Raw genomic sequence first — 142,577 nt, 5'->3', positions numbered from 1 at the left:
CTCCCCAGCCGCTGGGATGACAAGCAAGTGCCACCAAGCCCTGCATTATTTGATTTTTGAAACATTTAAAAGGGCTGTTTTTTTCTGTCAGTTGAAGAAATGGTCCTTAAAAATATTAGTTTAAAAAACATATTTTTTGAATAGGCAATGCATTTACATCCTTCAGAGTCACACTCTCACAAAGGCAGGTCCAGGAGACAGATGGGGAACAGGAAGCCACAGGAGCAGCTGCTTCAGAGCTGCTTGTGCACATGCTCCAGTCAAAGGTCCTACACTCCATTTTATATTCATAATTTTGTGTTTTTTTCTGTAAAAGCAATCCCTCGATTGAATGAACTTCATTGCCCCCAAACTTGATTCTGCTCTGGTCCCATCCCAGGCCCTCATCGTCCTATTCCTTTCCCAATAGTAACCAATATCATCCATTTCTTGCATTGCCTCAGTCTGGCTAAGCACAGAATCACGAGCCACTCAAGCAGGAACAAAATTTTATTTTTGAAAAAGCCGCCAATATTCCGTACGCGCTGGCAAGCCAAAAACCGGTCCACCCACGTGCGCGTCTACCGGAACCGGGGGCCCGGACCTCCCCCGGAATTCCCTCCTACTATCCTTCCCCAACCAATGGGAACTCTCCAGGAGTCCCGTAACATGAGTCCAGTAGCAGGCCAAGGTGAACAGCAGGAGTCCAATTTCCATATGAATGTAAATCTTAACATAATCATATCATCTCAATGGCTAGCTGGCGTCACCTTACAACCGAAAGTGCCATGCATCATATTATTTGCTTGTGGCTCCTAGCATTGCATATTTTTCTATATGTATCTTATGCACTTTTTTAAAAAACATGCATTTATGTCCTTTCCTTTTTATACCAATGGAAGCATGCTGTATGCACAGCTCTGCACTTTTTTCTTTGCATTTGATCTCTTCACATTTTTGTTTCTCCATATAGAAATAATTAGACCTATCCCATAGACTTCCTGTTAGGTTAAATGAGATAATATGAAACACTTAACTCACTTTCTGTAACACAGTAAGTAATCAATAAATGCAAGCCATTATTGTTAACATTTAAATACACTGCTGAGCTATAATAATAGAAACAGTATGGATAACACTAAGGTAGATGAATGAAAGAGAAGGAAGCCTCTGCTACTCAGTCTTTATGATTTGTGTGCAAGATACTATTGCCCATAGGTCAAATATAAGCATCAAAAAGATAAAGGCTGCCTTCATAATTTAAAAGGCATGTGTCAATAATAGCTAAGCTATGGAACCAACCTAGGTGCCCTTCAACAGAGGAATGGATAAAAGAAATGTAGTATATATTCACAATGGAATATTACTCAGTCATAAGAAAAAGAACGAAAACACAGTATTTTCCAGTAAATGGATGGAACTGGAGACAATCATGCTAAGTGAAATAAGCCAATTCCAAGAAACCAAAGACGGAATGTTTTCTCTGATATGTGAATGTTAACCCACAACAAGAGGGGTGGGGAGAATAGAAGTTCATTGTATTAGACAAAGGGGAATCAAGGGAAGGGCAAAGGGATGGGAATAGGAAAGAATAAATTGGACCTAGCTTTCCTATGTTCATATATGAATACACGACCAGTGAAACTTCACATCATGTTCAACCACAAGAACTGGATCCTAATTAGAATAAATCATACTCCATGTATGAATAACATATCAAAATACATTCTACTATCATGTATATCTAAAAAGAATAAATTAAAAAATTTTACAAAGGAGACATGTCAAAAGTATAATACAAAAGGAATTATGGAGCTGGGTGTATGGCACACACCTGCAATCCAGTGGGTCAGGAGGATCTTGAGTTCAAAGCCAGCCTCAGCAATTTATCAAGGCTGTAAGTAACTCAGTGAGACCTTTTCTCCAAATAAAATACAAAAAAAGGGCTGGGGAAGTAGCTCAGTGGTTAAGTGCCCCTGGATTCATCCCCAGTATCCCAAACAAACAACAACAACAACAACAAAACCCCACAAAATTTAAAGGACTGGTGATTTACTGTCGTGACATAGTTCCCCTGGGTTCAGTCCTTAGTACCACCCCCGCAAATTATGGCCGAATTGCTGTAGGGATTTAGTGAGGGGCTCTGATGGAGGGTGAATTGGGAGTACAGAGCGAGGGGATCTGTCTAAGTGGATGAAGTGATACCTGGCCAGGCCTTTAGGGATGAATAGGAATTTGACATCAAGAAATCAAAGGGGAAATGGCGGTTATTATAAATAGGCATGATTCCATCGCAAATGCTGAGGAAAATTCCATCCATTGAATGAAATAATGCTCAAAAGAGAAAGTTTATTATTTATCAGAGGATTATAGATCGACAGGGAGTTTTCCTATATGACATGGTCTTTGGGGTCTTTTCAACAAATTTGAATCATTGAAGGAGAGCTGGGAGTCCCTTGGTGAGGTCCTCTATAGGTTTTGGTGGAATTTGGCAGCTGGGTCTAACTCTCAGTTACAATTAAAGGGGCCGGGGGAGGGGAAGCATCAATGTTAACAAAATCCCTGCCTCGTGAGCAAACTCAAAGTCTAAATCTTTAGCTAGTGTTTTATCAATCACACGTTCTAATTACATTTGAGACTTTGAAAATATGTCTCTGTATGATAATTTCAGTAAAGTAGATTTTAGTCACAGGAACTTACGAATTGCAGTTGTTCAGAAGCAATAGGGTGTTTGTCACTAGTGTCATTTGGTGGCAATTGCAGATATCCACAGTACAATGCTTGAACAATGGGCGTGCCTTTCTCTCTCTCTCTCTCTCTCTCTCTCTCTCTCTCTCTCTCTCCCTTCCTCCCTCCTTCCCCTGTATATATGCAAAACACTCCAAAGGCCATCTGATCCCTCCCCAAGGACAGATGGGGCTTTGGGGAAACTGAGTGCAGAGCCACATAATAAATAAAATGAAGCTCAGGTCTTGACCTCAGCAATTAAAGAGCTCTATGGCGAAGTCAGCTTCCACACAAGTGCAAGCCCTAGAGAAGAATCAGTTCCGCAAGGCTCAGTCCTTGGATCAAACTCTTTTCAGACCTGCAAAAGAGGGAGCCCCTGGAGCTGGGCCCAGCCCAAAGTACCCCTGGTGGGCATCTTTTCTCCACCTGGCACCTCTTTAATCCAGCTCCTCCTCTGTCTAGATTTCCCTGCCCACCCCTCGCCCCCTGCCCCCACCCCCGCCCCATCTCACCCAACCAGGGTGTGCTGTTTGTGTGATCAGCAAGTCATTTAGGGAAAAGCCTTTTAATTAAGGGGAGAGCAACAAATTATTAAATCAGAGTCATTTATTACCCTGCCATCTGGCCAGAACTCTTTCTGCACCCCCCACCCGGCCCTCCTTCTCCAAGCCTGCATAAAAAATGATAGAACAGAAAAAAGAGGAGGAGTTTGTCAGCCTGGGCTTGGAAAGGATTCCCCAGCCCTTGCTGGAAGCAGGATGAGGGTACTGAAGACTCCTCGGTGTCTTTTCCACCCCAGAGAGGTGAGGTCTTTGTTCCCTTGCCTATAAAATGGGGGTGATAAAGTGTACCTCCATATTGTGAGAGAGGGTTGATGCAATGGCTGGTGCAGTGGAGGTGCTGGAGAAATGGAATCAGATCTGAAGCTTGCAAAGGAGAAGCTTTGTTATGGATGATGGTGGCAGCAGTGCCCACGTGGGGCTGCCAGATGTTTCCACCTGGTCGGAAAGAGCATTCTCTAGCTCCCTTTTGCCAAATGCCAGGCAAGCTCAGAAAACCCATGTCCGCCCCTTGCCCCTTCTCCCACCAGACCTGGCTGCTAGGACGTTACCCTGGCAAATGCAGCTGGAGGGGGCAGTGCATGGTGAGAGGAGGGCAGAAAGACTTAGAGTACTAAGCAGCAGAATCAAACTTAGGGGTGCATTTCAATAGGTAACAGCCCAGGGAGAACAGCCCTGGAAGACACAATGAAACAGTCAGATACTATTTTCTAAAAGTAAAATCAGCCCAAATGAGACAGCTTCATGGGAAAACTAACGCAGGCCCATTGGAGACTCTCGTGACCACGAATAGCTTGGTTGTCAGGGACGTGATTTTCCAAAATGGCGGACAACTCTGGTAAAGAACTGACCAAAACAAAGAATGTACATCCCTCCTTTAATTTACTAAGAAGTTCCATTCTTACTGTATACTTAGTGTATAGTAAAAAGAAATCAAGGGAGGAATATATAAAACTAAATTAAATATACAAAATTAAATTTGTATATTCTTAACAGATTAAGGGAGGAATATACAATAGCAAAGATCCTAAAACTCAGATGACTATAGATAACTTTTTTTTTTACTTTTTAAAAATTTATATATGACAGTGGAATGCATTACAGTTCTTATTACACATATAGAGCACAATTTTTCATATCTCTGGTTGTATACACAATATACTCACACTATTTGTGTCTTCATACCTGTACTTGGATAATAATGATCATCACATTCCACCATCATTAATTACCCCATGTCCCCTCCCTTTTTCTCCAACCCCTCTGCCCTATCTAGAGTTCGTCTATTCCTCCCATACTCCTGCTCCCTATCCCACTATGATTCAGCCTCCTTATATCAAAGAAAACATTTGGCACTTGGTTATTTAGAATTGGTTAACTTCACTTAGCATTATCTTCTTAACTCCATCCATTTACCTGCAAATGCCATGATTTTATTCTCTTTTATTGCTGAGTAATATTTATAGATAACTTTCTACCTCTATAAATAGCCAGTGGGACTTTTGAAGCTGCATGGAGTGTGGGATAGACATGTGCAAGATCGTCTCTCCAAAGGAAAAATATTAAGCTGCCTGGGGTCCCACCTCTACTTGCCAGGAGCTGCCCCCAATGCATCAGTGGGGCAACCAAAACACTCCACACCTTTCTCAAACGCCTCCCAGGGAATGACCTGTGCTAGGCTAAGAACTCAAATGTGAATCAAACTAAATTAAATGTTTTTTAAAAGCCGTGACATAATCAAGAAATCCTAATTTAAACAGAAGATATGAAGTAAATTTTGTTCATTTTGTCAAGTATGATAATTAAATAGTTTTATATGAAAAACACAATCATGTATATGCTTAAGCAAAAAAAGAAAATTATAATAAAATCTTAATAATAACCATCTGAGTACAATATGTTTATGAGCTTTATAAAAATAGTTCTTGAGTGGCTGGGTGTCATGGCACATGCCTGTAATCCCAGTGACTTGGGAAACTGAGGAAGAAAGATCACAAGTTTGAGGACATCCTTGGGAACTTAACAAGACTATGTCTTGGGCTGGGGTTGCGGCTCAGCGGGTAGAGCGCCCGCCTAGCACATGTGAGGTCCTGGGTTCGATCCTCAGCACCACATAAAAATAAATAAATAAAATGAAGGTTTTGTATACAACTAAAAAATAATTTTAAAAAAGACTATGTCTCAAAATAATAATAAAGAACTGGGGGTATAGCTCAGTGGTAGATCATTTAAATATCCAGTACCAAAAAAAGAATAAAAGAAGGGAAGGAAGGAAAGAAAGAAAAGAAAAAATTTCTTGGGGAGCTGCCCAGTTCCCATTCACTCCTGTTTGGGAACTTCTTTAATTCAGTTCTCAAGGTAAGCCTCAACTGTAGAATTGTGTCACTTCTTCCCAGTTCCTAGGTGATCTGACTAGGTGAGATTCAGGCCTCAATTCAAGCCCATCATATGTTCTTTCACAGAAAGTAGGCATTTTGTAAGAACAACTGGGGAGTGTCTTAGTCTGTTTTATGTTGCTTTAACAAAATACCCTGAGACCGAGTACTTCACGAAGAAAAGAGGTTTATTTAGCTCATAGTTCTAGAGAACCAAGAGCATAGTGCCAGCATTGGTTTCTGGTGAGGGTCTCATGGTGGATAGTATCATATAGTAGGAGGGGGAAAGTGGGGCAGAGAGAGAGAGATGTTACAGAGAGGAAGCAAGAGAGCAAGCTAAGAAAACAGAACTTGCTTTATAACTGTTCTCGTGGTAACCGATCCAGTCCCAGGAGACCTAACCCATGCCCAAGGGAGCAGCATTAGTCCCTTCAGAGGATGGTTCCCTCAATGACCTAATTGCTATCCACTAGGACTCTACCTTCTGAAGGGTTCCACCACTTCTCAATGCCATGACACTGGGGACCACGTCTCCAGCAGATAAACTTTGGGGAACAAACATATTTGAACCATAGAAGGGAGTGTGGGGCGTGCAGACTGAGTCATATTAATGGCACCCCCTAGAAAAGAACTTCATGCTACAGGTGCTGAGGTTTCCAGGGACATCTGTTTCCTGCCCTCTTTAAGATTCAGTAATCAAATCTTCCATTGTTTCTATGAGACATCATAGCATGCTTCTCCCAAATCTAATTTTTTGGTACTCAAGCCAACAAAAGTTTGTTTTTGTTACTTGTAACTAAAGAATATCTGTGAGATGCTCTCAACTTGGGAGGAAATCATATATCAGGAAACGGCTTAGAGTCTGAAGATCTAGCACCACAGATTAAGTTCATTGCAGAGATATTAAGTTCCAGAATCTGCTTGCATTTATTAAACCCATAAAGGGGATACAATCAAACTTGGCAAATCATTTCTCTTTGCATATTTTGAAAAAAACATCATTTGAACAGAATAACTATGATAGCCTTGGCCTGTGCTTTCTACTGGGTATTCACATTCTTGTTTAGTCCCCTCCCATATTGAACAGGACTGACTTGTGTAACCAACGTAATATGGCAGAACATTGTGTGTGGAGTATGACTTCTAAGGCCTGGTCATAAAAGCCATGGCGGCCTTCATCTTGTTCTCCCAGGTCACTCACTGAGGAGGGAAGAACATACCTATTGTTTGAATTTTCTTTCAGCCCTGTGAAGAGAGTCACATGGACAGAGCTGAGGCCTCCTGCAATAGCCAGCACCAAGTGGTCAGGCCTGTTGAGTGTCTCTTCTTGGGAGCGGATCCTCCAGTCCCAGCCAAAATATCCCTCAGATGGATACAGCCCCAGGCCAACATCCTGATTGCAATCTCATGGAAGACCCTGAACTACTAAAACTGCAAGGTAATAGACGTTTGCTGTCGTTGTAAGTCACCATGTGAAAATTTGAGGAAATTTACTCCCCAATAGATAAAAAATACAAAACTCAATCTCCTCCCAATGACCTCCAACATCCTAGGTGGTCTGCCTGTCCCCTCACGTTCCCTATCTACATCTTTATGGCCTAGTTCTCTCCCTTCTTTTCCTTCTGCTTCAGATTCACTGGCCACTCTGCTTCTCCTGGAGCATACCAGGCATGCTCCTGCCTCAGACACCTTGTGTTTGTTGGTCTCTGGGCCCAGGCCGTTCTTCTCATTTGTCATGTGGCTCTCTCCACAGGGCTGATGAGAGACCTCATACCTAGGCATGCTCTTCCCTCCTCAGTGAGTGATTCAGGAGAACAAGATGGAAGCCTCTGTGGCTTCATCGACCTGGCCTTAGAAGTCATACTCCACACACAATGTTTTGGAATTTTTTATTGGTTACCCAAGTCCCTCCTACTCAATATGTTAGAGAACTAAACAAAAAATGTGAATCCCATCTAGTGCATTGAATATTTTCTCCTGGACACTCAATGACTCACTCCCCCACCTCCTTCAAATCTTACCTTCACGATGAAGTCTTCTCTGGTCACCATTTTTAAAATGAAAACCCTTTTACTCTCCTGGAAATTCCATCTCCGTTCCCCACTTTATTTTCTCCATTATCCTTATCACCAGTTAACATTCTATGTATTTCACTTGTCCATCTTCTTTATCATTTGCTTTATGAGGGTGAAGGTTTTTGTAGGTTTTATTCATTACTTTCCTAGGTCCAGAACAATGCCTAGCACACAGGAAGTGCTCAGTAACTATTTTTTTTTCTTAAAAATTTGTTTCCATAATTATTTTCTAAATGAATGGATAAACGAATTAGTCTAGTAAGCTTAGAACATTAAACACATGATGATTTCCTTATACAAAAATTAGTAACTATGATAAGTCTTAGGTTGAAATAAGAACCATCATTTGGAAAGATCCAGCACAAACATTTTTCTGTATATTCTTTCTGACTGCTCTCATCGGTGACCTTTGAGTTACAAAGAATGGAAATTCACTCTGACCCAGACAAGGAGGGTATTTATCAAAGGCTGCATCGGACTCTAGGGAAATCTGCAGGGCACAAAGTGCCTCTGAGCATTCAGGGAACTAAACTCCAACAGACACCAAAGTTGCTCTCTCTGGCTCATGGGGCCTTAGAATCTCCCTCCCAGGGCATCTCACTTCCTCTCTTCATCTGCTCCAGTCTGCTCCCTCCAGATCCCTTTCTTTTGCTCACTCATTAGTTCACACATGGTTCTCATGTCTACCTTGGGACCACCATGATTCTTCTCAGTCTCACTGGCCTAGTCTCTCATTGTCCAATTCCCAGTTCCAACAAGACTATGATTTTGCCAGCTTAGGCCAGACATCCTTCTCAGGTGAATAAGGCCAGATCTGTAGTGGTTTGCTAGGGTTATCATAAAGTACAAGATGCTGGGTGGGTCAAGCAACAGAAATTTATTGTCTCATGGTTCTGGAGACTAGAAATGTGTATGTAAAAATACTATAATTTATTTTATTAGATTTCTTCTTATATTTTTGGTTATTATTTTATACAATACTAAAATGAATTCCTTTGTCCCTAAATCTTAGTGCACACTGATATTTATTTCCCTAGGATAGATTCTAAGTAGAATTGGAGGAACAAGTAAAATGACATTTTAAACATCTTAATATACTTTATTGAGCTGATTTCCAGGATGTTTGTGAAAATGCCTACATCCCAACCTCTTTGCCAGCATCTAATAAAATACTTTTGTTTGGCCTAAATTGAAAAGATTAAAAAGTATCTTATAGTAGTTCCAGTTTCTATTTTTGGAGTGAGGTTGAATATTTCTGCATAGTTATCAGTGTATTTTTTATGTATAGTTATTAGTGTATTTTTTTATTTGAGGAATTGTTTATTCACTTATTTCACCTAACTTTTTATTGAATTTTTTATTAATTTGTGTTAATTGTCTACCTTATGGATATTAAACTCTTGCAAGTTGTAGCTGTTTGTTTAGTGGTGTGAACTTATGAAATTGTCAGAAGCAAAATGGAGACACCTTTGTCAGACCCCAGCTAAGCAGAAGTAGGAGACCATAAAGGGAAAGGCCTCATGCATGATTTGATTGACAACAAGAGAATGCACCAAACCACAGCTCTTTGTACCATTCACAAGGACAGCTATCTAGATGTACAAGAACATTTGCTTAGTGAACTGGCATCAACTCCTGCAATAAACCAATGTTCCCTTTGTCTCAAAACAACTTATATAATCCTCCTCATTTTGCCTTTAAAGACCCAAGCTTTCATTTGTCTCCCAGAGTACACCTAAAGCCTCCCCATGGTTTACCAAGCACTAAAATCTCAGATTGCAACCTTCTGTCACATGCTCCCAAATAAACTCTTTTCTTTGGAAGTCCTATCTGAGTTTCCTTTTGGGGTTAACAAGCTTTTTTTCTTGCTTTGTTTCAGTGCTGAGATTGAACCCAGGGACAAGCACATGCTAAGCAAGTGCTCTACCACCGAGATGGACATCATTACCCCAGACCTTTTTATTTTTTATATTGAGTCAGGGTCTTGCTAATTTGTCCAGGCTGGCCTCAAACTTCTGATCTTCCTTTCCTAACCTCCCAAGTCACTGGTATTATAGTATGAATGTCCATCTCATTCCACCATCTTTTATTTTTTTAATATAAAAATATTGATCTGTATGCTCTTGTTGCCTCTGGTAGATTAAATGATGGTTGAACATTCTTTGCTCCTCTTTCCTTTAAGAGTATAATGCCCTTCTTGAGTGGGTTGAGACTTGATTGATCTATGATAGAATATTCTATGGTTAAGACTGGTGACTTGGGAATTCTGAAGCTAGTTCATATTCTTATTATACAAGCTTGTAGAGTTCCAAATCTCCATAATAGAAGCCCAATTACCCTAAGCTACTATGCTGGAGAGGTTATGTGTAAGTATTTGTTTATTCCAGCTGAGCCCAGAATTCCAATCATTTGCAACAAGATATCAGAAAAGTGAGTGAATTCACCTTGAACTGTCCATCTCAGCCTGTCTGTCAACTGATTATCACCAAGTAACTTCTGTCAACACTAAGTGGTGCAGAAGAATCAGCCAGCTGAGCCCTGCCCAAATTCTGGACCCATAAACTTATGAGATATAAATATACAGTTGTGGTTTTAAGCTACTGAATTTTATGGTAGTTTATTATGCAACAATAAATAACTGGAAAGTTCTCTCTTTCCTAGGGTATTATAACAGAATTATACTACTTTGTGATATGCAGGAAGAAGCACCAGAGTTGCTTATTGAATTTTTTTATTAAAGAGAAATGGGAGCATCAAGAGCTTCAACAAGCTCATAACTGCCAATGACTAATGCTACTAAATCCAGCAGGATTTATAGCTGACATGTGCTCTGAAGCAGGACAAAAAGGCAAATTAACCCTGACTCCAACAGATTTTGAGAATATGCTTTTTTTTTTTAATAATGGCAATCCATGGTGTGTTTTAAATGTACCACATATAGAAATAAATTTTAACACTGATTTCCCTCATTTAAACTTCAGTAGACTCCCTGGGAGTCAATGCCATTGTTGTTCCCATTTTACAGATGAGGAAATGGAGGCTTTGAGAGTCTCAGTAATGTGCCTATGGTCACAGAGCTTGAAATAAGACTTGCATCTTAGCTGTTTTCTTGGCCACAGGACTCGCCTCCTTTCCTCAATATCTAAATGAGGGTGATGCTCCAATATCAACTCGCAGATAGTGCCCTCTTCACCAAGGATCATGCCATATATCTGCAAGTCTGTGAAAACAAAGGGTTGATCCAGATACCCTCAAACCTTACAAACTTCTGGCTCCTAAAACCAGACCATAAACTGGGCCTGTGCTTCATGAACAACTCACAGGAAAGCAAGGAGTCCTTCTAAGCCCAGGACTCGGGAGCCTCTAGTTCGACATGGCTGGAGGGACAGGGGAAAGCCATTGGAGAGGAAGGTCCCTGAAGGGAGGAATCAGGTTTAATTCATCTGTCCCTAAGCCCAACAAAATGTCAGGCCTCTCTGGATACATTGGGCATAGAAGAGAAAGCTCCTCAAACCACAGTGGCTTGAGTTGAGTCCTCATACGATTTCAGAGAGCTTCCCAGGGTGCTGCCTCACCCATGTCTGGGAACAAGTTCTTGAGCTTATTTCACTCCATCTTATCTCTCAGCCACGACCTTGTCCATCCACCCTGTGATAGTCCCACTGGGTACAGCTGCCCAGCCACTACCACCACCAGGGGTTCTACTCTTAAACCTCCAGGGAGGAAACACTACTCATTGATCCACTGCTTTGTCCCAAACAGGTATCAGTCTCCTCCCTCAGCCACTAACAATATCACTGAGACTGAGCTGTAAATCTTAAAGAGACTGTTCTCTAAGTCTGGGGTTATGGGAAAGAAATCATGAAAACCAAGAATTACCAAAATCTCTTGTCTTGTATGGGGCTCATCCTTAGGATCTCTTTCCTTGCCTGGCTCCTAGCCTGCCTGTAGTTTGCCTATATTTGACAAAGCACAGCCCTCCTGCTGCCTGAACATGCACTCGGGCTGGAAATGTCCCAGACCTCTCTTGGCCTTGGGCACCAGCTGAAGAGATGTTCTACTCTAGAGAAAAGTAATACTTTTCCTCTTTATAGCCAGCATCAAATTAAATTCTTGCCAGGACAACAGACAATGACAGTATCCATTTGCTTCAAGGGCAGGATTCCACCCCCACCTCTCCACTATAGTGTGTCTGGCTCAGATAAGACAATCACAGAATGGTCTGGCATTAATCAGTGCCTTCCACTGGCTTCTCCAGACCTATCCACGTGCACCTTGTTAATGAATGAATGAACAACCTGACCAAAATCAAGGTACTCACTCTGACTCCCATGGAGAAGTTACATACTGAGTATCTTTTTAAGTATTCAGACAGCTTTCCCTTCACACCAGAGCTTATAAATTCATAGCACAACTCCCAACCCCATCAACACCATCCCCTCCTCTGACCATTGTCTGCTCCCCAAGTCAAGATCATTAATCACCCTGCTGCCTGGCAGGCCCTCTCTGTCAGCGATGGTTCACCTCTGACCCACCCCGTCAGTCTCTCTCCCTTGCTCCAGCCTCTGATAGAACAGAGCTGAAGCTCACACCTGTCAGAATGGAGTAGACTGAAACCAATCAACAGGGTGATGAATCTCCCCCACTGCCTTCCCACGCCCTGCAATATTTCATTCCTCTACCCCTCGGGTAGCCTTCCAGGCACTGACACATCTAGTTCTAAAATTTCCTTCTGGAATTGGCCAAGGGGTGAGAGAAAGTGGGGAAGAACCTAGAGAGAAACAATGACTTAGAGGGGTGCCCTTGAACAGTGGGAGCACCCTAACATCACTCTGCCTCACACGTGGGGAAGAGCTCTCCAACTTGGACCCAGGTTCCCAGAACAGGGAGAAGCCAAACCTAAATGGGAATGCAGAGGAGAGGCAGATTCTGGTGCTTTCCTTGTAGGCCCCACAACCTTATTTTCTTTAAAGCCTGCTGCCTAATTTCTGTATCTATACTGGCAAACACAGCAGAATGAAGCACTAGTAACCCTCTCTCCCTAGCTTTCCCAAATAGCTTTCCCAGGGCTTGGGTCACAGGGGCATGAATGAATTGAGTGACTGGTGCCTCAGGAGGAGGCAGAATCATAAAGAGGCCATTCCAGTCTTCTCTGAGCTCCTGGCACTGTTAGCTCTTTGTGCTAAAAGGGGCACACTCTAGGGCCTCCCTTTCACTCCCAGGAAACTTCTTTTAATGGTGACCTGCTGGGAAACATGGCCCCATCCTTTGTCTTCTAAAACCTTAGTGACTCAACGATAGGAATTGCAGGTCTGATAAGAAAGGCGGGTGTCCTAGGCAGGTGGGTAGTGGAGATATTTTTAGGCAGGCAGAGCCTCAGAGAACCCATCAAATCACAGAGGCCCGCCCACTCCACCTGTGTGTCAGCTTTGAATTTGGATTAAATTTTTGGTGGCACAAAAGATTCTGTGCCTCCTGCCCCCAGGAGGGCCTATTCTCCTATGGTGCTGTCTCTGGTTATTCTGCCTCTACAGCATCCAGCTGGCTGACTGAGTCTGAAGGATCTGGACAGTCTCTCTGTACCGGCCATCTATCCAAGGTGAGGGTAGTGGCCTTGCCCATCCCAGGACTTCCCTGAGCTGCAGACACAGCTGCTCCAGAGAGGAGACTTTAAAGCATGTGATGTCCTGGGTACCACTACCTGGGAAGATGTGGGTGCTGGGTTAGTGACTTTAAGCACTTTGGGGATAACTAGGACATGTCCTCAATGTCTGTGGGGACCATTCAAAAAAATGGGACCCAATATTAGGCATGGGAGGTGAGGGAGAATAAGTAGGGCTTGAATAGTCAGGAGATGGGGTTTCTGGCCCTGGCTCTGCCACTCACTTTGTGACTTTGAAAATCACTTCCCTTGAGGTGATTAGGTAAACAACTTAGACTGCATCTAAGTTTCCTTTTAACTCTTTTGTGGATCCAATGTGACCCAACACAATCAAATATCTGTAGGGAACATTCAGGCAATGTCTACAATGATTCCGTAGAACTTGAAATTGTGACAAGCATTCAAAACTGGGGCCCATCTTTCCTCAATGTTATTAATATTCCTAGGCAGAATATTTTGTTCTATTTGGGAAAGCTAGGGAGAGAGGGTTACTAGTGCTTCATTCTGCTGTGTTTGTCAGTATAGACACAGTCAAAGCATTCAGATGGTTTTAGTGGTTTTACCTTGTCTACTTGGAGATCACTTTCTCATTCTAGGAACACTATTTCTGTATCAGTTAGATCACATTTTGTTGGTAGGGACAAAAATCCCAACTCCAGTGGACTAAATCTAAGCAAGAAAATGTATCCTCTCATATATATATTACACACACACACACACACACACACACACACACACACACATATGATTTTTACTACAACCTATCTCTTCTCTCTCCTCAGCTCTGCATCCTCTGTGTTTTCTCAGATCTTAATTAGGAGCTTCTTTTTTTTTTTTTTAAATATTTTTTTTAATATTTATTTTTTAGTTCTTGGCGGACACAACATCTTTGTTGGTATGTGGTGCTGAGGATCGAACCCGGGCCGCACGCATGCCAGGCGAGCGCGCTACCGCTTGAGCCACATCCCCAGCCCAATTAGGAGCTTCTTTGGTGATGAAAAGAGACCTTGCAGGAACTCCTAGGCCTACATACATCCATACTGAAGTCTATGCCAGTTGGTATTATTTAAGCTCCAAACAACAGAAAATCTGATTCAAAGTAACTCAATAAGGAAAAAAATTACTTCATATAACAAGAAATCCAAATATGGAGTAAGATCCAGGGTGGTTAATTAAGTGCCTCAACAATGTCATCTAGGTGCCAAGATTTTTTTTTTAAGAGAGAGAAAGAGAATTTTTTAATATTTATTATTTTTTAGTTCTCAGCGGACACAACATCTTTGTTGGTATGTGGTGCTGAGGATCGAACCCGGGCCTCACGCATGCCGGGCGAGCGCGCTACCGCTTGAGCCACATCCCCAGCCCCCAATATCATTCTTAATACTGCATCATCCCCAGCCCCGGGTGCCAAGATTTTTGCATCCCTTGATTTTCAACTCCGTCTTCCACTCAGGATAGCTTCCCTCATGCTCACACAATAGCTGTTGAAGTTCCAGCAGTAGGTACAGTCAACGCAATGTGCAAAGCAACAAACACAAACACAAAACAAAAAGCACCTCTTCCTTCTGATCTTTCTTAAGAAGGAAACATCTCCCAGAATCTTCTAGCAGATTTCCCATATCTCATGGGGTAGAATTGCATCCCATGCCTATTCCTCAACCAACCATTATCAAGTGGGTTAAAAATTTCCATGGTTAGCTTAAACTTGTGATTCCACAACACCACCAAAACCCAGACCTCTCACTGAGAGCCATGGGCAAGAACTGTGTTTGTGCTTGGACTCAAAATAGCAGGAGCAGCAGTGGGAGGTCAGGGGGACTGTCTGGGAATGCTAGAGGATGACGCTTGGGAATTGCTCATTCTACCTGGTGGGTGGAAGCGCGGTGGCTTTAATTTTCTCCATTTTGTATCACTTTTCACTTAAGGAGATGCTCAGTTGACCTAGGGAAGTAAAAGCAGGAGGAGTGGAGAAGAAGAAGGCAGCTAAAAGTGAACAGAGAGGGAGAACTCGTTTACAGATATGCTGTTTGTCCCCAACTCAGATGATTTTTTCTGCCCTGGACACTGATCTCTGTGACCCAGAGACCTAGACTCCCCTGCCCTGTGGCTCTCAGTTGGGTTTGGCAATGGGTAGCATCATCAAGGAAGGAAAGAGAAATCGGGATATTTATTCCTCCTGCTTCCTCCTTGAGCTTTCAGCATTCTGACAGTGGCCACATCCCACCATGACTGGTGCTTCTGTTGGCCAGGAAACAAAGCAGCACTTCCTCCCTTCTCCTTCAGATCTAAGGGTGACATTAACCCCCTGGTGACATCTTCTCGATGACTTAATACTCTTCACTTGTCCCCTTAATCCTCCTTACATATCTGTGAATAGTTCCTATATTAGAAATTCTCTGAGTATATCTGTCGTTTGGTTCCTACAAGGATCCTGACCAATACAATGGGCAGTGGTAGGCCAAGGCCATTCATGCTACACTGCCATGACAGCTGGGCATGGTGGCACACACCTGTAATCCCAGCCACTGGAGAGGCTCAGACAGAAGGATTGCAAGTTTGAGGTCAGTCTCAGTAACATAGTGAGGACTTGTCTCAAAATAAATAAGACTTGGCTGTAGGTCAATGGAAAATTGCCCTTGGGTTCAATCCCTGGTACCAAAAATAAACAAACTTCCTTGAGCACACCCAATGCTTCATGAACCTAAAGAATAGCCACTCATAACTGTTCTTTAGGACCTGGCCTTCTTGAGATGCCTAGTAGTTAAAATGATAAATTTGAAGGTTATGCTTCCTCTCTCCCTTCAAACTCTGCCAACTTTTCCCTATCGTCTAAATAAGTAAAAAGTGTGTTAACCATACTATATTTGATAATAGTGACTACCATTTTATACAAGCTAGTGTGTGTGTTCAGGTGGGAGTACTAGAGATTGAACCCAAGAGGCCATCCACAACTGAGCTATATTCCCTGTCCTTTTTAAATTTTATTTTGAGACAGGGTCTGGCTAAAATGCTGAGCCTGACCTTGAATTTGCAAACCTCTTGCCTCAGCTTCTCAAGTCTTGAGATTACAGTGTGCACCACTATGCCCAGCTCTTATAAAACACTGCCAGATGCTGTGCCAAACACTAAATATACTTTCTCATATTCAATCTTCACAACAAATCATTATGGGGATACTATTGCTTGCCCCATTTTATAGATAAGAGAACTGAGGCTTAGAGAATTTAGTTATTTACCCAAGATCAAATGGCTAGTAAATGGTTATAGTAGTTAACACCATTAACCACTGACATTTTCTATTCTCTTTCCTTTCCTGAAAAACTACATTTTCCAACTCTCATTACAATTGGGTCTTGAAATTGGCCCAAGTGATCTCTTTTTTTTTGGGTCTGGTTTCGCCAATGTGTTGTGACTTTAGGTGATAAGGCACTGTTGGACAAACTGACACATTTCAGAACTAGAATGTGATATTTAACACTTTGCTTTTGTGCCACGGCAGTCATAGAAGCATGTATTAAAATGGAGGAATCATAAGATGAGTAGATTACTGATCCCCTACATGAAGGCTGATGCCCTGCAGAGTGATGTGGACCTGCACTGACTTGGTATAAAGGCAAACTAAACATTTATTAGTTAAGAAACTGAAATTTTGGCGCTGTTTGTTACTACAGCAAAACATAACTGATACCAACTGAAACAGTGGAGGAACTGGGATTGAAACCAAGTCTTTGTGAACCATTAGTTAGTGTCTTTCACAACTGGGAAATACTGATTTTCCTCATGTCCTTATTCAAGGAGGCTTTTTGAAGTTGTGGCCTTGGAAGGATGAGAGAAGGAAACAAACAAACAAAAACAAAAAGTGACACTAATAAGGATTATTATTAGAGGAAGAAAATAGTTATGGAAGAGAGCCTGCTTTTCCTTTGCTTCCCATATTAACCAAAAAAAAAAAATACAGAAAAATTTTAAAAGGCATCTTCAAGAAATATTTATAGGTGGGGCCTCCAAGAATTTTGCTTTTGGACAGGGAACTAATTATGTCTGATTCTCACTGAAAACAGTTTTGTAGCCCATCTCTAGGGAAGCATAACTGGGAATGCTGTGTGATTTGGAAGAGAGGTACCAAGCCATGGCTCTTCTGAAAGCAGGACAGAACCTCCATTTGTGTCATTGTCTCCCTGTGTATTTTTTCTCTCTCTTGGTTCAATAGGGACAAATTGTTGCTTTATAATTGTTTATAAATCTTAGCCACCTCCTTCTTTCAAGCCTCTGTTGCCCACCACTCTGAAATCCCAAGGATGAACAGACCAGATCTTTGTATTTAAGTTTGGAAAGAATCAAAGTAGGGATGCCAGTGTCCATGTTAGCTAAAGGCACTTTGTGTAAAGAATGACACAAGGTTACTAGAAAACCTGAGTTTAAAGGAATTATATAGCAAACTAAGAAGCCAAAGTGACCTCTTTTTCTTGAGTGAAGAAGACACTATTTTTTACTGAAAAAAAAAAAAAAGTTTTGACAAGATGGTGCCCATCGCTCACATATTCATGTGTCCATAGATGAGAACATAGAGTGGCCAGACCTATCTGTATTTCCAGATATGTGTACATGGGTCCCCAAACCATGAACAGCTATGAGAAAAGCTGCTAATTGGCATCATGTTTACCCTTTTATTGTCAACCATAATTACTTGTTATTAGAGCAGAGGCTTCCCTGTTTATTATAGTCATTATAGTCTGTCAGTAAGAGAGAAGGTGCTCAAATTTCACAAGTATGTGAAAAATTGAACAAAGTTTACCAGCCCTAGCTAGGACCAACCCTGAGTGAAAATAATTTTCAAGAAGGCATGGGATTTTATTTTAGCTAATAAGTACTGCCCAACAGAACTGCAAATCTAAGTAAGGAATTTGCAGCCAATTCCTTATTTAGCACTAAGCCACACTTCTCTTCAGTAGTGCTAATGCCTAGCATCGAGTAAGAGCAAGGCACTTACACACAAGTAGGTTCTATTTCCATTCTCATGCAACTCTCCCAGGTAGGCAGGAACAGCCTCATTCTCTAGATAAGGCAGATAGGGCTCTGAGAGGTCAAGTGACTTGAACTGAAGAGCAGGTCTAGGATGCCTGGGATCCAGATCCAGTGTTGTTCACGTACACACTCTCAACTCACATCCATGTGTTCCACACAACTGACTTAGAGAAGAACATTGGCTGGGCCAGTTTTCCTGTGTACATGACTGCAGGGATATATACAAAGGGGAATTTCTCGGTGGTCCAGGGGCAGAAAGCAGAGTCTCTAGATCAGGAAAGAAGAGGGGTGACAACATGTTAAGGTGAGCCAACTGGTGACAAGAAAAGGCTGTAGTGCCTGCTTAGGAGGTTAGAAAACATGAAGCCTCACTGAGGAGTTGAATGACCAAAATTTACTAGTTTGGCTGCTGTGGATGAAGTTGGACAACCAGGATTTTAAAAATCATTAGATAGGCCTCTGATTACAGTGGATCTTTTTTGCTTTTACAGAATGTTCTGGGGAGCAGAGGTTGTGGCCCCTAAATGGTGCAATGCATTCTGTGGTCTCTGGATGCTGCAAGAGTTAGGGTGGCTGTGATCATAATGGAAATAGCTGGCTCCTGGTGAGAGTTATGTGCCAGATACCATGCAAAGTGTTTGACATTAATTTCCTCATTTAATCTTTACACAGCTCTTTGAAGTAGGTTCATTGTGTTTGCAGGTGAAGAAACAAGCATTGGTTAAGCAAAGTGGCTAAGGTGACACAATCATAAATTATCAAATATCAAGACTATGGACTAAAAGAGTTCTGGGATGGGCCCTATCTACTAAGGACACTTTATTTCCCTGACCCTAGTTATGAGACTTATGTCCTGAGGTTTAAGAGGTAACGTTGTTTCTCTTACATTAATATGGAGGTATTTACTTATATATAGTAGAGCACATGAATTTTAAATGGATAGCTTAATGGATTTTTAACCAATTATATATCCATATAATAGCTTTCTATTTTAATAAGCATATCTAATCCTAAAAGGTAAAATGATAAACATCGCAGGAAATGCAATTACGATATTTTAATCTCCAGGTAATGTTATTTAGATCAGAATCATAGAGCATGTGTGGGTATGGTATTACATACAAATTATTGTTATCATTTACAGAATCCAAATCTCCCTTATCTTGAATGGTGTATGATTCTGATTCTCAACGTACATGAGGTACATAAGCAAAAATGTTATAGGATTTTCTGTTTACATTAATTCTGCTTCACATCTCATGCATAAATACTTTCTGGTCTCTGCATAGAGAGGACTAGACACATTCTGTGAATTCCCCAGGAGAAGAGGGCATATAAATTCAAGGTTTTATTATTGTTATGTAAGTATCTAAAAATCAATATTCCTATCTGTCTAGGTATTGATCTACATGTGCACATTGGGTAGTCATTTAAAACAGGCTCTTTTTAATGCTATGTTGTATTAAGTGGACCCTCTGTTATAACGGGCTGAAATTAGTAGGATGTAGGTGTCATATAAATGTGGGCTGGGGGGTTTTGAGGTAAATATGGATCACATTTTAATTAAGCACTGCAGATGTGAGTGTACATGTACCTCTCAGACACATAATACTCCTTGCACAGTCACATGTCACTCAAACAAGATGATAATGTCATCAATGAGGAATGTTCTATGGAGGCTTTTGTCCCCGTGAAGGACAAAGGCCCTCTCATTCTGGGACCACTTGTGGAATGGACACATCAGAAAAGCCCAGGGTAGCATTGGCCGAGACCATCCTTCTTCATCCCAGCCTGACTTTGAGTCTGCAGCCACCCTCTCAGCACAATTGAGAAGCAGGTTCCATCTATCATGTCCCACTGTCTCCTTGCAGGGTTATTAAATATTTAATAATATCATTTGCCTTTCCAGAAAAAGAGAAGTCGACACAAATGTGGGTACAGGAGGTGGACATCAGGACCAGTGCTGACATGCCCCTCCAAGAGCATCCACAAACTGGATCCCCCAGGAGACGGCTCTGAGCTGGGATGTGGCGGGGGGAGAAGACCATCTGGGTGGTTTCAGGAACCAGTCAGGAGACTTAGAGGGAAGAAGAAATGCAGAACTGCTATCAAATGACCATGGCATGCAGTGAGATGGAAACCAGAACCTTATGTTCCACTCACGTAGAAGAACTTGGTTCAAATTCACGTTACCACAGTGTGTTTCATGGAGTGGGGGCAACCCAAGCAGTGTTTTACCAATTGGGAAACAGGGGCCCTGGTTGTAATGAGTCTCTGGAGTCACAGAGCGAATTAGTGGCAAAAAATATTTCTACTTTTGCTTACTTTCATTCCATTTTCAGCAACCAAAGTGGTCTTTAAAAAAAAATAGAAACCAAATAGTTAAAATTTTTCCATGACTTCCCCACTCAGAATTAATTGCAATCTCCTTTCCCACGGTTTCAAGACCTTACCCAGGACCTTACCTAGTCCTCCTCTCTGATGTCACCTTCCAGCATCCATCCCCTCATTCTCTTGCCCCCAGCCAACCTTCTTTCTGTTCCCCTAACATGTCATGCCATCCCACCTGTGCTGGCTGGCTTCCCCACTGTAACCCCCTGTCTCAGGTCTTGATATCATTTGTTCCTTCTCCCCCTTTTGGTCTAAATTCAGTGAGGGCTTTCCTACCTTCTGTGTTCCTCCATCAATATGCATGCTAACCATTCTATCACACTGCCCTGTTTAGTTTCCTTATGGCATTCACCCTAGGAAATTAACTTATTTTATTAATTTGCTTATCTATTTTCTACACTAGGACTTAATATGTCTTGTTCCCTACTGCACACCTATTCCTAGGAATAGTTCAGGACTCCAGTGGTAGATAAACAAATCTCTATTTAGCACCTTTTCCATTTCACTATGTTACCTCCTATTGATACTGATTTGTAAATTACTCTTTACTTACTCATATCATGAGATGTCATGGCAGACAGTGGCTAGCCTTGCTCTTGTGGGGGCTGGTAACTGGAGGGTGGGACCCTGGCTCTGAGCTTTATCCTCTGCCAGGGTTCTGAAAAATGGAAAAGTACCACTTGTCTCAACACCACTCAAAGAACACCCAAAAGTGCATATCCTAAATCTTATACTAGATATACTGAATCCACATCTCTGGAGGTGACGGACTTACCTAGGAATCTGCACTGTTAACAAGCTCTAGGGGTGATCCTTAAGACACACTCCTACATCATGAGTTCAAGCTCACCCATTAAGCATACCAAAATACTTTTTTCTCCCTATTGAGTTCTCACATTTATGCAACTGCATTGCATTATCAATGATCAAATTCTGTCTGAGGTCCTGGGAAATACCTTGAGGTACAGAAAGCATGGGTATAGTGATTGATATTATGAGTACCCTCCTGTATGAGTTATGAATTATCAATTGCAGTGTAACACATTACCCCAAACATCTATGTTCCTCCATCAACATACATGCTGATCATTCCCTATCACATTACCCTGTTTAGTTTCCTTATGGCATTCATTAGGCTACTTCATTAGAGACACTTTTCTGTTTACTAGAATTTTCTTGAGAAGGATGAGGGTAGGATGACATGATTCAGGAGCCAAAATAGGAAAGGAAATTAAAATTCATTTCAAATTGCCTATTGTCTGGCTCAGTGAAAGGCTTAGATAAGGAGGAAGTTGAGGATATTAGTTAAGATGAGGCTGTAATATTGCTCTGGATTCTCATGATCCATAAGTAAAAGAGGATTAGGCTTGGAGTAATGATGACTGTGGTGATAGTGACCATAATCTTTTCAATAAATATTTATTGAGCACCTACTATATGCCATCACTGACGTAGGCCCGAACATCAAAACAAAATCCCTACTCTATGAAGTCTAAATTCTAGAAAAAGAAATGGAAGATAATGATGGTAGCATTTTCCCTTCCTGTTGAGCATTTCCTTCTCATGAGTTCATAGTCATTTTGGAATCTACCAGGTCCTTAGGCCCAATAAGGGATTCTAGAAACTTTATCTCATCCAAGGTGTTTTTAGAGTGATATCTATTCAAAATGAACTCTGGCAGAAAGGTAGCTATCTCTGTATATGTGTTGGTGGTGAGAGATATGACAGTGTACAGAGGACTTAGAATAACTTCATTTATCTCATGGTTTTTGTAGGTTAGGAAATTCAGGGGCACGTGAGCTGCTCAGGCACTTTCATGAGGGTACTGTCAAGATATGCTGTAGTCACTCAAGGTTCAACTGGGAAAGGATCCACTGCCAAGTTCATTCACATAGCTATTTCAGATAAGAAAACTGAGGTTGGATGTGAAAAATAATACCTGCCACATGATTCAAGATCAGAAAAATCACTTGAGTAAGGTACTTATCAAAATGTGAATTCCCAGGTTGCTCCCCAAGAAATTCTTATTCAGTAGACTTGGGTGTGGCACCTTAGAATTTCTGTTTTTAATGAGCATCCAGGCATTTCTGAGTACATAAGAGGAGGGCATGAGGTCCTGTATTTGGTTAATAATTTGCATATTAATAGTAACTGTGCAATTATTCTTAAGGAGCTATATATTTGAGGAGAGTCAACTGGGATAGAGCAAAATTTAGGAAATTATACTGAGGATCAGAAAATGTATGAATTCTAGCCTTTGTCTGACACTTGGCTGTGGGATATTTGGATCAGAGCTGTCTGATCTTTCCAGATCTTTTTTTTTTTAAATCTCTGTAAAATCTCCTATAACCTTGGTACTGTTGTATAGGTAAAGAAGAAACAAGAACAACCAGCCTGAAGTCCATTTGGAGTGTGGAGAATCAAGTGCAGAGGCCTTCACAATGAGTCATTGGGTCTGAATTTTTGAGTCTTCTAATATTTCTTCCTGTAGACAATTCCTTGGAGCCTCTCATTCTTCTACTCTTCTTCTAATTGATATGACCCCAACATCTCTGTATGTAATGAAATATATCTGAAAACAAACCCGTTTAAAAGAATAAATCTATTAAGGAACTGAGTACTTTCTGGCATGAAATGAAAAATATTGATTGCTTCCCACCTGTTAGCAACGAAATTCCATCCAGTTAATTAACCTGCTCAGTGATAAAGTTTATTTTTGCCCTTCACCTTCAGCTCCAAATCTTTAAAACTATTAAAACAAGTACCTGGTCAATGAATAAATCTTCCCTAGAGTGGCATTTAGGGCCTTCTGTAATCTGGCTCCTTCACTTCTAGTTACTTAGCTTCAATCCCCTTCCAGCCCAACCAAATGGAAGAGCTAAAGTATTCAGTGTTTCTACTGCAGGAATGTGCTTTCTTCCTTTGAATTCTATATACTTTAACTCAGTTCAAATGTCATTTCTTGAAAAAAGCTTCCTAGAGATCTGGCATCTATCTCCATCTCTCTCCCCCACCCCTCTTCCCACCTCTCCTAATTGCTGCCAAACTGTGTTACCTCCCAATTCAGAACACTCCTAAAACTTCTCAGACTTTGTTGCACTTATTATTTTATGCCTTTCATTATGAGTATGTACATAGAAGACCCTACAAGATGCAGTTCCAACCAACTCATTTTTGTGCTCTCTTTATCTTCCAACACCGTTGCTTACCTATGGTGTTCAGTAAATACTGTTTGAATGTTTAAATGGAGATCCATTGATTTAATATTTTCTTTATGGTTGTTTTTACTCTCGGGGCTCATGATTCAACACCAACATAAGGAGAGTCTAACTCAGTGAAATGTTTTTCAGGATTCCCATTATATACACAATAGAGTTCTCAAGCCTCTCAGTCTCTCCAAAGACAATCTTATTGTTTTATCCCACCCATGGCAACTTATTGTTTATACAAATCTTTATTCTTTCAGTGGAAGGGTTGGGAGAAGTGGTCTTATTATGAACATCACCCATTTCTATGACTCTGAAGATAGGCTTCAGATGGCTTTTCTATTTTGTGCTCCAGTTCACTTGCATACCACATTTGGAACTAGCATTTTATGAATATAAACCTAAATATCAACTTTAGACAAAGCAGATATTTTGTCATGTATGTCACACATATTTATCTAGACCAAAGGGGAGAAATATGTAACTTCACTGGAATAAAAAATATCTATTTATTCATAAAGCTATTTTTTGTCATCTACTGGACTCTAGGTGTGGTGTTATATGCTGCTGATACAAATATAAATACTGGTCCCTTCAAGGAGCTCTGAGTCATATGAAGGGAGGTGAATGAGATGATTTTTATAGCGAATTACACAATGCCAGAGGCGGATACAGGGTGAGTGGAACACAGATGATTTTTCAATAAAGAAGTTTGTTTTCATAGCACAGTGTCCATACAGATATCAATAATTTAAGCATTATTTTGTAGTTATTAAAATCATCAGCATCATTCTCAAACCACTCATCTTGGGCAGGGTCTTAGCATCCATAGTGTGTACTGGGGCATGATTCAGATAAGCAGCCATGCAGGGTTAATCAAGACCCAGACATAAATTCTTGTTCCTTAGAGCTTATAAGGAATGAATCATTCACGGAGATGTCAGCAAAGGGGTAGTTTTCTTATGATTCATTGGGCTGAACTTCATGCCAACGATATTTTGGTGCAGAGATTTTGCATGGTGCTGTGTCTATGGTTTCAGTGTTTCTAGACACATTATCACAGCTGTATAGATGACTCATTGGAATATCTTCCCCAAGTCTATGACCCTAGAGGTGTGTGTGTGTGTGTGTGTGTGTGTGTGTGTGTGAGTGTGTGTGTGTGTGTGTGTGTGTGTGAGTGTGTGTGTGTGTGTGTGTGTGTGTGTGTGTGTGAGAGAGAGAGAGAGAGAGAGATTGATTTAAAAGAAAAGTCAAGAAGTATTTTTTTTAAGTTTTAAATGACCAAAGTCTACAGCTGCAATTACTGGTTATTTACACAAACTCTTTTAAATATCCTTCTTCCTCTAGCTCTGCACATTGAGGGGTACTTTCCTGCTCACTATAAACTCCTTGAGAGAGATGGGGTAGGGTGACATGAGTCGGGAGCAGAAAAATGAGAGGAAATTAAAATCCATTTCAAATTACTCTTTGCAGGTGGCTCAGTAAAAAGCTTGGATATGGAGGCAGTTGGGGATATTGGTTAAGATGAGGCTATAATACTACTCTGGATTCTTATGATTCACACTAAAAAATGACTAGATTTGGAGTAATGATGATTGTGGCCATGGCGATCACAAGTTATTTAACAAATATTTACCTTACTATATGCCACTGACTTGGGCACATGGAATCAAAATGGGCCAAAACAAACAAACCAACAAAATAAATAGCCGGCCCATTGGAGCTTAAATTCTATAGGGAGAAACGGTCAAATGTGGTGCTAGCATTGCCCTTTCTGCTTGTAGGTTTCAAGAGTTTCTTTCTCATGAGGTCTTAGTCATGAAGGACTTTAGTCTGCGTCAAGTCCAAACTCCAATATCAAAGTCACAAAACTTTGTCTCTTCCAAAGCTTGCAGACCGACAACTACTTTAAGTGTTTATATGAATAGCGACATGGACACTGATTGAGAGGTATCTGTCTCTGTATACGTGCACTGAAGGCAGCGGTGACAATAAATGGGCAGAAATCCTACAAACCGTACCATCCATACTGATAGTTTCCACCTGGGTGGAAATGCGGGAGTTAGTACCTGAATCACACCGCCCCCACCCCGCCATCCCAGTTACCTTCCTGCCTTTACCTTTTACTCTTCACTTGGCTCCCTCCTCTCTTGCTACCTCCCTTTCCCTTGGTCCCTCCCCATCCCCTTCCCTCGCAGGGTTCTTTTCTCCTCCTCCTGCTCCCTCTCCCTCTAGCTTCTTTCCCTCTCGTCTCCTTTCCCTCCTCCATCCCTCCGTGGCGTCTGCGTCAGGCCCCCACTAGCGTGACGCGCGGGGTCTGGGTGGGAGCTGTCCACTCGCCCCGGGTGCTGAATGCAGCGGCGGCGGCCTCGGCCGCGGCGGTGGAGATCGCTGGGAGCCTCCTCGCTCCGGCAACCTCGTTTCCAGTCCTCGGACCGTCAGCTTACCGCCCGCCACCTCCCTTCCAGCACCACCCCTTTGGGAACTGAGCCAGGGGGGCAGCAGTCTCGGCGGCGGGTGCTGAGCAACGGCGGAAGACAACACCTGGCAGCAGCCTGGAATCTGATTTGCTTCCTTTCAGCTTTTATACGAGATATATCTGTACACGGTTCAGGGGAGTCTCGAGGACCAAGCTGGAGCCAAGTGCCGGCTGCCTCCCACCTCGGCCACGTTGCTCCGCTCCCCCCTCCCCACCTTCGGCTGGCACCGCCGACAAGCCTTACCTAGTTGCATCTGCGAGGAGAGGTAGCCACCGCGAGCCCAGCCAGCCAGAGGCCGCGACAGGAGGGAGGGGCGGGGTGGGGGTGGGGGCACAGAGCCCGGCGAGGCCGCCCTTGGTGGGGGTAGCGGGGGCAGAGCTGCCGAGAAGACCTGGCAGCCGCCCTCCTCCGCCCCCACCCACCAGAAGCACTTTTTCCTGATTATCTGAGAATCGAATTATTACATTAGTATTCTTTCATTTTTGTATCATCCCCCCTCCTCACTCCCCAACCGCCCCCACCCCCACGCCTGCCTCGTCTCTGGTTGCATGGCAGCACTGCCCGGGCGCGGGGGCTCAGGGCCGGCCCCCCGGGAAGGAGGAGGAGGAGGAGGAGGATCATGAAGCCCGGAGTCGCGACCGCGCCGGACGGTGGGCAGCAGCCAGAGGACGAGCCCGAGCAGCCCCCGCCCCGGAGACACCCGGACGCCGACCAGCAGTCGCCTCCGCCGCCACAGCAGCAGCGGCGGGCGCGGGCAGCCCAAGAGCCAGAGGAGGGTGACAACGACCCAGAGGAGGAAGAAGAGAAGAAGGCGAGGCCACTCGCCCGCCGGGATCTGCCCTTCTCCCACCTCGCCCGAAGGGACCTTTGATGGAACCAAGGGGAGGGGGCCACGGATTTGCAGCCTGCAGCAGGAGTGGGTTAGGGGCTGAGATAATGTAACTATTTCTTTCTCCCGTCCCCTCCCACACGCCCCTCTTCTACCCCCTTCTACACCCACCCCCATACACACCCTTCCTCTAGCCAGGATCTTCACTCTCAGGAAGGACGTGGCTCTGCGAGGGTTAGAAGATCTTTTCTTGTTCTGCCTTCCTTTCCTCTCCCTCGACCCCCTATTTTCCCTCCTCTGTTAACCAAATTGGCTCTCCCTTCTTCCGTGTAGCCCTTTGGCTGCATAGGCAAAGCACAACCCCCTTGCCCAATATAGCCTGCAACCTTCTCTCCTCCACCCAACTGTTCTTAAAGCAACTCTGGTGCTTCCGGGGGTTAATTGCCCCAGTTTTCTGCCCAGGAGAATTAAAACTTCTTCCAGCCTCCTTTCCGCCTCCACCTTTCCCCCTCAACCGGTTCCCTCCTACTACCTGAGGAAAACTACCTTTTCTCTCTCACATATGCAGCCCTCAATTCTTCATTGAGCTAGATTTCCTTAAACCCAGCTCAGTCCACTTCAAATTTGATTTATAACCTTCCTCACCCTTTTATATAAAAGAAAGAGATTTACCACTGCCAAGGGGTTCGAGAAGAACCCAGTAATCTTTTCCTGGGGAACTTTTAACAATTAGACATTGATCTTAAGGTTCTAAGATCAGCCCAGCGTCAACACTTCTTCCGTCACCCTGCTCCTTCCAGAGTCTTGGGGTCAAAGGCAGAAAAGGAGACACCTTGAGCAAAGTCTGAGAAGGGGTTGGGCTGCAAAGGCAAGAAAAACTTTTTTGTTTTGCATTTTCCAGGTAGAGTTCAGAATCAGTGACTCACAGTTCTCAGTTCTGGGAGCAATTTATTTGCTGCTTGGAGGGGTTGTAAGAAGAACCAGTAAGAAAGGAGATTCCTCCAGTAACAGCAACACTGTGGACCCCAAGCCCCATCCTATTCACCTCTTCAAAGACTCCAGCTGCCCTCTTGGTCCTCTGCTTTCTGTGGGCACATGCTGATGCCCCTGGGTGGGCTGTTCTGGTGGTGGTGGTGCTGCTACTGCTTCTGTGGCTGGTACTGCTGTGGATTGTGCACCCCAGCTCCCCAGATGTTGCGCCACCAGGGTCTCCTCAAGTGCCGCTGCCGCATGCTCTTCAATGACCTGAAGGTTTTCCTACTGAGGCGCCCCCCTCCAGCGCCCCTGCCCATGCACGGCGACCCCCAGCCCCCGGGTGTGGCGGCCAACAACAACACCCTTCCGGCTCTGGGCGCCGGAGGGTGGGCAGGCTGGAGGGGCCCTCGAGAAGTGGTGGGCAGGGATAACCCTCCTCTGCCACCTCCACCACCTTTTCCACCTTCTTCTGTGGAAGATGACTGGGGTGGCCAAGCAGAGCCACCTGCCTCACTGCTCAGCAGTGCCTCCTCAGATGATTTCTGTAAGAAGGCTGAGGATCGCTACTCACTGGGCAGTAGCTTGGACAGTGGTATGAGGACTCCGCTCTGCCGCATCTGCTTCCAGGGGCCAGAACAGGTGAGTCCCTTTCCCCCTTCCTTGTGGCATCTCCAAGTCCTGCAGGTTGCTGCTCACCTGCTTGCCCTGGGGAACCATCATGCCGTTACCAGTGTCAAGGACTATAAGTTTTAAGAGCTTCTCAGTGATGTTTCTTGTAGTGAAGTTTGCCCAATAGTTGTCTGGTTTCTGATGGAGGCTATTTGGTGGCTCAGTTGTACCCTGGTTTTTACATTTTCCTGTCCGTACTAGTGACTTCAACTCCATCCAAAACATTCCAAAAACATCACTCAGAATCCAAGATCCAAAAGAAATGAAGGGACTTGGTGGTATGTTCAGGCCTGTTGCCAAGATATCCTTTTCACTGATTTCTTGCCAGTAACATCTTCCCCAGATCATCTTCAGCCCCACTGTCAAACTTCTTGCCTCTCTGAAAGTGTGCCAAGAATTTATTCTCTTTCCCTGTTATTATAGGTGAAATCCAGTAAGTCTATATTTTTCACTTTGAGACTATCTCAGTTTTCTCAAACACTCTCAAGTTTTCCTATATTGAAGCTGGTAGGCAAGTCCAGGTACGAGTGAGTTTAAGGGACATGGAGAAGGAAGTAGGGAATCCAGTCATATCGATTCCTCTTCATAGGCCTAATGTGCACTGACAAAGAGTCTCCCTTAAAACTTTCCCCGCCCAGGACAGGGGATGCCAAGCATCCCGTGGTGGACACATTTCTCAAGTCCGGTGGGTCCTCCCCACCCTCTCCATTCAGGTTTTTGCAGACACCTCATTTACTACTCCACGTACAATCCAGTGCCTGAAACACTGGATAGCATGTGTACACTCTTCAGAAGTAATGAGTTGTGAAAATACTTTGCAGATAATCCCAGACAGAAAAGGCTCACCTGAAAAATCCGATCTCATTAGTGATGCAGGCAAAGGAATATTCGATTCCAACATAAGCAGGATTTTGGGCTCACTTCGGCTTCCTGAAGCGTAGGGAAGACTTCTGGGTGTGCCTTGAACAAGGGAAATAGAATGCCACCTTAGTGCTCCTGACCAGCCCTGGTTCTTGCTGAGGGCTTGCTCTGTGCAAAGCAGGCTTAGCTGACATTTTCATTCATTTTTTTTCTCTTTGCTCTGAATGGACAAAGCACTTCAGGGACCCATGATGCCTGGGGCTGAAGCCTGGGAATGATAAGGGGAAGTGATTTAGATCTCAGTGTGAATAAATGTCTCTGAGAAGCTGAGGGCTGTGTTCCTCCTCCCTGTGACTAAGATTACCTGAAGCACCAAACAAAATGTTGCCCAGAGTTGAAAACTCCTGTTAGGTGAGAAGGTCCAGGATGTCTGCTCCACATCTTTTTTCCAGCCTTTTGCTCCACTGCCAAGGCTGAGCGAGCCTCTGGCAGTGCCACGGGGTAGGGTGTCGAGAGTGAGCCTTACTTAGGGTTGCTCTGGGTCAGGATCTTCATCTTCTCCAAAAGAAAAAATTATTTAGTTTCCTGCCTTCCTAAGCAATTTCTTTCTTCTCCCACATGGACTGGCTCAGGTGTGCATGATACAGGGGCTGCTGGGAGTGTGCCTTCTGGCTAGAGCACTCGAGTCTCGAGAAAACGGCAGGACTTGGAATGTGTCCTGGGAAATATTTCACCTGCTGTGTGAACTTCTTCAAACAGCTTTATGTCTCTGTGCCTCTTTTCCAATTTCTGCAAGGCACTGTTTGCCATCCCTTCCCTTTCTTTACAAGAGGGACCAGAAGATAATGAGTATAAAAATATCTTGGGAAAAATCCATATATAATGAGCATGTATTTTGATCCTGTAAAGGCTGTATTATTGAAATTATTGAAAAGGCTTTTTTGTTGAAAAAAGAAAAGGAAAGGGATCATTAGCAATATGTGAAATGCCTTCATGTCATACCAGGTTTGGTCAGAGGTTGGGAGCTTTGCTTTTCTGTTCATTATTTGTACTATGTGTCATAAATAAAGCACTAGATTAAAAGCTAGCACCAATGGGTTCTGTTATTATGTGGGAGGACTAGGGGACTATGTCTACATTAAGACTGGATCAAATCAAGCACTTTCTACATGTGATTATTATGTTGTGAGGGTTTATTTTGTGCAGAAACCAAGAGGTTTTGGTGAGGTTGTGTTATAGTAGTAAGAGTAATTAGATATGGAGAACACACTTTCCCACTTCTTGCTTTTGGTCACAGAGTTTCAATGAGGAAGGAAGACAAAGGAGAACAGATAGGGTAAACTTTTAAAAAGGAAGAGAAATGAAGATGCAGAAAGAGAAAGAAAGGTGGGCAGCCTGAGATTTCTGTATTTCAGTTTCTATTCAAAGAGAGAGAGCTGTCCAGCCATAGTCTACACATGGTCCTGGAGGGAGAGCAGTCTGTAATCTCAGGAGCTGAATATCTTGGTCTTTTCCTGCCCAAACAAAGGAACTGGAAACCTCCCTTCCTATCCACCATCTCACTCATTTGCTACTTCTCTATGAACTAAAAGACAAATAAAGACTCGATCTCTTTCTGCAAAGGGCTTGCAATATGTGTGGTGAAGGGCAACAGGAAGATGCAGCTCTTTCTACCTTTGTACATATCTACAAAGGAATTTTCATTCCTGCATGCATGCTTGCATGCATTTATTTAACAGATGTTTCTGGGGCATCTACAGTATGCCAGATGCTGTTCCAGGCACTATTCAGGAGTGAACAAAAGAGATGAGATCTCTGCTTTCCTGAAGCTCCATTATGGTGGAGACACAGAAATAGAGAAATAAATAAATAGAGAAATAAATAAAAAATAGATAAATCAGGCGATTTCAGATAGCCCAGGGTGCCATGATGAGACCAAGTAAGATGAAACTAACACCAGAAAGTGAGTTAGTCATGAATGCAAGGGATGGGATGGGAGAGGTGCCACCACAGTAAATAGGGCAATCAGGAAAATCCTTCCTAAGAATGTCTCCTCTGAGCTGACACTTAGATGATGAAAAGGACCCAGCCAAGCACAGACAAGGCAAGAGCACTTCAGGTAGAGGCAACAGCAAGCTCAGAAACCTGACTATGGACAAAGTTTGGCATGTTTGAAATCAGATGAGAAGACAGAAGGAAAGAAAGGTCTAGGGTGGGAACAAATGCTTTGAAAATCCACTTCGCTCCACTCTGGATAGTTCCTGAGTAGCAGCCATTCATTCATGGATGACAGGGACCAAGGACCCAATTAGACTGTCAGGCAGGAGCCCAGTTGGCACCTCCTCACCCTCTACTTGTGGTTGAAACTGCCCTTGTCCACCTCGAGGGCCAGAGTACCATGGTATTATGTGGAGTCCTCTAAATCCAGGTGGTCCAGTTAGGAGGCTTAACAGCTTACCCCATCTCTCTGTGCCTCAGACTCCTCATTTGTAAAAATAATGACATTCTCTACTTCATAAGATTATTTTGAGCATCAAATCATCCAGTACTATGAGAGCAGTGTTGTCACAGTGTTTTTGTTATTATATCTCAAATGCAAGAGAGTGCTCTTCTTGCTTTGTAGAAAAAGTATGCCCCAGCTCACTGGCTGGCGGGAGGCTGGCTATGGTCACAGATGGCTTTTTCTTACATTTACAATACTTTGGACACAGAGTGCTGCTCATCTGTTTCAAACACCAAAGTCTTTATTAAGCACCTACCTGTGCCTGCTGCTCTGCAGAACAGGAGCTAGAGGCACACAGTAGATGTGGCCCTGTCCTCTAGGATGTCACTGTCTAATCCAGACATCACAGGCACTGACAGAGATCAAGAACACGCAGTGGGTGGGCCCAAGTGAATTACAGTAATACTAGTACAAGAAAGAGAGGCACATTTAAAAGCAGGTAGTGGATGGGGTGCCTATTCAGAGAGATGGGGTGGCAGGGAAAATTTGCTACCTTTCCCCTAATTAGCCAGAGGAGCTTCTGTGTTGTTGCTGATGACCAAATGAGAAGAATTGGATTAGGCTGCAAGAAGAGATGAAGAGTCACATGGGTAACTTCACAAAGAGGTGAAACCACCTCCCAGGTGGGGCAGATGTGAAGTGCCTGGAGGTGGCCCCAGGATGCTCTCCACCATGGCAGTCAGGAACAGGTGGAAGGGACCTGATCTGGATCTAATAATCAGCAGAAAATGAATACGGAGGGGTTTCACGGGCTAGGTTGCCTTCCTCGTTCTGTGTCTGGCCTCCTTGGAAGTCTGCCTTCAGAGGAGGCAAGAATGCTATAGGATGTTCAGTCAGTGTGTTGGGTTATTTTAGGGTTAGGAAAAGGGCTTTCAGATGACATTCTGTACTTCATAAGAGAATGAAGGGGGGAACCTGGAGACCCCAACATGCAATGAGAGCCCTGGGAATGAATCAAGAGGATTTTAGGAAGGATCCAAATAGTATACTTATTCTTGGTGGCTCACATTACCAGAGGCCTGTGTATTAAATGAAATGTTCGAACTTTCTTTCTCTCTCTTTCTTTTTTTTCTTTCAGTACTGGGGATTGAACGCTGAGCTACATTCCCAGTCCTTTCTTATTTTTATTTTTTATTTTGAGACAGGGTCTCACTAAATTGCTGAGGGTCTCACTAAATTGCTGAGACTGGCCTCAAACTTGTGATCCTCCCGCCTCAGCCTCCCAAGTGTCTGGGATGATAGGTATATACCATTGCACAGGATTCAGCTGAAAAACTGTTAAATGCAATATAGTCTATCATTGCATCCTGACAGATGTACCTTCAAAAGCATCTGAAAGACAGGCTTGAATTTGGAGCTTTTGGATTTGTCTGAATTCTTTGATATCCAAATAGGAATGCCTGGCCTGTGGTCCATAGGCCACTCTGATTCTCTTTCTACCACTGACACTATTCTGCATGGAGGAATTTTGTATGCACACATGTAGATACTTCTGTGGGCTTGTCCAAGTTCTGTCTCCACCATCCCCTGAATGGTGGCTCTTTACCTTGTTCCCCTGTCCTAAGAGGGAATTTTATGGACCTGAAGAAGAGAAACTTACAGGTCTTGGGATCAGGCTCAAGGCTGTTTGGGCAGGAATTCCAGGATCCCAGGTAACTGGAGCACATTCCTGAAGTGGGGTGTGGCTACTGGACCCTACAGGCTCCTCCCCTGCAGGAGAAGTATACCTGAAGAGGGACTGGAGTGGGGTTTTCCAAAGTTAGGGACACTTCTGTCTGGGCCCAAGGGAGGCACTGCAAAGGGACTGCAAGAGAAAGTGACCTGTGCATGTTTGCTAATCGCTGGGTCATCAGCTCTCAATCCAGTGCCTGGCATCTGTTTCGTGCTCTATAATTACTGACACATTTGCTCATTGAATAGGAGGCTTCATGGGCAGAGGAAGTGGAAAAAAGAGAACATTCAGGAAAAGAATATTCACTGGAGTCAAATGCTGAAAGTGTGCTTTGCAGAATGAGGGGAACAAAGGGCAGCGCGTTGGCCAGTGAGGAAATCTCCCAGAAGTCAACTTGGGTTTTGATATTAGAAAGAACTTTCTATCAAAGCTGTCCCAAGAGACTATGGTCTGCCTTAAAAGAGGAATCATATGGTTGACCAGGACTAGATGACCCTCCAGATCTCTTCTGAGCCTGAGACTTTGAATTTCATAAGTGAGATTTTTTTGGGGGGTCCAGAGAGATATTTAATCTAAGCAGAAAGAAATGACCCTTCCTTCTTCACCAGTGCAAGGGCTCATCTCGGGCCAGGACACCTTGTTCCCGTGTCTGTATTACATGGCATATACAAATGTGACTTCAGCAAAGATTTCAGAGAACAGTCTCTGTCCTGTGTTTATAGAAATCCCAAGCTGTTGGCAGTCATGTGATTGCTGCAATTGTGAATTTTTGCCATGCACCCACCATGACAGGACAGCGAGTCCTTCATGGCCAGTAGACTGTAGATCCCACATGGACTTACAGATAGAGAACCACCCCTGAAAAGGGGGAACCAGTAACTGGGGTCAACTTTTCCATAGTTGCCTTTTAGTTTCTACTCTCACTGGTCCTGGTTCCATTTAAACTGGAATCCCCAAGGACCCTTTCTTTATTCAAGACCCTTACTGATGCTCTGTTTAACGAGGGATGGCATAAGAGACATGGCACAAACCCCACTGTCAGATTCCTGGCTATTTCACAGATTTATGTATCTGTCACTTACATGTGTGCATGTCACACGACACATGAATAAAACATGGAGCGTGTCTGTCTCACATTCACAGACAGAACTCGGGATGGGCGGAGGGGAGACACCTGATGTCTTGCCAGTTGTGGAGCAGTTCTCCAATCAATTGTCTGTCGATCTGCCACAAAGTGGTCACTGTGGAATGATCCTTCACTTGCCAGCCTCCAGCAGCTTGGGGTGCTGAGCTAATTTATTGGGTGTGGCTTCTAGCTGAGTCTCTCATAGAGTTACTTAATAAGGCAGGTCGAGCAAGAGGTTGTGAAATATGGATTTCAAAAGAGCCAGGGAAAAGAAAGGAACGATATTGGGAGTCTCTCTCTGCTCCCTTTTCCAGCTCCTCTGTCTGAGAAGCCCAGCTGTGTCCTGTGAGCTGGGGGAGGGGAAGGAGGTTGGAGGGGGAGGAGATACTCAAAGACGTGTGGGAATCAGTGAGCTGTTTCTTACTTGCTGGGAACGGGGCCAAGTTGGAAGTGAGCCCGGATGTAAAGAAGCTGGCAAGCAAATACTGTATGGCTTGAGCCATATACCACCCCCCTCCTGAGGTGCACTGTATGTAAGCTAGGATTTGTGTACGTATATTACGCATAGAACATACTTGATACCTCCTCTGTGTATCTAAGAGCAAAATCAGGGTATACAGGGGACACTGCTTCCTGACAAAATAACAAAATTGAATAAATCACTGTTGGAGTCCCAGGTAGATGCAAACTGGCAGGGGAAAACAAAAGGAAAATCTGGCAACATAGGTTCTGTCCAACTTTGTGGTCCAAAAGGGACTTTGTGTGCCATAAGAGGACAACCAGGCCTCAATCTTGGGCCCAGCTAATTGCTCTCCTAAGGATTTCTCCAGGGTCTGTCCACAGAAGTAAGGAGGACAGATTAAATCATTTCCCTCCTTTATGGAAAGATTACTTTGGCTGGGGTTGAAGCGAATCAACATCCAAAGAACCCTCTTGAAGCCACCCCAACGGCTAGCAGAGGGCTCTGCATACAGCAGGGGCTTAGTATTTGTTGATCCTTTTCCTTTCTCCTGGCACATGTTCATTCCAAATAAACAGTGCTATCTTTGGTCCCTACTATATCATGGCATAAAGTATAATCACATGTGTGTGTGCACTTGTACAGGTGTGTGTATAAGTTCAAATACCAAATAAGCAGGATATGGATGATCTCTTGAGATCCCATCCAGCTTCATTTTGTGATTCTATAATGACAAATACTGATGATTTCTCATCCTAATAATCGTAGTGGTCATTACCTCAGCTTGAGACCACTTGACCTGCAACAGACCTTCCCTCATTCTATTGTGGAATGATGGGAAGAAGATAGGTCTTGAAGACAGAAGGGCATGGATTTCATTCCCACTTTGGATTTTTCCAAGTTGAGTGATCTTGGGCTACTTATTTACTTTCCCTAGACCTAGATTTCAAGGTTCATAAAACAGGGATACAATCCTGAGTTTGCACACTTGTAAGGAGGTGACACGCTGTTTCAAAGATGGAGACATCTATATAACAACTGCTCATGAAAGGGAAGTGATATTTACTCCCTCCCATCAGTGTGTCTCGAGGACCAGAAGTGGGGCCTCCAGGTCACATGGCCGCTTTTCCTACTACCTGACTGGAGCCTTCAAAAATCAGACCCTTTATGTGCTTGGATCACACTAGAATCCCAGTTGATGGTGTGCCTGACCATCAGGAATGTGGCTCTAGGCACAGTGTCTCTGTTCAGCGGATGTTCTGCCTCTGTGTTGCCTGACTCAGCCGAACTCTGTCCTCTCCTCCTTGAGTCCTTCACTCCCAATAGAGTTGTCTTTATCGGTCTCCATCAGCCCAGGGCCTGACAGATCTTTATTAAGCAGTGTTCTCTGCTTGGCAGCAACTATGCAGGAAGACACTTTCTGGAGGCTGAGTCCCCAGAGGCCTGGAGCAGACCAGGCATGCTGAGGAGCATCATGAGGAAGTAGCAGCAGAAATGCTTGCCCTGCGTGTGACAGCAAGATGCTTACATTCAGGGTCATCCCTAGATTAGTGTTTCAGGAAATCTGGAATGGGACGGAAACCCCCAGCAATGTTAAATAATATTGATCTGCATCGAGAACGTTGCTCCTCTTCGGTTTCCACTCGTGCCTTGTGATTCTGTCCAGGAGAAACATCTCTCTGTAGTAACAATATGTCTTTTAACACCTTTCTAATGCTGTCAAGATTTTTCGTAAACAAAGAGAGGAGGCGCCAGACTCCGAGCCTTTGGACACACACCAATATCCAGCTGGAACGGGTTCATTTGTTTTGTTTATATTTGTGTGACTATTATTTTTAGTAGACTTGAGTCTTTAGAGCAGTTTTATGTTCAGGGTGAAATTGAACAGAAAGTACAGAGCATTCCCATGCACCCCTGCCTCCTGTCGTCACATCTCCCACCAGAGTGGTCCATTTGTCACAACTGATTAACCAACATTGATACTTCATTATCTAAGTTTAATTTTTAAAACCTTTTTTTTTTTTTTTTTGTGGTACTGGGTATTGAATCGAGGGCTTCACACATTCTACCACTGAGCTTTATCTCCAGCCCTTTTCTTCTTATTTTGAAACAGGGTCTCCTTATGTTGCTGAGGCTGGCCACAGATTTGCAATCTTCCTGCCTCAGCCTCCCAAGTTGCTGGGAATACGGCGTACACCGCCACACTCAGCAACATACCATTATCACCCAAAGTCCAAGGTTCACACTAGGCTTCGTTCTCCGCTTTATACTTTCCAAGCATTTTGACAAATGTATAATGGCTTGTCTCCACTACTAATCATAGAGAACTGTTTCACTGCTCTAAAAATCCTCTTGGCTCATCCAGCTGTTCACACCTCTGCTTCCACCCCCAGACTCTTGGCTGTGCAGTTTGGCCTTTGTCAGAATGTCAGTCATAGAGTTGGCGCCGTATGGGTGTGTAGCATTTTCAAATTGCCTTTTCAGTTAGTAACTGTATTTCAGTTTCCTCCCCATCTTCGTGGTTTTCTGTTTTTGTTTTGTGGGCTTGATAGAACATTCTTTTTAGCACTAATATTTCATTGCATGGAAGTCTTATAGTTTATCTCTTCTTTTATGGGAAATGATACCAGCTTTCATTCATGGTAGTAACAGAAAGTCTCTCTTAGGGTAAATTTATTGAAGTAAAATTGTGAGACATTTAAAGACAAGTGTTAAGTTTGAAGGAAACGAGGTATAAGTAGACTACCTCAAAAATGTAAATGACGGAAGTCTCAGTGATGCTGGCTTGGGATGTACATCTTTAAATAGTTCTGAAACATTTGTGGATACTACAGAGTACCATAGGAAGGGGATAAAATCCAGAGTTCCAGGCCAGGTCCCTGAGTGGTAGCCTGGAATCTGCATTTTCATCCATTGGCTTTGGCAATTCCATGGCAGGTGATTACTTCAGGAATACTGTGTATTCGTTGGCAGGCCAATGGGGAGAAGAAATGTGCCCCTCAGACCTGACTGAGGTGCTCCGACAGACAAGGAACAGGGGTGGGGGCACTGGAGGAGGAGGGAGGAGTTATATTGGAGTGCACATGTGACCAAGAAGTGACACGTGTCACCCAGGGCAGAGCAGAAAGGGGTGGTTCTTGCATCTCTCTCGCCTTCCCTGCCTCAGTGATCTGAGAGCTGCAAGTTCCAGATGGTAGAGCCACCATCTGGAGTCTAACCCACATGGGACTGTGACATGAGGGAGATGCTCACTTTGATTGCCTTAAGACACTGAGGTTTGGGTGTTTGTCTGTTACCCAGCTAATGCTAATTTCCCTGACTAGTCCAACCATCAATTCTCACTCCTGAGTTATGTTTGGAGGGTGTTTGAGTGAAGTCAACTCAGGGGCTTCCCTGGGGAAGTCCAAGAATCCCAGAGCAGAACAACAGATGGTAAACAGTTCCATCCCTCACGACTCGCTAAGTACCAACGACTCAGTGCTTCACTTGGATGACACATTGCTTTTGCCTACAACTCCCTGGTTGTATCTAGGAACATGGCTGTGCCTAACAGCAACAAGGATGGGGAGTGGAATTCTCCCGGGTGCCTGGAAGGAGAGAACATTCTGAATCGAATGAGCTCTAGCAATCTCTCCCTCAACAGTAGTAGTACTGCTCTCTTAGGGTAGTTGGGAGTTGAATGATAGGACACATGTCATGTTCAACACAGAAAGCACTCAGTAAATGTTAGTCGTTATTGTTATTATTTCCTTGTTTATTTTATTGTTTTTAATATTTTTTTTTAGTTGTGGATGGAACTTTATTTTATTTATTTGTATGTGGTGCTGAGAATCGAACCCAGTGCCTCATGCATGCTAGGCAAGCGCGCTACCACTGAGCCACAACCCCAGCCCTATTTCCTTGTTTATAAAAGGAGGAGGTTGTGCTTAGGAATACCCAAACCTCTTCAACCTCAGCTGTTCTCATTTGTGCCATATCAGAGGAAGAAACAGAAGCCAGTGCTGGTAGAAATCCAATATCTTCTTCCTCCAAAGAAAAAAAAAAGAAGTCTCCCTAGAACAATAACCCTAGAGCAGAACATTAAAGACTGAATTGGGGGAAGAGTTTGGAAAGTAGGAAATGAAGATTGTTCCAGGCATAGGAACCATGGAAACAAAGAGTCAAAGACACTTTTGGAAAAAATTAGCATGGTGGATAGGAACATGGGGCCTTTACGCTTGACCTTGACCTTAGCTAAGAGACTAGACTTGGGGTTTTCAGAATCAGGCTTTCAAATCCCAGTGTTGCTGTGCAGATGAGTGACCTTGGATGAGTCTCTTACAGACTCTGAATCTTAATTTCCTCCCTGTAGAATGAGAATGATAATAACAGAACCTACCCCAGACACTGTTGTGAGGTTCAAAGGATACATTGCATGTCAAACTCTAAGCATAGTGTGGAATGCAAGCATGCAATAAAATCACAAACACACAGTAAACATCTGCTTTTGACGTTGTTATCTGACTTTGCCGTTCTCCATGGTCCTCAAACTGATAATTTCTGCTTTGGTCTGTGTGCGTCTTTGGGCTGTTGACCACAGCAGGAACTGCCTACATGTCACAGGATAGGCGGAACTAAATAGACTCAAGCATTACCTGTCACTGTCTAACAAGTATCTCACAGCCATGCAAATGATTCTTCAAGTGTATAGGAAAGCCTCATGATGAACAAAACCAGAAGCATCCTTCAATGTAGTGTAACCTTGTGTCAATAAACTTGTTCTCAATCAACATATACTCAAAGGATAACTATAGTCATTTGAGGTTTTGTGGAATTTTTTGAATATTAAAAAAGGTCCAAGTTGAGGGATCTGCTACAAAGTAACTAGCTAATACTTTCCAAAAGTGTCAAGGTCTTGAATGATGAATGAAGGAGGAACTGCTCTAGATTGGAGGAGCATAAGGAGGGATGATACAATGTGTTATCATGTGTTCTCTGGATTGGATTCTGGACCAGATAAAAGACCTATGAGATAAGGTGTGTAGATTGGTTAGAAGTCTTATATCAAGGTTAAACTCCTGGTTTTGGTTATTGTATTATGTATTGTATTATTGTATTATGTATGGTTATGTAGAATGTTAACCTTTGGGGAAGTTGGGTAAAGGGTATATGAGAACTCTTCATGCTATTTTAAAAAATAAGTTTGAAAGTATTTCCAAATTAAAAACTTAAAAATAAAGATAATTTAAACAGAGAGGTAGTTTCTCAGACTTGGAAAAATCAGGACTCACTAGTGGAGAAAAAGGGTATGGACTTGGTGGTTAGAAATATCTGGATTATAATCCAGAATCTAACATTTACTAGCTCTTCCTCTTTGGGAAAATCACTGATTCCTCTGAACTTCATGCTCTATCTGTAACATGGAGTTAAAAATAAATACTATATAGAATTGTTTTGAGAACTTGAGCAGACAACACTTTGCACAGAGTATAAAAGGAGCACAGGGAAAATGTCAGTTCTCTGTCTGGTGTCTCCTCCCATTGTCCAAAGTGGATGATAAACAGGCTCCGCTCATTTCCCCAGGTGTGAGTACTGTGTGCTAAGTGCTTTGAGATTGACAGGGTGATACCTGAGTAATGCAAAGTGTTGCGTGGGCAGGAAAGTTTTCCTAATGTGGGATCTTAAGCGTGTAAACAGAGTTAATAATCATCAGCATAAACAGCGTTGGCCATTATGTGTTGTTCTTTAACACTTTTTAACCTGACACCCCAAAAGGAGTGCTTTGGCACACTCAGTACTTGTGGGCTGTATATTTTGAATCATCCTGTGGCGATCCCTCCAGGAGCCCCAGATTTAAGCCTCTATGGAGCAATGTGCTACTTTAGAAATAAAAGCTTTCCAGGCCTGGGGCACTTAGCTCTCCAGTGTGTTTAGAAAGCAAATGCCAAAGCCAGGCAGTGGCAGGTGAGTGAGAGCAGGCATGAGTGCGTTTGCGGGGGGTGGTGGGTGGGGGGGTGTCACTCCCTTTGTGTGTGTGCTTGTGGGTGGGAGTGAGAGGTGGGGGGGGTGGGCATATGTCTGAGCATGAAATACAGAATTTAATACAGAAGAAAAAGGCTCTCAGGGGTTGGTCCATTTGGCTGCTTCTGCCACTTATGCATCTTTGTTCCAAAGAGCCCAGAGGCTCTGGTCTTTGGAAACTCACTGCAGACATTCCACACAAGGGAATGTTGCAGTGACTTTCCAAGCAACAACTGCCTTGTTGCTTGCTTTGAAGGACAGTATGATTTCAAAGATTTTTCATCCCCCACCCCCGCAAAAAAAAAAAAAAAAAAAACAAAACTCCCATTTATTGGGAAGTGACCCTAGAAAGGAGTTCCTTATGAGTTCAATTAATTTCCATTTTCCCCAGGAAAGCAATGCAAGTCAAAAAGTGTGTGTTTGCCTGGAATTTGCCTCAAAATAACCCAGTGACTATAGATGAAACGAGACTGGCCCTGTATACAGTTGCTGGTGCTGGGTGAGATTCATTCTACCACTAGTCTCTCGACACTTACGTGTGTTTGAAACTTTTCATAATAACACGATGAAGATAATAATCTAACATTATCATTATTATCTAATAAAATATTATTATGAAGATATTATTATCTGGTTAATGTGATTGTTTGGTTAACGTGTTAGTCAGTTTTTCAGTGCTATGAAAAACCCTTGAGAAAAATCAACTTGGAAGAGGAAAGATGTACTGTGGTTCATGTGTTCAGAGGTTTCAGTCCCAAGTCAGCTGGTTCCAAGGCAGAAACATCATGGCAGAAGGGTGTGGTGGAGGCAAGCTGCTCAGCTCCAGCAGATGGAAAGCCAGGTGGGGGAGGGGAAAGATCTATTCCCCAAGAGCATGTCCCCAGTGACCTACTTCCTCCAACAACGTCCACCTGCCTACAGTTTCCACCTCCTCCCAGTAGTCTGTTCAAGTTATTAATCCATCAATGGATTAGTCTACTGATGAGGTTAGAGCCCTCATGACCCAATCTCTTCTCAAAAACCCTGGTCATTGCTGCCCTGGGGACCAAGTCTTCAGTCCCCAAACTTAGTGGGAACATCTAGATCCAGATCATAATAGTTAATAACGAGGTCACCAAAAGACAAGCATTAAATAGGTTTTACAAAAAGGACAGGTGCAACTAGCTGAGGGTAGACAAGATAGGTTTGGGCACACTTCTACTGAAGAACCAGGGCATTTCATCAGTTTTGCTCCATGAAGAGAATACAGTGAAGACCTCTCGAGGGATCTTCTACCCTCAAAGGTTGTAATGTAAACATGAAAATATTTTATTGCCCCTTTCCTTTCTGGCCACCAGGTCTGATGGTAGCAAAAGAACCAGTGTGACTGTTCACTCAGTAGACACTGAATGAACACAGCTGGGTGCCATGCCCTGGGCATGCAGAGGTGAGATGGGAGCTCAGCGTGTAGTACAAGAGACGGGTGTGCTAAGACACCATCACAGGACAACACAACCAGTGCCTCAGACTAGAGTTACGTGCACTGTGTTTGGCTCAGGGGGCTAGTACTGCTTGGGAGAGCTGGAGTAGGGACACCAGAGAAGCTGACCTTTGAGTGGCCCAGTTTGGGCACGAGTAGGTGGACAGGCAGCTAAGGGAATTCTCCAGGTGGAATGAGTACTTGAGTATGGCAAAGGGAGGTCGACCCCAACCCCTCACCAGAAACATCCCCCTTTCCACCTGGCCTAATCCGCCAACCCTCTCATTGCTTTCCAAATTGTCCTGCTATGTTTTAGGACCCAGTATGGTTTTCCTCCAAGAAGTGGGTGGTTGCAGAGGGTGTAAGGGCAGGGCCTAGACAGGACAGGGGCTTGTTTATTCTTCTTTAGTGACTGCCCTCACAATGCCAGCTCTTCTAGGCTTGGTCCTCATGGTCTTTCTGGTCCTAATGGCCTGGTGGTTTGGCTGAGTTTCAGGGCCACTGTGTGGGAACAGGACCTCCACAGAAACCCTGTTGGTTGACTGGAATTTTTATCTGGAAATTTCCAAAGGGTCTTGAAAGAAACTTTACGAATGCAGAAGCTTCCTTGTTCTCCAACATGTGAAGAACTCGATTTCTGTGGTTGGGAGGGAAGAGCAGAAATTAGGATCCTAATCTTTAAAAATGAGAAATCAGTACCTAGAGAGGTGAGATGACATGCCTGAGACAGGGAAACAGCAGTGACTAAATCTGCACCCTACAGGAGGGAGATATGTTTCCTTCTTCTTTCCAGTCTCAGAACTATGGACTTCCTAACATATTAATATATTGTCACAAAGTACAGAATGTTTAGAGAATAGAAAAGAACAGGGAGGAGAACGGATACAGAGTAGAACGAGTTTATGGTCAATTTTATTTTCCAGTGAACTTTTTGGAGCTAATCCTATAACTAATTTTAATCTTTACAGTTGAAAATCTTTAGAACAATTTGGACATTGCCCCAAATTTCTTTTACGTTAAGAGATTGTTGTCTAACGCTGGGCTCTGTGGTTCTAGAAGGCACAGGAGACAAAGTTCTAGCTTTAGAGACCACAGGATATCTCGAAGAAGCTGGTGGGTGGATTTTATTTAAACTATGATATCAACTTGTTTTATCTTTCTCCCACGTGAGTGGAGTACAGTATCTAGTTCATTCATTCAACAAAACTTTGTTGAGCAACTGCTTCGGGTCAGAACTACAGAGGATTCTGGAGACTATGGTGACTCCTGTTCTGCTGGAGCTTTGCCAGTGAGGTGACTGCAGGTGGGGCGAGTGAGATACAGTAGAGGTCAGGAACAGGATTGTGGAAGAACTAGGGAGTATAGGCTGGAGGACCAGGGCAGGCTGCTCAGTAGAGGGGATGACTGTGGTGGGCCTGAAGTTGGCCAGTGGAAGAGAGTGGAAGGCATTCCAGGCAGAAGGAAGGGTTTTGGAAAGGAGTATCACCCCAGGGGGAATGGAAAGATCCAGTGTGCTTCAACATACAAGCACACACTCACTGTCTTTCCCAGGCACTGTGACCTGTGGAGTTTCATCTGCCTCCCTGGAGCATTGGAGCATCGGCTGTAGTAGCTGTGAGTTTAATTTAACTTGGAAACTTCCTGTGTGAAAGGGGGTTGTGGAGATCCCTCCATTAGGTTGCTGGGGAGTGTAACAGGTTTACAAATGTGGGCACAGAAACTCAAGAATTTCAAATTCTAAATGTGCTGAGGTCCATCCAGTGCTCTTGGTAAACAGTGTCTCATTCAAGACCCAGGCACACTTTTATTTCAGATCTTTCACCTACAGGCTGTTTTTTGAAGGAAAAAAACAAAAGACACTGTCAGGCAAGTAGCATCTGCCGTGTAGTTTTTCTAGACCTTCAGCTTATCCAGTTTCCCCCAAACTCCTCAGGGCTCGCTCATATCTGCAGGGACTCAGGACCAAGGTGCCAGGTCCGCCTTTCTTTTTCTTTTTTAAAATTAGCATTTCTCACTTGCCATCAGCATTTTTACTACCTAGCCTCATGCTAGAAGATGTCAGGAGGTTTTGTCACTTATAGAACAATGTAGAATTTTATTTTTTGGTTCTGAGAATTGAACCCAGGGGTGCTTAACTACCAAGTTACATCCCCAGTTCTTTTTTTTCCCCATTTTTAAAATTTTCAGACAGGGTCTCACTAAGTTGCATAGAGCCTCACCAAGTTGCTGAGGCTGGCCTCAAACTTGCAGTCCTCCTTCCTCAATCTCCTGAGTCACTGGGATTACAGGTGTGAGCCGCACCCAGCTAGAACAACACACTTTGAGAATGGGACCCTCCTCCATTTTTGAGATAAGAGAAATAGGATTCAAAGAGGGTAAATGATGTGTCTGTATCACTGTTATCCAGAGACACAGTGCTGGCCCAAACAATGCAGTTGTGAGAAAACAGGCAAGGCTTCCACTCCCATGGGCTTCACAGTCTGAAGGTAAAGTTCAGCAGGATTATGGGGCTTCAGGTTCTGAGAATGGTTCAGTTAGACTCCAGGTAGCCTTGGCCACTGAGTGAATTGCTCCAGCTTCTTAGAATTCCACTGCAGCTTGTGCTATCCTCCTACTGACATGACAAGCCTTCATCCTCTTAGATAATATCAACAAATTTCTTGACCAACTTTCCAGTCCACTGCATTTCTGCTCCAGATATTCAAAGATGCTCTTTTTCTTGCACTTGATGAAGTCTGTTGTGCAGTGGACCTCCATGGGAGCATTATCTGCCTGTGCTCTGTAAAAACTCTGTGACTTCTGAATAAGTAATGATGACTGAGGTGAGCGTAAAGGGTAAAAGTGCAGCTTTTATGCTCCAGGAATAGAAGAAGAAGGTCTTCTAGAACACAACCATGAAATAGAGATTATCATCCCTTTGGAAGAGAGGTCCACTCGGAAGGCAAGTAACTTGTTTGTTGGTTATAGGGCTGGGGTTTATATTTAGGACTCCTGGCTGAAAGTTCAATGCTCTTTCTACTACTTAATTACGTTAAATTAACTGTGCCAAGCATAGTGCTGGCCCTTAGAATACAGGTAAATAAATATGTATCCTTCTCTCAAGAACATTTTAGTCTAAACAGAGACAAGTGTGTAAGCAGTAATTGTCATGAAGGTCATGGTAGAGAGATGCCTGGGCTGTAACATGGATAGAAAGGAGGGAAGGGCCAACTCTGCTTGAGTGAGCAGAGGCAGGTGGATTCATAGACCAAAGAACAGAACCTCCAGCTAGTGGTAGGAAAATGGGCAAGTGCTCACAGATGGCTGCAGTTGGGGGCTCCAGCACTTCCAAAGATGAGGCGCATGGTATAGGGTGGTGGTGGGTCACAGCGATGTGATGTAGCACGGTGTGGCAGCATATGAAAGGAGTACCCATGAAGAGTGTCAGGAGACAGCTGGACAAGGACCAGAGGTCTCTGAGCATGCTCATTTTGTCATTTCCCTAGGGCATTTCTGCCGTGAAGAGGTTGGTAAAACATCTGGCCCACCCTTTGTCCCAGTAATAATTAGGGGCTCTGTGCAGTTCACTTTCATGCTTCTCATTGTCATGGAAAGAGTTAAATGCTCTCAGCACAGTGACAATCAGGGATAGCCTGGGTTCATCTCCCAACTTCCCACCAGGTCCTCTGGCCAGTTCCCACTGCCTGCCATTTGCTAGCTACCACCTTAGCTCTCCTCTTTTCACTCCATCCCAAGTCTTCCTTCTCCTTGGGACTTCCGCTCCCTCTTCCTTCACCAGCCCAAACCCTCAACTCCTCCACAGCCTACCTCCCATCTCACCACCTCTGCAAGGCCTCCCCCACTGCACCTCAGTTTATCAGGCTGCAGCACTTTCCCCCTGCAGGCTGCCCTCCCTGTCACCAGAATGAGTGTACCTCCATTTCCTTCTGGTAACAATGGCATGTTTGGCATGTCCACTGTGGCTAGCAGTTGTAGGGGCTCAAGAAGGTAATGCAATTAATGCAATCGAAGTAAATTAGATATCTGAGTACTTTCACAGATACATTTCAGATAAGCATTTGTCCTTATTTGCTAAGGTGAGGTAGGAGACGAGCTATGAAACATGTTTTTCTCCATCTCTGTAGCTGGCACATACCTCCCAACTGGCACATTGGGCACATACTCTGGTGCCCACTCTGGGAATCTGTCAGGGAGTGTCCACACAAGCCCCGCCCTCAAGGAGCCTACCTTCTTACTGTCCGAAGCAGAAGCCTGAGAATAACAAAATGGCCCAAATTGGGAGACATTCAGCAAAATAACTGATCAATAGTCTTCGGGGATATCAGAGTCCTGAAAAGGAGAAAGGCGAAGGACTGTTATACATACTGGAGACGAGGAATAAATAACAATAAATGCAACCTGAGATCCTGAAACCAGAATAAAGGATGTTAATATAAACTGGTGGAGCTCGAATGGGGTCATTAGTTGGTGCCATAATTTCTTGGGTCTGATAATTGTACAGTGAATGTGTTTAGTGTTAACATTGGGACAGATTTAATGGGAGACAGGTGGAAACCACATTATTTTTTTGGAGGGGGGTTCCAGAGGTTGAACTCAGGGGCACTCGGCCACTGAGCCACATCCCCAGCCCTATTTTGTATCTTATTTAGAGAGAGGGTCTTACTGAGTTGCTTAGCGCCTCACTTTTGCTGAGGCCGGCTTTGGATCGGGATCCTCCTGCCACAGCCCCTCGAGCAGCTGGGATGCGCCACGGTGCCCAGAAGGAAACTGCATTATTTTTGCAACTTTTCTATAAGTCTAGAAATAGTTCAAAACATAAAAAATCTCCAAGCATAGTCCTCAAGCCCTCTTTTTTTACTTTCACCTTTTTTCCATTAAGGACATTTTTCAACCAATGCCCTTGTTCTGTGGCTTTTACTTCTCAGATATCTCTTCAACCTCCATTCCTCTGTCTAAACTGCTGTCATCTTCCATTGTATCTTTCCTGGAGATGTTGAGCTCCTTCGGGTTCAGAGGAGCCATGCTCTCTTTGTGGACCTCCATTGCCTCTCCTTCAAAGCCCCTCACCTACCCTTCTCTTCTCACCTGGTGAACTTCTCTCATCCTTCAGAAGTCCCTGGCCCTGTCTGTGGGCTGGGCCTCCTCCTGCAGCTTCTGCAGACACTACACTTACTGTCCACTCACTCACCTCATGTTGTCACTTCTGTATTCCCCTCCAGACTGTAGTCTCTAGGGGAGCAGGTGTTGTGTCCATGCTGGGACCATCGCTTCCCAATACCTTACATGGAGGCTGGCACACATTCAATGAATTTTTGTTGAATGAATGAACCAACATTTTTAAGCATTAAAAGTACTCACAAAACACCAAAGTTCCTCATTCTGTGTGTTCACAAGAGATTGGCAGGTTCCCAGGAAGCAGAACACCTTACCATCAAGGGTGTGTATGTGAGCAGAGGGGTGGGGGAACAAGTTCAAAGTGTTGCTTAACATAGGCACCAACCATTACATTCTGATCAGAACTGACAGAGATCCCAGGATGTGGGACTTACAGTGCTAAAACTGGGACAGTCCCATGGACTATTGGTCACCCCAAAGAATGCTCCAATTCATTGCTTTGTAAACTGTTAAACCCAAGAGACAGTACTCAGGTGCTGAAGCTGCTTGTGTAGTGGAGAAGCATTTGATGACTGGTTGACTGGGCCTGTTTACACACTTTGGGAACTAAGAGCCAGCAGCTCTTTGCCAGGCCTCTTAGATAAGGAGGTGTGATCTCTGAGGCCCCTATTTAATCTCACATAGGGCAGGCAAGCCAGGGTCGGCTTAGATCTCTCGCACAAAGCAAGATCTCTAGCACAGGGCTTTCCAAGACTTCAGTATGGATATGAGTAGCCTAGCATTTTTGCTAACCTATGGATCCTGGTTCTGCAGGTGTAGGGTAGCGCCCGAGATTCTGCATTTTTTATACGTACCCAGGCCAGGGGACTTCTGGTCCACAGACGATGCTTTGAGTAGCAAAAGATCAGTGGTTCTCATCCTTAGGTATGAGAATTTTCTGGAGGAATTTTTGGTGTCCAGCCATGAAACCAGAGCAATTGAGTCATTTTCTAGGGTGGGACCAGTCATCAGTATTTTTAACTTTTCCCAGCATTTCCAATGTGCAGACAGGACTGCAAATCCCAGGAAGGGGAAGTAGAGAAAAATATCACTTGATGATAAAGGCTGATTGATTGGTCCAGATGGGCTAGGCTGCGCTGTCAAGAGATTCATTGGAAGTTGAATCAGAAATCTAAAAGAGGGAGCTTATTTTGGAAAGCCTAGAGGCAGTATTCTTTTAAAAAAAATCAGGGTTTAATGGTTTGTGTTTTTTTGGCATCGAGCAGGGACCCACCAACATTTCCTGAGCCCTTAGTGAGATAGTAGCCACATGCAATTAAGGGGTGGGGAGGAAAAGGGAGAGAGCAGAGACCTCCCAAAACCAGAGAAGCACAGGTTTCAGACCAAGTCATCTACATCGGTCCTCTGACTATTCAGTATCTTTTATTTCCTTGCTTGTTGATGCTTCCTAGTAGCTGTTCCAGACATTTCCCTTTCACTTCAAGTTGCCAATCAGATGACTTTGCCTCCTACTTTCCTGACAAAGTTGGGGTCCACCATTCACATTCCACCATCTTCCTCCTTCCACTTACCATTACTCTCTCAGCCTCTGCAATTGTCTCTCTTTATCTAGCCTGTCCCTTTCCGTATTTGGAAAGAAGCATGCTGCCTCTTTCCCAAGGTGACCCCACAGTGGTGCTCTTCCATCTCCACGTGGACTTGGCTTCATCCATTGCAACCCCACTTGGACATTTGCAGTCCCTTCCCCTCCACCAGCTCCCTCTCCTCTGCACAAGGTGCTTGTGTCTGTAATACCCCTCTCTTTCATCTCCTCATGCCCTGGTTTCCATTTCCATCGCTGATTTAAAATGTTCTTTGGAAGGTCTCCGATAACCTAACTGTAAACATCAGTGCCTCTTAGAAGACCCACCCTCCTCTCCTGATTCCCCCCTTCTCGATCAGGTACCTTGCTCTCTTGGTTCTCTTTTTCTTAATTTCCGTGTGCCATGCCTAAGAGGTCCAGCTGCTCCATACCAGCCTGCTTCTGGTAAAATCCTGTGTCAACTTCCTTCTCCACCCATGGTGATGAGATCAATGGCATGATTGAAACACAGCCAGCATTTTCCCACCCCATCCCCCAACATATCACCAAATAGAGCAGAATAGGACAGGGAAAAAATCAGAGCACACTACATATAGGAAGCATAAGTATAGTCACCTGTCGCAGAACACCATTTCAATGGTTCCAATGATGGACCACATATGCAATGGTGGTCCCATAAGATCACCTTGCCCAGTGATGTCACAGTCATCTGAGCTTGTGTAAATACATTATGTGATGGGCACACATGGATGAAATTGCCTAGTGGCACATTTCTCAGGATATATTCCCATGGTTAAGCAAGGCGTGACTATACTGTGTACTTTAGCTACGGATGACTGTAAAAGTTGGGAACTTTCTGTGCTAGTTTGCCCTTCTGTACTACCAAGCTGGGAAGTAAGAACGACACTTCCCAGATCTCTGTAAGGAATGCAACACTTCTAAGATCAAAGTAAGCCTATCTTCTACTAAACTGAGCCCTCTCCCAAGTTCTCTATATTGCTAATGGTTTCACCGGGATGCTCTGTGACTCCGCTGCCCCCATTCATACTGAATTGGTCACGAGGACCACTCGAGGACCCAGCATTCCCTCCCCGGTATTCCTCCTCATTTCTACTGCAGTTACAGACAGAACTGCTCAGACCCAGAGAGCGCTCCCAGCTGCTCTTCCCTCTATAGTTTCTCCAAGCCTTCCAGCCATTAGTTAGAATCCCCAACTGTCGTCTCCTAGCTGCCTCTGGAACACCGGGGGACATTTCTAAGCTTTAATATCCTTACCTGCAAAGTGGAAACTCAATACTTTTCTCACAGGACAGTTGTACAGAGATACAGAAAGAACACACACACACACACACACACACACACACACACCTATCTACCTACCTACCTAGGGGTGGATAAAGGATCCTTAAGAATCTGGCACAAGTTGGACCTCAGATATTAGCCTCCAGTTTCGGCCACTGTGGATCCCCTGTTCTCCAGGGTGATGGTGAGAGGTACCTGAGTTAAGATGATGAGGCCGAGAGCGTGGAGCACGTATGATGGAAATAGTGAATTTATGAGAAAAGACTAGAGTTCCTCTCTCAGCCCCACGAGGATACAGCAAGAAGGCAGCCTGCTGCAAGCCACGCGGAGAGGTCTCACCAGAAGCCATCCATGCCGGCACCCTGATCTTAGAGTTCCCAGCTTCCAGAACTATGAGACATAAGCATCTGTTGTTTAAGCCACCCAGTCAGTGACATTTTACAACAGCCCAAACTAAGGTATCTGCTACCAAACCATCTATAGCTCCCTATTGTTAACCGATTAATGTGTCTCAGCTCTGTTCTTGTCCCCAGCACGTCCTCCAACCTGCCCACAGCCTTCCACTTCTGCCGTCACTTTCTACTAGTCCTTGTCCTTTTGGGCAGGGGGACAATGTGCTGTTCCTCCGATAGTCACACATGCTCCCATCACGGAGCTCTCTTTCCAGGCCTCTCTTTCTGCCTGCCCTGTCCTGCACTCAGCCACACCTGTCCCCTGTAGTCACCACTACAGTCCTGCAGGAGGTATCACCTGCTGTGCCAGCTGGTGGCCCCACGGGGAGCTGGGGAACAGCAGGCCTCTTGGAAGGGAGGTGGAGCTCCCAGGTGGAGGAGAAGGCGGTGTGGGGGCCTTTCTGCGGGCCTGTGGGAATTAAAACTTCAGCCTGCTAACTTCCTTATAGGGGCCCGAATCCTCCACCATGGCCCAGGTTCACTCATTATTCTGGCTGGAATAAATTCTAGAATTGAACACCCTACCCCATTCCCATGGCTACATATAAACTTATACCCAGTTCCTGGCCACTCCCATAAATAGCTATCCTAGGCTAGTCAGACACACACACACACACACACACACACACACACACACACACACACCTGGTCTGGCTCCTCTTGAAAACTTGGAGGATGAGGACTCAGTGGGCCTCCTCCTCCAGGAGACAGTCCTGGGCGAGTGCTGAGAGTGGTTGCCCCTGACAATGGGCAGTTGGCTCCAGCCACATGCAACCCCTTCTCTGACCCCTGGGCACATGGCTGACATGTAGTACTGCTGATATTGGGGTTCTTCTGCAGTGGTTGGTGAGCAGCTGTGATCTGGGGTCTACCATCCTGGACATTCCAGTTTCTCTCTCACCTTCCCCGAAAACTCAACAGGACCCAGCAAATAAAGGGTCAAAGCCAGCACAATAGGTGGCCTCTGGAGCCTCTTCAGGGGGGCTAAAGGGAGCTGATGGTTGGTCTCTATGCTCAGATGTTCTGGGTTGAGCCTGAAACAGCATGGGGAACAGGGTGGAGCACACAGTAGGTTGATTGTTGACTGACTGTGGACTGAGGCCTGCTGTGCTGGCTTCCTCTCCTCTGTCTCCCTTCTTCCCTGCTGACAGAACCCATCCCCCCATCCTCCCTGCAGGGTCCCCTCTCCAGCCTCATCCACCCACAGGAAGGCAGGTGGGTCCCCCGCCCTTGCCCCTCAGCTGCAAGCGGCCTCTTGCAGAAGCCAGAGGCTGGGATACAGATGGTGCTTTCTGCTCGTGGGCAGTCCGAGTAGTCATCCACGAGAGACGGTGGGTGTCATCAAAACCAGGCTATTTCTTAGACAATGGAAACAAACAGAAGAGCCTTCTCAGTCAGTGTGGGGAAGCACCAGCGGGGAGCCGGCAGACTGGAGGAGCTGTTAAATGGTATAAAGTGATGAAAACCGTTCTGTCTGCGTCCTGCTCCACTCTCTCTGCCTGCCTCAGACTGACTCACAGCTGCTTTCCTTCCCCTGACCCCTCCACCCTGGGGTGGGGGTGGACTTGGGGATGGAAGGAGAAGAGGGGTAAGAGGAGGAAGAGGAAGTTGTAGAGAGTTCTTAACCTGGACGGAAATGGGGGAGACATTTAACTTCCAAAGCCAGGAGGCGTCCATGTGAATCCTGTGCTGCCCCTGGCTGGCTGTGTGATCTTGGGCAAGGCACCTCACCTCTCTGGGCCTTAGTTTTCATATTTCTGAGTAAACTGAGCGAATGGGGAGCATCTGACTCCTTGCCTGCCCTGATGTTCTGTAGCCCCCACCCCACACTTTCATACATGCTACTCTCAGCACTATTTTCTCTGTTGAAATTATCTGGCTCCCCACCCCCACCCCCCACATGGCCAGGAGATCCTCACCTCCTTTCCCTTTTTGTCCATGAGATCCTAGGGGCATGGAAGGTGGTTGATCTGTGCTAGAACGTGGCCAAATGGGTGGTGGGTTGGGGTGCTAAGACTGTTGCTGGTGCAGCCACATGGGGCTGCTTACACAGGAAGCACAGAGGATCACTGTCTCCACTGTGGGGTTCACTACAATGAGACACACACCTGGGGCCTCCCTGCCCCTTCCTCCACCTCTGCCAAGGAGCCAAGGTCAGCCTCAGGGGAAGGCCGCAGAGGGAGAGCTGGGGGGTGGGATGCTGGAAGTTCCTGGTTGAAAGTGAACTTCCATCCCTTTGAAATCATTTTGGGGTTCACATTCACATGCAGCCCTAAATTAAACAAGCAAACACACTCAGAGGGGAAGCCTCCTCAACGCCCACCTGGAAGGGCCTCCTTGTGGCCAGGAAGTCCAGAAGGTCTGAAAAGCCTGGTGGGGGATCTGGCCAACTCCACCCTCCACTTCCGGTTTCCTTTGTTTAGGGCCAGGGGTCGGATGGGAAGGGGTAGCTTCTCCTGGAGATTCACTTCTCCACCCAAGCAAGGGAAGGAGGGTGGCACTGGGGAGCAGCCCAGCAGGGGGGAGCCAGCTGCTGTTTGATTTAAGGAGTTGTTTTCGAATCACCCCAGCAGGAGGCCCAGAAACGTGGTAGAAATTATGTGCAGAACTCCCCTGAGGCTCCACGCTGCCCTATTGCCCTGGCTGAGTCCCCGTGATAATGGGGTCTCCTGGAGGGTCTCTATAGGATCCCTGGTGATACCCGCCTTATAACTGAGAGACCCCAATAAAACCCAGAGCCCTCAGTCAGTGCCAGCCCCACACTGGGCAAATGAATGAACGAAATGAACAGATGGATGAATGACCAGGGGGGCAGAGGAGGATTTGAAAAGGATTGTAAAACTGCCAAACTCCCCATCTTAATGCCACTTTCTCTCTTGCTGAAGAAAAACACTTCTTGGCTGAACAGTGAAGATAGGAAAACGTGTTTTACAAGAGGAGCGGGGTGGAGAGGAAAGAATGAATGGATTTTGTGTTTTGACATATTTACTAAGAAATGTGGAAACCGCTTAGCACCTGCTAATTAGAGCCAGAGCAGCCCGAGCTCCCTGTGACGAGCAAATGCCACGGGAGCTGAAGCCTGGAGATGGCTGGATTTCCCAAAGGGAATTGTGGGCTTCTCTCCATTGAGGATGGAAGGCCATGCCGAGTGGGAAGGTGGAAACCAGGAACTGGAAATGGCAGAGCCTTGACATGGCACCTTAGATCTCAGCGTCTTTTCTCCCCTCAGAGGCCAAACACTTTCTTCTCTCACAGATGCCAAATGAGGGGGCCTGCTGGGGAGCACTGGGAAAAGGGGGTTTGTTGACCAGTCCATGCTGTCAAACTATAGCTCAGCACCTGCAGCGCTGAGGTCAATATGTTATGGAACTGGGGCCTCCTGAGGGACTGAGGCAGCCCGAGGACATCCTCTTCACACCCCAATTCTTGCAATCAAGTCGGAAAGATTTCAGACAGGTCGCTCCGTAACAGGAATGAGTTTATTAAAGGGATGGGGAAAAGGGAAAGGGGACACTCTCAAGGGAGAGAGTGGGTCCTCCAGTTTTATTGGGGATCCCAGAGAAGTTTCTAGAGAGTCCAGCCCAAGTCCACCTCTTGACTTTTGACTGACAGCAGGGTAACATCAGACTTTTTTTCTTTTTAAAAACTTTTTATAGTTGTAGATGGACAGAATGCCTTTATTTTATTGCTTATTTTTAATGTGGTGCTGAGGATTGAACCCAGTGCCTCATGCATGCTAGGTAAGCACTCTGCCACTGAGCTACAGCCCCAGCCCCACATCAGACTTTCAAGTCTCCACTGTCATGGCAACTCTAGGTCACCTTGGCCCATGCTGAGTGGTTCTAATTGGATTTGGGGTTTTAAAAAATATTTATTTATTATTTTTAGTTATAAATGGATACAACACCTCTATTTTATTTTTATGTGGTGCTGAGGATCGAATCCAGAGCCTCACACATGGTAGGTGAACGCTCTACCTCTGAGACACAACACAATCCAGCCCTAACTGGATTCTTAAACATACATTCTTACAGATTTTATGGTTAGGAGGAACTATCCTTATCTCCCAGGGTTTCAGGATCTGGTCACAAAAGTCTCCTCCTTTAATGTAACTTGAGTTTCTCTCATCGCCATTATTTTTGGCCGGCATTTCTCCTGCAGCAAATAGGTAGTTTGCTGAGGAATGTAACATATCCTGTCCACTGAGGCCAGGCAGGGCTGCAGGTAAATTGCTTCTTGGAACAGAAAGCCTGTGAGAGTCAGCACAGTGGGCTCATTTAATAGAATTATTTCCTTAACCTAGTGTTCCCACCATCCTCATCTATCTGTTCCCTAACAGGAGGACTGGTTCAAGATCCTCCTTGTGGCTGGGCACTAGACCCTGTAATCCCAGTGTGGCTGAGGCAGGAGGATCACAAGTTCAAGGCTACTCTCAGCAACTTAGCAAGGTACTAAGGAATTTAGGGAGAGCCTCTCTCAAAATAAAAAATAAAAAAGGCTGGGGATGTGGCTCAGTGGTTTGAGTGCCCTGGTACCAAAAAAAAAAAAAAAAAAAAAAAGACCCTCTTTCTCTGGCCATTCACTAACTCGTATTTCTCTTGAGAGCTTACCCATCTCTCTTCTCCAATCTCAGGACAGCCAAATTTTCAGGAGCATAGACCCTGCATTCCCCTGCTTGCTCTCTGTATCTTTCAGGAAAGTCTCTGGGCCTGGGAGATAACCCAGCACTCACTTTATAGGGTTGTTGTCAGGAGTAAATGGGATGCTCCACAGAAAGACCTTGAACTTAGCAAGTACCCAATGAATATGGACCATCACCTGTGAAGATCCTGCAGTCCCAGAGCCATGAGTCTCCTAGCTCAGCTGATGATTAGGTGTGTGAGTCCTTGGGTCAGAGTCTGTTCTGGAAAATGGACACTGCTAGGTAATCCAAGGAGGAATTGTAATGCAGGGGACTAGTTACAAAAGATTGGAGGAGCTGGGAGTGCAAGATGTTGAGGCAGAGCAGAGGCCCTTGTCCTTAAGCTGAAAGGACAGGAGGAGGTGGGTTACGAACATCCGAGAATCCAAGCTTCACAGTGAACGCTGGGACCACCCAGGAGGAGAGATGGAACCAAACTAGTTGGAACTACTGTGGTTTCTCCCTAACTCCCACCTTCCTCCTGGCAATGGCGCTGAGGTAGATGGCGGGAGTGGGTGCCCTGCAACCTAAAGCAGAAGAGGCAGGGTGGGGAGGGACTGGGCTTGTCACTAACCCTCTTTCCCTTGAGTGTTCTAAACCGAGTAAGAAAAGGTGGAGAAGAGAAGGAACTGCCTATGATGGCTGGGAGGATGATTGGAGAAAGGCAGTGCAGAGTCTGGTCATTCACCAAAAAGGTGCTCAAGTTGCTCCCGCTCAGGATCCAAGGCCCGACGTCGTCACTCACCTGTGTGATCTTTTGCTCATACTTTTATCAGGGTGTTTCTCACCTGGCAGTACCATTTTGGATCTATTACCTGACTCTTCCACCAGAGTACGGCTCCCAGGAGCCCCTTTCCCTGTTGGTACCCCTTGTCCTCGGGTGCAGACCCTGTGGGTCAACATGCAGCGCTGCACCATCCAAAGCAGCCTCCCAGAATGGCTGGGGCTGAGGACTGTGGACTCCCAGCCAGGGTCACTAACAGGATTTTAAAGGAGGGAAGGAAAAGAGGGAGGAAGAGACAGGAGGTCAGAGGAAGATGGATGGCTCAGGGTGGGGGTTCATTCCAGGTCATGAATATGTAGCAAGACGTGGGAGGTCTGGTTTTTAAGCTACCAGGTGACAATGGGACTGGGACTGGGGCTGGGGCTCAGTGGTAGAGCGCTTGCCTGGCATGGGTCAGGCGCTGGATTTGATCCTCAGTGCCACATATAAATAAATAAATAAATAAATAAATAAATAAATAAATAGAATAAAGGTATTGTGTCCATCTACAACTAAAAGTATTAAAAGAAAAACTCTTGATTTTCATTTATAAAAATCACTACGAAAGTTTTAGAGATTTCAGGTAAATAAAAAGAAGAAAATAAAAATTATCCAAAATGCCAACTCCCCAAATAACAGTAAATATTTTGGAGTTTATCCATGCAGTCATACACATATGGCTTTTTTTTTTTTCTTACTACAGCAGTGTCAGTCTGTTTCACAACCTGTTTTTCTTTCTCTTTCTTTCTTTCTTTCTTTTAACTTAACAATAATGCTTTAACAACTATCCAAAACATTAAATATTCTTTCACAGACCACATTTTAAAGCTTCATAGCAGGCTGTTGTAACACTTTTACTCGATTTATTTAATCAACCCCCCTTTTATTGAAATTTTAACTTGTCTTTACTGTTTTATCATAGTAGATAATTCTATTAAGACATCCATGGAATCTAATCTTTTTTTTAAATTGTCATTATTTCTTTAGAACAATTTCCTAGAAATGCAGTTGTTGATCAATGAACACACACACATACAGATTCTAGCAAGGGTTATTGAATTTTTTTTAGAAAGCCATTTTTCTTCTTCTCTCTCTCTTTAAATCTATTTGCATTCTCTGCTTATAGAGGAAATGGTTCTAGGTAAATTCACCACCACCGAATTGCTCTAAAGCCATTTCTCCAAAAAATTGATTCACCAAATGGCCAATTCATAAATAGCAAAGTAGGAAGATATATAGTTAGACCAACAGACAGCCAGACAGACAGACAACCAAAGCCATTCATGAAATAACCAGTTAACAGAGCAGGCAACTTAACAAATATACTGATGAACATAGTTATAAAGCGCTTTCTATTGCTCAGGAAGGTTCGCCTATGGTTTTTGGAGACTGCTATCAAATTTGAGAGGACCTGTTTTCATTTTGTTCTTTAGGTAACAATTTAAGGATGGCTCAGTTTGTTAAAATGATGAGGCTTTGTGAGTGAGCATCTTTAATATTCAAAAAGTGTTTCTCCTTGCTTGAAACCAGAATGTCGCCATTCTAAATGGGCAGTAGCTACTGATTTCTTTTGAATTCTTTTCCATGTCATTTTTGGTTGCAACACGTAAAATTTTTATGAGTTTCCAGCTAATTTCTAATACTTCCTCAGTGTGTTTCTAGCAATTGGTGAAATTTAGTATATGTTTTGAGGGTTGCTGTCACTTCTGAGTTGCCCTCTCAGCTTACCAACTCTCTAGCATTTTTAGGATTAATAACCAGTTTGCTTTTAATCTTTCCTCAATAATTTCATATTGATGATTAGTGTCCATCAAGCTGAGTCACTCGTGCTTTTCATTATTAGTGATCTTCTTGGTTTCTGTGCTCCTTTTCTGCTGCTTTTTCAAACTGCTTTGAACAGTTTGCCCTTTCATGACAGCCCTTCTCCAAACTGCTCTGAAGTTTTCATATCCCAATTACTCCTTGCTGAAACCAGAATGTCAGGATTTCATATTTGATGGGACTGTCCCTCAGATTTCTTTAGTATTCTGGGAACGTCTTTTAATATTTTCTATTATATGCACTTTAAATATTCACTCGCTAATTCCTCAAATCGCAAATCAGTGATAATGCATTTCTTCTTTCCACATTTCTCTTATGAAGGGGCTGTTGGACCTCTCATATGCCATTTCCTATTTTTCCAATCTTCAGTCCTTTGGGGTACACATTCATCCATTTCTCAAACAACACATCAGCTCTAACATTGAATTTACAGAATTCAGGTGATAAGATTTTTACCCTTTTCTTGCTTTGCCTGTCTTCTGGGGTTCACATGATTTGAGGCCAATTAGTGTTTGGTTCTTTCCCCAGTTATTTCATATGGATGGTGAATCATTATTTAGAATTGGTGATTCCGTTTGTCATCAATACTTTCTTTTTTATGTGTTGGCCACTTATGTCCTAAGTTGTGAAATATACAGATTCCTGCAAATTGCTACCAAGTTGATCTTTCCATGTATGTTCTTTGTGACATAGAAATCATGCCTAACTCCTAGAAGTAGCATACAGCCATTTGAACAGGAAGAGTGTCTCAGAGATCTCCATGATCATCACAGTCCTCACAGTACCCCAGAATCCACAGGTGGTGTTCCGTGCTGTGGTTGTTTTAAACCAGGGCATGGGGTGCATTTGCTGACTTCTTTGAATAATTAGCTGTTTGGAAAAATCTGTATTTTAATGAATTGTTTTCTGATAAAAACAGGCTGTTTTCTTGGGAAAGTCCTATTTCCTTCCTTCCTTGCCAAATGGATTGATTTTCTATGGCTGCTGTACCAAATTGCTACAAATGCAGCAGCTTTAAGCACCAGGCATTTATTTTATGGCTTCTATAGATCCAAGTCTCATGGGACTGTGGCATCAAGATATTGGCACACTGCGTTCCTTTCTGGAGGCAGAAGGGTGGTGGGCACACACATCTATTTTCTGCTCATTCTGGTTGTTGGTAGAATTAAATTCCTTGTGACTAGAGGATGAAATTCCTGCTTTCCTGCTGTAAGCTGAGGGCCAGAACTGACTTCTAGAGTCCACCACATTCCTTGGTTCGTGTCCCTCTTCCCTTGTCCTCAAAACAAATAGCAGATGCCAGTTCTTACCCCAAGTCTCCATGACACTGTTTTGTCATCTCTGAAGGACCTGTGTGATGAACTCAGACCTACTTGGATAACCTAGGCCAGCTGATTAGCATCTTTAACCTCTTATCAAGCAGTGTAATATACCCACAGGTTCTGTGTTTTAGGATATGGTCACTTTAGGTGGACATACTTATTCTTCCTACCAAGCCAACATTAGGTTAAAAAGAATTACATCAGCGAGGCTATTTCAGGCTTAGATTTAGGAGAGTGGCATGAGACACCCCACATTTGGTTTCATACCATGTTATAAAAATGTCTCCCCCAAATCATGGGTGGGAGTGGTTACAGGCATGGTCTGTTCCAAGGGCACTGAGGAGATGGGTCCAGGAACAGGTGTTTCTCAGAGGACTGTATGAGCTGAATATGAGAATGGATGCTCCTTTCATGACCCTGAGGGAGACTAGGGACAAACACTTACTTGGAGTACTTTGGAGAAATGAGGTCAAGAGAAATTAGTTTAGAGCAGAGAGAAATGAATAAAGCAGGTCCTGTGCCCAGCAGTCGCTGGGTCTTGGGGTGTGTGTGTTTAATGGCAGTGAGCCATCAATCAAGTTTCACCTTTCAGATCATCTACACTGCCCCTCACCAGAGCTTCTCCAACGCTTGTTATCTTATATCTATTAATTTTAGCCATTCTGTGGGGTTACATGGTTTATCATTGTGCTTTTGAATTTTTAAAAAAATTACCACTGAAGCTGGGCATTTTCATAAATCTGTTGGTCCTTTTGTCATCTTCTTTTGTGAAGTTCTTATTCAAACCTTTTGCCCACTTTATCTAACTCTTGCATTTTGGTTTTTAGGAGTTCCTTATATATTCTGTATTTCAGTTCTGTGTCTTATATGTATTTTTCAAATATCTTCTATTTCAAAGCTTGCCTTTTTATTTTCTAAATATTTAGATGCACTAAAGTTCTTAATTTAAACAAATTCTTTTCTGATGTGGTTAATTCTATTTGTATGTCATGTTAAACAAACAAACAAACAAGAACCAAACTTGCCTATGTCAAAGATCCTGGCGGCTGGGGCTGGATCTCAGTGGCAGAGCACTTGCCTAGCATGTGTGAGGCACTGGGTTCGTTCCTTAACATCACATAAAAATCAACAAATAAAATATTTTTTTAATTATGAAAATTTTCTCTTTGTCTTGAGAAGTTAATTCATCTAGAATTGTTTTTGTGTATGGGTAAGGTGGGTTCAAATTCACTTTTTTTTGGAATGGATATGCAATTCACATTTACTAAGAAGACTGACTTCCCCCGAAGCCCTACAATTTCACATTTGTCATAAATCAAGTCATTGTGGTCTGTGTACATGGACCTGGGCAGGGACACTACTTTGTTCCAGTAGTCTCTTTCAATTCAATTTAATTCCACACTGAATTAATTTCTGTGGCTTGATCATTAGTCTTTCCTGGTCCTGGGGATCCAGCCTAGGACTTTGCACAAGCTAGACAGCATTCTGCCACTGAGCTACATCCACAGACCTTTCTATTTTGAGACACGGTCTCACTGTTTCCCAGGCTGGCCTAGAACTTTCCTCTAGCCTTCTGAGTACCTGGGATTATAGACATGTGTCACCATACCCATCTTGCTGACCCTCTTTTATCTGAAGTCTAGTTAGAGATCTATCCATGTTATTTTCATTAGACTTTTCAAACACCTGATTTTTAAACTTTCTTGATTTTCTCTGATATGCATTTGTTTTTCTATTTCATTAGTTTATGATCTTAATTTTATGATTCCCTTCCCTCTACTTACTTTGGGTTTAATTTGCTTCTGAAGTATTTGAATGAATTCTTAGATTCTTGATTTTCGGCCTTTCTTTTTTTCTAATATAAATGTATAAAGACACAAGGGAAGCTATAATATAATTTCTGATACATCATATTTTTATTGCTAAGGATGGAAATTTCCACATGATTTTGTCTTTGACCCATGGATTATTTAGGGGTTTGTGTTAGCTTTCTGTTACTGAGATAAAATACCTGACATAATCACTTAAAGAGAGGAAAGACGTATTATAGTTACAGTTTCAGAGCTTTCGGCCCATGGTCAATTGGCCCTGTTACTTTTGGGGAAATAGCAAAGAAGCACATCATGACAGGAACATGTGGTAGAGGAAGACACTTACCTCATGGTGGCCAGGAAGCAAAGCAGAGGGAAAGGGAGTTGGGTCCCAACATCTCATTCAAGAGTTCACCTCTAGTGACTTAACCTTCTTGCACTAGGCTCCAGATTGCAAAGATCCCTCTACTTCTCAAAAGTGCCGCGGGCTGGCAACTGAGCCCTTAGCATATGGGCCTTTGGGAGACAGATCTTATCCATAACAGCGCTTATTATTCAATTCTCAATATTTAGTCATAATCTAGTCATTTTTTTGTTAATGATTCTCAGTTTAATTTAACACGATCAGAGGAAATTCTGAGTAATTTTGATTCTTAAACTTTTCTCCAGAATTTGCTTTTTGGTATAAGATCTGTTCAAATTTGGTACATGTTTCATGGGGAAAGACGTGCATCTTATGAACAGGTTTTACATATGTCGGTAGGTCAAGCAGGTCTGTTTTTCAGACCTTTCATATCCTTATTGATTTTTTTTGGTCTGATGATTCTCAATTATCAAGGGAATTGTGTTATTAATTCTCTCTATGATTGTGGCTTTGTCTATTTCTCCTTTTATTTCCATCAATCTTTGCCATATATATTTTGGGTTCCAGAAAAGTTGTATGGAAAGAATTATTCTATTCTCCTGATGGATTGACCATATTATCATTATGAAACATTATTAATGAAAACCATTGGCCATATTCTCATTATAAAATGAATGATCATGTTCGTTTACTGCAGATCAGTCCCCAGCAAGGCTTCTAACTGCACAGTACACTGGGATATCAGTGTGGCTGGACAGTTTTCTTCTGGTGATGTTTCCAAGGTGTTGCTATTCTCCTTTACTTGCAATTTTCTACATCTTTATTGTAAGGGTTATTTCATTGGATTTTGATTTTTTTACGCAGCCTTACCCCCCCCCCAAAAAAAAAAATTGTGGGGGGGTGTACTAGGGATTGAACTCAGGGGCATTCGGCCACTGAGCCACCTCCTCAGCCGTATTTTGTATTTTATTTAGAAACAGGGTCTCACTGAGTTGCTTAGCACCTTGATTTTGATAAGGTGATTTTGCTGAGGCTGACTTTGAACTTGTGATCCTCCTGCTTTAGCCTCCCGAGCTGCTGGGATTACAGCGCCTGCCTCTGACCAAATTTTTATATTAATTGAAGCAGTCCATTGATATTGAAGGTAATCACTGAGATAGTTGGGTTTATATTTACCATTTGCTTTCTACATTTTGATTTGTCCTATTTTTTTTGTCTTTTCTCCTCCTTTCTTGCCCATTTTTGTATTAATTTAGATTTTTTCCTTTCTCTTAGCTTTTTAATTACATATTCTTCTAGTGGCCATCTTTCTTTACTGCAGGTTAATATAAATGGGTACTTAGTATTTTTCTCATTTCTAAGATACTGTCAAGACTTTAAAATGTTTATATCTGTCAACCACATCTGGCAGTTTTTGTTATTAATAGATTTTAATTCTACAAATATTTAAAACCTCATATCACTGTGGTTTTGTGCAGCCAATATGCTATTGTATTTATCCACATTTTACTCTTTGAGCTGCTCCTCATTTCTTTTGGAACTGTCTACAAACAGCTGATGTAATGGATGGTGACCTCATCCACCAAGATGTGAACTAGGACTCCAGTGGTCCCTCGGGGACAAAGCTGGGACGTAGCAGGATCTACAGAGAAAGGGACACCTGGCCTGGGTCACCTGCTGGGCCCCTCAGACAACCCATGTAGTATTCATAAGCCTCAATTTCTTCACCTATTAAAGTCATAATTATACACCTGCCTGTCTTACCGGTCTTACAGGTATATTCAAGATTAAATGAGATAGTAGTCTAGAAAACACTGCAAACTAAACCAGGGACTGTAACAGACCCCTGGGCTGCATTCAGGCAGTAGACATGCTTAAAATTTTTTTTTTCTTATTATTACAGAGCTCTTTCATTTTTAAACCAAGCCACTGTAAAAAAAAATTAAAATTCACATTTCCTTCAGGTGCAGTGGTGCATGCTTGTAATCCCAGTTACTTAGGAGGCTGAGGCAGACAGATAGTCTTGAGGCCAGCTTCAGCAATTTAGCAAAACTGTGTCTCAAAATTTAAAAATAATAAGGCTGTGGATGTAGCCCTAGTTTTAATTCCCAGTGCCAAGGAAAAAATAATCATAGTTCACATAAAAATACAGATTTCTGCCTCTCCCCCTCAGGGGGTGCCATCTGAAGATCAGCTGACGGTGGACCTGGTCTCACCCCTGAGGCATGGACTGGGGCTGAGGAGTGACCCCTTGGGCCTGAGCCCAGCCTCAGCTGTGTGGAAGGCCACTGTCCTGGTGCGCACCCAGCAGAACCCGGCTTCTAAGAGTGCTCCAGTCTGTGCCCTGTCTCGGTCTGTGGCCCTGCTAAAGCATCATATCAACAGTAGTTGTTACTACTCATTTAAAAGCAGGGACACACAGGGACAGAGCTTTCTAGTGTTAAGTGTTGCTAAGCGCTGAAACAGGTGACTGAGGGAGGCTGTAGAATCATTTCCCTGGAGACCTAAAAATAACACAGATTTATCCACAGCCTCTCCAGGAAGCAGGAGAAGGGCAAAATGACTGTGCCAGCTTCTTCCAGGTTCCAGTTGGCGGTCCGGAGATGGGGGAGGGGTGATGGGGGGGGAGAACCTGAATTTTAGAACCCACCTGCTAGAGGGAGGTAGACATAGAATCCTAGATTATGTGTTATATAGGTTACTTATTACAATATCATTCAGCATTTAGAAAACAAAACAAAATTTTATAATATAGACAACAGCAAGGCATGAGGCTTTTATCGAAATAGATATAGGAGTAGTGACCACCTGTATTTCCAGTGTCTCAGGAAGATGAGGCAAGAAGATTGCAAGTTCAAGGCCAGTCTCATCAATTTAGCAAGTTATTCTGTCTCAGAATAAAAAATTAAAATTAAAATCATTATCCCATTTTACTTCCGCTGAGAACTGAAGTTCAGGGTGATGAAACACTGTACCAGTTTCTCGGGGTGTAACTGGGGGAGCGTGCCTTGAACTTCAAGGTGAAGGATCCTCACGTTCTCAGTCCTCCACCTTGCTCTCATGGCTTGGATGACTGCAAGGAGAGAATTCATTGTTACCAGTGTGAGGAGTGAGAGACGTGTCAGTGGAACTTACTGTAGCATGGGTCTGGATGGCGGGCTCACTCAGGGTTAGGTAGGCTTGTTTGGAAGACCCAAGCCCCTCAGAGTGGCCACTGGGCTCTGACGGCAGGGAGGTCAGACGCCAGACAAGAGGGGAAGGGTTCTTCTGATTGCTTCTTCCCAAGGGAGGCTGGGACTCCCTGACCTTCCTGATGAGCAATTTTGTTTTCTGACAGGACACCTCATGATGAGACTTATTCATAGAATATACTCTGACCATCCAGCCAAGTTAGTGTAGCTGAGACCAGCTCTTCATTTGAAAATCTCATGAATGTTAAAATTCTTCTACAGAAGAAGTGTGCCTAGACATGCCCATGCAAAATAAGACTACATTTTGGGAGGTTCAAAGATCCCCTGAAGTCATTTATGGACCCAAGTCATAAACCTGTAGTAGCCGGGCGGGCATGGTGCCGCATACCTGTAACCACAGTGGCTTGGGAGGCTGAGCCAGGAGGATTGTAGTTCAAAGCCAGCCTCAGCAACTTAGCGAGGAGCTAAACAACTCAGTCTAAATAAAATACAACAAAAGGGGTTGTTGGTGATGTGGCTTAGTGGTTAAGTATTCGTGGGTTCAATCCCTGGTACCAAAAAAGAAAAAAAAAAACCCACAAAAACCTTTGTACTAAATGAGGGTGGGGACAGTTCATGGACCTCAAGCCAGCCTTCAACTTCTCTGATTATTTCAAGCGCCTCATTACCAGTTGGCCAATCATCTGGCTTTAGCTTGTTTTCCTCCTAAAGGCTTGATGTGTACCTCTTGATTTCTTCTTGTCTCCTGATAAACCGATCCTGGTAAGTATGTTCCAGGAGATGCCGGCTTTGCTGATTCTCATTCCTGTTCTTCCCTCTTGGACTTCTTTAGCCATCTTTGGGAAATTACATTCACTCACCAGGATAGACACACACAGCATCATCATCGTCATCATTGTCCTCATCATCATGCTCAATGCTTTTGATCAGTCCAGTCCTAGTTTTGCAGCCATTTCAGTCACAAAGACTTACATAACAGGAGTCTTGTTTAGAGGTTCACCATATGCAGATGTGTAGGTTGTTCACTGGACAAGAGTAGCTGGTTGGGAGAGCTAGTCATTGGAGTAGAAATCTAGCTCATGCTTTCCTCCTCGTCCTAGGTACCAGGGCCCACAGCTGGTTCTTCTTAGAAGAATGGATGTCTTTCTCTAACTCACCCAGATACAGTGTGTGGGACACTGGCAGGCCTGCCTTATTAGCCATGGCACAGCAGAATTAGAAGACTGATGTATCTGAGGATCAAACACCAGGGGGTCCTGCTCTGGTTTTGTATCACTGGTTACCTCAGATCTTCTTTCTCCTCAGTGAACAAAACTTTAATGTTCCTGGGGCAGCACTGGCTTAGAAGGATGAGACCTGAAGGGCCCTTTTCCTGGGGATTAGAGGAGCATGTCAGGGGACAGCCAGGCAGCAAGCTCTGCTGAGGGCTGGGCCTTTCTGGATGACCATAGAGGGGGGCTGTCTGGGAGTGTAGGCAAGCAACGGGGGGGTGCTCGTTCCATGACCAAGTGAGAGGTGAGCCTGGGGAGTTGGCTTCTCAGTCCCCGGGGAAGGAAGCCATGTGACAGGCTGGGAATCAACTCCCAGCATCTAGAGGGGTTTCCTGATCCAACCGGGTTCCTGCCGTCGTCCAGTTTCAGCAGAAGTTTCAGTGGCTGCATTTCCCACATTGTTTTCACATAAAACACAGCAGATTGGAGTCTTGGAGGAGGCTTATTGTGTTTTCTGAGAAGCTACCAGAAGGTCGGTAGCCTTTTTGCTCAAAATTGTAGCATTTCTCTATCCTCAAACTCTCTTCGAAGTGTGAATGATTTGGAAATAGCTGAGGGAAAGCAGGTAGAATTACACCGGCTTCCGTGGGCCAGGCCTGTGTTGTTCTCTCACTCCAGGCAGAACACGTAACCACCTCAGAGGTTCAACTCACCAATCCCACCAGCATTTAGGAGCGTATCTTACACTGGGTACAGCTCCACGCCTGGGAGTACGCAAACACAGCCCTTTCCCCTGGTGGAGCGGAGTTGCTTTAAGGAAAGCATGTCTTACACTCTACGAACATTCTGGCAAAATAAAAATTTAAAAATTCATCTTCTGAAGAAAAGGAAATGAGTCCCCTAATCCCATCTCCCTAGCATAACATGACTTTCATTTTTGTGTGTCCCTTTTTTATCATCTTTGTTTTTAAAGATCCCTAAAGAAGTTGTTTTGATGCTTTATCTTCATCACATCAGTAAGGTTTTGAGGCAAAAAAATCTCTTAAGCTGTAAATGCTTCCCATTAGCTAATCCAGAATCCCTTCCGTGACCAACATGGCTGTGGGCAATGGTGCTCCCAGGGCGGCTCTGATTTCATCCCCTGCCTTTCTGTTCGTTTCTGGCAGCCTTCCTGGGGTTCTTTGCCCACAGCAGCTGGCTCCTACCTCGAGCCTGAGAATGTGCTCTCCTGTGTCTGGAACAGCTTCCCCTGAGAGTCACCACTTCATTCCTGTATCTGCTCAACTTTATCTCCTTAGAGACACTTTCTCCAGCCACCTTCTATCATCTTCTTTTGCTTTCTATTCCTTCAACCAAAGTTAAATATCTTCATAGCACCAATGACCCCCTCTCTTTGAAATGAGTCACCTGAGGCCTTTGGTCCCTTCACTGCCATATCCCCAGCCCCTCGAGCAGTGGCGGGCCGATGAGAGGTGCATCTCCCTGCTGAATGATGCTTATGCTTCAGCCTCAACAGAGGTGGTGAGGACCTGTCTGCTTTCCTCAGGATAACATTCTTTCAGAGATGAGTGACCTCCGATAGGCACATTAACTTGCAGAGCCTTGGGATTAAAGGTGTGGGGACTACTCTGCTATATGTGGATGATTTGAGTCCAGCCTCTTGCTGCAAGCAGGCTCCCCTGTTTCTGTTCTGATGAGCAGCTCCCTGTCATTCCTGCAGCCTGCATCTGAGGCCTGCTGGGAAGGGCTGGTTGCACTTGGTTGGCCGAACCCTTCTCTTTCCTGGGAATCTTACTCTGTGCTCCCTTTACCTACTCAGTGTCAGACAGCTGGTGCCATGGCTGATATTTTTCCACTGTCTTCCATCAGCACAAACTAGAATGGCAGAATTCTCTTAGTCACCAGCGTGTCCATTGTCCATTGACATCTGCCACATCATCCCCATATGATGTGGCCATATCCCATCTATCCTTTACCATCTTATGGAGAAATGTAAAAAGACTTCATTTAAAAAGGAATGGGAAGTTGGGGCTGGGGTTATGGCTCAGCAGTAGAGCATTCATTCACCTTCCACGTGCAAGGTTCTGGGTTCTATCCTCAGCACCACATAAAAATACACAGATAAAATAAAGATTGTGTTCAACTACCACTAAAAAATAAATTAAAAAAAATGAACATGGGAGCCCAGGCTGGCTCCTCATGGGGGAAGAGGGGTTTTAGTGACCAGTGAAATTGAGGTTTTAAAGCCTGGCCTCTCTGCTGCACTTCCCTGACATCATATAATAAAAGTTACATATACTCAAAAGTATCCTTATCACCCTAAAAACTTCTATGAAGATAAGAAAGTATCACTGCCAAACAATGATTCTGCTCTTGTCCAGCCAGTGTGGACAAGAGGGCAGGTCTTCTATGAAGACACCAATTGAAAATTATGCTGTGGCCTCAATATGGTTTGTCCCCCTGAAACTCATGCTGGAATTAAATTCCTAATCTGACAATGACATCCAGAGGGGCCTTTGCAGGTAACTGGGATTAGACAATATCATTAGGGTGCAACTCCCTTGATTGAAAGACACACACAGGTCTGCTCCCTGTCTCTTGCCATTGTGATGCCCTGTATCACTTTGGGACTCTGCCCACAAAAAGGTCATCATGCAATACAGGCCCTTGACTTTGAACCTCCAGAACTATGAACCAAGACAAATCCTTTTCTTTCTTTCTTTCTTCCTTTTTTTAAATATTTTTTTTAGTTGTCAATGGACCTTTATTTTATTTATTTATATCTGGTGCTAAGAATTGAACCCACACGTGCTAGGCAAGTACTCTAACACTGAGCCACAACCCCATCCCCAAACCCTTTTCTTTGTAAAGTATCAAGCTTTGGGTATTTCATCATAGTAATGACAAATGGACTAATTCAGAGAAGCACTTGCATCAGGCTTGTACTTGACAGGCTCACAAGCCTCTTTCTGGCTACTTTGGACTCAAGAAGGCAGAGGAGAGGGTTTTGCAGGTAGCATTCCTTCCCTCCTTTATAGGCAATCCTTTTGCCCACCCCATCACATCCTGAGACTTGCTGTCCCCTGGGATTCCTCTGATGTGCCCAGCAACTACTTTCTCAAACATGTTCTTCCTTATTCCTTAGGATGGGATTCTTAAAACAGGGTCCCCAGACCACGTGCTTCTCAGTCACCCTGGGTGCGTTTATAGAATGCATTTTGGGGGCAGCATTCCTGAATTGCAGAATCAGAATTTCTGGGGCGGGGGGTTATGAGCATAGAGCAATTTGAGAACTTCTACTCGGTCTTCAGGCACAGTTTTAGTTTCTTGCTGCAGTGGCGTGGTTGGGACATGTCTCTTCTTCTCTGACTCCACACTCTCCAGGAGTGCTTGTTTCTTTTCTCCAAAGGAAAGAGCCCTTGTAACACCTGTTCCTAGAAATGAGCTCTGCCTCTCTTTTGTCAAATCTGAGAGCTCCCTCTTCTTTGCAAGTTTTTGCCAGCCTTTGCTGTTTTCCCCTTGTTGGAGAAGGACAGGTGGAAGATAGGGCCTCTGTTATTATAGGGAATTGAGCAGGAAGCACAGCACAGGAAGCAGTTAAGATGTTCTCAGCAGGAAGGCTGCTCTCCGGGAAGCGCAGAAAGCTGTCAGGACAAGTGACCTTTCTAATCACGCCTGACATTTCACAGTCTTAAGGCGGAAGGGCTGCCCTTATTCCAGAGGCGCAGTGTTGTGCTGTGTCATCCCAGACACCTGCGTCTGCGACCATGATGACTTGGCCTCCAACCAGGCCATGAATCAGAGCACGTAAAGGGCTTTGTTTCCCAGGCAAAGAGACAACATTGAGCAGGGGCTGATGTGGACCTGGCCTGGAAGGCACTGGTGGAGGAGGATTTTTTTCTTCTCTGCGCCCAGGGGCTCAGGTGCTGCTGATCAAATGGGCTGCTCTGAGGAATCAGGATTATCTTCCATCCCTTCTGGTCCAAGGGGACCTAGATGACTCACTTTTTTTTTTAATATTAAAAAACCATGTGTGCTTATTCTACAAAGGTCATATACAATGGTATAAGGAAGAAAGTCAAAATACAAAACTTCATCCCGTCACTCTGGGATAAATGTCATTTAAAGGACATTTCTATACATATATACAATATTTTAAAACAAAATACAATCCTATAATAAATAATGTCTTGTAAACTGCATTTTTTGGGGGGGTGGGGTTCTGATGATTGAACCCAGGACACTCTACCAGTGAGCCACATCACCAGCCCTTTTTATTTCTTATTTTAAGAAAGGTTCTCACTAAGTTGCTTAGGGCCTCACTAAGTTTCTAAGGCTGTCCTCAAACTTGCAATCCTCCTGCCTCAGGCTCCTGAGTTGCTGGGATTACAGGTGCGTGTTATCATATTGGGAAAGCTGTGATTTTAAATTTAACATTTTGAACACATTTTCACATGCATAAACAAGAGATTGAGCAATCATTCTTAATGATTTCACTGTAACCCATTGTATGAATGTAGCCTCCTGGGTTTGTCTCTGGTTTTTAATCAAGATGGAAGATACTATAATGGACATCCTCATGATTAAACCTTTCTGTAGAACTTGGAGCACTTCCTTATGACAGATTCCTAGAAGTGGATTTGCTGAGTTGAAGAATAAGCAGCTTTTAAGTCTTTTGCTATCCATCTTCTAGAAAGGTTAAACCAGTGTACATTCCCACCAGAAGGGTACAGAGGATATGCCACTTCCTACTCTCCTTGACCTGAGATTACCATTCTTTTAAATAAAGATTTAAAATCTTGGGAGTGAAAAATAGAATATCCCAATTGCTTTTCTGTGTATTTCTCTGTTTATCAGAGTTAAAATTATTTCCTATGTGTTTCTTATTTTGTGATTCACTTGACCATTTTCTCCCTCTTTGGAGTGTTAACCATTCTGATATTTAGTTTTAAGTACTTTTTAGATAATAAAGATAACAATTAACTGTGCTTGAAGTTATACTATTTTACTTAGCTTACGATTTGTCTTCAATTTTATGAGGAAGTTAAAACTTCTGAAGTTTGAACACATAGTTTCAGTTTGTTGTAGGTTGGTTTGTTTATTTTGAATCACATTTAGAAAGGCCTTCTCTACCTCAGGGTTATAAAGTTATTTATCTGTGTTTTCTTCTTGTGCATTTGGTCTCAACTCCCATGGTCTCTCGACCACTGTCCTCCTGCCTGAAATGATCTTCCTTCACTCTTCAACTGGGTGGTTCCTTCTGTTTCCCAAGTCTCCGATGAAATGCCCATCTCCTCAGAACACTCTCCCCTAATGGCGGAACCTACAGAAGGTCCCCTCAACCCCCATTCTTCTCCCTGTTAGTACTCTGTGGTTCTCTTTTATAGCTTTTATTAAGAAATGTGGTTATAGTTTTGTGTACTTATTCACGATCTGCATCCTCATAGACTGTAAAATCGACAGGGGACAAAATTGTACCTGCTTTGTATTCTAAGCACCTAACCGAAGATATACAAAACGTATTTGTTATGAGTCATTGAATGTTAAATCCACCTAAAATGTGCTGGTATAGGCGTGGACTGGAGATCTAATTTATATTCTTCCACATAGCATTTGTGCTCATGACATACAACTAGAATGCAGACTAGTTTTCTTAGAATTCCCATTTCACCTGGCTCCAAGAAATGAAACCCAGGCTGTGGGAGATGATAGAATCGATGGCTCTCATTATTGCTCTTCTCCAGCCTCATTGTCTCCTCTCTCCACAATGACTTCCCTTTCTCCATTACTGCCTCAGCTCTAAGTGCTTCCCATAATGCTTATTTCAGGGCTTACCCTACAGCGGATCCTTAATTAATGGTATTTACTGGCTGATTCACATCACTCAAATGGCAGGGGAATCAGATATCTTTGATGTGTTTCATACAATATTCACATTAGCCTTTGGAAGCTCTGAGAAATCTTTGCTCTCTCTGCACCCTGAGAAATTGGATTTCTCCACAGCCCTTCCTTATCTAGGTATCCCTTCTACCAGCTGTGAACAAGAATGAGAGATGGAGGTTGTCAGAGACAAAGAGGAAGACAGCGACACTCACCTCCGTGTGCTCTTAAAGTTTCTCAGGCCTCATGCTGTTTGCTCCTTCACAACCCCCCAGCTGTGGAGACCTGACAATGAGGCTTCAGGACAGAATTTTCAATCCTTAAATCTTAACATCAGTAAGTTTTTCCCAATTTATGAAAGTAACACACCCCTAGGCATAAAATATTTGAAGAAATAACAAAAGAATCCATTTTACTCCATTTAGACACTGTTTTAATGAACCTAATAATCAAAGGAATGCAACTTAAATAATACTGGTAATAATACTAATCATCAAAGGAGTATAACCAAAAAAATTAATTAAATATTATTTACCTCCCAAGCAATGGAAGTCACAAAGAAGAACCAATTGTACTCCATTTCAACTTTACAAATAATCAAAAGACACAACTTAAAATAGCAATTAGATACCGTGGGTCCTAACAAATTCATTGCAATACAAGGTATTATAATGCTTAATGCTGAGCAGAAGGGAATAAGAGAAGAAGTTCGTGCACTATGGAGGGGAGAATCAATAGATATTTCTAGAATGGAATTTCCCAGGAAGAAGCAAAAACCTTACAAATGTTCATACTCTACTGACTCCTGATCTTACATCTATAAATCTCTCCTAAAAATGTCAATCATATGGCTGTTTATTAAAGTATAAAAATGTGATAAAACTTGAGTGTTTACCAATAAGTACATAACTAAAATATGTAGGATCTAGCCATAGCATGGACTATTATAGAATCATTATCAATCGTATTTCCAAAGGTTATTTAATGACATGGGATATGCTCATGAATCAAGTAAGTACCCTGAGTTTGACTCCAAATTTTAGTTTAAAATTATATTTTTATAGGAAATGAATTATAAGAGAGATGAAGTTTTAGTAGTATTTATCTCTAGGAGGTAGGATTATAGGTCAAATTCTGTTTTCTTGTTAATATTTTCCAAATACTTTACAATTTACTTTAAAAAGATATTTCCCCTCTTCTCCCTTCCCATCCCTTAATTATATTTATGTGGTCTTGGACTATATTCATTTAAATCAAAAAAGGGAAGTCAGAGAGCTCTGAATCCCTCTCTTGTCAGTCTAACACCTGTGATGTTCAGGATGAAGCCCTCTGGGAGATATACCGTATATTAAGTGCATTAATAAAAGGGAGGTCATAACAAGGGACTTAAAATCATGCAACATGAAGAATGGCTAGAAGACATATGCAGGCTCCACCTGCCCATAAGAGCTAAAGGTTATCATGAAGCAGAGAGCACACGTATTCTGTGTCACCCAGAAGACGGGATCAAAGGCTGGAAAGAACAGAAAACTAGAATTTGGCTTAGTACAAGAAGAACTATCTAATGATTGGAACTGCCTCAAAGCGAAAGAATAGCCTAAGAAGGGATACTCATCTGGGGGCCAAGGCTGGATAACCAGTCGGTGACAATGTTGAGAGGAACCTGGTACCACTAATTGGCTGCACTGTTAGAGCTCTACAGAGCCTCATACAGGCCAAGAATAGACACTTCATCCATTATACAATGGGGAGGAGAGTCCTGGAGATACCTCTTGGTCATTTTCTTTTCTCTGTCAGCTCTTTTTCTCCAAGCAGGAAGACTCCACAGCCACTGAGATGGGTGGTTTTCTGAGTGAGATGGTTGGAATAGAGCTTGGGGATCAAAGAAACAGGAATATATTGGATTGTTTGTGGTTGCAAGGAACAGAAAGCCAACTGAACTATCACACAAAATAGAAGTGAATTAAAAATCAAAAGCAAGAAAAAAAAATCAGGAAAGCCCAAGTGAACAGAACTGGGTGCATCCTGACTGGAATCACAGGCTCTGTTCCTGCTCCCATTGTTGGTTTGTGTGGCTGAGTCTGGCTACCTCAGGAGGTGGGCTTCTGCATATGGAAGTAAGAGTTCATGTTGTACCTACAGATGATGCACTCAGCTCAGACAAGCTCAGATAATATCCTTAGGCAGATCTCCTTAGATGGCTTGGGCCATGTGACCCATCCCTAAACCAGTCACTGTGTCCTAGGGTAGGAGTCCTCTAATTCCTTAGGCTGGACATATAACCAGAGGAAGTTAACTTCAAGTGTACTATGTGGGTAAACAGCTGTGGAAAGGAAGTGTTCTATGGCCACTATAGGGAGATCTTGCCTGTATAAAAAATATTTGGAAAAAGAGATGTACAGCTGCCACAGAAATCTATTTCATGCATCTAGCATCTGGTAATTCCACCTCTCTTCTCGCTCAAATTCCTCCTGCTGTAGTTTCCACCCATCTTGTTCTGTCCCATCTTCAGGGTAGACTTAGATCAAAATCTCTTCCCTCACAGACACACTGTGAAGATTAATTAGGTTTTCCAGAAACCATCTGTAAAGTGCCATGGGACCTTCAGGACCAGATGCTTTGTAAAGATATTTTGCTGTTACAATCAGCTCTTCATTTTTTATGCTTATGGGGGATTGGGGATGAGAACAGATCAAAAGGCAAGGAGATGGAAATCTACAAATTATCCCAAGATTTCCTTTTGCTTATGATAACCATTCTCTTTCCTCTCGAAGTACTTTGCCTCTGCCATTCACAAAGACCAAACATGGAAACCATGAATGGGTTTGAATGTCCACACCCTTCTCCAAAAGGAATAGGAAAAGTTGGGAGTAGGGAGTCAGGAGTGGCTGAACAGGTTGTATAACATGAACCAAAGTAGACTTAGTGCCTAGAGGATTAGCAGCTGGCTGTGTCGAGTGGCTTTCCTTTTTTAGCTCAGGTTAATGAGCTATGAATGATATATAACTGTCTGGGCAGTGTGTGAGCATCGAAGTCTGGGCTCCTCTGTCAGCCTGCAGGATGCTTTTCTGGGGATTGTCAGGGATAAATGCTGAAGCACAGTGAGTTAGTGAGAGGATCACATCTCAGGATGTAGGAAGAAGTCACCTTTCAGCAGGATCCAACATATAGCAGGGTTTTTCTGTACTGTTGGATCTTGCGGGTTATGTGGAACCCTCTAGGGCAGGTGATGCAGGTAACAGGTTTCTGTGGCTATTCTAGAAAGGCTGGAAGCAAGCTCAGAGCTGTCTGCCTGACTTCTTTTTCCCCTTTATTTAAAAAAAATCTCCAACTTTTAATTTTAAAATCATTCAAAGACAGAAAAGTCAAAAGAAGGCTAGGGAATGAAGCTCAGTGGCAGGGTGCTAGCATATGTGAAGCCCTGGGTTCAACCCCTAGCACTGCACAAAAGAAAAAAGTTGAAAGATTAGTACAATGAACACCCATATGCCCTTCACCCAGATTTATCATTTTGATACATTGTGCGTATTCTTTCTCTATCCTTCTGTGTCTGTTTATACATACGTATACACATCTATGTTTATCTATCTAAATTTTCTCCTAAGTCATTTGAGAATAAATTGCAGACTTTATGATACTTTACTCCTAAACACTTCTTTCTGGAACTCCTAAGAATAACCTGTTTAAGCACAATATGATTATCACACTCAAGAAATTTAGCATAGAGATAATGCAAAAAGCTAATAGAAAATCCGGGTTCGACGGAGCTGAATGTCCCCATAATGTCCTTTCAGCCTCTTCCCCGTCTAGCTCCTATACCTTTGCCTATTGTTCAGGACATCACATTTTTAAAGAATGAAAAGTCCATGACAGTCAGTCATTCATGAGACTGTCTCTCAATTTGGATTTGTTTGATCATTTCCACATTCCCTCATGGCCAGGTTCAAGTTAAATGCATAAGTTCTTAGCTGTGTGACTTTGAGTAAGTCACTGGATGACGAAGAGCCTCAAATTACCCATAACGTTACATACTTCATAAGGTCATGAGAATGAACAGAGAGGATAACTAAAGTTCTCAGCATGGGAATGGCCAATAAGTGCCTGAAAATTGTTTGCTCTGTGATTAGCATTATGATTGTCACCCCCTGCCACAGTCTGATGCATCCTGCTTCCAAACACATCTTCATCTCTCTGAGGAATTTCCAGAATGCTGGACTCCAGTTTCCTCATCTGCAAATGGAGAATAAGTCTATCCTTAGTAGTTTGCTTACCGGTCTATTACAAGAATCAAATTTTTAAAAATGTGATTCACAGTGTAGTGCAAACTAAAACATATGTGAAAATGCAAGGAAACATCATTATTATCTTCTGTGTTTGCATATGTTTAAATCAGTCTCTTGTATAACAGAAAACCCAAAGTGGGGGTTAAAATGAAATTAGCATCCAACAAAAATCTTGTTTCTAACTATGCTTAATACAATAGTTTTCAGGTATTTTTTATTTTAATTTTTATCAGAATTTTCTGTTACCAGGTACTGCACTTCTCCCCCTGCCCCCATTTTTTATTGGTGTACTATACTCAGATACTTTTAAATAATCAGAATCTAACTTTCAAATGAAGTCCATGAAACTTTGAAATACAAAGCAGTTTAAAATAAAGCCCCTGTGAGTGAAGTTTGGGTGGAATACCTACAGCCCTCCTACAGAGCCCCTGCACAGACCCCAGCTGCTTCACTGGTAAGGGCCCTCTGGGGATTGCCTTAGTCTCCCCTTGGCCCCTGCTCACAGAGCCATACCATCCTTTGTTTTCTCCGCACTCCTAGCCCATTCCTGCTGAGGAATAGTCATATCTGCAAACCCGAGTGATGATTTACTCAGTTCATTATTAATCATTATTAATTGCTTATGAACATCCTTCCCTGGAAGCAGCATTAAATGCCTTGCACTCAGCAAGACAGACATTGACAGATCACATAATGAGCAGTTCATGCTGGAGGCTTCAGCACAAGAGTCACCTGTACTTGCATCCCACATGTCCCGAGTTAGACTGGCCACTCCTGTAACCCAACCAAGTCTGCACACCCCCAACCTTACTCTTAAAGGTTAGGGCTTCATCTAGCAACCTGATGAGGTGTTGTTTACCCATTTGGGCTACCTACTTTGCATTTCATCTTCACAATCAATCCCAGCAAGTCCTCACTTAGGTATCTTGTTCAAGGTCAACCAACCATGGAAAAGCAGGATGCAAACCAAGAAGATCCTTTAGACTTCAAAGTCTATGCATTCCCAGTGGAGGCTCATACACTGACCTATTTTCTTAGGACTTCTGGAAATACCATCTGTGCCAATGGCACCCATGGATCATTGCCACAGGCATGTCCCTTGACCTCTCCAACAATCTTGTGAGCTAAAGTATTAATAGTATCAGCTAAAGCTTGTATGTTACCATCATAAGCTCAGTACATACTATTTATTAACTGTTTTATTAATAACCATTTATTATTTGTGTGATCCTGACTATAACCACATGAAATAGGTACTCTTCAGTTTACTGATAAAGGTGATGAGGAACTAAGAGGTTGTGTGACATACAGAAGAATGCTGCATAGTTGATGGCAGCAGAGCTGGGATTTGGACCCAGGGAGTCTAACTCTAAGATCTGAGCTCTTCATGACTGTGCCAAAACCGAAATATGATTAATTACTAGCTTCAGTTTACAGACTAGTGAACTGAGAGGTTCAGAGGGGTTGGGTGACCTGCCCAGGATCACATGGTATTATTTGCAGGAAAATCTGGTGGGGAGAGAGTCACAAAATAGTGTGAACAAGAGGCCAAAACTTGTTCTGTAAAATAAAAATGGAATTCTCTTCCACTGATTGGAGTTGCCAAAGTAGAGTGGGATATGTCCAAGGCTGGATTCTAGAGGGAAATCTGGAGGCAAAACTAGGAAAAATTGACAGGAAGACAAAGCTTAGTCACTAGGGCCAGACATAATTGGGTTGGGGAAGAAAGGGGAATCTTGGTGGGGCCTCTTTTGAGGGCCTGGAATCCTATCTTAGGTCAATCTAAAGTCTCAAAACTGTCAAGGTCCAGAACTGTCAACTTTAAGAGCTGGGCCATAGTTGGAATGCGATCTCCTGAATTAATCCAAGCTGGAAGCTTCACAGGAAGAACTGCATGAGGTATGCTGGGGGATTCCAAAGGAAGGGGGCTCAGTTGGCTGAGAAGATGGCTGCTGAGAGGTTTGGGACTTTGATCAGGCAGTGAGGGAGACCTTACTTCGTTTGGTCCCTATGCTCCCAGTGATCATCTTTCTTATCAAAAGGTGTATAAGAATATTACTGGTAACCACAAACCAGAAGCCTTTCCAATTTCCGTCAACACTGTGATATATTCTCACTGTGCAGCATACAGTGAGGAGAACATCCATGTTGATACAGCTTATGACAATTGGAACCCATTAGTAACTGTGCCGTAAGTCCCCATCAAAGTCTGGATCAGGAGCACCATATTGAAGCTGAGCCGGGCTGAAGTCAAATGTAATCACTTCCAAACAGGAAGCCTGGTTACTCAGGGCCAGAGAGTCAAGTTGGGTTCAGAAGTTAGTATGAAACCTCCCCAGTAGACAAAGGGGACAGGCGAGAAAGACCAGACAGAGCAGGTGGACAGGATGCCTTTGCCATTGACCAGATGGTGTGTTCAGACAAGACAAGCCCTTTGCCCAGGGATCCTAGAGTTGGGTTTGTGGGGTCTGCTTTTAAAAGGGAACAAATGGAACCTTTGGCTGTACCTCTAGGTAAAGCTTCCAAGTTGCAAAGATCCACAACTCTAAACAGTAAACTGATTACGATTTAAGTCGAAAGCTACCTGTATGTCATTACTATGGGACAGAAAAGCTCTGAGATGCAATGAGTGAAGTCTTCTAATGATGTCTCATGGTTTCTGGGGTCCATGTGGCCACATGAAAGGCTGTGCACTGGGCAACTCCAAGGGCCCTGTTCACATAACTACAATGGGATGGTGGCCCCTGGAGTTGTACCACCCACCACCTACACATGGAAGTCTTGCCTGGGAAATGAAGCTCTCCTTGTAGGGAATGTGTCATGAATGTCTGCTTTCCCTACTGGACCATCAGCAGGGCCACAATATCCCCAGTTCTTACCATGGCACCTGGCACATGATAGGCACCGAGTACTTTGTGAACAAATGCATGAATGTGTGACCCAATGTGTAGCCTGTTTGCAGCAGAGCTAGCCAGGGGCCCTTGTGTGCCCAGGGAGGAAGCCAAAGGAGCGGCGGTCTAGAAGCCCACATTCACGGCCATCGGTGGCCTTTCTTTTATTAGTTATTAGTTTCGTACATTGACGTTCCTTGGGGGATACATGTAGGGAAAAGGTTCCAACTACTCAGAAAAGTGTGTGTGGAAATCACTATTCTAGACCTTACTCTCCCCCACCTATTCCTTGCTCCCTCCCATCTTTTCTTCCTTCTTCCTTCCTTCCAGAAACTTCCACAGAAATAAGGCCTGTCAGGCATTTAAAAAGAGAAACCCTTGCCTTCCTTCTCTCCCTGTATTTTCTTTCTTTCCCATCACCCTGTAATTTGTTGTATAAAAGGAAACCATCTGGATGTGTTCCACAGAGAAGATAAGATGGGATCCTCCTGACTAAACAAAACAGCACACTGAGGGCCACCAGCAGCCCAGCGCCAGGGTGTGTGAGCAGCGGGGTGGAGCCCGGGCTCCTGGGCTGCAGCCTGCTCCCCTGCCCCGATCGTGTGCACACTTGCTTATACACATACACGTGCACATTCACACCACACACCATATGTCCACCTCATTCAGGTTTCCCAGCTGGAACTCAGAGGCACACATGGGTGTGAACCTGTGAGGGCCCAACTAAGGTACTGGCTGCCTGGAAGACCTGTGCCTGCCAGGGAGGAAGAAGGGTGGGCGTCATGCTGCTCCTGAGGTCAGGCGTGGAGCAGTTTGGCATGTTTTGTCAGAAGCAAAAGGGGCATTGTGTGTGTGTGTGAAAGAGAGAGGTGGGGAGGGGAGAGATTGGGGTTGGGAGATCAGGAGATAGGCAAGAGCAAGGTAAAATGTGTTATGAAGTGTGTGTGCAGCCAGTAAACTCAGCATATTCATGAATGAAGCAAGAGATGCTGTAGTATAGCGGGGGGTGGGGTGGGGAGGACACACATGCATGCAAGGTTTCCACACTAAAAGACCTACTTTTAAAGTTCTAAGACTAGCACACAGTTGCTGCATGACATTGGGCAAGCGACCTCACTGCCAGCCTCAGTTTATTTGCTTATGAAATACAGATGATGACTACTCACCTCTTGGCACTTTTGTTGAATTAAATTAGTTTGCTTGAGGTTCACACACACTAAGCAGCTAATAAAGGACTCTTGCTATTATGTAGCAGACATCTTCACTCTGATGTTTAGAAACATTCAAAACAAGATAAAACTAATGATGACTAAAATATACCTCAGTAAAATTATTAAATTCTGGCAAAAAAATTACAGCTTCTTGACAAAATTCAGGTCTGCCAACTTTGACCTAGAAAATATTAGATTTGGAAGGATAATAGAGCCACAAAACAAAGTCTTCAATGACAAAGCTGTACTGTTTTGGTATAGATTAAGAACTAATCAACTAATCAAATGCAGTAGTTACTGCCTATCCTACTTATACCACGATTTAGCTCAATAAAAAGTTCCAATATCATTAAATGAGAAATGAGAAAAAGGGAAGTAGTTTAACTGCTCTATATTAAAAAAGAATTGATTGAAAATTCAACTGACTTAAGGGAAGTATCTTAGGAAAATACATTCTCAATGAGAGTTTTTCAATGCAGCTATAATTCTGATTAAAACTTTGCAGGTATAAATACAGAACTGAAATGTCCTGGGAGTCCAAATGGTAAAATCAGTTTGTTCAGTAGTGGGTAATGATGACGATGATAATGGTGATGACTATAATGAAAAATGCTTTGGTAAAAGAAGGGTGGGGTGTGGGTGGAGACAGATGTTGGGTTGTTCTGGTGAGAAAGGAGAATGTTTAGATACACAGTCCTTCTGTCTCCTTATTCTTGGGGATTTACACAGTCATTCCTCTCTGGGGCTCAGGGATGAGTACAGGAAAATGGCTGGCAATAACTCTCAGGCCTTGATTCCTTTCAAATGGCCAGGACCTCTCAGGACAGCCTCTAACCAAACTGCTCAGTTTTCTCACATCCCTATGATAAATCCAGGCTGAGAAGTGGAGGGTCAAATGAGGACAGGTTCTAAACTCTTTGCCATACAACCTGTGTGAATGTGTGTCAGTATGACTGGGGCCAAGAGAGGCCTGCCCCACCCAGACCTCTACTTTCTTGGTGAGACTTGTAGCAGCTCCTAAGCAACCCAGGTTGGTGCTTTTATTCCATATCTTCTACCTTCTCTCTTTATTCCCTGTTCTTCTATTATTATTATTATTATTATTATTTGTGGTTGCAGAAGAACACGATACCTTTATTTTATTTGTTTATCTATATATGGTGATGAGGATCAAACCCAGTTCCTCACATGTGCTAGGCAAGCACTCCATCACTGAGCCACAACCACAGCCCTCTTCTCTATTCTTTTTGCCTCTGGTATTTTAATCTGAGAGTTAGAGTCAATACAGGAAAGATGATGTTCCTGGAAAACAGGGATAGGGCTTTATTCCAAAAGACAGAGATAGAATAGGTGATGGAGGAAATTGTCACATAACTGATTGTAGAGGGCACCAGGCCATATACCACAACCACAAACACATTCAGAAAGACCGACTGTATAACCTTGAATTCATACCCATATATGTCCTTTTTTGTCCATGTGCTTACCAGTCTCACCAATATAGAAACTCATCACCATGTGTTCTGAGCATCTTTAGATCTTAGTAATGTTGCTTTGCCATGGCTTAGACAGACTTCTGCCCTCCTGCAGCTTATAATCTAACATTTCTCCATTCCTCCAACAAGCACTTGTTGGTTGGCACTTTTTTAAAAAATGGAACAGGTAGCCTCATGAGATAGTAAGCTCCCCATCATTGAAAGGCTAGTAGAAGATTAAGGATGGCACACATGAGCTGCTTCCATGGTGAATTAAATGAATTCTATAGAGTCAACAAATGTTTTCTACACTGTCCTGAATTCTAAGAAAGACTTCACTGATGGGAATTTACAGAGTGAAAACAAAGAAGGAATAGAAACAAAAATCATATGATATTGTCCTTACATCATACCTATCTCAATAATAGTACCCATTCTTTGTTGAATAAGGATATAGAGATAATTAGGAGAAGGGAGGAGACAAACAAACTTAAGAGAAAAATTTCCCCCTACTTCCCTGCAAAGTTGTGTTGAGAGAAGCCACCATATCCTCCCTCATTCATTACAGCTTCTCTTTCTTTCACTGAGCGATCTAGGTATCATTTATACAAGTGTGAAACCTTGGATTCCTAATCTTTAACTCTTTATTTTTTATTTATTTATTTATTTTATTGGTTGTTCACAACATTACAAAGCTCTTGACATATCATATTTCATACATTAGAATCAAGTGGGTTATGAACTCCCATTTTTACCCCAAATACAGATTGCAGAATCACATCGGTTACACATCACATTTTTACATACTGCCATATTAGTGACTGTTGTATTCTGCTACCTTTCCTAACCTCTACTATCCCCCTTCCCCTCCCTTCCCATCTTCTCTCTCTACCCCATCTACTGTAATTCATTTCCCTCCATGTTTGTTATCCCATTCCCCCCATAACCTCTTATATGTAATTTTGTATAACAATGAGGGGCTCCCTCCATTTCCATGTGATTTCCCTTTTTTTCTCCCTTTCCCTCCCACCTCATGACTCTGTTTAATGTTAATCTTTTCTTCCTGCTCTTCCTCCCTGTTCTGTTCTTAGTTGCTCTCATTATATCAAAGAAGACATTTGGTATCTTTAACTCTTTAAAGATACAATTCAGGCCAAGAAAACTCATATGGAGCCATGATAGAGACCAGAAAGCTAATTTATATTTACAGTGAGAGATGCGCCTTTTCAATATTAGAGTGCTATGTGCCCATGTCAAGGGAGTGCAGTCTAGGATCTCATATAGCTGAGAAGTCAAATAAAAGATAAGAAGCTTGCCTAGTGACCTGGGGCATGAGGAAGTGAATAAGATGCTTTATAAACGTGACTTGGAGTTAGCAATAGAAAGCTACTTTTTCCACTCTAGGGAGCAATTCTTTCCAGTGCTTTGAGTACTCCCCTGGCAGTGTGCCTCTCTCTGACATGCTGCAGATGCACAGTCACAAACTGCTCTCCAGCTTCCCTGTTTTAGGGTTCTGGGATGGACACCAGTGATTGATGTGGCCATTTCCAGGTGACCTCTTGAGCTTCCCATCAAGTGTGCTCACTTTAATTACAAAGAACTCCTGCTTCTAGACCTTTGGCCTATTTCACCTTCAAGCACTTCCTGGAATCTGGTGTTAGGTGGTTTCTCATCTATGGAGACTTTGAATAATTTGTAGAATCTTTAAGAGTCAGAAACTGCCAGATGCTAGTGGATTTGATTAATCCAATGCTCCCTTTTAACGAATGAATAAACAGTAACCCCAGAAACAGAAATTGACTTGCTCTAATTGCATGTGGAGGGACCAGAACTGAGAGCCAGGCATCCACCCACGCTGCTCTCAGAGCTGCTTCTTCATCCCTAAACCTTCAGGAATGCACACACTTTGGGCATCCCTACTCTCTGGGCTCCACTCCCAGTCAAGTGCCCCAGCCATGCTTCATTCCAGTACCTTGGACAGTGGAGAAAACACTGGCTCTTCCTCCCTGTATTCCCCTAACCTATTAGAGAACCAAGAAATGTGAGAAAAATCATTTGTTGGAGGGGTGAGATGATTTATGCAGCCAATTACTTCTTTAAATAGCTGTCCTGCTCATTTCCCAAGTACTGATGATCCAGTTGGGAGATTAGACACAGGAGCCTGGGAACCCAAGTATGATCCAAGGATCCAGTTTGCAGGAGAAAGGGTTGTTTCCAGTAGTGGAGTCCTCTTCTCTCTTCTAAGAGAATAACCAAAGCTGTCTTCCTTGAGTTCATTGGGTTCAGGACTTCCATCTGATTTTTTCAGGGGAAAAAGTTCTCCCCATTTCAGAGGAGATGCTATGCATTGAGAACTTTTTCTAGTCTGGCTATTCTATTTTAATTCCATTGTTCTGAGCTTAAACCAGAAAGATGTCTTATTTCTCATGAGCTATTAATAGGGAGGGGGACATTGAGAGGGAAAATAGAATTGAATTGTACTTTTTTGTTGTCATTACAAATTAAAAGCTTGTTAGATTGTCATTATATCTTTATAAATTATAAAATTCCATTCTTCTAGTCTCCTTTAATACATTGCTCCCCTTCCTAGCTGAATTTGTGATGAACTTTCAATAAAAATTTGATAATAAATATCTAGAAGCACAGTAAAAATAAAACTGTTGTTATAAATTATGGGCTATTGCCGATTGTTTTAAAGTATTAATGAAATAGAGTTTCCTTGAAAATTCTTGAATTTGTATCAAAACTTCATCTCACAGAATAATTTTCTGAAGGTATTGACTTTGCCTGTGTATTTTTAGTTGTTCTGCTTTGCATTTGTTACTAGGTTTCCCACGCCACCAGATCCATAGAGCATGGGCCAGTCAATGATTAGTTCTACCCTAGAAGCAATTGTGAAAACACATTTATTGAGTCTCTGCCCTACTTTAAGCTCTGTACACATCATTCTTTCCAACACTCCTATTAGACAAGTATTACTATTGCCCTCATTTTATTGATGAGGAAACTAAGGCACAAAGACATTAAATAACCTAACAGTCTCCAAAACCACATGCATTATTGTACATTGATGGGAATAAACACACATTGTCTTAATTTTCACAGTCACACCTCTGGCCAGGAATTGCCACGGCAGAATGAACGCTCACATTATTATGAGAATATGTTTCCCCTAAACATTATCACATTAATTTATTTGAATGAAAAAAGTATTGACATCACTGAGAAACAACCACACAGGGATGCCGTGCCATTGCACAGACAAATGGACACACACAAGCAGACAAATTACACCACAATGCATGTATGCACCAGGAGGTTAAGCTTGTATTTGGAAAGCTCTCTGAAGCAGAAGACTGGTTCTACGTGTGACAGTAACTATGTAGTGCTCCTCTCATGAAAGCCAGTGGAAACACAGAGATGAGGAGGTCTACAGGCTGGGTTCTCCTGTGCTGAGCACCCCAACTGTGCTGTGTGAGAGGTCCTTCACCCTGGCTGCAGTCCATCCCTGGAACTGGAACTGTGCTGTTGCATCCAGAATGGCCTCTAAATGTGGCAGGTCCTTGCTGCCATGGCCTCCATAGGGCCTTTCCCTTGGAGCTTCTCTCACCTGTTTTGTTTGGGGGAGGGCTGGGTGTGGGAGGACCAACCCTTCTCTGTGCCTCCTGCCATGATGCTTTCACAGCCAATTACAATTCTATTCCATTCCCAGCAAGGGAGCTGGCAGCTTTGGGTCTCCCCAGCAGGACTGGCTGGCTGCAATTAATGTCTCTTCTAGAGCCTGATTAGCTAAGGAGAGGCCAGAATACTTATTCTACCCCAAAAATCATTTAAATTAGGGAATAGGGATTTCCCATCCTGTTGCTTCTATTCAGATTCATCAGGTAATTCAAACATGTTAACTCTTTGTATTTCACTCTTTATTTTTTAAATATTGAGTAGATACTATTTGTTTATTTATTTTTAGTTATACGTGGCAGCAGAATGTATTTTAGCAGGATATACATACATAAAGTATAACTTATTCTATTGAGGTTTCCACTCTTGTGGTCATACAGGATATGGAGTTACCCTGGTCATATATATAAATATAAGACTAGGAAAGTTATGTCCAATTAATTTTTGTGTCTTTCCCATTCCCCTCCCCATCCCTTCCCTTCAGATTTCTATTATTCCCCTCCCCAGTCTCTCTTGTTTTGGGGTTAACATCCACAAATCAGAGAGAACAGTTACTCTTGGTAGTGGAGCTAAATCAGAGAGCCAAGGGATCATATCTCAACTGGACAGACAGAGGAATAAAGGGAAGGGAGACTCCTTTACTCTCCAAATTCCAGATCCCTGGCATGAACTGAGGGCCACCTTTATTAGGCACAGTCTAAGAGCTGGGGATTCAATAGAATCCACAGACATGATGTTAAGTGTTATGTTGGAGCTTTATGTAGAAGAAATACAGGGGAATGACTCATTCAAGAAAACAGAGATGGTTCAAATGAAGAAAAAGGAGGAAAAAAGGAAATTAATAAAAATGGAATGTTTATTTTGTGGCAGACATTTTATGTCTATTATAGCAAGGAGTTTCTACAAAAAAAAAACTGTGTACTTTTATAAATGATGGAAGTAAAGCTCAAGTTAAAGGATTTGACTAAGGTTATACAGTGAATGTGGTAGGTTGATTGTACTAGTGGCTCTAGATCTTTAGGTCTTGGGTTGCCACTTCCTTTTGGTGATACTCACCCTGACTCTGGATGGGCCATGTGACCTGCTTTGGCCAATAAGATCTTGAAAAACTTGATGCAGACACGGGCTTGACTTGCCTGCCCTCTCTTGCTGGTGGAAACTCTTCTGCCATGCAAACAAGCTATTCAGTTCTATTGGATGATAATGAAATGTGTGCAGCAGAGCTGGGTCATCCTGTCCTAGAGCTGCCAGCCTCTAGTTGATTCAGATACCTGAGCCAGTCCAGCCATGATCAACCAAACTATATCAGCAGAACCACTCAGCTACTTGTAGACAAGTGAAAAATAATAAGTAGTTGTTATTTTTAAACCAGTAATTTTGGGGAATATTTGCAGGAGCATAATTAATAGCTGGAGTTAAATGAATCAGCTGGCAAATGGCAGAGCCAGAAGTTGTCTATCTCAAAGTTTAAACATTGTCTACTCACATGAAAAGACAGAAAAAGACTGAAATTGCAGCAGAGAAAATGCAGGTTATATTAAGATACATTTTTTAAAGTCATTTTTTAATCTTTCATTTTCTTTATTGATGAATTATAATTATATATAATAGAGGGGTTCATTGTGCTATATTTGTTCATGTATGTTACATGATTCTATCTCATTCCTTTTTTCCCCCCTTCCTTATTCCTCTCCTGATCTGCTTGTTCTACTCTATTGATCTCCCTTCTATTATTACTATTGTTATTTTAACTAGTGCATTGTAATTTTATATATATACATATATAAAATTCACTGTGGTATATTCATTAATGGACATAGCATAATTTAGTAGATTTCATCCCGCAGTATTTCCTAATGCCCTCCCCTTCTCCCTCCTGACCGACCTGCTTCCTTTACTCTATTGGCTCTTTTCTATTTTCATAAGATTCCTCCCTTTTAAAATTCATATTCTCTCTCTCTCTCTCTCTCCCACTTGTGAGAGAAAACATTTGACCTTTGATTTTCTAAATCTGGCTCATTTCACTTAACATGATGTTCTCCAGTTCCATCCATTGACCAGTAAATGTTATAATTTCATTCTTCTTTATGACTGAATAAACCTGCACTATGTATAATATCACATTTTCTTTATTCGTTCATCTGTTGATGGACATCTAGGATGGCTTCATAATTAGGCTACTGTGTGAGGCAAATGTGATGACTACTACACTACAGAAACTGACATAACTTGGCTATTGTAAATTGTGTGGCTATAAACATTGGTGGGCAACTATCACTGTAGTATGCTGATTTTAGTTCTTTCGGATAAATACCAAGCAGTGAGATAGCTGGGTCATATGTGGTTCCATTTTTAATCTTTTGAGGAATTTCCATTGCTTCCCAAGGTGATTGTACTAATTTGTAGTCCCTGACAACATGAAAGTGTGCTTTTTTTTTTTATCTTCGCCAGCAAATTATGGTTATTTGTATTTTTAGTGATTGACATTCTAACTGGAATGAGATGAAATCTCAGAGTAGTTTTTCCTTTTTGTGTGTGTGTGTGTGTGTGTGTGGTGCTAGATATTGAACCCATGGCCTTATGCATGCGAAGCAAGCACTCTACCAACTGAGCTATACCCCCAGACCTCAGTGTAGTTTTGATTTGAAGTTTCTTGATTGATAAGGGTATGAACTTTTAGATATTTGCTAGTCATTTGTATTTCTTCTTTTGAGAAATGTCTTTTAGATAATTTTTCCATTTGATTGGGCTATTTGTTCTCATTGTGTGTGTTAAATTCTTTGAGTTCTTATATATTCAGGATATTAATCCTCTGTTAGAGGAGTAGCTGGCAGAGATACACCCTCCCCTGGCTGTAGGCTTTCTTTTCACACTCTTAATTATTTCCTTTGCAGTGCAGAAGCTTTTTAATTTGATACCACCCTACTTATTGATTCTTGGTTATATTTCATGAGTTTTAGGAGTAGATTAAGATACATTTTTAACCACAATGTCTTCCAGTCACACAAAGGTCTTTCTGGGGGAGTGTGAAGTTCCCATATCTGGGTATCTTAAAGGACAGTGGTAGGCAATTATTTGACTGAAAGTTCTTAAAAGTGGACCCTTTATTCCAGGGGGCTTAGCCCCATAGTTTGCCATCTCAAAATTTGAGCTATGATGAGGCTCCTGACAGGAATACTTCAAATCATCCCTATCATTTATTAGTTCCTCGGAGTAGGAAAATCACCCAGGCGAAGCTCCTGCTGGCTCCCCAGCTAAGTGCTTCTTGGTTCATGGCTGAGGCCTCCCTGAGGTCTGCTTCAGCCGTACTGCTGTTCATTCTCAACCTACCCGCAATCCTGCTCCTTTCCTACAGTGCAGAGCAAAGTAGAAAGGCACAGACTGTCCCTATGTTCTAAGCCTTCTTTCTCAGGGTCACAGCTCTGGTACCATTGATAGTTGTCCATGAGAATGTGGAGAAAGAACAAGGCCTTGAGTGTGAAGCAGTAACAGCAAACAGTAGCCTACTCTGCTGATGTGGACGGGAATTGTTGTTGTCCTTCTGAAGGCCAACTTATTTATCAACAACCTTAACAATATCCATGACCTTTGAATCCAGGACTGCCTTCAAAGGACATTTATGATCCATGAAAGTATGGTGAGAATTTTTTCATAACATAGTGTGGATGGAAAAGTACAATTTAAAGATAGATGTTTATCATTATGTACATTATGTTCCTGATTGGGAGGGTTATATATGATTGAGAGGGATCTATAGTCATGAGAAAAAAATTAATTTATTTATTATCAATTTCTACATACTTTTAAGACATACCCATGCTCACTATCTGACCATGTGCATCCTTGGCTGCTTTAGACATAGGAGGAAAACTTAGCTTAAAAACCTAAAAGATTGGTAAAGATCTGGGGAAAAAAAAAAGTGGCCGAAATGATCAATGACATGAGGATAGGATCTCAAAACAGGACTTTTCAGTGTGGATGGATGATGGCTAAAGGGAAACGAATAAGGGTTTAAACAATCATGACATCTAAGAAAAAGAGGAACATGGACTTGGGTCACTAAATCCCAGAAAATATTTGCAAATAGCAAATCCCAACTGCTTGCTTAACTACCTGGTCATCTGACAAAGAATAAAAGCAAATAAAAGGAGGTAATGTATTATACATTAGCCCCTAATTAAGTGAGATGTAGACTGAAAACCATAGCCAAAGCTGAGCATCTGCTGGGACTGAGAATGTGTATCCTCACATATGAAAGGCTCTTGGGCTGGGACCATCTTGAGTTCTTAATGCCAGGACTGAGTATCAGCACCACCAAATCTACTGAATGGCTCCTGAAAAGGGGCCATAGGCTGTGACTTCAGTCCTCGGAGAGAAATAGTGCTGGTCTGTAAATATCCCCCCATCCCTGAATCCAGAGGCTATGACTGTTCTATGAGCTGTGACCTTGTCCCACACTGGTTTTCCCCCATGATCTGAAAGGGAAAACTGGGAGACTCTGGTGAACAAAGGGGACCTTTGGGTTCCTTCCATCTATCCCAGTTGGAAACAGTCAGTCTGACCAGAAGCTAGGGGATAGGGAGGAGGACCTTTCAGACCTTCAAACTCAACCCCTCCCAGCTCCAGAAGCAAGGAAGATAGAATTTTTTTTGAACGAGAAAATAAAATTGCCAAGATGACAGAAGCCACAGCCACTTGGAGCAGCTTAGAAGCTTGGAGCCAACAGACTGGGGGCTATTCACACACTAGAGTCACTCAAATTCTACTTAGCATGCTTTTTCCTGACAGGGAGCTGGAGCATTTCAGGAAGAGTATGCTTCCTTAAGAGGTGTGAAAAAAAAAAAAAAACTGGGCCAGGTTTGCAGCAGACTCTGGCATGGTATCTCCTGCCCGCAGTGACCTGGGACTCACTCTTTGGAGCTTTGTACCTGGAGGAGGTTTAGGTCTGAATCTTTTCCTATTTCATTGTTGTCCCACTGCACCACCCCAGGAAAGGCTAGTACCGTCTTTGGCCTTTAGATTTTTCAGTCAAGATTAAGTATAACAATAATGAGGCCGATATAAAAAGGAAAGGAAAATTCAATATAGGGGAAGCGTTAGAAAACAATGTCCAGGTTTTACTGCAATCTCTTTAAAAAGCAAGCAGAGGAAGCCTGGGACCAGTAACTCAGAGGCTGAGGCAGGAGGATCACAAGTTCAAGGCCAGCCTCAACAATTTCACAAGGCTCTAAGCAACTTAATAAGACCCTGTCTCAGGATAAAAAAATTAAAAGGGCTGAGGGTGTAGCTCAGTGGTAAAGTGCCCCTAGGTTCAATCCCGGGTACAAAATTTTTTAAAAAGGAAGAAAGAGAGAAGGAAGGGAGGGAGAGAGGGAGGGAGGAAAGGGAAAGGAAGAGAAGAGAAGATAAAAGAAAAAGAAAAAAACATAAGCAGAGGAAACTATAGGGCAAAAATATTTTCCTTCTCTCCTGCTTCCCTCTCACTGCTAAACTTATGCAGATCATGGTAGCTTCCTGGCCTGCTCTTGCTTCCCCTCCCATTCTGTAGGCATCACAAAGACCCCAATTCTCAGGTGACTGCATGAACACTTAAGGTCGCAACTCTACCTGCAAGGGGGAGAGGGAGAGAAGAATGATGGCTCTCCTGTTCTTATCTGTCCCCGGAGGTAGAAACACAGGCATGTGAGAGAAAGAGGATCAGGGAGGGGCAAGTCCTAAGGAAGACTTAGGGCAGGTAGGTGAATGAAGAGCTCAGGTACCTGTTTTGTTCTTGCCCCTCCTGAAATGCCAGGGCAGGTAGTGGCACCTGCAGACTCCTTTCCCTGCAGTCATTACCTATTTACATCATCCAGCTCCCAGGCAACTGACAACACACAGGCTTCAGACTTGTGACCTTTATTTATAAGGCAGTTAAGTGAGGTGCTTGGTAAGGCAACAGACTGCCAAGTCCCCTCAGTCTACAAGGTAAGCAGCAACCCTGCCTTGCTCCTTAGGGTGTGAAGAGATTCCATTAAGTAGGTGAGCACATGAGGAGCAGCCAGTAACGATGCTACAGTGAGCACTGTCTGGGTGCTAGACAGGGATCTGAGCACCTTCCATTAGGCACTACCCCATTTATCCTCTTGAGAACCTGAGAAGGCAGCAAGTATCTTCGGAGCCACTGTAACCTGAGAAAACTTGCCTGAAGTCATACACATAATAAATGGCAGAATGAGCATTCAGTCCACAGTCCCCACTAATCATGCTGGACTGCCTCATACAATTCAGGTGCAATGTGTGGCCTGCAGCATGTATTTCAAGGCATGAGCTAGCAAGAGAGACAGCCGAAATAGATGAAGTGCTACTAAAACAATATAGTTGCAGGAGACAGGACGGGAGGCTCAGAGAGGGCAAAGTGCCCAAAGTTCCCCAGCAAGCTAATTGGAGAACCAGGATTCGAACCCAGCAGTCAAAGCCTGTAGACGGGGCTTGGCACACAGTGGGTACTCAATAAATTTTAGCTATTGGCACTTATTTTTATCTTTGTATACATAAAAGTCTTAAAGTGATATATGAGACAGAAGGTTTGCTGAAGAATATCTGGTCCAGCACTTCACAAAATGAGTCTTAGCCAAACTTGCTTCCAGAGACGAAGAGCAGGTCTTTATGGAATCAATCTCTGGAGTGAAGTTGGCACGGGGATTCTTAACAAGGCTCCCAAGTGATTTTTATGCATGCTAAACTCCGAGAACCAGTGAATCAAGGCTTAGATGGCTTAAATCCACAGTCACCAGCCAGAGGGTGGCAGAGCTGGGATTGGCACCCAGGAAATATCTTGTTTTTTCTTCTTTGTAAAAGTCAGCCATCCATAGAGGTAGGTCTCAGTGCCTCGAGCAGTGATCTGGACCATTGTGAAGTGTAACACATCATCTCAGCTCCTGTTTACCTGCCACATCTGCCATGTCCCTGAGTGATATATTAATTATGGTGAATAAATTAAATTTTGAACAATTTCATCACAACCTCTTCAAAGAACAGCATGATGGTTTTGCACAACTAAACTAAGGCTGGGCATCCGTCTACCTGTGTGTAGGGAAGACCTACTGAGGGGGCGATTGAGTATTCACCCCTAACTTGCCACATGACTGTGTCCTGCCTTGGCCTGATTTCTAAGACAGAAAGAGAACACGGTGACCTGGCATCCCTGAAATTTCAGTCCAGTGGCATGGAACCTTGGAAACAGGCCCAGCCTACTGTATGCAAATAGCCCAGTTCTGGCCACTCAAGGTTTATCTAAATTATATTTTTCGGTTGAGCCAGGCAGAATGCTGAGGGAAGACCAACCTTTAATTTTAGCTCTTTGGAGACGACAAAGATGGTAATAGATGAGTTATACAGAAAGAAAACTGACAGTACATTGCATTTTTAAGTGGTTAAAAATACAGATATGATTATGAATATACACATTAAATATGACCTTCTTTCTTCCCGCCAGCCCTCATATAATATGCTTTGTTTACTATGCAGATCATGTTTGACTTCATAGAATTGGATGTTATTTAAATTCAATTATTGTGAGGTTAAGTTCTTCTCTCAGTATCAGTTGAGTAAATTTAGAGGCAGTTACAGGGAATAGGTACATTTGTCTTATACCAGTTGAATTACAGGGAGAGAAGCACCATAGGAATAAAATAATTACCCTGAAAATGAAAATCCCCATTTGGAGGGGTGGTTTGGGTCTGTTTGTTTTCTTTGACTCATTTTTTATTCCTTATTTTTTGAGATGATGAGTAGATAAGCTGATTATATTTCCACAAAGATGGAGGGATATTATGTGTACGTGTGTGTGTGTGTGTGTGTGTGTGCGCGCACACACACACTTGTTTGTGAAAGTAAGCTGCTGGTATGAGACTAGAACTAGAAATAATTATGTGGTTAATTGGATTCAGTTTAGATAACTACAGCTCATTAAGGCCTTAAATCTTTTTGGTCTTCTTAGTAATAGAGTACTTTCTTTTTTAAATAAAATTATCTCTCAACAATTTCTTACTTCCTTCTGCCAGCATTGAGACACTGTTAATCCCTTGAAGCCAAAATTTGTCCTTGGCACCATTGAGAGAGGAAGCAAGAAGACCAGGTATGGCCTGGCTGGGAAGGAGTGTGTATGCCAAGGATGGGTGATGGTAACAGACTGGCTGGAAAGGACTCCTGCAAGAAAACAGAGAGCTGCCCAAATGCTATTTGACAAATATGCACAGAATTCAGATTGGCTTGTTTGTGAGTAATAATGGATTCTCTGGTCACTTGGGATCTTTGGAGGTCATCTTGCCAACCAGCCTGCCTGTACCAGATAAGGGGGAAATTCTCATATCATCCTGAAGAAAAGTAGAAATCACAATACTCCCCCCACCCCCAATCTTTCCTCCACAATCTTTGCTGAGAAGAAGTTCTCCATGATAGGTCATTTTTTAAAAAATCCTGATACCAGGATACATTAATTCCACAACACCCCCAACCCCAGGCCTGGAGAATAAAGAAATCATTGCCTGCTGCCCTAAGGCAGAAGGCACTGGAATCTTCTAGAGTTTCCTAGCTTCTTCCTTCTATTCACCAACCCCACTTGAGTTTCTCCTTTGTCTCCTCCCTCTCCAAACCTCTATCAATCCAGATCACAGCTACACAAATAGTTGATCAATGTCATGGATGCGTTTGGTTGTGCCCATAAAATTGGAAGAGTCTGTTTTTGAGAAGCCTTACTGTTAGCTGGCCTCTTAAATACGGAGAGTCCAAGAAGTGATAGAACGATTATCAACTACCTATCATTATAGACTACCTAGGATGGACATTGGAAATTTCCTACCTACTTTGATATCCCATTTTTTTTCTTTTCCTCAATGCCAATGAACTTTTTCTACTCCTATGCCTATTCCTCCCCACCCCAATACACATAGGTTTCAGCTCTACCCTGTAGGGAAGTTCTGATTTCAAAGCTTTTGATCCTGTGGGCCTTCATAGTAGAACATCTACTAGACAAGTAGGTCTTTTCTTGGTTATATAGATTCCATCTCAGAGCAATCTTTACTTCGCTTACAAAAATCTCTGTTTATTAACTTTATCTTAAATGTCTTAATAACTTTGTCCTTCTGAGAGTGGAACCATGAAGGAGTGAAGAGAAAGGAAAATCCCATCCTGTCCTTCTTTGCACACAGACATCAATTAATGGCCAATAAGCACTGCCTAGAAATAGAATCAGAGAAGGGGAATGAAGGAAAGAACAATTGGGTTTCTAAAAGGGGAAATAGCAAGACCATCTCTTGTATCAGAATAGGAAAAGTAAGGATCTGATGGACAGGCTGCTATGGATGGGACAAGAGACAAAAGGCATGTGACACCATCATGGGCAGAGATGATTTGGATAAATCAGAGGCAGCCTGGTGAAACCGAACTGGTTTGGGAGCCCTACTCTTTCATTTGTTTGAACAAGGAACAACCTCACCATGTGGGTATCTTTCTCGGTAATGGGGACAATTGTTGTTAGTCTTGTGGGTTTATTGTGGTAGCAGGTGGTATAAAATCTATGGAAGTGTTCTGTAGATCTGTGAAATGTTCTTAGCATTAGGATTATTACTAGCCAGAGGGTGTTACAGAAAGAAGGAAGAAAGAAAGAAAAGTGATCAACATTGAAAGGAGGTGAGAAGGTAGGCTTAGAAGAGGGAGATCTTTCAAGCCCTATTGAACCCCTTAGATATCAGCCAGTATTTCCTGGGCACTTACTGTGTGCCAGGCATGGATCTAATTGTAGTCTCTTACTACCCTCTTCTCTTGGTTTCACAGATGAGTCATTTTATTTTAATGAAACCCTCTCTACACTCTCCCAGATAACTATTTTTTATCAACCTCAGACCTCCAATATCTCTTCCCTATCTTTGCTCTCAGCCCTGCGACTTTTCTGCATATTTTATCTAGAAAACAGAAGAAATAATAAATAAAACTTGCTGAATTCACGATTAATTCTTGGTTCTCATCCAACTTGACCCATGCACAACATTTGTAAGGCTGACGACTCCCTCTTTTCTTGAAATACTTTGCCTTCTTCCTTGGCTTTTGGAGCACCACGTTCCCTTCTTATCTTGCTGACCTTCCTTTCTCTGTCTTTTCTGCTAGTTCTCCACATCTCCTGACCTCTGAACACTGGCATCCCACCAGGATCGGCTCCAGGACCCCTTCCTTTTTTTACCTAAACTCACAGCTTTGATTACCTCATCCAGGCTTGTGGATTTAAACACATCTCTATGCCAATAACTCTCAAGTTTCTATTTTGACCTCTCAGCTCCACTCCAGAAAAATATTCACTAGTGCTTATGTGACATCTCCACTTGGAGAGTGAATAGACCTTTCAAAGTTGACACTTCCAAAACTGAGCTCCCAATCTCTCCTTCAAAACCTATTCCTCCTTCAGTTTTCTCATTTCACCAAAAGGTAACTCTCCGTCTTTCCCAATACTCAGATCAAAATTAGTATCATCTTTGACTTTTCTGCTTTGCTTACATCTACTCCGTTAGCACATCTTGACATCTAATTCTTCAAAATATATCCAGAAACTGACCATTTTTCAGCATTTCCACTGCTACCATACTGGTCTGAAACATGACCATCACTTACCTGGATTATTACAACAGTCTCCTGTGTCTGTGTTTTCCTGTATGTCTCTCCAGTCTGTTCCCAATAGAGCAGCCAATGCAATCCTGTCAAACAGGGTCAGACTGTACTATTTGAAGGAGGTGAGAAGGTGGGCTTAGAGACAAGGAAATCTTCTATAACACTCTCAGCTTTTACATTCATAATTTCTCATCTTAATAAATGCCAAGTCCTTAAGATGGTCCACAGGCCTTTTCTGATCTGTACCTACTTTTTTGATCCCTGTTATGACCTCACCCCCTATTCCCTCTCTTCTCACTCACTCTACTCTAGATACTCAAGCATCTTTGTTCCTAGAACATTCCAGGCATGATTCTGCCTCAGAGAATTTCACGTGATATTCCCTCTGTCCAGAATTCTTTTTTTTTTAATTGCTTTTATTTTTTAAATACACGACAGCAGAATGCATCACAATTCTTATTACACATATAGAACACATTTTTTCATATCTCTGTATATAAAATATGCTCACACCAATTCATGTCTTGATACATGTAAAGCTGCTTTTTCCTTTTTTTTTTGATAGAATGCTAGAATTCAATCTATATTGAGAAAAATCTGGATTACAGAGGTAACTTTCATCCTCTTAAATCAATAACTTATCATTATTTTTTTTTTGTTGGTCGTTCAAAACATTACATAGTTCTTGATATATCATATTTCACACTTTGATTCAAGTGGGTTATGAACTCCCATTTTTACCCCGTATACAGATTGCTGAATCACATCATTTACACTTCCATTGATCTACACATTGCCATTCTAGTGTCTGTTGTATTCTGCTGCCTTTCCTATCCTCTACTATCCCCCCTCCCCTCCCCCCCTCCCCTCTTCTCTCTCTACCCCCTCTACTGTAAATCATTTCTTCCACTTGTATTATTCTTCCCTTACCCCTCACTTCCTCTTGTATGTAATTTTGTATAACCCTGAGGATCACCTTCCCTTTCCATACAATTTCCCTTCTCTCTCCCTTTCCCTCCCACCTCTCATCCCTGTTTAATGTTAATCTACTTCTCATGCTCTTCGTCCCTACTCTGTCCTTAGTTACTCCCCTTATATCAAAGCAGACATTTGGCATTTGTTTTTTAGGGATTGGCTAGCTTCACTTAGCATAATCTGCTCTAATGCCATCCATTTCCCTCCAAATTCTATGATTTTGTCATTTTTTAATGCAGAGTAATACTCCATTGTGTATAAATGCCACATTTTTTTTTTATCCATTCGTCTACAGAATTCTTGGCCTGCAGATATCTGCATGGTTTTCTCCCTTGCCTTTCTCAGGTCTTTACACAAATATCGAGTTTTGACCAAGTCTTCCATAACATCCTGTTTAGCATTTCAATGTACCTCCTCCCTTGGGGTCCACCTTCCTTTTCTCTGTTTATTTTTCATAGCACATGACAGCATCTTGAGTACTTATGGTTTACTTGTTATATCATTTATTGTCTATTTCTTCAAGAGAATTACATCAATTCCATTTATTGCTCTGTGCCTAGCACCTAAAACAGAACCTGGAACATAGTGGGTAAATATTGAATGAATAAAGGAAGATTGAACAGGGCCCAGAGATCTAAGTTTGCCCACATCACATAGATTGTAAAAATCCTAGGTATTCCTAAGTCTGTCCAGGAATAGTGCTAAGATCTTAACCACCATAGTAGACTCAATAAGGGAATGTGACCCTAAGCTGCACCACAAGGCTGGTGTTTCTGTAGTCTCCTTTGTTCTGATCTCCCAGAACTGCAAACTTCAGCATGGTATGCTGTCTTTGCTCCACTAGGCTGTATTTCTTTCTTTCTGCTCAGGGGCAGGAATGTCTGGAAGGGAAAGTCTTTAATTTACCTGCCACTGCCATGGCAACTAGGTAACCTAAGGACTCCAGAAGTGAGTATTGCAGATTGAATCAGGCCAAAAAAATAAAAATAAAGCAAGTCCCAAATAAACAAAGAAATCTGTGAATGGAGAAGCAAGTGGAGTCTTGTACCTGCAGCTTGCTGTGTCATTAACAGAGAAAAGAATCTATCCCATTCTCTCCTTCCTCCCACTGGATCAGGCACAGCCAAGGCAAGCAAGGGCCAGAGGATCACCTTGCCCTGACTCCTCCTTCTAGCATGACCTCAATCCAAGAGAGGTCTGCACTGTTCTGATCAGCATCCCCAAAGAAGGGTCCCCAAATGCTCAGTATCCCAAGGAAACAGAAGACAGCCTTGGGCTACAAGTTAGGAGAACTCTATTCTGATCTCTTATCCTTGAAGGGCAATTCACCTAGAAAGTTCTTTAATCTTTACCATTCTCTCTTGCTAGTTTGACCCTTTTCTTAAGGCACTTTCTCTCTCCTTATGGATTTTACCTTAGAGTGATAGTAGGAAAATAAAATAGAGTTGTAGTAGAGAAAAATATAAAATTATAATCTAAATGTAAATTAGAATTGTAATATTTTTTAACAAGAGGACTTACTTGTGCCAGGCTGCGTCAGGTTCTTGGCATACTTGATCTCATGTAATCCATCTTTGGAGGAGGCAAGAATTATCTGCCCCAGAAAGATAAAGAAATAGAGCTTCAGAGAGGTTAAGCAGCTTGCCTAAGTTTGCACAGTTGATAAGTAGTAAGAAGGCATTCAAAACCAAATTATCTCTTTCCCACAACCATGCTAGCCACTCCTCACATTGTGCCCCTTAGGGGGCAGGGGACTAAGGAGGATCTCATTTTTCTTGTCTTGGTCATTCCCAGGTAATCTTCCTACCCAAAGCTCTGAGAAGTGCATTGAGGAAGTGTCTGGTGTCCTTTGCATTTAATGAACCCTCTTCAGCCTCAGAATTTGCTGAGCTTTGCAGACAAGATCATGGTAGTCCCCCCAGCCCAACAGCCAGAGCTTGGGAGCTGGACCAGACGGGCATGTCCTTTCCTAAACCCTGGTGCCTATGCAGTTAGTAAACATACCTTTCACATGCATCTCTGATGGGCCCAGTTTGATGGATTATGTAAGAGCAGCCCAAATCCCAGAGGTTTGAAAATGATAAAGTGCCAAGCTGGGTGATGATGCAGAAGGAGAGACAGGTCTGGAGTGGCAGTTGTGGGAGGCTTGGCTGAGTGGCCTGATCTGGACCAGGAATTGGGTGGATCTGGAAAAGAAACACAGGGAAAAGACCCATGGCACAGGTGCAGGTGAGGCAGCAGGAACAGGGACAGAGATATGGTGAAGCTCAGATGCTGAAGTCAGAAGGGCCTGGCTGTCATTCTGTCCACACATCAGCTAGCTCTGCGACTTGACTTGAGATTTTTTAAGCTTGGCTTTTAATGGAGTTTACTGTAGAAACATCTGCATTAAGTCTACCTTGACTACATAGGGCTGCCAGGCGTTTCCTCTTCCATTATTCTGGAAGACATACATCTGACCACCAGACCAGGCCCTTTAGAAGCCCTACGTGCTAAAAATATTATATATCCCAAATATACATAAAAGCATACTAAACAAAAAGTATAAAACTTGTATGAATGCCAAGGTTAAAGTACATTCTTTCCTTCACTTCCTGTATACATCCAAAATCCTGGATCACATTTTTCATTAAATCTAAACTTTTTCTAACAGTTTTGGCATTCTTGCTTTTTTACTATCTGATGAGATCAAGCATGTTTAGGGTGGTCTGGCCACAGATGCTTTTTAATATCTGTAGTGCCAGAAGCAAGTCCCCATTTTGCCTTCTGGATTGTCTAGCCCAAGGGAAAATTGGGGGTGGGAGAATGAACAAATCACTTCAGTGGAAGCAGTGCAGCCCTGGGCTCTTGGGCCTTTAGCCAGACAGTGGGACCAGGCCAGGTCGTGCTTCCTCCTTCTTCAGGTAGGTGTCTGATGTTCCTCAGCCAGAGCCAAGATGGGGAGCCCAGGTTGGGTTTTCAGTTGTGCCCAGCCAGCAGGCCTTCCTGGCTTTTCCTACTTGGTAAGCAATGAGCGTAGACTTCACTGTCGCTTGGCACCGTTGCCAGGGACCGGAAGTAATGTCTTTTACCTGATCGGCAATTGGACATGGCTGTTTAACAACCCGATTAATCAAACCCAGCTCATCCTGTTAGAATTAATGAGCCTAGGAAATGCAGCCATGAATAACGAGGGCTTTCGCCCCTCCTCCAGCACCTCCCCCACTACCTCCCTCGTATTTCATTCTCAGAGCCATAGAACAGCCACTCCATACCAAGGACTGTTAGGCCCCAGTAGGGATCAAGACTGGCCAGCTATGAGGGTATCTCCTGCCTTTCTTCCCCCAGACACTATAGTTGCCCACTGGGATCTAGAGGTTGCCTCTTGGTCATCAGACAGATATGCATATGTTCAGCTGTCAAAGTTGTACTGAGGGTCTCACTGTACCAGGCACTGCACTAGGTGTGAGGAATGCAGACATGAATAAAATATTGTCCCTGTGAGGGAGTCACAGTGTAGTGACCTAGACACACATGAGGGAATGCCATGACAGGGGGTATGGGAAGGGCCTAGAGCCACAGCAAAAGGGAGCCTGTCAATATTGGAGGAGCAGAGTGTGGAACTAGGGAGAGTTCCATGGAGCTGAACACCTGAACATTTCTGCCATCAAATTCATTCATTATACATGTATACAGGGAGTGTCAAGGCACTGAAAAAGGCATAAGATGAACATGGTTCCCATTCTCACAAAGTGGGAAGTGCAGAAAACCTGAGAAGACACTGATTTATTTTTTCATTTACTCAAACCACAAAAAGCTGTTGAGGACCTTCTGGTGTAGAGCTTGGTACCAGGGGAAACAAGTACAAAGATGTACACATTACTCCTTCCTCCCTGAGTCATTTAGTGCATAGAGAGGTATATGCAGACACATATAGTTATGTGCTAAGTACTCTAACAGGGATATGCCAAAGTCACTTAAAGATATGCATATGACACTTAAAGATCAAAGTACTGGCTATGGTTGTAGCTCAGTGGTAGAGCCCTTGCCTAGCATGTGTGAAGTACTGAGTTCCTGCCTCAGCACCACATAAAAAAAAAAAGATATAAAAAATACAATAGCATTTAAAAATAAAAGATCAAAGTACTAACTCAACCTAGAGAGGTCAGGAATGACTCCCCATAAGAGGTAGCATTAGAATCATCTTGATGACAGAGTAGCAGTTTGACAGGTAGACCATGTAGAAAAGGACTTTTTTAGCTCTCATCGAGGCCAAGGATAGGGTTTTGAGTGACAGGAGTTGGAAGGGAAAGATGATTCCAGAAATTTTGGAAGGAAATGGCTGGTTCTACAGTCTGCAGCAAAGAACATGATTAAGTATGCAAATGGAAATCTAAAACTTGGAGACCAGGAGATCCTGGACTTACTTGTTCATTACTGGGAACAAGATGTAGTTGTATGAATGGCGAAATTTCCACATTTGAAGGGATGTGGCTCAAGTGGCCATATCTCAAACACACCAGCTGAGGTTTAGGGATTGGTTGCACACAGCTTCTCAGAGATCCTTTGATAGGAGTGAGGCATTTAAAATAAATAAACTGGGGGTGGAGGCATGAAGACCAAAGGAGGAGGAGGAGTCCATGGGCAAGGTTGGGGAGTTGGTAGCCCCAACTGCTAATGTTTCTGGGAAGGTAAATGGAGGAGCTAGGAGGATGGGGATTTAGTGATCAAATATGGTGGACCCTGAGCTAGGAGGGAGAAAGAGGACAGACAAAGGAAGCCAGATCAAAAGAAGGAGGGGAGAGAAAAGGAGCATTGAGGCTCACGGAGACCCTTTAAGGTCACATCAGGTGGCGTAGAGACACAGGCTTCAGTTATGGCCATCTGAGATATCACAGGGAGCTCTGAAGAATGAGCCCCACTCTCCGGCCCACTCATAAGGGTTCCAAATCCGGACACCATCTAGCTTGTCTAGGTCCTTTGCGTCCCTGCTTCCTGTGCCCTCCGCCTGGGCTTTTGCCATTTTTGCCGAGACTGACTGGCGTGATTCAGCCTTCAGCAAGGGCACTGGCTCAACCTCTGAGGTTCCCAGGGTTCCCAGAATGCAGGCCTATCCCATATTTTTCTTACTTGAGAGACTTCATTGAAGAACCTAGGTTTCTATGCACTGGCCTCAGGAGAATGCAAATGCTCAACACAAGACTCTATATTCAGGCAAAATGACCCTCACAACATGTTTTAAAAACCTGCATCCTTGTTAACATTAGACTATTGAGAGGTTTTACATAAAGATTCCCTGAAGGGATGAGGGTGCAGTTCAGTGGTAGTGTTCTTCACTAGTATACATGAGGCCCTGGGTTCAATATCCTAGACACACACACACACACACACACACACACACACACATTTGCACACACAAGATTTCCACAAGACTGCACTTCTTCAGCTGGCTGGAGTTGATGACAGTTGTCCTTCAAACTTAGACCTGAGCCCTCCAATTCACACCAGCTGTCTTCCTTCACTTCTGTTGCCTTTCTGGCCTGGAGGGCACTTGAATCCAAGACCCTGGACTAGGCTTTGAAAGGGAAATTCAAGGAGCCTGACACCCCTTTTAGACTGCAGAGGCTTCCACAGAAACTAACCCACTCATGTTCATAGCAATCTAAGACTTGGGCAGTACAAGAATTCTCACCAATTGGGGACAGGGTCTCAGAACTGGCAGTGGAGCTGACTGAAGCTGTTAGGCCTCCATGGTGGGGATGCTGGTGCTTGGGCCTCCTCTGTGGAGTCTAGTTACTCCAGATAAAGCCTGTGGTCTGGTCGTGGTGGCCTGGTCTGACCTACCTGGGTGGCTCAAACCAGTGTTCCAGGTCCATCCACCCATCTCTCCCCCAGACTCAAGCTCAGGCCTGACCACCCTCTGCCTCTCTCCCTGCAGGGGGAGCTGTTGAGCCCGTGCCGCTGCGATGGCTCAGTCAAGTGCACGCACCAGCCGTGCCTCATCAAATGGATCAGCGAGCGGGGCTGCTGGAGCTGTGAGCTGTGCTACTACAAGTACCACGTCATTGCCATAAGCACAAAGAACCCTCTACAGGTAAGCCTGGGGCCTGGGGCGGAGTGGGGAGGGCACTGGAACCTGGGGCCTCCACCCTGGCTGCTTCCTGGAGCAGCTTGGAGCTCAGGGGAGGCCTGCCAGCAGGAGGTAATAAAAGATTTAAAATTTTTTTTCTCTTAAGCATCAGCAATAAGAGGAAGGGACGGGGCAAGAGGGAAATAGATGTAGAAGGAAAGGAGCCAGGAGAATCTGATGGGAGAGAGAGAATAAGACAGACAGTGGGCGAACTGAAGAGTGAATGGTGAGCTAAGTCCAGTGGTGCACACCTGTAATCCCAGCCGCTTGGGAAGCTGAGGGTGGAGGAACACGAGTTCAGAGCCAGCTCAGCAACTCAGTGAGGTCCTAAGCAACTTATGGAGACCCTGTCTCAAAATAAAACATAGAAAGGGCTGGGGGTGTGGTTCAGTGTTAAGTGATCCTGGGTTCAATCCCTGGTACAAAAAAAAAAAAGTGAATAGGGAAAGAAAGGAAGAACGAAGTCAAGAAGGAAAGAGATAGGAAGAAAGAGAGAAATAAAAAAGGGAGGGAGGGGAAACAAGGAAGGAAGTGAAGAAAGGCTAAAAGGCAGAAGAGAGCAAGACATGGGGAAAAGACAGGGTGGGAAGGGCAAGAAGGGCAGAGTTAAGTCCAGGGCTGGAAAAGAAGAAATAGCAAGAAAACTCAGCAACCCTTTTCAAACTTTAATGTAACTGGAATTTTGTCAAAATGCCAACTAAGATTCAGTAGGTCTGAGGCAGGGCCTGAGAATCTGCATTTCTTACAAGTTATTGGGTGATGCTGTCGCAGCTGGCTCAAATCACACTTCCTGTGACAAGGAACAAAGAGAAAAATGGAGAGGAGACAAGAGAGGGAGGCAGAGAAGAGAGGGGAAATAAGGAAGGAAGAAAGAGAAAGGGACAGAGTAGGAAAAGGCCACCAGGAGAGGAGAGGGTAGGCAGGGCCCGAACTGGGTCACACCTGCCAAATGGATTCCAGCAGAACTCAGGGTCCCCCTGCCCATTGCCTCCCCTCCTGCCCTGCCCTGATGCATTCATCTTCTCCCGAGGAGGTAGCAGGCCCTGCGCCACCCTTGCCAATCCCCCCAATCAAGCAACTCTCCCTGCAGGGTGCACACACACATGGAGAGCTCTTTTGCTTCTGGAAATACCTCCACATATGCAGGATCAGCCAATTAAGCTGCCACATAATCAATTAGCCAGCATGACAGTGAGGATGGGGACTTTGGTCTCCAGGCACAGATTCCTCCTCCTCCTCTCTGAGGGGGCAGAGAGAGAGAGAGCCCTGAGAGCTGGGGTTCAGCAGTGATGGGTGGGGTGGGGCCTTTGCATGAGGCATAGTTTGAACCCCTGAAATGTCCAGGGCTTTTTATTTTAAACCCTGTAGAGTTGTCCATGAGGTACTCCCAGGAATGAATGAGAAAGACACACACACACACACACACACACACACAGAGAGAGAGAGAGAGAGAGAGAGAGAGAGAATATCATATGTGCATGTAGCAGGGTGGGTGTCTTTCCAGCATCTCCCCCCTTTCCTTCTTTCTAAGAGAACCCCACTGTGGTGGGGTGTTTCTGGAAGGTGGCATTAAAAGTCTCAGGCACCTCAGCTCTTAATGGTGAGCCACAGGGTCAGAATGAGAGGTGCCCCTCCCTGCCACTGCTCCCATCTTCAGCCATTTGCTTCAAAATCTTGAAGTGTCTTAAAATAGCAGTGTCACGAGACAGCTGATTCCACGTCCTCTGGGTGCCGGCGGAGGTCTGAGTGCATTAACCACCCCTTCCTTTGCAGCTGACTCAAGCCTCAAGAAAGGTCAGATCCCAAATTCATCAGCCCAGCACAAAGTACCCCCCTCTTGGCTCCACCCCTAGCTCATATAATGAAAAGCCATTCAGGAATAGCCTTTTCCTAAGGGTGAAAAAGAACAGCTTATTCTCATCATGTAAGTCAGATAAGCAAGTGGAAGCATTGGCAGTAATGGCCTATTAATCCATTCTCAAGTTACTGCCCTGCCTTCAGTTGTGAGTTTCTGGACCCTGATGACCCCTCTGGTTCTGCTGGTTCTTAGCATTGGTGTGTGCTCAGTAAATGCTGTTTCCCTTTCGCAGAAGAAGTAGTTGGACTAGAAGTTGTGTTGTGTGGTTGTGGCCCAAACTGCCCCACTTATGTGACCTGGTCTCCTCTGGCCTATCCACATATGAGACCGCTGCCTCCTCAGCCTCAGTGGACAACCTCTGCACCCACAAACTGGCAGGATCATCTGTAGAACAGGATGGGGCTGGCAGCTCTGATCACAAGCAAGCAGAGCAAAAGGTCTGCTCTCTGAGGGTCATGTTCCTTCTAGGTCTCCTGGGTCTCTCAGCTCCTGGTTCGTGCCACATACAAAGCTATAGGAAATAGCACCACTATTCACCATGCAGCAGTACCTCAGTGACTGTCTCTCTGAAAGCAATGTTTCCAGCCAGATTATCCATAGGAAAGGAGTCACAGCATACCTTATGGGTCTCAAGTCTCCATGGCTGCTACACCTAAACTGCAATTATAGCAGACCTCCCTTCTCCATGATTTTCCTTTCTGTGGTTTCAGTTAACCATGGCCAACTGCAGTCCAAAAATTTTAAATGGAAAATTCCAGAAATAAATAATTCATAAGTTTTAAATTGCATCCCATTCTGAGTAGCATGATGAAATCTCATGCTGTCCTGCTCCATCCTGCCTGGGACATGAAGCATCCCTTTGTCCAGAGTATTTACACTGAATATGTTACCTACCTGTTAGTTACTTAGTAACTGCCTCAGTCATCAGAACAACTGTTGTGATAGCACACATAGTGCTTGTATATAGAATTCAGTACCTGCTGAGGTTTCAGATATCCTCTGGAGGTCTTGGATTGTACTCCCCTTGGAAGAGGGGGGACTATAGTACATTAATTAACATGTAGTTAGTTCTTATTAGGTGCTAGTCAGTGTTCTAAATATTCATATATATTGCCTAATTCAATCCTGAAAACAACCCAGTGAAGTGGGTACTGTTATTCCCAATTTACAGATGAGACAATGGAGGCACAGAGGGATTTGATGGTCTTCCCAAGTTTGCATAGTAATTAAGTGTTAGAGCAGGGTTGCTATCTGAAGATACTCCTCGGCTCAGGCTCTTAACCTGTCCCCAGAGTGCCCATGCACCCTTAACAGGCTTATCTGTTTTTGCTGAAACAATACACTGGCTTGACAGTTTTTTCATTTAACCCTCACGATACTCTAGAAAGCAAGAAGGACCAATTATTTCTATTTTTATAGAAAGAAAATTGATAGTCTTCATGACTTATTGGCTTCTCACTCACACTCAGCAAGTCTGAACAGAGCTTAACTAGAATCAGGTCATCTGACCCCTACTCCATGCCCCTATCTGTTATATATATGGTCTTCCTGCTCTAGCCCTTGGTCTCTCTGTTCACTTGTGCAGCAGGGCAGGAATGGAGATGGAGAAGACTCGTGATATCAGGGTCAGAATCTTTGGACAGAGGTTTCAAAGTTGCAGGTGTCTGGTGAAGCAGAGCCCGTACCACTGATACCCTCTCCCCCTCCCAGCCTTCCTTTGAGATTTCAGAGCTCTCTCCTTGGAGTGGCTTCCCCCACGTCTCTGTGGGGTGTCACATGGAAGGCATAGGAGGAGAGTTCTTATCCATAGCACCCCAATCTGTTCCTTCATCATGCTTCACACTGAGGTCAGGAGCCCTGTTAGGCTCCTAGGTTCTGCAGGTGACTTAGGGGTGGTAGAAGAGGTCAGGGATGAGGAAGATATTTTTGCCTCTATATTTGGGGCTCTTGAAGTCTAGAGGAATAGAACAAGTTGAGGTTTACTGATGCCTCAATGGTAGATCACTCAGGAGCTCTTCCTCTAGGCAGTGGGGCAGACCCTGGGGAAAGCATTTGTTGTTCACAAGAGAAGTCTATGTGATAGGGCCATCTTCTGGAAATCTCCTGTTCTGTGTAACCCTAGGCTGGGAGATGCAGTGGAAAGTTTAAAGGCCCAATTCCCTGTAATGGGATGCTATCTCTATCATTAAAGGTCAAGGCCAATGTCCTACATTTGGACTAGCAAGTTCAATGTTTCCCAATGGTTACGATTTCTCAGGAGGCCACTGGCCAGTGCCTGTTCCAGGTCGTTGAAGGCAAGGTGAAGGCTCCCTGTTCACAGGAGCTGGGCCTGACCTCTTGCTCAGATGGCAATGCATCCTGGGGGTATTCCCAGTAGGGCACTATACATACCCCTCTAATCAGGAGATCTCCTTGCCTCCACCTTCCCAAATCTGATCCTGTCAGCTATACCTAAAAACCATTCACACATTACATGTACTCTTAGGCAAAGTCCTAGATCTGTACACATTTTACAAGACTCTGCATGGTCTTCCCTTTCGCCATTGTCTAACCTCAGTCTCTTGCTTCCTCCCCTCCATTCACTCTGATCTCCATCCAGGTTTTCATACATATTGTGCTTTCTTCTGAACAGGGCCTTTGCACATGCTCTTTCCTCTACTTGGGATATTCTTTCTTCCTCTATTTGCCTAGTAAACTCCTACTCAGTTCAAGCATCATCCTATGGGAAGCCAAATGCCCTATCACAGGCTTTCCCAATACCATGTACTTGCTTTTTTTACCCGAGATGAATCATAGTTGTAAATTCATAGGGCTGTCTATGCTTCCTAGACTGTGAGCTTCATTGGGTGGGATGGGGTGTAGCCTTGTTTTTGCCTAATACTTTATCTCTGGCACCTAGAACAGTGGCCAGACACATGGAAATTACTTAACACATAGTCGTTGAGTGACAACATAAATAAATAAGCCCAAAACTGAAATCCAACTCTTGGCTTATTTAAGCAAGTACTCCCTGGACCTGCTGTGGAATCATAAAATTCCAAAGCTGAAATTCACCCACACCCTTCAATTCATCCATCAGTACTGCTATAAGTACAGTACTTCTTCTGTAAAAGAAAAGAAATATCAGTATTAATATACATTCAGTAAATTATAAACTATTTTTCTTATTTCTCCCCCATATCCTGTTTTCTCCTTACTTATTGAATTGGTAATCTCTAGCGTGTATATTAAATGGCATGCAGGATGGTGTTGTAGAAACAAAACAGGCAGGAGAGAGACCTGTGCCCTTTCAAAACCTATTTGTGGGAAAATAAACTGTGTTGCTCTGAAAAGAAGATTCTGAGGCCCTGAATCACCACCCACACTTAGTCTATTTTCTTTTTCTCCTTCCCATTTCTCTGTTTAATAATCAAATATATAAGGATCTTCTTCTTAGCTATGCCTGCCCAGAACTCTCTCCTTACAAAATTTGTGATCATTTCATGGGATGTGGTTTTCTTCTGCATCAAAAGTACAATGTAAAATTGCAAAAATATTCATTGTAGTACAAGTTGAGAAGCTCTAATTTAAATCCAATATCAGAGGTGAGCTGTTAGAGCAGAAGATGGAAGAAGGATTAAAATGGGTAAGGGCATCCAAGCAACAGCTAACCTGCCACTCTCTCCTTCCCAGTGGCAGGCTATCTCTCTGACAGTCATCGAGAAGGTTCAGATTGCGGCCGCCATCTTGGGTTCCCTCTTCCTCATCGCCAGTATCTCTTGGCTCATCTGGTCGACCTTCAGTCCCTCAGCAAAATGGCAGCGCCAAGACCTCCTCTTCCAGATCTGCTACGGGATGTATGGCTTCATGGACGTGGTGTGCATAGGTGGGTCCGTGGGCTTGTCTTCAAGGGAGGTGGGGAGCCATGTGCTGATGAGGTAGCCAGAACCCTCAGGATCCCATCCCCTGGGAAGCCAAAGCAGAAATGGCTCCAAGTTCAAGACCTGTGAGCTCAGGAGAGGCCACAGCTGAGATAGGAGAGGGAGGAAGCAGGACAGGGAAGAAAGAGCAAAACATACTCAAGTAAATCTGTCTTGCCCAGCTAAAGACAAGGATAAGGAGGCTTGCAGGTAAGATTTGAGAGGTCAGTTGGTCAGTCCATCTGCCTCAGGCAGGCTGTGGAAAGCCTCTTTTCTGTTATGTGCCCCTTGGCAGCCCTGCCATGACAAGGGATGTCTATACAATTCCATTCTCTTCCCAGCAAAATGCTCAGAAATAGCTGTCATGGTATTTGTCTCACTCCTCCCCTAGTTTATATAATCCTACTCCAATGCCCTAAATTTCTCCAGTCCAGTGGTTTTCAAACTGTGTGTAGTTCTGGGGTTTCATACACAGCTCCAGAAACCATATTTGAAAGTAGGAAATAGAATGCTACACAGACAGGTTCTGAATCCTCACCACTGCTTCACCCTGAGCTTTTGTACTTTTATCTATTTACATGTATTTCTGTTTCAGGAAAGATTTTGTTTAAAAAGCTTTGGTGTTTTGGAAGAATTTGGAATCCATTGCTTTACTTCTTGCTTCTTCTCTTACCCTGTCATGTTCCTTTTCTCTTCTACCATGACTAGTGGAGGGCTGGGTCCTTTTTGTCCCAATAGATAATTATGGCTGTCAACCTCAAAGGATTGGTCCAAGCAACTGAGGAGTTAGAGAAGGGCCCTGGCTTTTCTGAGTGAAATGAAGCATGAGTAAGTCCTGGCTATACCTCCCAACCTGGAATGCTTGGTATCCCCTATGCAACAGGACTAGGAGCATTAGCATTCCATGATTGTCTTCTCTGGGCACTAGTGTGTGTATTATATTAAATACACTCTGCTTCTCTGTTTGGCAGGAAAACATCTATTAGTTAGAATTTGGCTAGGATAATGTTGATGTGAGTTTCTTTGGGGTTCTTTAATATTAGGAATCAGAAAGACTAAAAGACTGGCATACTGATAGCAACAGCTGCAGACCAGTGATGCTAGAACTTGTGAATTTATCTAAGCCATCTTTCTGCCTCTCTATGGTAACGAAATCAATATATCAACCCCAAATTCAAGAGCCTTGTAATTATGGCCTCTATGCAGTGAGAGAAACAGACAGCCCAGGTGTGAAGGACTGTGAAAAAGAAAAGACTATGAATAGGGAGGAATTTGACATTGATGCATTCAAATCTACTTTCCCATCCCATAAAACTCTCTCCCTACTCCTGCTGAGGTCTGGGTTGTTAATGCCAAAAGCCAGGTGTCTCCATATGGAGGATTATGGCAGCTCTGGCATGGAGGTGAGAACAGTAGAGGGGCTTCCTGTGGGGGCTCCTCCAGCTTCCCTTCATTCTCTTTCAGGTAGACATTAGGCCTGTTCCTGAGGTGTGCTTCTATGACTTTCCTGTCATGTAGTGTATTAGTTTTCTCCTTCAGGTAGACATTAGGTCTGTTCCTGAGGTGTGCTTCTGTGATTTTCCTGTCACGTAGTGTATTAGTTAGGTTTGGCTGCAGTAACAAAAAAATTCCCTCAAATCACAGTTTCTTCAACAAACATTTCCCATTCATGGGTTTGTGAGGTAGTTAAGACTCTGCTGGTGGGTTGGTGTTGTAGCTCAGTGGTAGAGCACTCACCAGCACATATGAGGCACTGGGTTTGATCCTCAGCACCATATAAAAATAAATAAATAGATAGATAGATAGATAGATAGATAGATAAAGGTATTGTGTCCATCTACAACGAGAGAGAGAGAGAGAGAAAGAGAGAGAGAGAGAGAGAGAGAGAGAGAGAGAGAGACTGACTCACTTAAAAAAATTAAAAAGAGAGAGACTCTGCTGAGCTTGGCTTGGTTTAGCTGCTGGCTGTGCATTGCATTCAGGCCCACTCCCAGTGTCTACTCATGTTGGGACCTGGGCTAAAGGAGCTGAGACTACTAAGATTAAGATGTGTTCTTCCAGCCAAGTGCAGAAGTACAAGAGGATTGGTGGAAATTTTCTCAAAGCTTCTGTTTATAACTAGAATACTGTCCCTTCTGCAGACAGCTCAGTGGCCAATGCAGCCACCAAAAAGCCCAATGTCAATAGGGTTGTAGGGCAGAGAAGTATGCTTCTCCTCACCCAGGGACAGTGTGGCTGAGAGAGATGAACATAAATACTGTCTACTGCTTATAGTGCTACAGATTACAGGTCTGCTCTGAACATAGAAGAGACTATGCAGTCAACCAGAACAACTCTCTTGTTTTGCAACTGAGAGACATGGGGTTCAGAGAAGTGAAGTAATCAGTTCAAGGTACTTGGCTGAGCTTAGAAGCAAGGTTGACTCATAGTCCAGTTTTCTTTCCATTGGCCCTCTTACATCAGGTATCAGGAGTCTCAAGGCTTCCTTTATGTGATACTTACAGATGCCACCTATGACTTCAAGTGTACCTGACCCTGTTTTATAGAGGGAGCCACCTCCCTGGGGCTCTGAGCCACAGCACTCCTGCTTTGGCCTATATGGGGCTCTGGTTTCTCTTGCTCCCAGCATCTCTCTGAGCAGGGTTCCATGCCACTACTTCCTCCTCTGTCTCTTGTTTGGCTCCTCTCTCCCTGCCTGCCTTCCCCCCAGCCAATTTCTATTTCACTAACTCTTTCTCTTCTGGTATGCATGTGACACTGAGTCCTTTATTTTCTGGGATGAACACTGAGAGTTCTCACATTATTTTTCCTCTTCCCTGCTTTTAGGAAAGAATAATTTCCCAGGACACAAAGCCATATACTCTATCCACTCTGCTCAGATAATCCAGTGACAGTTTGGAAATAGCCATGGGGTAGGAGGGGAACACATAGGGATCCTAACAGCTTTTGGTGACCTCACCAAAAAAAAATCATATAATAGATTGATGTATAAATGGAATTAACTCCAATTATAACTTTATTGGTTATAATTGGAGTTAATTCCATTTCAGAGTATGTCCCTAGGAGCAAGGACTATTCTTTCCACCTTTAGGGCTGAAACTCTGAGACTAAACTCTGAGACTAAATGTAAGGTGGCATGTCTATCTTAGACTGAGTCAGGCAGCAAAGTGAGACTCTCAGCTTTGTGTTTTCCTACAAGAACTGTCTGTCCATAGGAGATGAAATAAAACAGAGAGTGATAACAGCAGATACTCTCTGTGATATGTGGCCTAGAGAAGGGAGTAGGAGATGACAGGCTGTAGTCAGAACCCACAGATTCTTGTGGTAGTTGTGATAATGGTAATAATAATGATGTTGACAATGGCCCATGGTGACAATGATGTTTTTGAAGGGGAAATTCTAGTAGCAGTTATTCCCTCTTCCTCAGTGTCCTGACCAGTAGAGTAAAAACACATAGCACTATACAAGTGAGAATAAGGGACTTTCTGGGGGAACAATCCGGCAGAGACTGCTATGCCCACTAGAGATTTTATTTCAACTGAACATTCAGATCCTCAGGGTCCGCTAGAGAGCACATTGGGCATTGGAGTCATTGAGAGAAATGTAAGGTGGCATGTCAAGCTTACCTCTGCAGGGGGGTTCTTGTCGCACTCCACACCCTGCCCAGGGCTCAAGAACAAGGAGATGACAGCCATCAGGTAGGTGTAGGTCCAATTGAGCAAAGTTTCCAGGTATGCCTGGAAATGTTGGTTGAAAAATGTTGAGTAAAAGAATCCTTATCCGTAGACACAAACTCCTTGGTGGTGGAGCAATTCAGCACCTGGATAATTATCACCAAGAGACAAGAAGATGAGTCTAGCTCTGTATTAGCTCAAAAGGCTGAACCAGAGAAGAGGTATAAAACCATCTGCTGTTATGATTCTATGGACTTTATTTTTGCAGGTATCAGGAGCAATTTATCTATTCCTCAAATTGGCTAAATGGCCACAGATAGAAAAGAATTTGAGTAAACATAAAATGGCTTCTTTTGATGAATTCTTAAAATATAAAATATATATATATATATCTTTTCTATTGGAGTTGTATACCAAGGGAGAGATCACAAGAGTTGGTAGGACTCTGAGGTGAACTCTACCAGGAGCTAACAGCAGATACTATCTACCATGAAGCCAAGAGAATGCAGAGGCTGGAACATGGCCTGCTCGTGGCTCAGGAAACATGTCAGCTGTCTTCCCTGGTGACTTCCAGAACGACCAGTGGTCAAGAAGACCCCGTCATAGCAATAACCCTAAAATGGTTGCCAGGAAGGTCTGGGTTCCCTACTTGTTGCAGCACACCTCCGGGTTTGAGGTTAATGGCTCTGAACTTGGTCATGTAAGAGGGTTGGGCATTTAGCGATACAAGCTTCTCCTATAGATAAAGCATCTCTTGGCTTAGAGTTCTAATTTTCTGTACCAATGCATGTCACTTATGAAAGCCAATATAAGTTGTTGAGGACAGAATGAACTACAAAATTCCTACAAGAAAATGATGAATGATACAACAATCCTAAAAGATAAGCAGGGTAAGTATTATGACCCATGTTTAATAGGAGAGGAAAGGCTTAAAGCTGTTGTTCTCCAGGTCATACCACTAAGCAAATGGTGGAGCTGAGGATGGGATCAAGAACCTCTGGCTCCAATTCCGGGGCACTTTTTATGCCAATTTTATCTCTGAGTGCTCTGTGAAGTTGCCTCCAGCAATCAAAGGATACCCCCAACCCATGCACTGCTGTAACAGAGGAGCGTGGGTAGAGGCGGGAGGAGAGAAGTTGGCCCAGTAATTGCATGTAGCAATCAGAACTTCAGTGAACCCCAGCTGCTCCTGTCTTGTGTTCAGGGTTCAGGAGGTTAACCATTGTCACACCTCCTTTTGGATCAGTGCTATTTTGATGTCAACTGACAAAGAGGCTTGAGAAATTGAGATGAAATTTGGATGGCTTATCTTGTGTTGAAAGGTACTTGGGGTCCAGGAAGCTAAGTCTACTGCTTACCAAGAACTTGGGAAATCCATCCATTCATTCAAAAATATTTGTTGAAAGCCAGGCATATTGGTTTGTGCCTGTGGTTCCTGTTACTCAGGGTGCTGAAGTAGGTTGGTGTTTTGAGCCCATAAGTTCAAGACTAGCTCAGGCAATATAGAGAGACCCTATCTCAAACAAACAAAAATGTATATTGAAAGGGCCCTGGCAGTGGCTGTGATAGCTGAGTTGTTAAGACATTGGACTCAAAAGGGCCCTGGCAATACACACTCAAATAAGAGGGTAGTCTACTCTTGAGGAACTTATGTTTCATGGGGAAAGTGGAGGAGGCAAAAACTGGTCCTCAGGCAAGAGCTATAACTGAAGTCCAAACACAGGATGAGTGAAAATGGGATAAAGAATTTGAGTCAGAGGGACTAGGATGGTCACATCCATTCATTCAGTAACATTTATAGTTGCCTTACACTCCCTTGCCTACAAGGAGCTCACTGTCTAAAATTATATCACAAGACAGAGGTTTTACCTGGCAGAACAGAGAGCAATCAACTTTCTCTAGGGGGAGTCATAGGAAGCTTGTCAAAGAAATAAACCCTATCCTTAAAAGTAGTTTCCAATGATTAAGTTTATATAGAAGAGGGAGAACACTCCAGGCAGAGGGAGTATAGAACAGACAGGGTGAACAAAGCATGCTCAGGAAACTTCTGATGGGTTTGTGTGTCTCAGTGCATGTGCCAGGGTGGGAGGTTGGCAATGGGCAACAAGTTGGGAGGTTGGCAGAGGCTGAATTCCAGAGTCATGAATCGTGTTAAGAACTCAGACTTTACCCTGATGAGGGTGGGGAAGCATTGATAAAGTTTTACACAGAAAGAAGTTTGATCAGATGTGTGTTTTAAACCTGTAATGCTGGTAACTGGGGGGACAATGGATCAGAGCTAAACAGACTGAAGATAGGAGAGACCAGTTGGGAAACGCCTATAATAGTCCAAGCAGGAAGCAAAGAGATGCAGTGCAGTGGCAGACGGATAGAAGTGTAGGGGTGACCTTGAGATGCAGCTAGGATGTGGACCCCTTCCAAGAGAGTGGGAGCCCCAGGGTTCTGGCTTGAGTGGAGATTAGGCACAACAGCTGAGCATGAGGAGTGAGCAGTGGGCAGAACAAAGAGGATCCAAGGGGTATGTCTCTGGCAAAGGCCACAAAACAAAATGACCATCTTAAGCTTAAAATCTAGGCAGAGAGGCAAGAACCAGTTTCTCATCCAAGAGTTTGCAGTAGAGAGAAACAAGACACCTGGAGTACATTATGGGCTGCAGAGAGAAGGCAGTGCCAGGAGAGTTATCTCTGTGGGGGAAGAAAGGGAGTGGGCTTGCCATAGAACCCAGGGAGTTCCCTCCTGTGATGAGGAAGATGTTGAGGGCATCAGGCCAGTTCTGGTGAGGGCTGGTGACCAATGGGAAATGGGGGAGGTGATAAGGGAGGGTCAGGAATCTGTAGTGCATTCCCAGATTTCTGTCAGCAGGTTGATTAGATCTGCAGACAGATTTTGAGGCCAAATAGTAGAAGTCCTTGAAGCTGTTTTGATGAAATGATATTTGTAGGAGGAGGGTGGCTAGGGACAAAGAACTGGGGACATTAAACATTTAAGGGCTGGATGGAGACAGAGAATGAGAAAAATAGACGGGACCAAACTCAGAGTGGTGGGTTCCAAACAGGTAGAAGTGGTGCTAGGGCCAGGGGCCACATCTCACTCCGTTTCTCACTAATCTTGTGACCATGAGTGATTTACCCAACCTCTCTCTGCTTCCCTTTTCTCATCTTTGAAATGGGATGATAACAGCATCATCAGAAGATTGTTGAAAGGAAAATGGCATATATAAGGGGTCAGCCCTCAAAAGTATCAATGACCAGACTAAGAAAGAGGCACTGGAGCAGGGTCCATTCTCCCTACCAGGGTACTGGACAAAGGCTTGCCCAAATTGACGACCTAAATCCAATCACAGCCTAAAGAGAGACCTAGCCTGACCCCGTGTCCTCACCTAATGAAGAGTCTGTTCTTATTGGGAGAATTGTGTTCCCCTGAGGGTTCTTGGGTCCCTCACCTGCATCCCCTCACCAAAATCTGATTACATCTAATGGCCTTGTTCCACCTGCCTCCTACTCCATCATCTCTAGTGACATTGTCTGCTGTGGCCAGAAGGCTGACAGGGAACAAATGGGGCACTCTCTGCTCCAGTGGGTCAGGTTATTAGGATTTAACAAGGACAAATTAATTAAGGGCTTTGGCACCAAAAAGCATACATTCATTTTTTACTCTGCAGACCTAAGAGGTTGGTCATCAAAATTTCAACACTGCAAAAATGAGGGCCTCATTGTTATCATGTCTGTTTTTCACTTGTAAGTTTTTCACTCCAGGGGAAGGAAGGAGAGGAATGTTTCTGAATCACTTTAAAACTTTAAAACAGTGGAAGATGGTAGTCAACAAAACTATGAAAACATCTTTTTTGAAGGCTTCCTCTGTGTATGAGGTCCCTTGAGGCTCTTTCCAGTGATGGAGAGATGCTTGGTCCCTGTCCTCTGAGATAAAGAGATTTAAATCTCACTCTATAGCAAGTGGGAAGGGCAGCAGGATTGTGAAAACATTTTTTTTTTCAAACCTGACTTCACATTAACTAAAAAGATACACATGTATACCACAAAGATTCCTTCTTTTCTTCCCTCCTTTCAGCTAAAAATTACCCCACCTATCAAGTCTATCAATTTTATTTGAAAATATGGCAGAGGCAACCTGGTGCAGGAAAACTAGGAAGACCAGATTAGCCACTAACAACCTTGGTGACCTTGGGCAAGTTAACCTCTGTCTACAAGTGGTTTCCTCATCTATAAAATGAGAGGGTTGAACCCAATAATCTCCAGGGTCCTTCCAGGTCTGACATCCTAGGATTTAGAAACTGCATTCATTGTGAGTGGACAGCAGGGTTCTCAAAGGCCAACTACTGTGGCTGTGGGGGATTCCCAATAATATCAGGCCAGACATGAGAAACATCATCCCCATAAATGGGCAAGACGATGCTCAGTCCATGCTCTGTTAACTGCATGCAGTTTATACAGTTTTCTGGATTAATTTAACTTATATTCTAACCCCCAGGTCTTCCTATGCAGGACCACCCCTCTCCACAGCAGAGCTGCTGGATACTCAGAGGATGAAGGTGATTAATTCATACGCAGACATGCCAAGTGATCACTGTCCAGTTCAAAGGAGACACCATGGTGGGGGCACTTCACTTATTCCAGTTGTGCTGACAAAGCTCAAAATATTTTAGGAACACCTCTCAGGGACAGTTCTTGGTACAGGACAGATCCAGAAGTGGCATATCTGTCCACTGGTGGAGGTTTGTAATTAGAAATGGCCCAAATCTAATAAATAAGATAGACACTCAAAACAGTTAATACATTTTGGGGACTACATGAAACATGCCATCAAGTCACAAACTAGTCTTCTCTTTTGGCCCCTATCCTGGTACTAAAGGAATATAATTGTCAGTGGCTTAACTCAGTAGACGTTCATGACCAGTGGGAGATTCTCCCTCACATAGTGATTCAAGAACTCAAGTTCCTTCCATCCTGTAGCTCCATAGTCCTCTAGGGCTTTTAAGTCTTTTACCTTCAGCTAATAGAAAATAAAAGAGTCACTTTCTCTTTCTCTTTAATACTGACTCATGTTCACATTCAGTACTAGTTACCTGGTCCCTCGTAAATACAAAGGACTGGAAAATGTCATTCCTGCTTAATGGTGACTCTGCACTGAGGAGGGCAGTGTGGAGTTTTGTTGGACAGTTAACCATCTTTATGACAGAGGGCCCATCCTATTAAGTTATTTCCAGAATTTTTTTCAGCTAGGAGAGTCTGATAGGAGAAAAGACCCTAGTCATCTTTTAAAGTTCCAAGGAGTTTAAGAGACAAAACTCTTTTTGGCGACAGAAAGTTTAGCACGTCTGCTTAAATGAACTACTTTTGTAACTTTATAATAACTTATATGAAGTACAGCCTGGCCACACCTGAGAGAAGCATGAAGCTGTACCCCTGGAGAATATATGGTAGATGCTAGCATTTCCAATCTTGCTTCTCCCAGCAGCACCAAAAATAGTTTGTTTTATTTTATCATTATTTATATAAGATGAAATCACATGATACTTATTTAATAATGATAAAATAAAAACTAGCATTTTTATTCATTATGTTCCAAGTACTGTGAAAAGTTCCATATATGTTTTAAACATTATCCTATCTTCTCCTACAACTATATGTAGTAACTATCATAATGCCATAAAAGTGAGGATGAAAGGTGAATCACCTAAGGTCTTCCAACTAAAACCCAATTTCATCTGATTCCAAAGACTGCATCATTAATCACTCTGTTAAAATTGTGCAACACATCATTGCAAGAGACACCTCATTATGAATTCAAATAGAAATTGTATACACACCTACAAAATTTTTAAAAATTATCTCCTTAGTTTCTCACTGTTTGAGGGGTGCATGTGACCTGGAACATGGAGAAGCCCCCCCAGACATGTGCTGCTTGTTTCAGATGAACCTGGGGTTATGTCCCACTTCATGGGCATGCTCTGTCTTCATGGGCAAGACATTTTAGTCTCTCTGAGCTCACTTGTCTCATAGGATTTCTGTGAGAGGTAGTTTATTTTGCAAAACTCTTTTAAAGTGACAAAACACAGTAAGCATTAAATACATGTAGACTATTGTTGCTGTCACCATCATCAACCATGATCTTCATCATCACCTCTAAGCACTAATATGACCCAGTGTGACTGAGGTGATGCCAGTTCTCTTGGCATTCTGTGCAGATAGTGAAAGTCCTAAACCCCACAAGGTTTACTGAAAAATATCCCCAAATATCTTGGGATGTATCTTCCCCAAAATGTATCTTCCCAGGAATGGACCCCTCAGGGATACCAGTGCATATTTGAGACTTCAGAATTTCTCTCCCCTACCAGGTTCAACTGGGTTAGGCTCACTTCATTTTGAAGCATCTCAGGCTCTTACTGGTTTCCCAGGGAATGGTTTCTTAGGTCTGCACTGCCCTAGGTGATCAGAGGGACTGGAATGGCTGAGTCAGAGGCCTTGAGAAACACTATACAGCTTGACCAAAGTCAACCAGGCCAGCAAGGGCCACTAGGAAGAGAACTCTAATAGAAGTCATCTCCAAGGGGACACTTACCTCCTGGGGTAGCATTGAAGGAACAGAAACAGAAGGGAAAGTAGCTTTGTATTCACCCTCATCAAATCCTTTTGCATTTTTGTCCTTTGAGTCTACACTGCTGGAAGTATTTGAGTAAAGATGAGCCTGCCCAAATGCGGCCCCTGGATCCACCTCTCACCACCTCCTCAGGGAAGACCCCAGAAGTACATCCTGGCTGTACCTATGAGAAGCATGAAGATGCAACCCTGGAAAATATTGGGCAGGTAGTAGCCAATCTGGTGCTTTCTAGTAGCACTCCCCTGAACCCACCAAAATAGCTGGTCATGTTTCTTTCTTTCCCACACTTGTTCAATGTTTTTTAGTATAGTTCTGAACAGGGTGGGTCTTCAACCAGTAAAATCTGGAAGCTGAGTGTTTGGTCATGGTGGCACCTCAGTTTAAGACTTTAGGTCCCACCTTAGAGTTGTTTAAGAGGGAAATTCTGTAGGGGAGGGGTGCCCCTAAACTGGCAGTACTGAAGGCTTTGGTGGTGGAAGAGGAGGTGCAAGAGGGAGGGCTTATCTCCATACTTATAGAATCCATTAGTTTCTAGAGCATCTTTCATCTCAGGCATATTATCCATCTATACACAGTGACTCAACCTGAGGATTGGGAAGAAGTTCAGTGGAAGAAGAGGTGCTTGTGGTGGGGACAGGTTTCCAAAAAAGGAGGCAGAGATGTTGTGTCCTATGGTCTCCCTGATGACAATCAATTCATGTGGCCTTGAGTGTTAATTGTGTATTGGATGCCACACACAGGACTCATCATCTTATCTCTGAGTAAGCAGGTATTGGTTCCAATCTACTGATAAGAAAACTGATGAGGAGGAAATCACTTACCTGAAGCCACAAGGCTAGTAAGTGGCAGAAATTTTAATACTTGGTATATGTTCATTGGTAAGTGAGTTAATTCAAAATCATGGAACCCAAAGATTGACTGGGATCCTATTTAGAATAAGATGTAATCCATGTTTGTATAAATATGTCAAAATATACTCTACTGTTGTGTATAACTAAAAAGGAAAAAAAATAAAAAATATTCTCCAGGGATTCATCTTTATGCTTCTCACAAGTACAGCCAGGATGCACTGCTGAGGGCCTCCCCAAGAAGGTGTGCAAGATGGATCCAGGGGCTGCATTTGAATAAAGGCAGGCTCATCTTTACTCAAATGCTCCCAGCAGTGAAGACTCAAAGGACAAAAATGCCAAAAGGATTTAATAAGGGTGCTTCTGTGAAGCAGTGGCCAGCCATAAGAACCTTGTTCCAGGCAGTGCTACTGAAGTGTGGTTCACCCACAGGCAGATCAGCATCACCTAAGACTTCTTAGAAATGCAGACTGTATACAGGGTGCCATGTCTCAAATTTGAAATTTGGGATGCTGAGGCAGGAGGATTGCATGTTTGAGGTCAGCCTTAAAAAAAAATTTTTTTTAAAGGGCTGGAGATAAAGCTTAGTGGTAAAGTGACCCTGGGCTTATTTCCCAGTATCAAAAAAAGAAGAAGAAAGAGGAAGAAGTGCAGATTCTCAGGCTTCATCCCAAACCTTCTGAGCCGAACTCTCCAGGGGTAAGGCCCCAAATTTCCTTTACCAAGCTGTCCCAAGATTCCAATGCTTGCTAAAGTTTGAAGAGCACCAATCTAGCATTTTTGGCAATTTTATGCCACTTAAACCAGGATTCTGACAGGAGGTGGGGGAAGAGCAGGGACTCTGGCATTACTGAGGGAATCAGAGGCTTTTCTATAAACTTCTCTCTTAGCCCAGACCTGTCATTCCATACATGGTGGGAACCCATGATTTTGTCCATCATAGGTGCTCAGAGAAGCACATAGCAGGTCCTAAGGAAGGACTTACTAAACTAAATTAGGTATCCCTCACTGCTCTGGGCGAAGCAGGAGCCAGTGATCAAAATGCAGCAGAGGAGGAGGGGGACACTTCATCGGGAGAACTCTGCCATTGTTATGATGTGAAAGGGTGTGAAGGGGCACTGCCTTCCCTGCCATCCTCACTGGCCAAGCAAAGGGCCATTTCTGCTGGACACTGGGATGGGGGAGAGAGATGATAACAAAAGACGGGTCTGACAATCTATGGCGTCTAGGCCTGTGTGAAGAAGAGGAGCCCCAAAGGTAGAGAGACTTGAAAAAAGGTGAAGATGCAATTCTTTCTGAACTGGGCTTTCTGCAAATACAGCCCAGGGCTGGGGCATTGTGGGTGACTACTAGATAGCCATTAAATTAAATAGAAACCCCCAGAAAAGGGCTCAATCACATTTGCTGGGATTCTGATTTTACCACGTAGCTTAATTTCCATTTTCTTCTGTTTCTCTATCCCCTTCATCAATAATTTTCTTTCCTCCTCATCTAAAATCAACCTCTTTCCTCTATCACTGCCATTTCCTACCCTATCCTTCTCAACTTGCCCGAGTCACCTGCCCTATCAAATGAGCCCCACCCATACTCCCCATTTGCTAAAAATCCTTCCATCCAAAGAATCAATAAGTAATTTGTAAAGCAGGAAGCATAGAAAGGGCTGTGGGAAATGGTTGTGAATGAGGTAGTTTGTGTTTTTCCAACTTTTGCCAAGCAAGTATTATCTAGAAAAACAGGTGCACCCTCCTCCCCTTCAGCCACCTCTCCATTAAAATGTTTTAATTACTTCCTGAATGCTAGAAAGATAATTAAAAGGCAGTGTTCAGACCAAAAATTCAAGCCATCCTCTTCAATCAGGGTAAAATTGTCTGATCGAAAAGCTAATTAAGCAGTGAATATAGTGGCTCTCACTGGAAAGAGTTAGTTTGGCATTTCAGAAGATCCTGCTTCTCTCTGTCCAGGCCCCAGGCTCCTCCACCATCACCAGGGTTCATTATGCTCCTGATGCTGTGTTGGTGGCAAGAGAATCAACCAGATCTGGCCCTGTTCTCGAGGGGCTGGCAACCTGGAAAAAAGAGCACTGTGGTGTTTGAACAGCTTCATGGAAAAAATAGACAAAGAAGTGCCATCGGTGCCAATGGGGCACAGGTGGACAGGAAGTCGGGCGGGGTGAGGCAGTGGGGCAGAGAGCAAGTCTCCTTGTTTAGAATCTGTTAAGCCAGATCAAGGGGGTCCCTAGGGGCCTTCAGGAGAAACACAAGCCCTCTGCATCTGTAAGAATGATTTGGATGTCTGGATTTTGTTTTGTTCCCCAGGGAGATGATCCTTACCTTGCATCAGCTCCTCAAAGGGGCATGACCCTAATAAAGGGCCAGCAACCACTGAGACTCTGTCTTCCTTCCAATGAATGCTTCAAGACTTGTTGGGCAAAGTGCAACTTGGGGTCCTTTTGGGATATTGAAGGCGAACTGGCAGTTGGTGACTTGCTCCTATCTCCTAGAGTTTCCATGTAGGTGAAGCGTCAAGAGCTTTGAGGTGTTCCACCAAGTTCCTTGGCTTTACATTGAGGAGGTGGAGGTGACTGCCATTTGCTCCTGCAAGCTGGCTCCTCCCCAGGGTTCTCCATCCCCACAGGATGATCCCATCCCTCCTGGCAGCCCCAGTCACCTCTCTTGCCATCCCAGGCCTAGCTTAGTGACCACCCACCCTCCCATATGGACAACCGTCCTTTCTCAGTTGTGCTCATCCCATCTCCCCAGCCTTTCTATCATGCTCTCTGCAGCACTAGCAACCTCTTCTGGGTGTTTCTTTCTTCGTCCTTTGCCTGAAACAGCTGTCTTCTGAGGACACCTTTTCCCCATGGCTCCCTAGCGGTGGCTCTTCTCTCTCCCACACACTGTAGTCTGTGGGGCCTGGAGATGGGTCCATGTGCTTCTTGCTCCCCACTACTTCTATTACACTGCCTCTCCTCTTTTCCTTCCAAAGCCCCAGCCCTTTGAAATGAATGTCATCTTTCTGTGCCTCCTTTCTGTTGCCTACATTTCCTGATATAGATGGCTCACTTGCCCCTCCATGACTCTTTCCCATAGCATCTATATTCAGCAGTGGTACCATCCCCTTCAGAGGCATTCTGGAAATGCATGGGCTTTGTTTATTTTCTAATGTAGTTGTGCCCCAGGATTTATGTTGAAATTTACATTGTTTTGGTACAAATATCTTCCCTTATTGCTTTATGTTTTAGGGCATCCCATTATTTTTCTTTAAAGAAATCATAGTAGCTTATAATAGTTTTATGAATTTGATTTCAGGATAGGAAAGAGTATATTAAAATATACTTGTTATAAAAAGAGAATACTTCATCTGGTAGCACTGAGGATGGCTTATGCCTCTCTATTACTCCAAGGGTCTTTTCTTCTAGCCCACTTCAGCCCCTAATCAAGTGGTCACCCCCTAGACCCATAATCAAGTGGTTATTCCCTAGACCCATCAATATTAATAACCACATTACTTCCAAAATCTGGATTTGAGTCTGGCCATCATCCAATCTTATAGTTCACTGACTCTAGCAATTCTCCAGCCTCATGAACACCTCCTGCCCTTGACTCTATCACTCTCTATTTTCCATGATCATCTTTTGTATCCTCAATTCTTCCCTTCCCTGCCTAGACTCCAAGGTCCACCATGATACCACTTACTTGCAAACATGAATAACTGTCATATCTGCTTACCCAGAAAAGCAATTTATGTTAGTTAAACTTATAACCTTCTTACTCCTCACATATACCTGAGCAAGCAATTGAAGATGTGGAGAAAAATTACATAACCTATGACTAAACACACTTGAGATTTATGGCCACAAATCTCAAATGGGGACTCAATGCAGCCAGATTATTTTATCACACCTACCTCAAAAATGCACTTTCCAAGATATTTCTCTCTCCACAAAAACTCAACATATCCTCCTTGATCCCTTCCACCTTAGCTGATGATCTCTTGGGAGACAAAGATGCACTTGGATGAGAACCACTTCTATCATTCTACTTCCACCTATGCCCACCAAGCCAGTGGCCATACCTCACTTTACTTGAGTTGCCCTCTCAACAATATTGAAGAGTTCCCATGCTCTCTTTCTTTTTTTTTTTTTTTTGGCATTTCAAGAGACTTGATTTTACTGGATCATGTATTATCAGTATAAATAAATGCTTTATAGACTCACATTCATTGCTACCTTAAATAAGACAGTGACTGGTCAATCACAAAACCCTGGCTTGGTTTCTGAGCATTTTACTGGTATATACAGCCTTTTTATGCAAGTTACACAATGAGTTTCTAAAGCTCTCACACTATGGGGCATGCCCTTGCTACTGCCTGAAACAAGTTTATTGCCTTCAGCCCAAGACACTGGATGAAAGACAATTTATTATTTTTATGTACAGAAATGCAACAGTGTACGTTTATCCCAGTTTAGTGGCGAGTTCTTTGGCCTTTGCCTTTTCCAGCTTGGCAATGCGAGCCACAGATTTTGGACCCAGGACATTGCCTCCCCAGTGGCAACGGATCTCATCATATCTGTCATTGTAGTTGGTTCTGATAGCTTCCACCAACTTAGCCAGAGCTCCTTAGTCTTCCAAGTTAACCTGTGTGAAGGCAGCAGTGGTGCACATCTTCCTGTGAACCAGAGGGCCAGCCTAGCCTTCCCCTTGATGATGCAGTAAGGGGCTCCCATCTTGCGACACAGGGCAGGCAGGAAGACAACCAGCTCGATGGGATCCACATCATGTGCGATCACTACCAGCTGAGCCTTCTTGTTCTCCACCAAAGTGGTGACAGTATTGACTCCTGCTCGAAGGACAGGTGGTCTCTTTGTGGGAACATCCCCTTTGCCAGCAGCCTTCTTCTCAGCCAGGGCCAACAGCCTCTGCTTCTTTTCCTGCTTGGTCTTGGGTCTGTACTTGTGGGCAAGCTTAAGCAGCTGGGTGGCTGTTTGGCGGTCCAAGGCCTGGGTGAACTGGTTAATCGCAGGAGGCACTTTCAGCCGCTTATAGAGAAAAGCCCTTTGCCGCTGTAGCCGGTTGTAGTGGGGCCATTTTACAAAGCTAGTAAGGTCCTTTTTGGGCTGGATGTCCTGTCCAATGCCAAAGTTCTTAGGCCTCTTCTTGAAGAGCGGGTTCACTACCTTCTTAGCCTCCTGCTTCTTGACCATGGCGGGGGCCGGGGCCACCTTCTTCTCCTTGGCCTTCTTTCCCTTTGGCATCTTGGTCGGCTGGAGGAGAGAGCCCATGCTCTCTTTCTTGACACATCCTCGGGTAACTTATGGGTCTCCCCCGCATGCTGGACTTGCTCCTACCCTCTTGATGGCTTCTTCAGAGCCTCTCTGCTGGCTATACCTCTGCCAATGCCTCCACCAAACACCTTCTACCAACATCAGAAGCCCAGGGATCTGCATGGGCCCTCTTCTATCCTATAATATCTCAGCATTTCCAAGGCTTCAAAGTCTACCTGTCCTATTCTGTTTTGGGTTGTTATAAGAAAATATCCAAGACTGTAAATTATAAATAATAGAAATTTATAATAATTCTGGGGTCTAGGAGGTTGAATATCACTGTATGACATCTGTTGAGGGTTTTCTTGCTACATTCTCCCATGGCAAAAGATGAAAGGGCAAGAAAGAACCAACTTTCTCTGTCAAGGTCCTTTAGAGACACCTAATCTCCTTCACAAGGAAGGAGACCTCATGACCTAATTACTTCTTAAAGGCCTCACTTCTTTAGATTATCTCACTGGCAACACCTGAATTTTAAAGATGACACATTCAAACAACAGCACCACCTCTACACCCAAGACCTCCATCTTCAGGCCAGACTTATCCCTAAACTTCAGTTTCACAGGTCCAATTGCCAACCTGACCTTTCAGTTAGATTTCTCATGGGGCATCTTACATTTTCATGACAAAAATACCACTAATCACTGTTGTAGGCTGAATGATGATCCTCAGAGACATTCAGGTCCTAATCTCTTAGCTGTTTAGTTTCCTTAGAAGGAAAAAGATATTAATTTAAAGTTCTTGAATTGAGGAGATTATCCTGGATTATTCAGTTGGGCCCCACATAATATTCTTATGAGAGGGAAGCAGAGAATGATCTGATGACAGAAGCGTAGTTACATATGACAATAAAAGAAAGGGGTTGGAATGATGCAAGAAAGAGATGAAGATGCCAGCAACTTCTAGAAGCTAAAAAAGGAAACAGATTCTCCCTCAAAGCCTTCAGGAAGACCCAGGCCTGGTGACTCCTTCACTTTGGCCCAGTGAGACTGACTTAGCCTTCTAATTTTCAGAATTGTAAGCAAATGCATGCCTGTGGCTTTAGGTCAGTAAATGTGTAGTCATTTGTTACTGCAGCCATAACTAATATAGTCAGTGCCACAAGTCCACATGCTGACCCTGGTGCCCTCCACATCATGGCAAATGGCACTTTTACTCATCCACTGGCTGAGACCAGAAGCTTCAGAGTGGTCCAGATATTTCTCTTTGCTCACACCTCTCCTGTCTGCAGGTCTGTCAGTTCTTCCTCCAGCATACATCCTGCCTCCAACAATGTCTCGCTGTCTCTGCAGCTATAACCCTAATCTTGGCTGCTCTCATTTCCAACCTGAGTTACTACGTCACTTCCTTTAATTATCCCCTCCTACTCTTGTCCATGCCTGCACCAGAATGAATTTTCTGAAGGGTGAATCAGATTCCATCATTCCCCGTAGTAAGCCTCTCAGTGGCTTCCCATTATAGTCAGGATTAAATACAAATTCCTTGTCATGGCCTTAAAGACCCAACCATGGGTTGGCCTCTATCCACTTTATCTCCCTGCACATTAACATTCCTGGGCACACAGACCTTCATTCTGACCATTGTTCATTTCATCCCCACCTCCTATCTTTGGCACTTGTATTTCCTACCCCTAGAGTACTCTCTAGATCTTTGCAGAGGTCCCTCCTTGTCATTTAAATTTTAACTTAAATATCACCACCTCTTTTCCAACTTGTTATAATAGGACCCTTGACTCAGTAGCCAGTGGCTAGCTAACCCTACTTTATTTTCCTTGTAGCATTTGTCAGCATCTGAAATAGTCTGGTTTCTGCCCCATTGTGTGTCTCTCCACCTTAATGTAAGCTCTCTAAGGACAAGACACTGTCTCTGTCACTGCAGTAAATCCAGTGCTTGCACACAGTAGGCGCACACTATTGATTTGCCTTGTTGCCTGGTGTGGCCCATTTCCACTCTACCTCTGCCTCTGGCCAGTACAACTGTATCACATTATCTCTTCTAGGGGTTTTGTATTTCAGCAGCATCAGGCTATTTGTGCAAGGAACTAACCAGCAGAATTTCAGACATCATTCAGCAGGTGTGGAATGACCACAGGGTTTCTTATATGCTGCTTTTAAAAGCACACAATTCATTCAACATCTGCTAAATACTGGGTGCCATGGATACATAATACAGGGAGGAAAAGATATTTATATTGTGCCTCAATGGAAGAATCTGGTTTTCATCAAGCCAAGAAGGAGGCAAATGGAGTCAGAGAGGTAGGCAAAGACACTATTTCATGACTTGGTGTGGTGGACCCTCCACCTTCTCCCTACGGAAGGAAGACTTGTCAAGCCTAGGAAACTAGGCTTGACCCAGTGAGACTGACTTAGACTTCTGATGGGAAGAGAATCATGTGGCTCAGAGCTGGAAGGTAGATTTGAAGAATATAAACCAAACCAATAAGTCCCATCTTACTTCAGGACCTGTATCTGTTTGTAAACTGGGGGAGACCATGGATTTCTCCTGGCAATGGCTCACCATCTCTTGCTTAGCTTTCGTTTTTCTCTTCTCCTTGCTGCCTCAGGTCTCATCATCCACGAGGGACCCTCTGTGTATCGCATCTTTAAAAGGTGGCAGGCTGTCAATCAACAGTGGAAAGTGCTGAACTATGACAAGGCAAAAGACCTAGAGGATCAAAAATCAGGAGGCAGGACAAACCTCCGGACCTCCTCATCTGTCCAGGCCAATGTCCCCTCCTCGGAAGAGGAGGCAGCCAGCAGCCCTGCCCCTGAAGAAGGCCCTGCTCGGGTTACCAGCCACCCCTCAGGCCCTCTGTCCAATCACCACTGTGCTTACACCATCCTGCACATCCTGAGTCACTTGAGACCTCATGAACAGCGGAGTCCCCAGGGCGGCAGCCGAGAGCTCGTCATGAGAGTCACGACAGTGTGACTGGAGAGCCCTGGGAGGAAGGGAAAGAATGCAGGAGACAGGTCAGGTGGGAGGGGCCAGGGAGCAGGTGTGAGAAGGCCAGAGCAGAAGGTGGTGGGCCTCGAGGAGCCCTGGAAAAGGGGGAGCTGGAGGGAGGCTGGCACCAGGAGCAGTTTTGTGATTTCCAGTCACTAGCATTTGCTAACAGCAACGGAAACCAGTACAAGCTCAGCAACCATGGGCAATACAGACAGACAGAGCCTAACACAACGACCTCCCAGATGTATCCAGAGGTGCAGGAGGAGAGGCTGAGGGAGGGCAACACTGTCTGACTGGTGATGGTGCCTGCAGTACACAGGCCACAGAGAGAAAAGGCAAAGGTGACCAAGAGGAAGAGCATTTGAAGCCTGCTCCGTTTCATCCTTGACCTTGTTTCTGTTTCTTCCTGGTCTGTGCTCCTAGGCAGTTGGGGGAGGGGGAGGGACATGTGGGCTGGTAGGGAGGACACACTGGCTTTGGGGTCTCTGGGCTCATCTTGTGGCAGAATTTTTTTGATGATTCAAATGGCTTTAGGGACCCTGGGATGGATGGCGCAGGGAGGGATATGTTGGTGTGAGTCACCAAGGGTATGTCTCCTCCCATGTGAACTTTCCCAGCTGGAACTTCCAATTTCAGGTGGGGTCAAAGAGGGCTTAGGTTTAAAGATGGGTGTCTGTCTGTGCCCTTGTTACTCTATTTCATGGTGATTTGATTCAAAGATCTTTACAGGACACACACACACACATGCACACACACCACGAGGAAAGTTTCATTACTGGTGGGTAACACAAGGACAGTCCTGCTGCTGTGGTTCAGCCTTCAATGCTATCAATCCAGGAGAAACTTTCCCAACTACCCAGCCCACCCATGACCACGTCAGGCTCAATGCCATGCCTCTATAACCTGAGCACAGGCACAGAAGGCCATCCCACCTGGGTCTCCCAGCACAGCTGCTGTGGTACGAGCAGAAGATGGCTGATGTACCCCAAGGTGAGAAATGGAAACCTGGTTAAGTATTCCCTACTGCTTGGGGATCCTCTCCAAAGAGGTGGTTTGGTTAGTACTCAGTGCTGTGTGCTCCCAGGTCCTTCCTGTGCAGCCAGGCAGGCCAAGGGTCCTGACAGGGAACACCATCTTTGGAGCCCACCTGCTAGTTCCTGGGACCCTGCCAGGGAAGGCCACTGGGTAGTCACTTGCAGAGTTTCTTGTTGTCGTTGCACAATGGCCACATCATCCTTGGGGTATTAAAAGGACACTGTCAAGTACTTTTTTAAACTAGTTTTTAGGGTTTTTTAAAACTCTCTGTTGTTTGTAATATTCTCTTAAAGCTTGAAAATAAAATGTCTTTCCCTACCACTAGTGTCCCTTTCCATACTAGAATTCTTCCCTCTTCTTTCCCGTTCTCCCTCTGTGATATAACCTGCCTTCTTTTCCACGTTCTGTCTCTCTCATCCCCAGAGTCTCCTTTTAGCAGGAACTGCAGTGTTTTCATCTCTCCTGTGCGGGTACTGATGGAGCAAGGCAGGCAGATTTGCTCCTGTCAGCATGCAGCATGCGTGTGTTTGTGTGGCTTGTGTGTTTGTGTGTGTACCTACAGGAAAGCACTGTGACTCCAGCTTCTAGGTTTCCTAGCCCAGGAAAAATGCTCCAACTCTCCCAAGGATACAGCCAAGAAACCTAGAAGCTGGGACATGGTGCTGGAAGGAAGCTTGGGGTGCTCCAGCTCCATCCTGATGGGTCGTTTCAAAGAAGCTGATGTAGCCTGAGGAGATGAGAGCAGGACCTCCTTCCTCTGAGAGTTTTCCCTCAAGTATCAGAGAAGAGCCCAAGTCAAGGCTCTGGGAGATGTTAGACCATGTACAGCAGACAAGCCCTCCTCTCCCTTTATCCTGGCCTGGCCCTCCCTTCTTGGGGTCCACAGGTGGTCAGGCAGTGTCATCAACAGAATGTGCACGGGTTTAGGAGGCTTCCTCCCCAGTTAAGCTTATAATTCAGAGGGTTAGAGCATAATTGGTAAGAGACCAGAAGACATTCAAGGAAAACATAAAACAAATGAAAACCAACAACACTGAACAGATAAGTTATTTTTGAATAATGGTCTAGGGACAGGCCATTCAGTTTAATGAAATATTATGAACACTATGGTTGTTTTACATGGATTATCCATTTTTAAAAATATATCAGAATGCAACAAAAATCTGTGTATCATCAGATATTGTGACCGTTAAAGTATCTTTGGTGATTTACAGGACACCTCAGAATACTGTGGACATTCATAGTTGTCATTTGGAATCTGTGTTACTGAAGGAAAGACAATTAATGAAAAATTCTCATAGGATGCTAAAGTTTTCTGGCTCTTGAAGACACATGCTCCAAAAGAGCCAGGACGTGATCTGTCTTGTTCACTGCCATATAACCAGGACCTATAGTAGTGCCTGACACACAATAGGGCTCAAGAAACAATTATGAATAAATAAGACACTCCTGGAAGAGTACAAGAGGATGTACCATCAGTACCAAGGAACATACAGTGCTTTCTGTCTGCCAAACTCTATCCCAAATCTTCAACAACATTTTAACTCTAATTTAATTCTTCAAATCAATGAGAACTACCATCATTTTCATTTCACAGGTAAGTAAAGTGAGACATAGAAAAGCTAAGCATGATGCCCAAGGTCATGGACCTATAAATGGCAACGTCCCAATTGATACCTTAGCAGCCTGGTAGCATGCATTGAGCCGTTAACCACTGTATCACACTGTCTTTTGGAAAAGCAGAAAGGCATTTACTAGGTTTGTCCTGATTCAAAAGGCAATAGAGGGAAATGAGTGAGTCCTACACCAGCTGGACATGACTCAGATGCCAGCCATGTCACATGCCTCTAATGGTCAACTCAGGCCAGTTTCAACTTCTCTATCCCTTATCCAATGGAAAAGTTGATTCCTTCATCAGAGTTTCTAATAATTCAGACCTTTAAATTTTTTTTCCCCAGTTGCCTCCTACTCCAATATCTTGAATCTTCTGAATTCAGGGTTTCCATTCCCTGTCTTCAACAATTCCTTTATTTGAACCCTGTTAAGCCCAAATGTTGGACATGATTCCTTCACATTGATTCTCCCTCCCCTCCAAATATTGTGCCTAACAGCTTTACTGGAAATCTGGAGGTAATTTGAGGTTTATTCACATTAAAACCTGTGGTGAGAAACTTCCATATGGAAGGTTCTTGCCAGGTGGGTGCCTCAAATATAAATGAGATAAAATCACCTTCCAGGATCCCATTGTCTAGTTATTAGATTAATAAGAAGCCCAGCATTTCTCATCAAAATTTTTCTCACAAAAAAGCCTGGAAAGTTTATTCTTACTAACTGTAAATAAGTAAAGTAACATTCCTTTCCTGGGGAATTTGCATTTTTAAAAGGAGATAATGGGGTTGGGTTTGTAGCTCAGTGGTAGAGGGCTTGCCTGTCACGTGTGAGGCACTGGGTTCAATGCTCAGCACCACAAAAACAATTGATAAATAAAATTTTAAAAGGTATTGTGTCCATCTACAACTAAAAAAATATTTTTTAAAAAGGAGATAATGCTTAAGTAAGAGAAATGACTTTATAAGTGATGGAATTTCAATCATCCCCAAGTAGGTGGAGAGTTCGGCTGCATTCTTTCAACTAGGATGATCACTGCGTATATACATGCATTTGACACACAGACATGCATACAGGATGACATAAACACAGAGAGAACAACAAATACATCCCCTGAAAAGTACATGGAGTCAAGGCCTGTTGACTGAGCAGTCCTTCTGTATTCCTTGGGAGATCAAGACACCCAGGCAGCAGGTGGAAAGAGGCAGGAAGATCCTCTGAGCTCTGTAATATTGCTTGGTATGAGCAGTCTCATTGTCTAGAGGTTGGATTTACAATAACTTCTGCTCAGCTAGTGACCATTCCAAGGGTTATTTGTTGAAGGAAGCCCTGTGCACCTTCCTTCCAGGAAGCTCTCTTTCTTCCAAGAAAAAGTGTAGAAATTCTAGAACTGCCACTTCCCTGAACATGCTGAGTCTATACCTGCCCAGTGAATCATGGTGACTTTATTGTAAAGTGCTAGTCCCTCCCTCAAAAGTCTCAAGGCTGAAGCATTCACCTCATATCAGCCCTTTCTCCTCAAGTCATTTCAATGGATGCCTGTTGTTTTTGTCTGTCCATCACACAGAACCCTCTTCATGGGAAATCCAGGGCAATTGGTTCCAGTAGGGCAGAACCCCCATAACAATTCCTACCATCAAAGTGGGACTGTGATCCAGGCTTGGATAATTTAAGTGTCCTATTTCCCTGCCTATGGGGATTGGCTTAGAAACGGGCATGTGAACAAAGTCAGTGCGAGTCCTCCCTGGGACTTTTCCTTCAGGACTAGAGGGAAACACCATTTCCCTTCACAAAGATTGCTGGCTGGGAGTCAGTAGGCCTGGGAAAATTTTCTGCCATGTGGAAAGCACCTCTCTTAAAAATAAAGTCAAGTAGACACATATGGAGCAAAGAGGAGATGAAGATAGACCTGCCTCTCCTGGACTAGGCCAGTTTCTCCACTAGATTTCTCAGGATAATAAATTCCACTGTAGCTTACATCAGTCTGAACTGGACTTATGTCATTTGCAACAGCAACAAAAATTCCATTATGAATGCAAAAATTTATAAATATCCTCATCACAAATCTTTGGGCTAAACCCAAAGGAGGTGTATTGGTTGAGAGACCAAAGAAACTGGAATGAGTTGCCTCCCTCTCCTATGGAGTAGGGGCTCAAGTGTGTAAGGTGTTAGCATTTACAACCGTCACACTCCTTTAGTTCTCTTTATGAATCTTCTCAAAGTTACCAAATGATTAAATAGAAAGACAATATGCACAGATAGATATGTACTTTTAAACATTATCTTTTAAAAAATGTCTCAAGTTTACATCAGGGAGACAATGAAAAGACCTAAGATGAAAAATAGACAGACTTATTATCCTAAATCTGATTTAAGGGCTGAGAAGGAACACATAAGGTCACATGACCGAAGTCTGGATTCCAAGATTCAGAGCGGAAGGTAAGAGCCAAAACTGGGAATAAGACCTTGATCCACTCAAAGTCAAAGGGGTTATCCATTATTCACCAAGGCATGGCCCCATACAGATGCCCTAAATCATATTATTCTCTGAAAAATACAAGCTGCAGGACAATATATACAATGACCATACAGTTGTAGAGGAGTATCCACCTCAAAAAAAGAAAAGACAACCTCATCCACATAATATTTCAAAATGCCATACGTCATGGGGCAGGAAAGATGGTAGGATGAGATAGACATCATTACCCTAGGTACATGTACATGTGTATACATGTATAGACATACGTACATGTATATGCATATATGGTGCAGTGCTACATAGTGTATAATCAGAGAAATGAAAAGTTGTGCTGAAATTTCGAACAATGAATCAAAATGCATTCTGCTGTCATATATACCTAATTAAAATAAATAAATTTTTTAAAATGCCATAGGTCACCTTACCATTATTAGTATTGTTCTTGCTAGGTTAAGCAAGCCACCATGAGTTCCTGACTTTAAGAATGATACCTATGGAAGCAACCAGAACGAGGTCAGATCTTTTGTGAATGTGGGCAAGAAACAGCATTTTTAGTCTCTGGTTTCCTCATCTTTAAAATAAAAATAATCAATTCACCTCCCAGGACCTTTGTGATATCAAAAATAGAACATATAAAGTAGGCAGTGAATAAATGAGTCCTATTTATTGAGTCATTACAATAGCATTTAAAAAACAAGGTTAAATCAAAGCAAAAATGGGTACCTGGCACCAATATTCTCTTTTAACGTATCACTCAGATATAAGTAACAAAATACCCAACTAGAAAGAACTAAAACAATTAAGGGCTTATTTTTCTTTTATAATTAGCCATCCAGAGTAGGTGGCTGCTGGTATCAATCTAACTGCTCAGCTATGTCACTAGCAATCCAGGCCCTTTTTGTCTCTCTGCTGTGGCAACCTAAGAATGTTGATTTGTCTCCTGTGGCTGTAACATCACAGTCTCGGGTGGGCTGCTATAGACCAAAGCACAAAAAAAAAAAAAAAAAAGGGAGAAGGGCTGGCCCAGTCACATTCCTTCTTTATGTCAGAAAAAGTTTGTGCTTTCTCAGAACCATGTTTTGGCTTCTAGGTGCTTCCATGTTTATCATTTGGCCAGAATTATGTCACATAGCCACCTCACTGCGGGAGAGACTGGGAAAGTGATTATTTACCCTGTTTAATTCCTGCTATGGAATATATCAAAGGAGAAAGATTTGGGATTGGATGCTGGGTAGGCCAGCTGGGGGTGTCTTCTTCATACTGAGGATAGGAAGATAAATCAGTGTGCTATTTTTGAAGACCATTTGGTAGCATTTCATTAAATTTAAAGTGCACATACCCTTCAACCCAGGAATTCCATTCTTTTGGAACTCTCCTAGAGAGATAGTAGCAGATGTTGCATTTACAAAGAGCTTGGGAAACAAGGATTCAATGTCATTTAATAATGAAAAGAAAAATTGGAAAGAACCTAAGGCCTGTCAACATGGGGATGATGAAGTTTGAAACCAGTATCTGAGAGAATGTCACATCCCTCAGGCAACTGACAGGGTAAGCTCTCAAAATCATACTATTAATTGAGAAACATAACATATAGGACAATATGCACAACAGTCATATTTGTAGAACAATAATAAAAAACCTACATTTAATATTTCAGAAGAATATAGTAAAGTCATCACCAAACTAATTAGAGCTATTTATTTCTGGGAGAAGATGAGATTGGAGAAAGTAAAAAAACTTTCTGTATTTTAATGATTAGAATGAATTAATATAATATTTTTGTAATGTTTTACATGATTGTATGTGTCTACAGTGGAATAGTAACAATTAAAGATGATGATTTAAACCTTTTTTAGAAAGTAGGCACCTTGTACTTGGAGGAAGTTCTAACTTATCTTTCCTGAGAAATTGTCTTGGAGGAATGGTTGTCTTAGGGTATGGAGTAGAGGATTCCGGAGTTTTCCAGTTTCTCTGGTTCTGGGGTAAAGAAAGTTGAAGAGCAAGGAGATCTGCAGTTCAGGTTTTATTTAATGATCTAATTGAGGCAGAGTCAGGGAGGAGAACTTGAGTTAAATTATAGGAGCGACTGCCCAATCAGGGATCTGGAGTTTCTGCTGCCTTTACATGCTTTGTAGAAGAGCCTGCTTGGGCCGGAGGAACTGAATACACCTGCATCCAGGTATCTTTGAGAGTGGCCACATACTAGCCCTGCTTTCTATGTGCCAAAAGAAGCACAGGCAAATCTGGTGAACACAGGCAGGACCATCCAGGCTGCAGGCCATTGGTTCTCTCCTCTTCTCCCTCTTCTTTTCTTCTCCCACCTTCCAAATCCTCCCTAGGCTAGTGTTTTCTTTCCAAAAGCAAATAATAACAGACAGGCAGTACATTGCCAGCATCCCTACTCCATGCCCACTCCAGCTCACAGCCCTCAGGACCCATTGAGCTCTGATAATAGGAGCCAGTCAGTCTTTGCTCAGGGACATGTCAGCTGGAGATGGTTACTGAAGCCTCTGCATGTCCAGTCAAATGCCTGAAACCTTCCAGGCGTCAGGCATGGCCTCAGAATCTGCCAGATGTGATTTGGAAAAGTCAGTCAAAGAGATAGACAGTGCAGAGTTACTAAAACAAACAAGACAAGGGGCTGTTTTCTGAGCACCAGACAGATGGAGACCTAGGGAATCAGGCAGAGTAAACAAACATCAAGTAAATAAAGCCATCTTCAGCTAAGCCAACAGAAAATGAAAGTAAAACAAGGAAGGCACCTTTTTCTGTATGTGAAGATCTTTATAATAGAAGTTAGCACAATAGGCCCTTGTTTAGGCAGTTCTGGCTGGAAGAGAAGGCTCTTCCTTTCTTCCTCTTCCTGTACAAATCCTACAGGGCCCTCATGACCCAATCCGTGTGCTATCTTCTCCAGGAAGTTTGCCCTGGCTCCTCCTCCCTCTTCCACAACCCAGTGTGAACAATCATGCCTTCCTCCAGGTTCTTTTTTCATTTTGCTATACCAGTTTAACAGAAGCTATCCCAATCTCACTTAGAATGTAGTTATCTGGCCCAAAGTGGTGACACACATCTGTAGTCTCAGGTACTAGGCAGGCTGATCATAAGTTGAAAGCTAGTCTGGGCAACTTAGCAAGACCCCACTTCCAAATAAAATAAAAGGGGCTAGGGATATAGTTTAGTGATAAAACACCCCTGCATTCAACTCCAATTGAACCCAGCCCCTACCATACAGACACAAGAAGTAGTTATATACATGCTAACCCTATTGACCAGCCTAAGAGTATATGAAAGGCAATGATTCTGGCATGTTAATCTCCCTGTTCTTAGTGTCTAACAAAATCTTAGACAATGAGAACTGAAAATGAATAAGTCAGGTAATCATTTCCATTTTGTAAACATCTATGATGCATGTGAATATCATGGCCATTATACTAGGTAGTGACGTTAACAAAATGAAAAAGAAAACTCCTCTGCTTCATGGATTCTACAGTCTGAGAGACAGAGACAACTATAAACATATTATCACAATAAATAGTTCTTGGCATAGTCATGAAAGTACAAATAAGGTAAGAGAGAATGGTGTGAAGAAAAGTAGATTCAAATTTACCTAAGGGAGAAAAGTTTTCAAGAAAGAGGTGATGCTAACTTTGTACTTTAGTTGAGGTCAGTAAAAAAGAAAATAAAAAGAGTGTGTTCTATGATTTGAATATGTCCCCTGAAGTTCATGGGTTGGAAACTTGATTCCCAATGCAATGTATTGGGAATGAGGCCTAACTGGGAGACATATGGGTCACAGGGGCCCTGTCCTCATGAAAATGAATTAATTCTGTTATAATGGGAGTGAGTTCCTTATAAAAGGAGAATTTGAAACTACCCCCTGCCACAGCAAGAAGTCCCTCACTAATGCCAGTGGGTGCCTTGATCTTGGAATTCCTTGTCTCCAAAATTATGAGAAAATAAATTGCTGCTCTCTATAAATCTAGTCTGTAGGATTTGGTTATGGCAGCACAAAAAGGGATAAGACAGAGGATTAGGCATTCATAGGGGCAGAGAGAAAAAAAAGAACCCTTAAGCCACACACACTCAACTTACCTCTAAGAGACAAAAGAAGGCTAGAGTCGAAAAAGTTCTAGATGACAGAGCATTTCCAAGAAAGTTGTGGCAAAACCAATGGGTAGTCCTTGAGCAAATGTTGCCCACTCCAAGAATCTCACATCTTGTTGAATGGGGCTGCCTTAGTATCCCACTGTGCTCAAGTCACTGGCTGGGAGCAGCCTATAGGAATCATAGCCCTATTATGAACATGGTAGTACAATAATAAGGCAGTAACTGGAGACATTGTCAATGATACTGTCTGCAGCAGGAGGTCTGAGTGGCACATTTTCATGGCTACCATATTTGATCTTTATTTTTAAATAAACAAAATGGAAACTTCCAGGATCAGGAACCTGTATAAGCAGACACTGAGCATGAGCAATGTGGCTCAGTAGTGGGCCTGCAAGTAGTTTGGCATGAGTGGGTTGTAGACAGGTGTGGGATGGAGTTGGCTGCTTAGCAGCAGCTTGATTCTGGTATCACATGTGAACTGTGGGGAGACGTGGAAGGGATGACATTCGGAGTATCAGAGTATGGCTGACATTGGAAAGAGGCTGTGGCAACCCTGTGGAAGAAAGTTCAGAGGGAGGCAGGCTGGCTGGATAGGAGGCCCTTGCAGGCATCTAGGAACCATGAACTGTGAGATGGGATAAAACAGTAGAGTTGGAAAAGGAGAGAAAGAGAGGGATATTAGAATGAAAAGGAGGATGAACAAGTGAATGCAAGTGGTCAGATGCAAAGGGGGTCTCACAGACAGCTCTGTAGGAAAGCATCAACACTTGTCCCCAACCCAAGTTCATCTCAGGCAGGCATGAATGCCACTCTAACCAAGTTGGAGCACAAGTTTCCAGGAGGTGTGGCTGTCCTTTGTGCTCCATTCATTTTCGAGGCCAGATGGGGTCTGCCTCATTGACTTTCATTGCTGATCTAGCCTTGTATGCTGGGTTTTCACAGGTTGCTTCCTTTCCTTTATTTCAATTCATTCTTCCACTTGTCCAACTTTAGCACTTTGCATGATGACGTTCATCACGATGGCAGAGAGACAACTGGAGCTCTCAGCGGGTGGAGGTTTTCAGGGAGCCAAACAAACCTAGTTCCCACAGCTCAGTTCCCTGGATCTGGGAAAACACAGCAGTCAAAGCCCGGAGAGCAAACAGTAAACACAGTTTCATTGAAAGACACTGTTGAGTAAGCAAGGTGGTGAGGCCAGCAATTGCAGTCATGACCAAAAGGATGAATTTATGGCCCCAATTTCCTCCTCCTTCCCAGTTTCTGCTTGCTACCATCTTGCATGAGGACTATCTAAACAGCAACTTCAAGGATGTTTGCTGTCCAGTGCTCTCTGATAAGTGTTGCACCTTTGATTGGTTACCAGTAAGGACAATCAGTTTATCCCTCTGTTCTCACCAGGTCTTAGGTGCTTACCCCAGTAAAAAGCTCCATCCTTCCTAATCAAAGAATAGCCCCTTCCATTTTTAAAATTCAGTTTTACTTTCCAATAGATCAATTGTTTCCAGTACTCTCTGTTACTTACTCTATAGACCTATCTAGTTGTTTTGGTCTAAGTTCCCTCAAACATTAGGAGTTTCAGTTCTTTCTTTTCCATACTCTTAGATACTCAGGAGCGAGAATGAAGGATTCTCCTTTCTCTTTGCCCCCAAGCATCTGGAAATGATGTATTATTGTGCAAGTGAGTGACCTCAGTGTTTCTGATTTTCTTCTCATTCCGTTCTATACATGCTATAAGTTTCAGGCCAGCCCTCAATGGAAAAAGAAGCGTCTCTTCACCCACCTGCATGATCAGCGTTTGGGTACAATGAGTGTGACCTGTAAAGTGCTCTGAGATCCTAAGAAGAAAAAGGACAGAGCAAATTATGGTCATTTCCAGAAGGTGATCAACACTAGGAGAGAAAAATCTTTCCTAACATTTTCTTAAGTTTTCATTACTCTTGTGTACCCTGGTCCTTCTTTTCTGGCTTTGCCATTTCTCACCCCGGCTTCTTGCTTATATTTATGACATTATGTAACTGTCTCACATTTGGATATGATTGACTCTAAGGGTATTGTTCCAAAATCTTTTATTGACTAGCACATGGTTCCCTGGGCACTGATTCTGCACTTGTGTGGTTGTGGTGGTGGTGGTAGTGATGGTGGTGTGTTGTGTTAGTGGAACTGAGAAAAAGAAAATAACCCAGCAAATGCCAACTGGCATCCTCTCTAGATCAATAATATTAACGATTTCAGAGACTTCCAAAGAGCTACTGCCAACTCTTTTGGCTTTTACAATACTATTATCACTATACAAGAGCACCCCAAGGCCCCTTTACTTAAAGAAAAATGACAGAATGCCCCAAATGAGAGTACTGTTGATTTCTGTCTTCAAGGAATGCAACCCCAGTGCTTCCTTCAGGAAGGATGGTTAGGATGGTTGGAATTAAGAATTGACCTTAATTCTGGGGTCAAGATTTTGGAGTGAGGCATGATTTTCTGAGGGCTCATTTTGCAACTAGTACCCATGTAACCACTTATTCTGCCTTACTCTGAGAATTTCCACCTGCCTTTATAAAGACACATTTATAAAAAAAATATCTAGGGCTTCACTGGTAGAACAAGGTAGCATTTAGCAAGTGTCTAGGCTTTGGGACAGCACCTGGTTCCACTCTCTGCTCTACCTTTCACTGGGCATGTGTTCTTCTCAAAGCCCTCCATCTATCTGAGCCTCCATCCTCTGTTGTAGAGTGCAGGACTGAGCATTTGCCTAATGGTGGATGACAGCTGAGACTCTATGGTGGTCATTCATTGTAGGGGAAGGGGAGCCAGAGAGAGAGCACATGGCTCAAGAGAGGAGACAAAGGTCTGAAATCTATGGAAATTATCTATTCATCTGCTTAGGTTTCTTGAGGGCCTACTCTGTGTCAGGCAATACTCTACGTTTTAGACCAATGCTATCCAAAAGAAATTTAGGCAAGCCACAAATACACTTTTCAATGTTAACTGATCACATTAAAAAAGTAAAAGGAAACAGGGTAAATTAATTTTAATGATATACTTTGTTTAACCCAATATAGCCAACATATTATCATTTCAATGTGTAATCAATATATGACCACTGAGACATTTGATGTTCTGTTTTTCATACCAAGATTTAGTGTGTACTTTATACTTGGAGCACATCTCAATTCTAGCCACATCCTGAATGCTCAAAAATCATGTGGATAGCGGCAATCATACTGGACCACTTTCAGAGCATTTCCTAGTGGGAACGTGGACGAGCAAGCCTGTCTGAAAGTCAAATGTAATAACATGATGATTGTGATAAGTTAAGGCCTTAACACAGAGCTCAAATCATGGCCATCTAGGCTTTGACAGCTGATGGCTTGGGCTTGGACTTGGATAACAGTTGTCACAGCTAACATTTGTGGAGTACTCATTAGGAGAGTGGCATTGCACTAAGCGCTTTTCACACATTAAATAATTTCAGCCTACAACACATCTAATAAGTATTGCTTTTACACTTATTTTATGAGATGAGGAAACAGAGGCTTAGAAACTATAAGTTGCTCCAGACCATATGGCTTCTGAGTGCTGAGCCAAGGAGCCCAGTCTGTCTGATTCTGTGCACTTGGGCATGTGTTTACTATTCCACTTACTGTGTTCCTTTGGGGGAGTTAGCCCATCTAAATCTGTTAACAACATGTGGCTGTTTCTTAGCTCTTAGAGCCATTGCCGCAATGGATAAAATTCAACTGTCACAAGTGGTGTGAATTGCTTGCTGTACCTCACTTAGGATGCCAAGGATGGTTACAGTCTGATTCTCTCAAGTTAGATTAAAGCCACCCATAAGGTAATAAGTTGGAATCCGGTTTAACATTTTTGGGGTCAATATTGTCTCTGGGACTTACAGAGCCCTAAGGAAGATCTGCCTGGCTCCACAATCAAGTACCCTGTGGGCCAGACAGGGCCATGTGGAACTGGGCATTGCCCATCTGAACCAGCTAGTTCACACTGAAGTTGACTGCAGGTAACACAGGATACACCCTCCCTCAGTGGGTTCTTTAAGTCACAGCAGAGCAAATTTAAAATGTCCACATCATTTAGATTGTTCAAACCAAAATATTTTACATTAAAAAATCTGAAATTATGGTTTCTCTCAAAAAATTTTAAAAATCTGATAACATTAAGTTCATATTCCCACATGGCTATCAACACCTTTGGAAACACTAAGTGTTGACTCTATTCTTCAGCACAGTCTAAGTGGGTGTGTGTGCTTCTGAGTAGGCAAACCTTAAAAACACCAGGGGGTCATTTTACTTTAGATGGGGGCTGGAGAAACATTACAGTGTCTTCGTAAGGAGACCAGGTAGTAAAATGGTTAGGAGCACAGACTTACAAGCCTGAC

The 142,577-nt window shown here is 43.4% G+C and overlaps 1 protein-coding gene and 1 pseudogene across 2 annotated transcripts; one reads left to right on the top strand and one right to left on the bottom strand.

Moving 5' to 3' along the window:
* Positions 1 to 28,404: 28,404 nt before the first annotated feature.
* Positions 28,405 to 128,940, top strand: MARCHF4 (membrane associated ring-CH-type finger 4; the record flags this gene model as incomplete). The annotated part of the gene is made up of 4 exons (XM_081261321.1): positions 28,405 to 28,923; positions 103,598 to 103,753; positions 109,320 to 109,512; positions 128,573 to 128,940. The coding sequence occupies 4 exons, from the start codon at positions 28,405 to 28,407 to the stop codon at positions 128,938 to 128,940; spliced, it is 1,236 nt and encodes a 411-aa protein (XP_081117447.1).
* Positions 125,025 to 126,003, bottom strand: LOC308631319 (large ribosomal subunit protein eL8-like; annotated as a pseudogene). The gene has a single exon. The product of its transcript is annotated as a large ribosomal subunit protein eL8-like (transcript).
* Positions 128,941 to 142,577: the final 13,637 nt, after the last annotated feature.

Source organism: Spermophilus citellus (assembly GCF_964194105.1).
Source record: "Spermophilus citellus genome assembly, chromosome: 11".
Lineage (NCBI taxonomy): Eukaryota > Metazoa > Chordata > Mammalia > Rodentia > Sciuridae > Spermophilus > Spermophilus citellus.
This window is presented reverse-complemented; position numbering and strand designations above follow the sequence as displayed.